Below are 144,179 nucleotides of genomic sequence, written 5' to 3' on the forward strand. Positions count from 1 at the left end.
ATGTTGCCTCTCTGGTGCAAGGGTCAAGGATGTCTCGGAGCGGGTGCAGGACATTCTGAAAAGGGAGGGTGAACAGCCAGTTCTGGTGGTGCATATAGGTACCAACAATATAGGTAAAAAACAGGATGAGGTCCTACAAGATGAATTTTGGGACAAAGGGTTGAATTAAGAGGGGGAAAATAGAGTACGAGAAGAAGCTTGCCGGGAACATAAAAACAGTCTGCAAAAACTTCGATCGATATGTGAAGAGAAAAAGATTAGTGAAGACAAACGTAGGTCCCTTGCAGTCGGATTCAGGTGAATTTGTAATGTGGAACAAAGAAATGGCAGACCAACTGAACAAATACTTTGGTTTTGTCTTCACGAAGGAAGACACAAATAACCTTCCGGAGGTACTAGGGAACCAAGGGTCTAGTGAGAAGAAGGAACTGAAGGAAATCTTTATTAGGCGGGAAATTGTGTTAGGGAAATTGATGGGATTGAAGGCCAATAAATCCCCGGGGCCCGATAGTCTGCATCCCAGAGTACTTAAGGAAGTGGCCCTAGAAATAGTGGATGCATTGGTGATCATTTTCCAACATTTTGCAGGTGCTAAGAGGAGGAAAAGCTAGAACGCATTTTTCTGATTCAGAGCTAGATATCCTTGTGTGTGATCTATGGGGGTTTCAGCTGTGCCAACAAGCAGGGTAAGATCCCTCTGTTTACCATTCTCCTACAATCTACAGGTTTTTAATTGACAACCTTGGCATCTCTCAGTTGCTACTTCTGATTTACCTCAATGTATGCTGTACCCTTTTCTAAGTTGGGGTGGTCTTCTGCAATATGGGACTAGAATTTCCCCAAAGCCCACCAGCGCCCGATTGCCGCCCAAAAAACGCTAAGGCTGGGAAGATTATCACCTGTGAAAACTTCCCGCAATGTTTTTTTGAAATCCACCCAGCAAAATATATGGTGCTTGCACCCCCAATCTGGGCGGAAAAGTGAAATTTGCGCTAGATTGGACGGTGCCTAAAGAAGATGGGTGAAAAATTAAAACATCTTTAAAATTTTACACTGAGGCTGCAGGTTGGGCCTAACACCAAAAAATGACTACAAATAATTTTTCAAAAAAAACAAACTAAAAAAATCCAAAAATCATTCCCAACACACTTTTAAATTAAATCACCCCAACAGATTTTGAAAATAAATAGTAAAAAAACAATCACTTCCCTTTTTCTTGACGACCTAATTACCTACCGCCCAGCTCTGCTGATCCTCGTAGGCCTTTTAAAAAAAAACATTTAATACTTACCTACGGGTCCCCGCTCAGCCAAAGATCGCGCCAGGGCGATCTGTGGACGGTGCATGCAGGCGGTCTGCTCCCCAGCAGAACTTCAAAACCGCTGGCAAGCCTCAGCTGGGGAATTTTTTGCTGACCCGGTTCTCGCCCAAAACGGCCAATATCGGCGAGAAACTGGGTGGTAAAAGTGTGCAAATTCTAGTGTGATGGTATTAGCTGTGGCTCAATTGGTAGCACTCTCGCCTCTGAGTCGGGGTCAAGACCCACTCCAGAGACTTGAGTACAAAATCTAGGCTGACATTCTATCGCAGTAGTGAGCGAGTGTTACACTGCCAAGCTGCTGTCTTTTGGATGAGACTTTACATAGAAACATAGAAACATGGAAAATAGGTGCAGGAGTAGGCCATTCAGCCCCTCAAGCCTGCACCACCATTCAATAAGATCGTGGCTGATCATTCCTTCAGCACCGTTTTCCTGCTTTCTCTCCATATCCCTTGATCCCCTTAGCCATAAGGGCCATATCTAACTCCCTCTTGAATATATCCAATGAACTGGCATCAACAACACTCTGCGGTAGAGAATTCCACAGGTTAACAACTCTCTGATTGAAGATGTTTCTCCTCATCTCAGTCCAAAATGGCTTACTGTTTATCCTAAGACTGTATCCCCTGGTTCTGGACTTCCCCGACATCGGGAACATTCTACCTACATCTAACCTGTCCTGTCCCGTCAGAATCTTGCATGTTTCTATAAGATCCCCTCTCATCCTTCTAAACTCCAATGTATAAAGGCCCAGTTGATCCAGTCTCTCCTCATATGTCAGTCCAGCCATCCCTGGAATCAGTCTGATGAAGCTTCGCTGCACTCCCTCAATAGCAAGAACGTTCTTCCTCAGATTAGGAGACCAAAACTGAACACAATATTCCAGGTGAGGCCTCACCAAAGCCCTGTTCAACTGCAGTAAGACCTCCCTGCTCCTATACTCAAATCCCCTAGCTATTAAGGCCAACATACCATTTGCCTTCTTCATCACCTGCTGTACCTGCATGCCCACTTTCAGTGACTGATGAACCATGACACCCAGGTCTCATTGCACCTCCCCTTTTCCTAATCTGCCGCCATCCAGATAATATTCTGCCTTCGTGTTTTTGCCCCCAAAGTGCATAAACTCACATTTATCCACATTATACTGCATCTGCCATGCATTTGCCCACTCACCTAATCTGTCCAAGTCACCCTGCAGTCTCTTAGCATCCTCCTCACAGCTCACACCGCCACTCAGTTTAGTGTCATCCGCAAACTTGGAGATATTACACTCAATTCCTTCATCTAAATCATTAATGTATGTTGTAAAGAGCTGGGGTCCCAGCACTGAGCCCTGAAGCACTCCACTAGTCACTGCCTGCCATTCTGAAAAGGACCTGTTTATCTCGACTCTCTGCTTCCTGTCTGCCAACAAGTACTCTATCCATGCAGTACATTACCCCCAATACCATGCGCTTTGATTTTGCACACCAATCTCTTGTGTGGGACCTTATCAAAAGCCTTTTGAAAGTCCAAATACACCACATCCACTGGTTCTCCCATGTCCACTCTGTTAGTTACATCCTCAAAAAATTCCAGAAGATTCGTCAAGCATGATTTCCCTTTCATAAATCCATGCTGACCTGGTCTGCTCCTGTCACTGTTTTCCAAATGTGCTGCTTAATAATTGATTCCAACATTTTCCCCACTACTGATGTCAGGCTAACCGATCTATAATTACCCGTTTTCTCTCTCCCTCCTTTTTTAAAAAGTGGTGTTACATTAGCTACCCTCCAGTCCATAGGCACTGATCCAGAGTCGATAGACTGTTGGAAAATGATCACCAATGCATCCACTATTTCAAGGGCCACTTTCTTAAGTACTCTGGGCCGCAGACTATCATGCCCTGGGGATTTATCGGTCTTCAATCCCATCAATTTCCCTAACACAATTTCCTGCTGAATAAGGATATCCTTCAGTTCCTCCTTCTCACGAGACCTACTGTCCCCTAGTACAATCGGAAGGTTATTTGTGTCTTCCTTCATGAAGACAGAACCGAAGTATTTGTTCAATTGGTCTGCCATTTCTTTGTTCCCCATTATAATTTGACCTGAATCTGACTGCAAAGGTTCTACGTTTGTCTTCACTAATCTTTTTCTCTTCACATATTTATAAAAACTTTTGCAGTCAGTTTTTATGCTCCCTGCAAGCTTCCTCTCGTACTCTATTTTCCATCTCTTAATTAAACCCTTAGTCTTCCTCTGTTGAATTCTAAATTTCTCCCAGTCCTCAGGTTTGTTGCTTTTTCTAGTCAAATTATATGCCTCTTCCTTGGCTTTAACACTATCCTTAATTTCCCTTGTTAGCCACGGTTGAGCCACCTTCCCTGTTTTATTTTTACTCCAGACAGGGATGTACAATTGCTGAAGTTCATCCATGTGATCTTTAAATATTTGCCATTGCTTATCCACCGTCAACCCTTTTAGTATCATTCGCCAGTCTATTCCAGCCAATTCACGCCTCATACCATCGAAGTTACCTTTCCTTAAGTTCAGGACCCTAGTTTCCGAATTAACTGTGTCACTCTCCATCTTACTAAAGAATTCTATCATATTATGGTCACTCTTCCCCAAGGGGCCTCGCACAACAAGATTGCTAATTAGTCCCTTCTCATTACACATCACCCAGTTTAGGATGGCCAGCTCCCTGGTTGGTTCCTCGACATATTGGTCTAGAAAATCATTCCTAATACACTCCAGCAAATCCTCCTCCACTGCATTGCTACCAGTGTGGTTAGCCCAATCAATATGAAGATTAAAGTCGCCCATGATAACTGCTGTACCTTTATTGCACACATCTCTTATTTCTTGTTTGATGCTGTCCCCAACCTCACTACTACTGTTTGGTGGTCTGTACACAACACCCACTAGCATTTTCTGCCCTTTGGAATTCTGCAGCTCCACGCATACCGATTCCACATCATCCAGGCTTCTGTCCTTCCTTACCATTGCATTAATTTCCTCTTTAATCAGCAACGCCACCCCGCCTCCTTTTCCTTTCTCTCTATCCTTCCTAAATGTTGAATAGCCCTGGATGTTGACTTCCCAGCCTTGGTCACCCTGGAGCCATGTCTCCGTGATGCCAATTACATCATACCCGTTAACTGCTGTCTGCGCAGTTAATTTGTCCACCTTATTCCGAATACTCCTCGCACTGAGGCACAGAGCCTTCAGGCTTGACTTTTTAACACACTTTTCCCCTTTAGAATTTTGCTGTAATGTGGCCCTTTTTGTCTTTTGCCTTGGTTTCTCTGCCCTCCACTTTTACTATTCTCTTTGCTATCTTTTGCTTCTTCCTCCATTTTATTTCCCTCTGTCTCCCTGCATAGGTTCCCATCCTCTGACACATTAGTTCAACTCCTCACCAACAGCACTAGCAAACACTCCCCCAAGGACATTGGTTCCGGTCCTGCCCAGGTACAGACCGTCCGGTTTGTACTGGTCCCACCTCCCCCAGAACCGGTTTCAATGCCACAGGAATTTGAATCCCTCCCTTCTGTACCACTGTTCAAGCCACGTATTCATCTGAGCTATCCTGCAATTCGTACTCTGACTAGCACGTGGCACTGGTAGCAATCCTGAGATTATTACTTTTGAGGTCTTACTTTTTAATTTAACTCCTAGCTCCCAAAATTTATCTTGTAGGACCTCATCCCGTTTTTTACCTATGTCGTTGGTACCTATATGCACCACGACAACTGGCTGTTCACCCTCCCTTATAAGAATGTCCTGCACCTGCTCCAAGACATCCTTGAACCTTGCAGCAGGGAGGCAACATACCATCCTGAAGTCTCGGTTGCGGCCGCGGAAACACCTATCTATTCCCCTTACAATTGAATTCCCTATCACTATAGCTCTCCCACTCTTTTTCCTGCCCTCCTGTGCAGCAGAGCCAGCCATGGTGCCATGAACTTGGCTGCTGCTGCTCTCCCCTGATGAGTCTTCCCCCTCAACGGTACTCAAAGCGGTATATCTGTTTTGCAAGGGGATGATCGCAGGGGATCCCTGCACTACCTTCCTTGCACTGCTCTTCCTGTTAGTCTTCCATTCCATATCTGGCTGTGTACCCTTTTCCTGAGGTAAGACCAATTCACTAAATGTGTTATTCACGTCATTCTCAGCATTGTGGATGCGCCAGAGTACATCCACCCGCAGCTCCAGTGCCGCAATGCGGTCTGTCAGGAGCTGCAGGCGGATGCACTTCCCGCACATGTAGTCGTCAGGGACACCGGAAGCGTCCCTGACTTCCCACATATTACAGGAGGAGCATAACATGTGTCCGAGCTCTCCTGCCATGACTTAACTATTAGATTAACTTAATTTGGTAACAGTAATGCTAAGAGTTACTTACTGATAAAGAAAATAATAAAGAAAGGCTCCTTACCAATCACCAGCCAATCACTTACCCCCTTGGCTGTGACGTCATCTTTCGATTTCTTTCTACTTCTTTTTTGCCTCCCTGCTGCAGCTGCACAAGCTCGCCTTCTCGATGTTGGGCCGTAAGTAGGCCGCCTGGATCTCCCTGCTCCTCCTCTCACCGACTCCCGAGCCTTCTCGATGTTGGGCCGTAAGTAGGCCGCCTGGATCTCCCTGCTCCTCCTCTCACCGACTCCCGAGCCTTCTCGATGTTGGGCCTTAAGTAGGCCGCCTGGATCTCCCTGCTCCTCCTCTCACCGACTCCCGAGCCTTCTCGATGTTGGGCCGTAAGTAGGCCGCCTGGATCTCTCTGCTCCTCCTCTCACCGACTCCCGAGCCTTCTCGATGTTGGGCCTTAAGTAGGCCGCCTGGAACTCCCTGCTCCTCCTCTCACCGACTCCCGAGCCTTCTCGATGTTGGGCCTTAAGTAGGCCGCCTGGATCTCCCTGCTCCTCCTCTCACCGACTCCCGAGCCTTCTCGATGTTGGGCCTTAAGTAGGCCGCCTGGATCTCCCTGCTCCTCCTCTCACCGACTCCCGAGCCTTCTCGATGTTGGGCCTTAAGTAGGCCGCCTGGATCTCCCTGCTCCTCCTCTCACCGACTCCCGAGCCTTCTCGATGTTGGGCCGTAAGTAGGCCGCCTGGATCTCTCTGCTCCTCCTCTCACCGACTCCCGAGCCTTCTCGATGTTGGGCCTTAAGTAGGCCGCCTGGATCTCCCTGCTCCTCCTCTCACCGACTCCCGAGCCTTCTCGATGTTGGGCCTTAAGTAGGCCGCCTGGATCTCCCTGCTCCTCCTCTCACCGACTCCCGAGCCTTCTCGATGTTGGGCCTTAAGTAGGCCGCCTGGATCTCCCTGCTCCTCCTCTCACCGACTCCCGAGCCTTCTCGATGTTGGGCCTTAAGTAGGCCGCCTGGATCTCCCTGCTCCTCCTCTCACCGACTCCCGAGCCTTCTCGATGTTGGGCCTCAAGAAGGCTGCCTGGATCTCCCTGCTCCTCCTCTCACCGACTCCCGAGCCTTCTCGATGTTGAGCCTTAAGTAGGCCGCCTGGATCTCCCTGCTCCTCCTCTCACCGACTCCCGAGCCTTCTTGATATTGGGCCTTAAGTAGGCCGCCTGGATCTCCCTGCTCCTCCTCTCACCGACTCCCGAGCCTTCTCGATGTTGGGCCTCAAGAAGGCTGCCTGGATCTCCCTGCCCCGCCTCTCGTCGACTCCCGAGCCTTCTCGATGTTGGGCCTCAAGAAGGCTGCCTGGATCTCCCTGCTCCGCCTCTCGCCGACTCCCGAGCCTTCTCGGTGTTGGGCCTTAAGTAGGCCGCCTGGATCTCCCTGCTCCTCCTCTCACCGACTCCCGAGCCTTCTCGATGTTGGGCCTTAAGTAGGCCGCCTGGATCTCCCTGCTCCTCCTCTCACCGACTCCCGAGCCTTCTCGATGTTGGGCCTTAAGTAGGCCGCCTTGATCTCACTGCTCCGCCTCTCGCCGACTCCCGACTTAAAACAATTACTATCATGAGAGAAAAATTACTACGCAAACTAATGGGATTAAAGGTGGACAAGTGCCCTGAACCTGATAGCCTGCATCCTAGGGTCTTAAAAGAAATAGTGGATGCATTGGCTGTAATCTACCAAAATTCTTTAGATTCTGGTACGGTCTGAGCAGATTTGAAAACTGCATATGTAATGCCCCTATCTAAGAAAGGAGCGAGACAGAAAGCAGGAAACTATAGACCAGTTAGCCTAATATCTGTCATTGGAAAAATTCTGGAATCCATTATTGAGGAAGTTGTAGCAGGACATTTAGAAAATCATAACACAGTCAAGCAGAGTCAGCATGGTTTTATGAAAGATAAATCATGTTTGACAAATTTTCTGGAGTTCTTTGAGGATGTAATGAGAGGGTGGATAAAGGGAAACCAGATGTCATGTATTTGAATTTCCAGAAGGCATTCTATAAGGTGCCACATAAAAGGTTACTACACAAGATAATAGCTCACGGGGTTGGTGGTAATATATTAGCATGGATAGAGGATTGGCTAACCAACAGGAAACAGAGAGTCGGGATAAATGGGTCATTTTCAGGTTGGCAAACTGTAATTAGTGGGGTGCCACAGGGATCAGTGCTGGGGCCTTAACTATTTACAATCTATATTAATGACTTGGTGAAGGGATCGAGTGTAGTGTAACCAAATTTGCTGATGATACAAAGATAGGTGGGAAAGCAAGTTGTGAAGAGGATGCAAATAATCTGCAAAGGGATATAAATAGGCTAAGTGAAAGGGTAAAACTTTGGCAGATGGAGTATAATGTGGGAAAATATGAGGTTATCCACTTTGGTAGGAAGAATAAAAAAGCAAATTATTATTTAAATGGGGAGAGATTACAAAATGCTGAGGTGCAGAGGAATCTGGGGGTCCTTGTACATGGAACATGAAAAGTTAGTATGCAGGTACAGCAAGTTATTAGGAAGGCAAATGGAATATTGGCCTTTATTGCAATGGGGATGGAGTATAAAAGTAGGGAAGAAATGCGTACAGTTTTGGTCTCTGTATTTAAGGAAGGATATACTTGCATTGGAGGCAGTTCAGAGAAGATTCACTAGGGTGATTCCTGAGATGAAGGGGCTGTCATATGAAGAAAGGTTGAGCAGGTTGGGGCTATACTCATTGGAGTTTAGAAGAATGAGAGGTGAGCTTATTGAAATATCTAAAATTCTGAGGGGGCTTGACAGGGTAGATGCAGAGAGGATGCTTCCCCTCGTGGAGGAATCTAGAACTAGGGGACATAGTTTTAGAATAAGTGGTTGCCTATTTAAAACGGAAATGAGGTGGAATTTCTTCTTTCAGAGGGTCATAAATCTTTGGAATTCTCTACCCCAGAGAGCGGTGGAGGCTGGGTCATTGAATATATTTAAGATGGAGATGGACAGATTTTTGAATGATAAGGGAGTCAAGGATTATGGAGAGCGGGCAGGTTAGTGGACTTGAGGCCAAGATCAGATCAGCCATTATCTTATTGAATGACGGAGCAGGCTCGAGGGATCAAATGGCCTACTCCTGCTCCTATTTCTTACCTATGTTCTTATTGACAACAGTTTGGAAATACACAAATTTTCTATAACATGGAACTGAGTAAAGGAAGATTAACAGAAAACTGCAATATATTTATCACTGAGACCAGTATAATATCACTATTTTGCTTTTTTATTCTTCTCAGGTTTTTGAGTTGAGAATTGGGACTTCATGAGTAAACATTTTCTTCCAAAATTGCAAGAAATATTGATCCTCTCTCCAATGTAGCACATATGTGAGAAGGTTTTCTGTGGGTCACACATTTGCATAATTATTCACAGTTCCAAGTATAGATTTGGACATGTGCAGGGGGCACATTTGTGATGGGTGCAGAAATCTAAAGGAATGGGGCAACTAAGGAGAAATGCAGAATAGGAGGACAAAAATTAGTACAGCTATTGAGAGGCTCATTGGCAGGGTTTACCAAGGCTGAAAAGGGAGAGGACTAAAAGTGACAGGAATAAAAATCAAGTGAAAGGATCCTAACGTTCAGGCATGAATCTGTAGATAAGTGACCGAGCAACACCTTTGATAGCTGAATTGGAGGTGGTGCTGCATGAGGTGGCTGGGAGGAGGGTGGTCCTTTTTGTTCCTTCATGGCACCATCTCTGTTGGTGATCCAGCATAACAGTTAGTCATGGCTTCACAAATTATGTCTGTGCCATTGGGCCTACTGTCACATCCTAGCTTGAGAATTGATGACTCTGCATGTACTAATCCTCTGCCAAAGTGAAATATATGCAACTCCGTCTATAGATTTGACTGTGACATACTGACAATGGTCACAGCACACTTCTGGTGAATCCTAGCTTGCCAGGCTGATCCTCTTCCTTCTCCAAAAAGCTTGCATATATAGGCAATCCCACTGGTAGCACTAAGGGAAGTTTTGAGTTGAAAAAAGCCTCACGAAAGCCTAAGTGGCATCAGAGAGAAAAACAACAAAAATATCATTCAGAAAATCAGTGCAGAAATGGCCTTAAAACTGTTCATTGATATTTTCACTGTGCTCTTTAAATGAGCTTCTGCCAGCAGCTGATTGCTTGACAACCCTGGACACCCATTATATATTGACAGGATTAGGCAATAGAGTAGCATTTGTGTAATGGCTAGAAACACACCTGAAAAGTGTTTGCATCATATTATAAAGCTTCCTCCTATTTCAGAAAGGACATCCCCTCAACGATCCCCAGTCCCACTGGAATGGCATATGATGTGCAAAAGGGGAGCAGTACTGAACTGGCTCAGATCTCAGATCTCAGATCTCAGATCTCAGATCTCAGATCTCAGATCTCAGATCTCAGATCTCAGATCTCAGATCTCAGCACATTATGTATTGTGAACTGATGTACATAGAGTGTAACAGACTCAAAAAATGATCCCTGACCTCTTCCCATGCTCACTTATAGTATCACATTGATTGCCTTCAAGCACTTTTCCCACTATGGATTTTAGGCTAACTGCTGTAATTACCAGGATCCCATGCCTTGCCCATCCTTTGAATATTTTTTAATGGAATATTCTTTCTTTCCTCCTCTTGTATAACAATCTTAAAAGCATTTATTTTTTCTTCTGCTATTCCATTTTAAGTATGGTTGGAAATTAGTTATTCTAAAGACTCTATCTGTAGCACAGGTCCTACTCTTCCAAAGTCTTGTTTCTGGTCTTAGCTTTTACTGTAATTTTAAATCTAACAATATAATGATCATTAGATCTGAAGTGCTCACTAACCAGCTCTGCTGGATTGCTAAATTTTATAAAGCTTCTGTATCATATACTATGTGAGCAAACCACCCATGACTGCCTATGGGAATGTATTTGTATTCCCACTCCTCCTTTCAGGTTGTCTATACAATCTGCTGGATGTTGAAATCCCCATGATTAAAACATTATGGTGTTTTGCAGCCCTCTCCATCTGCACAAACAGCCCCTGTACACCTGCTCACCTTATGCCAATGATCTATAACCTTTTCCAATCAACCTTGTCTTCTTCTGAAAAGAAAAGACCGGCAAACACAACTGCAGGGCGTTCCAAAGCACTTATACAGCCAATGATGTACTATTTGGAGGGTAGTCACTGGTGTAATGTGGTAAACGCAGCAGCCAATTTGCACACAGCAAGCTCCCACAAACAGCAATGTGATAATGACCAGATCATCTGTTTTTGTCATGTTGATTGAGATAAATATTGGACAAGACACCAGGATAACTCCCCTGCTCTTCTTCAAGATAGTGCCACAGGATCTTTTACATCCACCTGAGAGAGCAGACCTTTCTCTCAGTTTAACCTTTCTTCTGAAAGGCAGCACCTCCAATAGCACAGTATAGATTTTTATGCTCACTTATCTAGGGTGGGACTTGAACCCACAACCTTCTGACTCAGCAGACAAGAGTGCTACCTACCCACTGAACCACTGCTGACACTGCTAATATTTACCCTTAGTATAGCTGCTATCTTACTTATAAATCAAGCAACTCCTCCATCACTATTTCTACCCCTTTAATATCCCTTTGGCTCCAACCGTTGGCTAAACTTTGCTGTCAGCCATGTTTATGAGATGCTAATAATATCAATAATTTTGCTAGTTGCTAGTTGAAGCTAGTGCATTATTCCTGATGCTTCCTGTGTTTGTACAAACACATTTAAATCTACCCGTCAAAATATTCCATTGTTATTAGATCTTTGTGCTATTATTGTCATTAAATTTCATTTATTTTGTTTACAGTTCTCCCCATTTTGCTAATTTAAATGCCCTATTTATCCTCTCTGTAAGGACATTATGGCCAGTCAGTTTAGATAAAGCCTATCTCATCTGAACAGCCTCCCCATGTCATTATTCTAAATGAGTAAAGGCCTCCTTTAAAATAACTGTGGAATTTCATTTGGGTATGTTAAGCATTGCATGATACATTGCCATCTAACCTTAAATAATTAAGAGTGAAAATGCTGAATCATAAAATCACAAATGCATTAAAGATACTAGTAAAATTAATGGATATTGTAACAGTAAGCGATACTATATTATATAGAGGCTCTGATTTTAAATTATGTTGGTAGTAATAAGGCTCACAATTATATAGTACTTTATCCCGATCAGTGATCAGACCACTTTATATTTCCACATCATTTGAAGTCTTAATCAACAATAAAAACAATGTCCCTATTGTTCCAAAAAAACAGTACATTGCATGAACCAAATGGTGACCTTTTAATCACAGTGCAAGCAGATTCACCTGCCATGTTCTGATATATCCTCATCAAAGATCAAAAGGCTACTTCCAACTCTTCCATTCACAGGCAACAGGCCCATCCCAAAAAATAAACGGGCAGAATCACAGGTGGTTGAAGAGTGAGTGCAAAGAAATGCAGTGCACCTGCTTATTACCGTATCAGCTGGCACGGCCAAGGGTCCACCGGTACGCTCGCGGCCTTCCGCGAGAGGTGGGCGCCGGAGGGACTGGAGTGCATCATCACCCCCGGCAACCAAATTTTAATTTGATTTTATGTTTTAAAGTTCAATTTGTTTTAATTGCCGGGCTTTTAGTGTCCCCCTCCCCTTTTATAGGGGGCACTTGGAAAATTTATGATTTTATTGCCCAAAAATCACAAAAAAAAAAAAAAAGTTTTTAAAAATCCAAAAAACAAAACAAAAAGGGCACGGCCAAGGGTGCCATCAGCCGGTCCAGGCAGCGGGCGGCTGAGGGGGTCGTTCAGCCTGACTGCCTGCCTCTCTTCCGTGCCTACATCCGGGCCAGGGTGTCCTTAGAGATGGAGCACGCGGTGTCCACTGGTACGCTCGCGGCCTTCCGCGAGAGGTGGGCGCCGGAGGGACTGGAATGCATTGTCACCCCCGGCAACCAAATTTTAAATTGATTTTATATGTTTTAAAGTTTAATTTGTTTTAATTGCCGGGCTTTTAGTGTCCCCCTCCCCTTTTATAGGGGGCACTTGTAAATTATGGTTTTAGAGTTTAAAAAAAACACACAGACATGGTGTTTAGCTACGTATGTACACCTGGGAATCCTTGGCCCACGACCGCCCAAAGTGGAAGAAGATCATCTGGGAGGGCGCTGAGCACCTCAAGTCCCATATCCGAGAATAAGCTGAAACCAAGCATAGACAGCGGAAGGAGCGTGCATCAACCCAAGTTCCCCAACTACCCTTTCCTTCAACCACTGTCTGCCCCACCTGTGATAGAGACTGTAGGCCCCGCATTGGACTCTTCAGTCACCTGAGAACTCACTTTTAGTGTGGAAGCAAGTCATCCTCGACTCTGAGGGACTGCCTATGATGATAACATTTAAAGTGGTATTAAAAGTAGAAATATACAGATATAAACAAATTACTCTTTCATTGTATATGCCATGCCAATAGATTGTGAGTCATATCCCTCAATCATTCTGCCTGGCTTACAATGCCTGCTAGTTTTCCATAGGCCAAATGAGTGATCCAACCTAATGGCCCCGAACTTGGTGGAAGCTAAGTTTCGCCCAAGTGCCGCCCAAAAGACTGCTGAGATCCTGACGGTACTTTGGGCAGAAGTTTCATGAAAAAATCCTGGAAAGACCACCCGGCGGCAAAAATGCGACTTACACCCTGAATCTGGGCAGCAGCGGGCGGATAGCTCCCATTCGCGCTGGCAAATGCAATCCTGGCAAAGTACCGCCGAGGATTGAGTCAGGCCCAGGGAGGGGGGAACTGATTAAATAAAAAACATTCACAAAATTAAAAAAAACATTAGAAATCCTTCAGGGGACCCCATCCACCTGAATCCCTGAAAAAAAATAAAGAAAAGAAATGGACTAGCCTTTTTTTTGCAGGTCTTCATACTTACCATTGAGGTTAGACCTGCCTCCATACAGCAGTCTTTTCCCCTGCTGCAGCGGAGGACTGCCCGGACCAAACTGGCAGCTCGGCGGGCAGGAGGACACTTACATGCGTTGCACGTCAGTGGACATCAGCGGGCCGTACCCAGCGGTCTTCCCTCCCCGCCAGAGGGAGGCCTCACCAAACTCGCTCAGAGGGGAGAGCGCCCAGAAAACTCGGCGGCAGAGGACGGTAGATGCACTAATTTCGGCCCCAATATGTTTAAACTATGCATTCCTCCAGCCATGCACTCACGCTGCTTTGTAGCAATAAAGTGAAATAAATCTTGTTCCACTGTGATATGATATAATATCCTGGATAAAGCATTGCTAATTCGTTGGTCATATATGTCAGGTACGCTAGGTGGCTATCGGCATCAATGTGCCCTGTTGTGCGGTACTGAGCTGTTTGGCATCATATTAAACCATGTAAAATAAGTGGGTCTAATTTCCATCATTGATCTGTGGTGAGTTATCTGATCGAAGTCAGGGCAGTGGTATATGGGTTATGGGGAACAGGCAGGAAAGTGGAGTTGAGGCCAAGATCAGATCAGCCATTATCTTATTGAATCAGGCTCAAGGGGCCAAATGGCCTACTCCTGCTTGTATTTCTTATGTTCTTATGTTTTTATAACTTTGCTGTATTGGCTCAATGTCTCTGGACTAGGGAACACTATATTTTAATCCCACTTCCCTGCTTTGTCTCCATATCCCTTAAATATCCTTACTTCCCAAGTAAGTATCTGCCTCTCTTTTAAACAATTCAATTAATTTTGCATCTATAGCTTTCTGAGATAAGTATTCCACATTCCTTTTATGTAGAAGTTTTTGCAAGTTTTGCTTTTAATTAACTTAGCTTCAATTCTAAAGTGATGCCGCCCACACTAGACTGGAGAGTGATTTGATTTGGAATAGTAAATGAATGCATTTTCTCCAGGTCCTGAGATAGGAGGGAAGAGATTTATCTTGGACCGTAGCGCAATGCAGGTGGTACAGTGTTGAACGCCCTTTATACATTCGCCTTATATTCAGTTCTATGGACTTTACTGCGTGAGGCCTGCGCCATTTTAACACCTGAATAATCCATCAGTGTCTCCTGCAAAAAACCAATGGGAGTGACATCAGGGCTAACGGGCGGGAGCATAAATTGCATCGATAGGCTGTGGACACTGGGGAGTCTGAGGGGGGTCTGAAGGGAGTCTGAGGGGAGTCTGAGGACACCAGGGAGTCTGAGGGGAGTCTGAGGGGAGTCTGAGGGGAGTCTGAGGACACTGGGGAGTCTGAGGGGAGTCTGAGGGGAGTCTGAGGACACTGGGGTGTCTGAGGGGAGTCTGAGGACACCGGGGAGTCTGAGGGGAGTCTGAGGACACCGGGGAGTCTGAGGGGAGTCTGAGGACACCGGGGAGTCTGAGGGGAGTCTGAGGGGAGTCTGAGGACACCAGGGAGTCTGAGAGGAGTCTCAGGGGAGTCTGAGGACACCGGGGAGTCTGAGGGGAGTCTGAGGGGAGTCTGAGGGGAGTCTGAGGACACCGGGGAGTCTGAGGGGAGTCTGAGGACACCGGGAAGTCTGAGGGGAGTCTGAGGACCCCGGGGAGTCTGAGGGGAGTCTGAGGGGAGTCTGAGGACACCGGGGAGTCTGAGGGGAGTCTGAGGACACCGCGGAGTCAAAGGAACGGTGCCTAGCAAGGTTACTGCTGGGAAGGGGAGTGTTCCCTGGGGTTTATGGCACTGGGAAGAAGAGGCAAGGTCAGGTCTGGAGTGGCCCAAGGACTACTTGTGGGACCCCGGGGAGCACTCCTCCTCCTGATTCATAAGGAGTCCTTAGAAAAGATAATTTAAACACTTACCTTCACCTCTTCGATGACCTTTGCCATGATATAGCTGTCTGGGTTGGCTCCATGTGGGCCTCCCAATTTCGGCAGTAAAAATTGTATCATGACGCCAATGATATCATCAGGCACAATTTCTAACTATAAAGTAGACCCCCAACAACCTAGGACAGGCAGACATCTATGCCTGTTTTGAGGTAAGTTACGATTACTGAACACTGAAATGCTTTGGGTACGTAGTACAGCGCGTGAGTACAAAAGTCAAGGCTTCACAACCATCTTCAACCAGAAGTGCCGAGTGGATGATCCATCTTGCCCTCTTCATGAGATCCCCACTATTACAGAAGCCAGTCTTCAGTCAATCAATTCATTCCACGTGGTATCAAGAAAAGGCTGAGCGCATTGGATACAGCAAAGGTTATGGGCCTCGACTACATCCCGGCTAGAAGCATGGCTAGTTCTGGAGCACGAGTCCTCAGCACTCGCTGAAGGAGTGCTGAAGACATGTGCTCCAGAACTAGCCATGCTTCTAGCCAAGCTGTTCCCGTACAGCTACAACTCTGGCATCTAACTGACAATGTGGAAAACTGCCTAGGTACATGCTGTCCACAAAAAGCAGGACAAATCCAATCCCGTCAATTACTGCCCCATCGGTCTACTTTCAATCATCCACAAAGTGATGGAAGGTGTCAACAGTGCTATCAAGCGGCACTTATTCACCAATGCTCACCGATGCTCAGTTTGGAGTCCACAAGGAACACTCGACTCCAGACCTCATTACAGCCTTGGTCCAAAAATGGACAAAGGAGCAGAATTCCAGAGGTGAGGTGAAAGTGACTGTCCTTGACATCAAGGCAGCATTTGACTGAGTGTGGCATTAAGCATCCTATAAACCTGAAGTCAATGGGAATCAGGGGGAAAACTCTACTGGTTGGAGTCATACCTAGCACAAAGGAAGATGGTTTTGGTTGTTGAAGTACAATCATACAGCCCCAGGACCTCACTGGAGGAGTTCCTCAGAGCAGTGTCTTGGGCCTAACCATCTTCAGCTGCTTCATCAATGAACTTCCCTCCATCAAAAGGTCAGAAGTGGGGATGTTCGCTGATGATTGCACACTGTTGAGTTCTATTCGCAGCTCCTCAGATAATGAAGAAGTCCATGCCCATATGCAGCAAGACCTGGATGATATTCAGATTCGGGCTGATAAGTGGCAAGTAACAATTAACTAAGAACATAAGAAATAGGAGCAGGAGTAGGCCATTTGGCCCCTCGAGCCTGCTCCGCCATTCAATAAGATCATGACTGATCTGATCTTGGCCTCAACTCCAATTTCCTGCCCGCTCCCCATAACACTTGACCCAAAAATCTGGCTATCTCCTCTTTAAATATATTCAATGACCCAGCATCCACAGCTCTCTGGTGCAGAGAATTCCAAAGATTCACGACTGTCTGAGAGAAGAAATTCTTCCTCAGCTCCGTTTTAAATAGGCAACCCTTTATTTTGAAACTGTGCCCCCTAGTTCTAGATTCCCCCACAAGGGGAAACATCCTCTCTGCATCTACCCTGTCAAGCGCCCTCAGAATCATATATGTTTCAATAAGATCACCTCTCATACTTCTAAACTCCAATGAGTATAGGCCCAACCTGCTCAACCTTTCTTCATAAGACAACCCCTTCATCTCAGGAATCAACCTAGCCAACATTCCATTTGCCTTCCTAATTACTTGCTGTACTTGCATGCTAACTTTTCATGTTTCATGTACAAGGACCCTCAAATCCCTCTGTACACAGTATTTTGCAGTCTCTCTCCATTTAAATAATAATTTGCTTTTTTAGTCTTCCTACCATGGTGGATAACACCACATTTTCCAACATTATACTCCATCTGCCAAGTTTTTATCCACTCACTTAACCTATCTATATCCCTTTGCAAATTCTTTGTGTCCTCCTCACAACTTGCTTTCCTACCTATCTTTGTATCATCAGCAAATTTGGCTACAGTGCACACTGTCCTTTCACCCAAGTCATTAATATAGATTGTAAATAGTTGAGGCCCCAGCACTGATCACTGTGGCACCCCACTAGTTACAGTTTACCAACAAGAAAATGACCCATTTATCCCGGCTCTCTGTTTTCTGTTAGTTAGCCAATCCTCTATCCATGCTAATATATTACCCCCAACCACATGAGCTCTTATCTTGTGCAGTAATCTTTTATGTGGAACCTTGTAGAATGCCTTCTGGAAATCCAAATACACAACATCTACTGGTTCTCCTTTATCCATCCTGCTCATTACATCCTCAAAGAACTTCAGCAAATTTGTCAAACATGATTTCCCTTTCATAAAACCATGCTGACTCTGCTTGATTGTATTATGATTTTCTAAATGTCCTGCTACTACTTCCTTAAAAATGGACTCCAGCATTTTCCCAATGACAGATGTTAGGCTAACTGATCTACAGTGTCCTGCTTTTTGTCTCCCTCCCTTCTTGAATAGGGGCGTTACATTTGCAGTTTTCCAATCGAGGACATTTTGGTAGATTACAAGAAAAGCATCCACTATCTCTGCAGCCACTTCTATTAAGACCCTAGGATGCAGGCCATCAGGTTGAGGGGACTTATCCATCTTTAGTCCTGTTAGTTTGTCTAGTACTTTTTCTCTAGTGATTGTTTTAAGTTCCACCCTCCCTATAGCCCCTTGATTATCTATTATTATTGGTATGCTTTTAGCGTCTTCTTCTGTAAAGACCCGTACAAAGTCTTTGTTCAAAGTCTCTGCCATTTCCCTGTGTACCATCTACAAGATGCACTGCAGCAACTCACCAAAGCTTCTTCGACAGCACCTCCCAAACCTGCAACTTTTACTACCTAGAAGGACAAGGGCAGCAGATGCATGGGAACACCACCACTTCCATGTTCCCCTCCAAGTGACACACCACCCTGACTTGAAAGTATATCACCATTCCTTCATCGTCGCTGGTTAAAAATCCTGGAACTCCCTCTGTAACAGCACTGTGGAAGTACCTTCACCGCACGGACTGTAACAGTTCAAGAAGGCAGCTCACCATTACCTTCTGGTCAGTTAGGGATGGACAATAAATGCTGACCTTGCCAGTGATGACAACATTCCATGAATGAATTTTTTAAGACTTGCATTTATATAGCACCTTTAATGTAATAAAACATCCCAAGGCGCTTCACTGGAGCATTATCGAAATTTGACACTGAGCCAGATAAGGAGATATTAGGGCAGATGATCAAAAGCCTGATCAAAACGTAGGTTTTAAGAAGCATCTTAAAGGAGGAAAGAGAGGTAGAGAGGTTTCGGGAGGAAATTTCAGAGTTTACGGCCTCGGCAGCTGAAGGCATGGCCACCAATGGTGGAGCGATTAAAATTGGGGTTGTGCATGAAGCCAGAATTGGAGGAGTGCAGTTGTCTTGGTAGGGATGTTGGAGGTTACAGAACTAGGGAGTGGCAAGGCCATGGAGGGATTTGAAAACAAGCTTGACAATTTTAAAATCAAGGCATTGCTTAACCAGCAGCCAATGTTGGTCAGTGAGCACAGGGATGATGGATTAATGGGACTTGGTGTGAGTTAGGATACGGGCAGCAGAGTTTTGGATGAGCTTATGTTTATGGAGGATGGAAGATGGGAGGCTGACTAGGAGTGCATTGGAATAGTCAAGTCTAGAGATAACAAAAGCATGGATGAAGGTTACAGCAGCAGATGGGCTGGGTCGGGTGATGTTACGGAGGTGAAAGTAGGCGATTTTAATGGCGAAGATATGTGGTCAGGAGCTCATCTGAGGGTCAAATATGACACCAAGGTTGTGAACAGTCTGGTGCAACCTCAGACAATGGCCAGGGAGAGCGATGGAGTTGGTGACTAGAGAACAGAGTTTGAGTTGGGGACCAAAGACAATAGCTTCTGTCCAATGTTCCCATTCAGCTGTGCGACCACGCAGCCACTCAGCAGTATGGAGGTCAGCGCAGGCTACTCACCAGCCTCTACATTGAAAAATCTGTGCATGTGTGAAAATGTTAATGGGCCGCGTGGCTAGTTAAAGGGACCGCACATCTAAAATAAAAATTAGAGGGAACATTGCTTTGGTCTTCCCAATATTTAGTTGGAGAAAATTTCTGCTCATCCAATACTGAATATCAGACAAGCTGTCTGATAATTTAGAGACAATGGATGGGTCGAGAGAGGTGGTGGTGAGGTAGAACTGGGTGTAGTCAGCATACATAATGAAACTGAAATTGTGTTTTCAGATGATGACGCTGAGGGGCAGCATGTACACAAGAAATAGGAGGGGCCAAGGACAGATCCTTTGGGGACAGCAGAGTTAATGGTAAAGGAGCGGGAAGAGACCTAGTGTAGGTGATTCTCTAGCTACGATTAGATAGATAAGAATGGAACCAGGCGAGTGCAGTCCCACCCAGCTGGACGACAGAGGAGAGGCATTGGAGAAGGATGTTGTGGTCAACCGTGTCAAAAGCTGCAGGCAAGTCAAGAAGGACAAAGAGGGATAGTTTAATTTTATCACAGTCACATAGGATGTCATTTGTGTTTTGATACTTTGGTTCTTTGGCAGGGGCAGAAACCTGATTGGAGGGATTCGAACATGGAGTTCTGGGAAAGATGGGCATGGATTTGGGCATGTTCAAAGACTTTGGCGAGGAAAGGGGGGGTTGGAGTTGGGGCGATAGTTTGGAAGGACAGAGAGGCTGAGTTGTTTCTTTGATGAGGGGGGTGATGATCGTTGATTTGAAGGGGAGGGGAACAGCAGATGCAGCTGGTCTCAATCTTAGTGACAAAGAAGGCCATGAGCTCCTCGCACTTGTTGTTGGAGGTAAGGTTGGAGGAGGCAGAGGAGATGGGCTTAAGAAGACGGTTTGCAGTGGAGAAAACCACGCCCCCGCCATTCTTGCCGGGCAGGGTGGGGGCGGAGTGAAAATTAATCCCTGTGCATTTACATATGCAGATGAAAATCAGCATCAATCCCGGGCCACACCTCCTTTGAAGGTAAACATGATAACAAATTTTCACAATGCAAGATTCCACAAACAACTGATAAATCAATGAAGTAAATTTTATAGGCTTAGAAATTCCACACATTTGTGCCTCCTGTTAGCACCCCGGGTTACCGACCAGGCACGGTGCTGTTAATATTGGGCGGGCGATTCGTGACGGCGCTACAGCTTTGCGCCCTGATCTCCTGTGCCCAGAGATCATGACATCATCGTTACGCACCGTTAGTGACCCGGCCCCGAAATTCACATTCACCCGCTGCAGCAGAGCCGGGGGAAAACACTGGCAGCTGCAGGAGGTGCAGCTCGAGCGACCGGCTGCAACCAGGGCAAAAATTAAAGGCGAGGTGGCCAAGCGAAAAATAAAAAAAATCTTACTTTCTTGTTGGTGCTGTGTCAGTTGTGCATCAGGGACTTGAGCACATAAATCCAGGATGACACTTCAGTGCAGTACAGAACGAGCTCCGCACTGTCGGAGGTGCAGTCTTTCGGATGAGACTTTAAACCGATGACCCATCTGCTCTCTCAGGTGGACGTAAAAGATCCCATGGCACTATTTCGAAGAAGAGCAGGGCAGTTATCCCCGATGTCCTGGCCAATATTTATCCCTCAATCAACATAACAAAAACAGATTATCTGGTCATTATCACATTGCTGTTTGTGGGAGCTTGCTGTACGCAAATTGGCTGCTGCATTTCCCACATTACAACAGTCATTACACTTCGAAAGTGGAAGGCGCTATATAAATGCAACTCTCTCTTTCTTTTCTTTGCTGCTCCATTTTCATTGCAGGGTCCCGGTGGCGATCGCTCAGCCCGACACTCTGCTTGAGTGCTAGGCTGATCACGTGGCACTCCCATTCCATGGTGGTCCAGGTAGGTCCCTCATTACTTTTCAGAGTCGGCAGTGAGTGAGGGAAGGGACCCTTGGATCCGGCAGCGTTGCGCGGCCCAATGCACAGCGCTGCTGAGGCATCCGCCCGGTTAGCGCCCCTGGAAGGACGTGCAGTGATTGATTGCACTTCCGGGAGAGGTAACCCGAATTTTTGGAGAGGGGTGAGACTTCAACATCTGGTGCTAAGTCTCTCGCCTCCCAACTCTTAACCCCCGCCCCCCCCCCCCCGAAAATGGGGCGATCCAGAATTTCTAGCCATATGTTTTTGTGATGTTAATTGAGGGATGAATGTTGGTCAGGACATTGGGAAAATTCCCTGCTCATCATTGAAAAGAACCATGAGATCTTTTATATCCACCCCAACAGGAAGATTGGGCCCTGTTTTAACATCTCATCAGAATGTCAACAGCTTTGACAATGTAAACTCCCCAAGGGCTGCACTGAAATATCAGCCATGATTTTCAGCTGAAGTCTTTGAATTTAAGGCTTGAATCGACAAACTCAGAGGTGAGATGCTATCACTGAGCCAAGCCGACACATGTCACTAATTTTTCACAACAAGCAGTAAAGGTATAAACGGTGGATTATCAGAGAGTTTGATACAGATGTGCACAGGGTCTCATTGGTTTGGGTCTTCTGGTGCAGGATTGATGCAGACACAGAATGGCAAAAAAGAACGTGCGATGCCACACACTTCTGTAAATGTATCCCTCAACCGTCTGACATTCTGCATATAATAACACTGGCTGATAGCGTTGACACATTGCTTCATACTGAAAGCCAAAGGTAAATATTGTACTCTGTAATGCTACAGCAAGAAAACATTCAATCCAAATCTTCGTATTTAGATTTTCAGACCTGGCATTACTTAACTCTGGCTGGTATTCTCCCATGATGTGGATTCTGTTACTCAGTGCAGTACACATCTAAAAGAGGAAACAATCTTCACAGTGTATCATGTGGCAGCATAATATTTTCCTGCATTACAGCAGTCACAGCACATCAAAAGTATCTCATTGGTTGTAAAGTGCCTTGGGATGTTCTGAGGTTGTGGAAGGCGCTATATAAATGCAAGTTGTTTCCTTTCCTTTACAACAGTCTTTATAATGGGGCATGGTGTACTTATTTCCATGAAAAGCACACATTTGATTAACATAATGATCCATTCCACACTGTATTCATCACTTTAACCTTGCAGTTATTCTGCTCAGTATTTCACAGCAAGTTTAATTCTTGCAATAATTACAAGTCTGTTCATTTCTAATAGAAACCCTAACCCTTAATTATACAGCTGGGTGTGCAACAGCAAAAAGAAATGAACAGATTAGTTTTTAGGGATCGCTTCCTGACAGATGGAAGCCTGATTGGTCTTTAACGCTCAATTGAAACAGGCCAGATTAACACAGGAAAATCACCGGCTGAAGTACAAACAGAAAATGCTGAAATGCTGAAAGCATTTTTGGAAAAGGGAAGGTGGGTTCTGACGGAAGCTCATCGGACCTGAAATATTGACCCTACAAATGCCTGTCTCCACAATGATTTGAATGTATAATGAAGCTCTTGCACAAAATTCATCACAGTCGGGCAAACAATCAATAAATAATAGCGGAGCACAGAGTGGGCACAAAGTAGGCATGTTGACAAACTTTCATTGTCTGGCTCCCACTCATACAATTCCCACCAGCAGGAACTTCAAGCATCCACTTCCTCATAAAACCCCGCAAATTAATGTTTTGTTCAAACGTGTTTTTAATGAATATCTAACATCCTGCCATTTTTGGCTCCATATCATAAAATCTCAGCGTGACCTCTGGCAAGCAAATCACAACATTGCTGGAAGAGCTTAGTACATAATTTCTATAAGAATACTCTAACATGAGAATATATCATTTCCATGATGTTCTACAGAAAGTATTGGAAAACACTGAGCAGGTGAAGCAGCATCTGTGGAGAGAGAAACCGAGCTAATGGACTGAACCTAGACGGGGCAGGCTGCGCAGGTGGGGGGGGGGAGTTTCTGTCGGGAAACCCAAAAGTTTCGGTTTCCCCACATGCTGTGGAGATTTGATTCCACAGCGTGTGTAGTTTTGGGTTGACAGGTGCCCCATCTGGAAGTAAGCCTGATTGACAGGCTTAGAATAGAAACATAGAAATCTACAGCGCAGAAGGAGGCCATTTTGGCACATCATGTCCGCGCCGTCCGACAAAGAGCCACACGGCCCTCGTTCAGCAGCCCTGAAGGTTACATATAAACCTATGAACAATGAACAATGGCGGAAAGGTAAAGAGTACCCAGCCCAAACAGTCCGCCCCACACAACTGCGACACTCCTTGCACCGAAACATTCTACACTCCACACCAACTGGAGCCATGTGATCTACTGGGAGAGTCAAAAACCAGATAAAAACCCAGGCCAACTGAGGAAAAAAAAATCTGGAAAAATTCTCCTCCAACCCATCCAGGTGATCGAAACACATCCAGGAGATCACCCTGGCTGTATTCGATTCCCTGCAGTACTTACCATCGCATCTGCGCCAGCCAACAAGAGGTTATTAAATCTAATCCCACTTACCAGCACTAGGTCCGTAACCCTGCAGGTTATGACACTTTAAGTGCCCATCCAAGCACCTTTTAAATGTGGTGAGGGTTTCTGCATCCACCACTCTTTCAGGCAGTGAGTTCCAGACTCCAACAACCCTCTGTGTGAAGAAGCCTCCCCTCAAATCCCCTCTGAAGCTGCCACCAACCACCTTAAAACTAAGCCCCCTCATAATTGACCCCTCCACCAAGTGAAATAAGCCCTTGCTATCCACTATATCCAGGCCCCTCAATATTTTGTACACCTCAAATGAGGTCTCCTCTCAACCTCCTCTGTTCCAATGAGAACAAACCCAGCCTATCCAATCTGTCCTCATAGCTAAGATTCTCCATTTCAGGCAGCATCCTAGTAAATCTCCTCTGCACCCTCTCCAGTGCAAACGCGTCCTTCCTATAATACGGTGACCAGAACTGCATGCAGTACTCCAGCTGTGGCCTTACCAAAGTATTATACAATTTAAGCATAACTCCCTGCTTTTATATTCTAGGCCTCAGCCAATAAAGGCAAGCATTCCATATGCCTTCTTAACTACCTTATCCACCTGGCCTGCTACTTTCAGGGATCTGTGGACAAGCACTCCAAGGTCCCTTTGTTCATCTACACGTTTAAGTGGCCTACAGCTTAATGTGTATATCCTTTCCTTATTAGCCCTCCCAAAGTGCTTTGGTTACCAGTTGGGCGAGGAGCACTCTGGAGCAGGCCGCAGACGTAGGTAAGTCACCTGCTGCTGTTAGTGTGGGGGGGATCCATTCCCCGGCCTAGGGGGGCATCTGATCCCCAACCCGGGGGGGGGTCCGATCCCCGACCCATGGGGTCTGATCCCCGACCTTGGGGGGCATCTGATCCCAGACCTTGGGGGGCATCTGATCCCCGACTCAGGGGTCCAATCCCTGACCCAGAGGGGTCCGATCCCTGACCCTGGGGGGTCCGATCCCCGACCAGGGGAGTCCGATCCCCGACCCAGGGGGGTCCGATCCCCAACCTATGGGGTCCGATCCCCGACCCAGGGGGGTCCGATCCCTGACCCTGGGGCGTCCGATCCCCGACCAGGGGAGTCCGATCCCCGACCCAGGGGGGTCCGATCCCTGACCCTGTGGGGTCTGATCCCCAACCAGGGGGGTCCGATCCCCGACCCGGGTGGTCTGATTCCCGACCCGGGTGGTCTGATCCCCAACCCGGGGGGGGGCATCTGATCCCCGATTCCGGGTTGGGGGTATTTATGGGGGGTTTGTCTCATGGCAGAGGGAGTTTGGGGGGAAGCATTTCTTTCTCCCGGAGGTGAGTTGGGGTCAGTTTTGAGACTTTTAAAGTTTTAACATCTCACCCAACCCCAACCCACCTGTTTTTGGGAGTTAAGATTCAGCCCAACATTTTAGGTCAACAACACTTCATCAGGACCCATTCTAGTCATTGACCAGCAGTCCATGAAAGGTCATCAAACTGAAAAATTAACTTTATTTCTCTCTCCACAGATGCTGCCTGACCTGCTGAGTATTTTCCAGCATTTTCTGTTTATACTTCAGGTTTCCAGCATCTGCAGTATTTTACTTTGGTTTTATAAGAATGCCATACTCAGACCTGATCTCATTCTCCACTTTCAACTATACAAATAAAGAACATCACATGAACAACTCCTGCATTCTTGATAAAATTGTGAAAATGTAAGAAAAAGTAAACTTGCAGTATGCTTGCAGGTATACCCGACCTATAGAGGAACTTGGAAATGTATAGGAGTGTAAAGACCGTTATACTCCATGTGTTCTGTTGAAAAGTCATTGGCCTGAATTCTGTTTTTCTCTCCACAGATGCCGCCTGACCTGCTGAGTGTTTCCAGCATTTTCTGTTTTATTACAACAACAACTTGTATTTATATAGAGCCTTTAACGTAGTGAACCATCCCAAGGCGCTTCACGGGCATATTATGAGATAAAAAATTTGACACCGAGTCACATAAGTAGAAATGAGCACAGTTGTCCAAAAGCTTGGTCAAAGAGGTAGGTTTTAAGGAGCGTCTTGAAGGAGGAAAGAAAGGTAGAGAGGCTGAGAGATTTAGGCAGGGAGTTCCAGAGCTTGGGGCCTAGGCAACAGAAGGCACGGCCACCAATGTTTGAGTAATTATAATCAGGGAGGCTCAAGAGGGCAGAACTAGAGGAGTGCAGAATTGCGGGGGGGGTGTGGAGCTGAAGAAGATTACAGAGATAGGGAGGGGCGAGGCCATGGAGGGATTTGAAAATTAGGATGAGAGTTTTGAAATCGAGGTGTTGCTTAACTGGAAGCCAATGTAAGTCAACGAACACAGGGGCGATGGCGCAAGTTAGAACACAGGTAGCCGAGTTTTGGATCACCTCTAGTTTATGCAGAGTCGAATGTGGAGGCCAGCCAGGAGTGCATTGGAATAGTCACGTCTAGAGGTAACAAACGCATGGATGAAGGCTTCAGTAGTGGATGAGCTGAGACAAAGGTGAAGACGGGCGATATTATGGAGGTGGAAATAGGCAGTCTTAGTTATGCTGCAGATATGTGGTTGAAAGCTCATTTCAGGATCAAATATGACACCAAGATTGCGAACCGTCTGGTTCAACCTCAGACAGAAGTTGGGGAGAGGGATGGAGTCAGTGGCTAGGGAATGGCGTTTGTGGTGGGGACCGAAAACAATGGTTTCGGTCTTCCCAATATTCAACTGGAGAAAATTTCTGCTCGTAGTTAGCTCCCAATTCTAACACATTTTTTTCTGTCTCTTGGCAGTTAAGGTAATGCAATCTAGTGTGAGAAGCTGCTGGGGAACACAGAGGCACCAGGGAATCTGGATGTACCTTCAGCACGAAGAATTAGTTACATTTTGTTTAGATAGAATCAGCCAAGTACACAATACAAAAGCAAAATACAGCGGATACCAGAAATCTAAAATAAAAACACAAAATGCTGGGAATTATCAGCAAGGCAGGCAGCATCTGTAGAGAGAGGAACAGAGATAATCAGCTAGAAATTGCCGGTCAAAGACGTACCTCCGGAGTGCACCTCCGACCCGCAAAACATTTCCACACATACCTCCAGGCATCCAGCCTGCAGAGAATTCCGCTCTCGGGTCTCCAGGTAGATGACTGAGTAAAGGCCCACGGATCCCAGGGATCCCAATATTTTCAAAAATGAATTTAAAGTGTGTGTGCGTTATTTTTCATTTTTAAATGTTTATTTTAAGGCTTATATATATCCTTACACTGATGAAAGCAGACCCGATGCCTGCTTTTACCACCCATAAGCGTTTTGTGGGCAATTGTTGGGCAGTTGTTGGGCAAATAGCCCAACCCTGTGCCAGCGATACTAATTTTACAGTCGGTTTGGATGATCGCAGAAATACACAGAAATATACATATTGTGAAAGAGAAAAGAGACAGACAAGGAGAAGGGAGGAGAGGATGACATGTGATGATTTAAATGCTGCTCTGTGTCAGAGGAGACAGACAAAGACTGGAACGTTGCTGAGCTGAGGGAACCAAGCAGGAATCTGGACTAAATGGGGTGGGGTTATTGGGTGAGGTTAGCGAGAGTTCATGGCCAAGCAGTCAGCCTGCTACGGGGCGCATTGGGAGGGGGGCGGGTTTCACGCATGTGCAAGAGCATGGGGACTCCCGGAAGTTGTGGGACCTTTCATGCCACAATTTCTGCTCCATTGTTTCAGGTCGATGACTTTCATCCTCCTTCAGCTCACTTGGTCAACCAACCTCTATCTCAATCACTCAGCTGCCTGCAAGTGAGACTGCTTGCCCTCAACCGTATTGGGCCATCCAGGCCCTCCAGCCCACTGGCATATCTATACATTCGGCCTCCTGTCTTTAACCCTTGGCCTCCCAGTCAGCCGAACCTATGGGCCTTCGTGACTTTGTGTTACCACATGGCCGGCTGGCTGCCCATGTACTTCCTCCACGTCTTCCCACGATGCTCACAAACACAAGGCACCTGTTCAACCAGTCAACTTCCCACCTTCATTCTGTACCCTCCTAGCCTGCTGCAACTATGGTCTTCCATGACTCATGCCCCCCCCCCCCCCCCCAATGCGCCCGTAGCAGGCTGACTGCTTGGCCATGAACTCTCGCTAACCTCACCCAATAACCCCACCCCATTTAGTCCAGATTCCTGCTTGGTTCCCTCAGCTCAGCAACGTTCCAGTCTTTGTCTGTCTCCTCAGACACAGAGCAGCATTTAAATCATCACATGTCACCCTCTCCTCCCTTCTCCTTGTCCGTCTCTTTTCTCTTTCACAATATGTATATTTCTGTGTATCACTATCTGAAAGCCAGATCAACTGGATTGGTGGCTCCAAGCTTATCGATATACTTCTACAGGTTATGGCGAGACAATGCCAGCAGAGTTTAGCTGTTAAAAGTCCCAATAACAGCTGAATAACATTGTGTTGAATGCCAGTTTCGTGCTGAAAACAATAAATAGAACAAACTAAAAGTACATTATATAGCACTAACATTCTTTTTAAAGAAAGGAAAGAGACTGAGCAGCACACAACACTTTTACACAGTTTACTGGTCAACTGATGTGGCAATGAGCACTGCTCAACTGTCCAATGCTGTTATTTGCTGGTACTTTGAACCAATTTCCGAATATGGTAATCACAAGACCCTGTAGAACATCATGGAATTGCTATGTTCTAATAATTATAGTTCAGATTTACGATTAGAAGCCCATCCCTTGTGTTTCAAACTATGACATGAAGATGTTTATAAACATTAAATCTGAGGTGATATGGGCTCCTATTTTCCACTTTCCCGATTTTTGGCGCACACGTACAATAACGAATGATTTTTTTCCCCGATTGCACCAAAACAAAATTGCAACTTTCCCCAAAGTAAAGTTTGATTTTGGCACCGCACTTGAAGTTAATTCTGGGGGCGGAGCTTCAAGTGTGTGCCAAAAACTCTGTGGGCATGCATAGAAAGCTGAGGTTGCCAGAGCAACCAGAGACACACTGACAGCTGAAGCCCGCTCCCCTGCTGCAACCCCAGCCAGAAAGGACTGCTCCACCTGCTGTAATCCCAGGCCAAATGGCCCTTCTGCTCCCGGTCCCGCACCCTCTACGAGTTGAAGTTCCACGGGCCGGGGTTGCAGCAGGACCGGGAGCAGGAGGGCCATTCGGCCCGGGGTTGCAGCGGGTACAGCGGCAGGAGCAGTAATATCTGGATGGGGTTACAGCAGCCGGAGCAGTCCTTTTTGGCCAGGGTTACAGTGCTGCTCAAAAAATTCGCACACAGGGAAAATTACTTACTGTGAAAAAACGGCCCAAAACGGCGCCCAGTTATAACATCAACGGGTGCCAAAAAAAAAACTGGCACTGACAGTGGGCACCGGCGCACAAACTTTTGCCAAAGTTGCAAAAGGAGGATTTCACACCAAAAAACAGTACACACCAAAAAAACGGCACCCAATCGTGGCGAAAATAGGGGCCATGGAGATCGAGTGGTGCGGATACCTTTCAATACTGGGACCTCGACTCAAATCCTGCCCAGTCTGTCCTCTTTATCAGCTATAGCATCAGACATAAAATAAGTATCAACTGAGTCTTCTAAAGATAATAAAAACTGTCCATAACACAGCACAGATTAACACATAATTGGCAATGTACCAACTTGCCTTTTTGTGTAGAAAAATGTCCAACTTCACAGAGGCATGAGGAAAAACAGATGCTAAGCCAAACGGAGAGGGAACGAGGGGTAGCCAAACGTTTACTCAAAGATGTCGGGTTTAAGAAGGAACTTAATGTAGGTGAGAGAGATGGTGAGGTGGTAGATTGGAATTCCATAGATGGGACCTAGGCCGCTGAAGGCATGACTGCCAATAAAAGAAAAAAGAAAGACTTGCATTTATATATCATAGGCACTCCCTCGAAATCGAGGAAGGCTTGCTTCCATTCTAAAAGTGAGTTGTCAGGTGACTGAACAGTCCAATACAGGAATTACAGTCTCTGTCACAGGTGGGACAGACAGTGGTTGGAGGAAAGGGTGGGTGGGGAGTCTGGTTTGCCACACGCTCCTTCCACTGTCTGTGCTTGATTTCTGCATGCTCTCGGCGACGAGTCTCGAGGTGCTCAGCGCCGTCCCGGATGCTCTTCCTCCACTTAGGGCGATCTTGGGCCAGGGATTCCCAGGTGCCAGTGGGGATGTTGCACTTAATCAAGGAGGCTTTGGGGGTGTCCTTGAAACGTTTATTCTGCCCACCTGGGACTCACTTGCCATGAAGGAGTTCCGAGTAAAGAGCTTGCTTTGGGAGTCTCGTGTCGGGCATGCGGACAATGTGGCCCACCCAACGGAGCTGGTCGAGTGTGATCAGTGCTTCGATGCTGGGGACGTTGGTCTGATCGAGAACACTGACGTTGGTGTGTCTGTCCTCCCAGTGGATTTGCAGGATCTTGCAGAGGCAGTGCTGGTGGTACTTCTCCAGCACTTTGAGATGTCTACTGTATATGGTCCATATCTCTGAGCCATACAGGAGGGCGGGTATCACTACTGCCCTGTAGACCATAAGCTTGGTGCCAGATTTGAGGTCCTGCTCTTCAAATACTCTCTTCCTCAGGCGACCAAAAGCTGCGCTGGAAACTGGTAGCGGTGTTGGATCTTGTCATCGATGTCTGCCCTTGCATTTATATAGCGCCTTTCATGACCACTGGACATCCCAAATGCTTTACAGCCAATGAAGTACTTTTTGAACTGTAGTCACTGTTGTAATGTAGGAAACGCGGCAGCTAATTTGTGCACAGCAATTCCCACAAACAGCAATGTGATAATGGCCAGATAATCTGTTTTTGTTATATTGGTTGAGGGATAAATATTGGCCATGACACCGGGGATAACTCCCCTGCTCTTCTTTGAAATAGTGCCATGAGATCTTTTATGTCCACCTCAGAGGGCAAACAGGGTCTCGGTTTAATGTCTCATCTGAAAGACGGCACCTCCGACAGTGCAGCAAGGGACGGGGTATACATTAGAGGAACTGTGAGTTCAGGCTGAGGCAGGTTACAGAAATATGGAGGGGGAAGGCCATGGAGGGATATAAACACAAGGGTAAGAATTTTAACATCACTCAAAGAGATCACGAGAATAGAGGGTGTGGAAAATGTAAAAATTCACATTATAGCTGGTTGATGTTGCACAGCACTGCAATGATGCCTTCTTGAATGGATAGACTGGCCAACTGCATGGAACATCAAACGCAGCAATCACACGAGTCCATGTAGGTCTTGAGCAAGCAGACTTTGGATGCCACCTTAAGTAGAATAACAGATACCCTACCCTGGGCCTTGCATCGCCCCACTAATCTGCACCAAAGTATCTCCGGCACATTGGTAGCAGTGAAGTGCAGCTGGGCCATGAGAGGAATGAAGGGAACGTTGAAGTGGGGACTCCACTCAAATCGCTTCCACTTCTTGCCCATTGTCCCCCACCCCAGTCAGTACCCGACATGCTGCCTTGTGTCCCAATGGCCGAGGCTGCCCCTGCACAGGTGATGCAGTCTTTGGCGGGGCCCTCGCGGGCTCCAAAACCAAGAGCACATCAACAGTCAGATCAGGAATCTGAGCAGCCGGCCTCTATTTCTGCTTGAGCCAGAGGGGTTACATCACTTAGGAGTGCTAGGAAAAGGAAGATAACAAAATTGTAGTTGCACAAGGGTATGCACATGGGGGCCTTAGACACTTTTATGTTGTTAAGTTTCTGTTCTTTACTTGAAGCACGTAAATATTATTCTTTTGCACCACTTTCCCATCTTGCCTATTCTTGATTGCAGGCTGGCAATTGGTCTTTTATTTGTTTGATGAGGAATGAGATGACATGAATTGACAGCGACCAATGGGGGGATGTGAAAGGGATGGTTGATTGTTTGCAGGACTGCTTTGTGCTAGTGGAATTGGGGAGGCAGTTGGAAAAAACAAAACAAAAAAATATTTATTAGAAAAAGGGACAGTTAAGTGTCTGGAGTGTCCCCCAGATCGGGGGGCACTTGATCTAATGTTTATTTTGTTCCCCCCCCCAAAAGAGTTGGGGAGGCAGTTGGAAAGTGGCTGTTGTATGTGGTTGCGCGATGCACTGGTGGAACCTAAATGAACCTCGCAATAACCAGGGCCTGGCTGGCATCCCGGGCAGCAATATGTGCAGCTGGTGGTGCATTGTCCTCATCAACTTCATCCTCTTTGTTTTCCTCAGAATCCTCCTAAGAGGATCTGCGCTCTACATCTTGGTCTTCCTGCAGATGCAAACCTCTCTGCTGCTTCCCTCTCTACTCTGCAGCTATAGGTCTGTAATCAGCAGGCTGCTGCTGGTCATCTTGGTCGTCATTTGAGGTTGTCATTTGCGGTCCAGTCCAAGGCAGCATAAGCGGCACCCATTCTGATCTGATGGATCAAACTTCCAAAGTACAGAAGAAACCTCCAAATGATAGAAATTCATCTCTCTGCAAAAGTACTGTAAACACACTTTCCCATTAGCAGGTAAGAAAGCAGCTGTGAGTACTTCTTTCAATTTAGAATAGTATTCGCTGTTCACGATGTGGTTTCCTCTACATTGGGGAGACCAAACTTTGAGTGACCACTTTGCTGAATACCTCCGCTCACTCTGTAAGTATGACACTGAGCTTCCGCTCGCCTGTCACTTTAATTCTCCACTTCACTCCCACTCCGATATCTCTGTCCTCGGTCTCCTACATTGTTCCACTGAAGCTCGACGCAAGCTTGAGGAACAGCACCTCATCTTTCGTTTAGGCACTTTACAGCCTTCTGGACTCAATTTCAGAGCATAACCTGTGGCCATCTTTGGCTCCCTTTCCCTCCCCCATCTTATGTTTTTTTTCTTCTTTCTTCTCTTTTTTTTCTCCTTGTCTATAATGGCAGCTGATCATTACTACGCTATTCACACCCTATCCAGATTAAACTTTTTCTAACCTCTTTCATTACCATTTCAATGCGGCCCATCATCCCTTTTGTCTCTCTCATCTCTCCTGCCTTCCACCCTATCACAGACCTTCCCTTTTGCTCTTTCTTCCCTTCCCCCTTTCAGTGCTTAAGAATGTGCTCTTTTCGAACATACGGCAGTTCTGACAAAGGGTCATCGACCCGAAACGTTAACTCTGTTTTTCTCTCCACAGATGCTGCCTGATCTGCTTAGATTTGCAGCATTTTCTGTTTTTATTTCAGATTCCAATATCCGCAGTATTTTGCTTTTGTGTTGTGTGTGTACTGAGTATGAGATTAATTGCCCCCCTCAACTGCCGCTGAATTCTTGCCTTGCTTTCACTGGTGAGTTTCAGGAAGCTGGGAAACCCCGTGGATCACGTTAAATTTAAAAATCGGAGTCAATATCACTCTAATTGAGCGATTAACATATGTTAATTGCGAACTCGCCTCTCCCAAGGGGTTGCGCGCATGCAGCCTGACATACTGGAGTGAAATGCGGAAGTCGGCCGGTTGGAGCCAGCTTTCCGATGCACAGTCAATTTCACCGGTTTTAACCCCTCCCCCCCCCAACCCCCCACTTCCAAACCCACACACTCCTCCATGTTAAAATTCCCCCTAATGACCTTGTCATGGAATGTTGCTTGGCTTCAAGTAATTAGTCATTTTCGGTATACTCCAAGATCAAATATGCAGTGTTAAAAGCAGTGAATATAGTAACAGTAGTATCAGTGTAACAAATTCTGGGACTACAAAATATTTAGTATTACAGTATTACATATTCAAAGGCTTTTGGACCACAAAAGACAACTGGAAAATGACAATTAAAAAAACACTGATTTATAAATCCTTATATTTTATATTCCTTTTACAGAATAATTTGTTCTTATTTAAGATTCACTAAAAGGTATGATTATTTGTAACTAAATCAGCAGGCTTCTATTTAATTCAGTTTATACAATTGCAAAAAAGCCATGCAATTAAAGGAGATTCTGTGCAATTGTAAACCTTTTTCAACTCTTAATAAGCTCAGAACTCTTTTTTTTTGCTCAATAAGCTCAGATGCCTGGGGCTCTGCTAACAGCTGTTTTGTGTGAGCTGTTCTATGTAGGTGGAGCGGCCCAAAAAAAAAAATCACAAAAATTTTTTTAAAAAAACAACAAAAAAAAACAAAAAAAGGGCAGTTGAAAAATGTTTGGAGTGTCCCCCAGATTGGGGGGCACTTGACTTAACTGGTTAATTTTGTCTCCTATCAAAAGAGTTGTAGGTGGAACGGAACAGAATTCAAACCTGCTGTTAGATTGCCTTTAGTGAAGTGCTAGTACAGCTGGTGGCAACCCCAGCATAAACTTGCCCAATTTAATCATGTTTTTTTGATGACCAGCCTCAATGAATCCTACAAGTTTTCTCTGGGGTTGCCAATGGCTACGTGGGACCTGCACACCTGGAGTTAGAAACCCAAACACCCCACTAAATGTAAAACTGCAAAAGAATTAACTTGGATATTGGGATAACCTAGCGTGAAGGATTTTACAGTGATGAGATTAAAATTAACCTTAATGCATTGTCATAAACTGTATTGAAGAATGCACAATTGATAAGTTGCACTGTAACAACTTTCAGTGAAGGGACTTCCTGTTCAAAATTGTGTTCACTTATAGAAAAATCACTGCAATTCATTAACCCTATCAGTTCATACAACTACAAAATGAAAATAAGAACAAAAGACTTGCTTTTATCCAGCATCTTATCATGTATCAGAAATATCTCAATGCATTTTATGTGTAATGTATGATTTGAAGTATATGACTGTTGTTACGCATGCACTGATCACACTCGACCAGCTCCGTTGGGCGGGCCACATTGTTCGCATGCCTGACACAAGATTCGCAAAGCAAGTGCTCTACTCGAAACTCCTACATGGCAAGCGAGCCCCAGGTGGGCAGAGGAAACGTTTCAAGGACACCCTCAAAGCCTCCTTGATCAAATGCAACATCCCCACTGACACCTGGGAGTCCCTGGCCAAAGGCTGCCCTAAGTGGAGGAAGAGCACCTCGAGTCTTGTCGCCGAGAGCATGCAGAAAATAAGCGCAGGCAGCGGAAGGAGCGTGTGGCAAACCAGACTCCCCACCCACCCTTTCCTTCAACGACTGTCTGTCCCACCTGTGACAGAGACTGTAATTCCCGTATTGGACTGTTCAGCCACCTAAGAGCTCACTTTTAGAGTGGAAGCAAGTCTTCCTCGATTTCAAGGGACTGCCTATGATGATGATACGCATGCAAACATGACAGATTACAATTTTGCATAGTGCAAGACCCATAAACAATAATGCAATAAATAACAAATTAATCTGTTTTTTTCACAGTGGCGATAGTTGAGCAAGAATTTTAGCCAAGACACAAAGACAACTTCTTGTGAATAGTGCCAAGGGACCTTAACATCCACCTGAATCACCAGAACACACAGATAGGACTTTGGTTTAATATCTCACGGAAGGACGACACTTCTGACAATGAAGCACTCCCCACTGCTTTTATATTGGGCTTACTGATGTGCTGATGCCATTGGCTCACAACAGGCTGGTCTTTGACTGTTGTTACTGTTGTTACACATGCACTGATCACACTTGACCAGCTCCGTTGGGCGGGCCACATTGTTTGCATACCTGACACAAGGCTCCCAAAGCAAGTGCTCTACTCGAAACTCCGACACGGCAAGCGAGCCCCAACACTAATCCCAAAGTAAACTTCTGGAATTTGTTAACACTGGCCACCTTGAATACCCAGTAAAAATGGGTCTTCTCACTGGCCAGCCTTAGCAAACCTGGTAAAAATAAAACAAACCTTACACAAGAGGAGACCTTCCAAAACAATATTGGATAAACATTTCACCACACGTTAAAACTGAGATTTGCCCAATGGAAATCATACCTCACAAACTATAGACTCAAATATATGGCTGCATCAGTAAGGTGAGGGAGGGGGAAGGGAAGAAGGTCAGCTTTCTACCATATTTCATTTCCACCATGGTTTTAAAGTGATTTTGATTTAATAATAAATATGTATCGTCTGAGCTTCCCGATTGCTCAGTTGAAAAATTAACCATGTGGTGTGATATAGATCATAGAATCATACAGCACAGAAGGAGGCCATTCAGCCCATTATGACTGTGTCAGCTCCTTGAAAGAACTATTTAGTCCAACTCCCATACTCTTTCCTGATAGCCTTGCGAATATTTCCTTTTCAAGTATATATCCAATTTCCTTTTGAAAGTTACAATTGAATATGCCTCCAATCCCCTTTCAGGCAGTGCTGATCAGATCATAGAATCTCGCTGTGTAAAAAGTTTTTTCTTCATCTCCCCTTTGGTCCTTTTGTCAATTATCTTAAATCTGCATCTTCTGGTTACCGGCCCTCCTGCCAGTGGGAACAGGTTCTCCTTATTTACTCTATCAAGACCCTTCATAATTTTGAAGATGTCATGTATTCAACTGTAATTGTAATCCATGTATAAACTGACCTAAGTTGTACACCGTGAGAACACTGACCACTAGGTGGTGAACTTGTGGGAGACACTCCTAACCTGGACTTTCAGGTATAAAAGGGGAAGCTCCACCCACCTTCATCACTTCAGTGCTGGCTAATAAAGGTTACTGGTCACAGAGTGACCTTCTCTCTAGTATGGGCCTCATGTGCATTTGTACTGTATAGTAAGGACATATTAGAAGACCTCTATAAAATCTTCCCTTAACCATCTCTGCTCGATGGAGAACAATCCTAATTTTGTGTCTCTCCACAGAGGAGTATACCAGATTCAGTCTCCGTTCCATGCTGTTAACTGACCTGACCTGAACTGAGGTGTGGTGGGGCATTACATGGCCTCAGTGTCGATATGTTAGAGAGGTAAACAAAACAGTCTGCTCACTATCCAGTGATCCCTGCAGGGAAGTGTAGGACAGTATCGGGCATAGTTGTGACTCTGTCTCTTCCCCCACTGATCAAATATTTCACCAGCATTCTCTGTCCAGGTTAGAATGGTCAGTTGGGTAAAGTACTGGGAACTGGCAGCATTTACAATACTGAACCTCAACAAGTGACTAGCTTAAAGAGGAGAGGGATAAGGAGAAGAAATTGTAAGGGAAATTCTGAGGAAATTCACTATTTTTTATTCTTCCAATTCCATGCAAATATAAGCTGTCTTTGAAAATATTACGCAATGGCTCCGTGCACAGAAAGGGAACTAATGATTCCAAATTAACAGCTTTAATTTTTACTACTTAAAAATATAAATCAAGATGAACAACTTTATTTGATTTTTAAAAAATATATTGATATCTTTCAAACATTTGGTCATTTAAGCAGGTTGGGCCTGTACTCTGGAGTTTAGAAGAATGAGAGATGATCTTATTGAAATGTGTAAGGTTCTGAGAAGGCTTGACAGAGTAGATGTTGAGAGGATGTTCCCCCTCGCGGGAGAATCTAGAACTAGAGGGCGTTGTTTCAGAATAAGGTGTCGCCCATTTAAGATGGAGTGATTTATAAATGCAGTATTAATGATGTTGTGGTGCACGTTACATTTGTTTCCACATTCAGTGTTCGACCCTATAGTTGGCTAAAGCTTTCCAAACTAGAGGTGATGTTGATTTAACCTGCAACAGCTAAACAAAGGTGTGAATGAACTTATATGGATTTTTAAAATCATTTGAAATTTGACTCCAATGGGCTTCCCCATGGCTCAGTGTTAAATGTCCTGCCTGGGGTGGTGCTGAGTCTTGTAGATTAGGAATGGCCTAGGCTTGATGCTGCCCCCGCTACACAGTACAGCTGTGATACTCCGTGTGATTGAATAACATACAGATGCTCCACTGTCTAAACTCACATATGGATAATAGCCAATTAAGAGCATAAGAACATAAGAAATAGGAGCAGGAGTAGGCCATTTGGCCCCTCGAGCCTGCTCCGCCATTCAATAAGATCATGGCTGATCTGATCTTGGCCTCAACTCCACTTTCTTCCCTGTTCCCCATAACCCTTGACTCTCCTATAGTTCAAGAATCTGTCTACCTCAGCCTTGAACATATTCAATGAATGAGCCTCCTCAGCTATCTGGGGTAGAGAATTCCAAAGATTCATACCTCAGAGAAGAAATTCCTACTCACTCCATCTTAAATGGGTGTCCCCTTATTAGAAACATAGAAACATAGAAAATAAGTGCAGGAGATGGCGTCCGACCCTTCGAGCCTACACCACCATTCGATAAGATCATGGCTGATCATTCCCTCAGTACCCCTTTCCTGCTTTCTCTCCATACCCCTTGATCCCTTTAGCCGTAAGGGCTATATCCAATTCCCTCTTGAATATATCCAATGAACTGGCATCAACAATTCTCTGTGGCAGGGAATTCCACAGGTTAACAACTCTCTGAGTGAAGAAGTTTCTCCTCATCTCAATCCTAAATGGCCTACCCCTTATCCTAAGACTGTGTCCCCTGGTTCTGGACTTCCCCAACATCGGGAACAATCTACCCGCATCTAACATGTCCCGTCCCGTCAAAATCTTGTATGTTTCTATGAGATCCCCTCTCATCCTTCTAAACTGCAATGTATAAAGGCCCAGTTGATCCAGTCTCACCTCATATGTCAGTACGGCCATCCTGGGAATCAGACTGGTGAACCTTCGCTGCACTCACTCAATGGCAAGAACGTCCTTCCTCAGATTAGGAGACCAAAATTGAACACAATATTCCAGGTGAGGCCTCACCAAGGCCTTGTACAACTGCAGTAAGACCTCCCCGCTCCTATGCTCAAATCCCCTGGCTATGAAGGCCAACATGCCATTTGCCTTCTTTACCGCCTGCTGCACCTGTATGCCAACTTTCAATGACTGATGAACCATGACACCCAGGTCTCATTGCACCTCCTCTTTTCCTAATCTGCCACCATTCAGATAATATTCTGTCTTCGCGTTTTTGCCCCGAAAGTGGATAACCTCACATTTATCCACATTATGCTGCATCTGCCATGCATTTGCCCACTCACCTAACCTGTCTAAGTCACCCTGCAGCCTCTTAGCGCCCCCTCACAGCTCACACCACCACCCAGTTTAGTGTCATCTGCAAACTTGGAGATATTACACTCAATTCCTTCATCCAAATCATTGATGTATATTGTAAAAAGCTGGGGTCCCAGCACTGAGCCCTGCGGCACTCCATTTGTCACTGCCTGCCATTCTGAAAAGGACCCGTTTATCCCGACTCTGCTTCCTGTCTGCCAACCAGTTGTCTATCCACGTCAGTACATTACCCCCCAATACCATGCGCTTTGATTTTGCACACCAATCTCTTGTGTGGGACCTTATCAAAAGCCTTTTGAAAGTCCAAATACATCACATCCACTGGTTCTCCCTTGTCCACTCTACTAGTTACATCCTCAAAAAATTCCAGAAGATTTGTCAAGCATGATTTCCCTTTCATAAATCCATGCTGACTTGGACCGATCCTGTCACTGCTTTCCAAATGCGCTGCTATTTCATCCTTAATAATTGATTCCAACATTTTCTCCACCACTGATGTCAGGCTAACCAGTCTATAATTAGCCGCTTTCTCTCTCCCTCCTTTTTTAAAAAGTGGTGTTACATTAGCTACCCTCAAGTCCATAGGAACTGATCCCAAGTCGATAGACTGTTGGAACATGATCAACAATGCATCCACTATTTCTAGGGCCACTTCCTTAAGTACTCTGGGATGCAGACTATCAGGCTCTGGGGATTTATCGACCTTCAATCCCATCAATTTCCCTAACACAATTTCCCGCCTAATAAAGATATCCTTCAGTTCCTCCTTCTCACTAGACCCTTGGTCCCCTAGTACTTTCGGACGATTATTTATGTCTTCCTTTGTGAAGACAGAACCGAAGTATTTGTTCAATTGGTTTGCCATTTCTTTGTTCTCCATTATAAATTCACTTGAATCCAACTGCAAGGGACCTACATTTGTCTTCACTAATCTTTTTCTCTTCAGATATCTATAGAAGCTTTTGCAGTCAGTTTTTATGTTCCCGGCAAGCTTCTTCTTGTAGTCCATTTTCCCCCTCTTAATTAAACCCTTTGTCCTCTTCTGCTGAATTCTAAATTTCTCCCAGTCCTCAGATTTGCTGCTTTTTCTGGCCAATTTATATGCCTCTTCCTTGGATTTAACACTATCCTTAATTTCCCTTGTTAGCCACGGTTGAGCCACCTTCCCCGTTTTATTTTTACTCCAGACAGTGATGTACAATTGCTGAAATTCATCCATGTGATCTTTAAATGTTTGCCATTGCCTATCCACCATCAACCCTTTAAGTATAATTCGCCAGTCTATTCTAGCTAATTCACGTCTCATACCATTGAAGTTACCTTTCCTTCGGTTCAGGACCCTAGTCTCTGAATTAACTGTGTCACTCTCCATCCTAATAACGAGTTCTACCAAGTTATGGTCACTCTTCCCCAAGGGATCTCGCACAACAAGATTGCTAATTAGTCCTTTCTCATTATACATCACCCAGTCTAGGATGGCCAGCTCTCTGGTTGGTTCCTCGACATATTGGTCTTGAAAACTATCCCTAATACACTCCAGGAAATCCTCCTCCACCGCAGTGCTACCAGTTTGGTTAGCCCAATCTATATGTAGATTAAAGTCACCCATGATAACTGCTGTACCTTTATTGCATGCATCCCTAATTTCTTGTTTGATGCTGTGCCCAACCTTACTATGACTGTTTGGTGGTCTGTATACAACTCCCACTAGCGTTTTCTGCCCCTTGGTATTCCGTAGTTACACCCATACCGATTCCACATCATCCATGCTAATGTCCTTTCTTACTATTGCATTAATTTCCTCTTTAACCAGCAATGCCACCCCGCCTCCTTTTCCTGTCTGTCTATCCTTCCTAAATGTTGAATACCCCTGGATGTTGAGTTCCCAGCCTTGGTCACCCTGGAGCCATGTCTCCGTGATGCTAATTACATCATACCCGTTAACTGCTATCTGCGCAGTTAATTCGTCCACCTTATTCCAAATACTCCTCGCATTGAGGCACAGAGTCTTCAGGCTTGTCTTTCTAACACACTTTGCCACTTTAGAATTTTGATGCAATGTGGCCCTTTTTGCTTTTTGCCTTAGGTTTCTCTGCCCTCCACTTTTACTTTTCTTCTTTCTATCTTTTGCTTCTGCCCCCATTCTACTTCCCTCTGTCTCCCTGCATAGGTTCCCATCCCCCTGCCGTATTAATTTAACTCCTCCCCAACAGCACTAGCAAACACTCCCCCTAGGACATTGGTTCCAGTCCTGCCCAGGTGCAGACCGTCTGGTTTGTACTGGTCCCACCTCTCCCAGAACTGGTTCCAATATCCCAGGAATTTGAATCCCTCCCTGCTGCACCACTCCTCAAGCCACGTATTCATCTGAGCTATCCTGCAATTCCTACTCTGACTAGCACGTGGCACTGGTAGCAATCCTGAGATTACTACTTTTGAAACTATTACCACTAATTCTAGATTCCCTCACAAAGGGAAACATCCTCTCAGCATCTACCCTGTCAATCCCCTTCAGAATCTTATCTATTTCAATAAGATCACCTCTCATTCTTCTCTACTCAATGAGTACAGGCCCAACCGACTCAACCTTTCCTAATAAGACAACCCGTTCATCCCAGGAATTAATCCAGTGAACCTTCTTGGAATTGCCTCCAATGCAAGTATATCGTTCCTTAAATATGGAGACTAAAACTGTACGCAGTATTTTAGGGGCTAAATTTTGGCTGATTTTGCGACCGGGTTTTCACTGCGATTTGACCCTCTGCGGCGAAAACCCGGTCGACAGGATCATCGTTGGCCTCTTTGCAGTGGCGCTTCCATGCACCGCCAGGGTGAGGAGCGCCAACGTGCAACGCCACGGATTGCACTTGCGTCATACTTTCGGCTCTCTTGGGACCCGTATGCCACGCCCAGAATACCGATAGAGTCAAACCTGTCGGTACAGCCCTTCCAACAGCGGTAAGTATGAAGACATGCAAAAAGGTAAGTTAAAGTTTTTATTTTTTATTATTTTGCAGTGATTTAGTAGGTAAGTGTTTTTTAAATATTTTGTGTATTTATTTTTGTTTTTTGCAATTTTTGTTTCCCCGGCTTCCAAGTCCTCTCTTGCAGCGCTATCAGCCTCAGATTAAAGTTTCAGAAACTCGCAGTTTGCGCCACAAATCCTCGTGCAATGCTGATTTTACTGAAGTAAAGGCTGAAAGTTAGCCCTGAAAACGGTAGCACAGTGAAAACGGTAATTTTGGCGTAAAATTACCATTTGTGCCAAAACCTGAAAATCCAGCCCTCGGTATGTACAGTTGTAGCAGGACTTCCTACTTTTATACTCCATCCCCCTTGCAATAAAGGCCAACGTTCCATTTGCTTTCCTAATTAATTGCTGTACCTGCAGGCTAACTTTTTGTGTTTCATGTACGAGGACACCCAGATCCCTCCGTACCACAGCATTCTGAGTCTCTCCATTTAAATAATATTTTGCTTTGCTATTCTCCCTACCAAAGTGAACAACCTCACATTTTCTCACATTGTACTCCATCTGCCAAATTTTGTATCTTCCTTGTTATGATCAGAATAACTCCACAAGACTGTATATTGTAAGCTCAAATTGTGGTGACCTTGTTCTCTTTAATGTAACTCCAGAGAGAGGAAACAGCATGGTAGATTGCTTTTTATACCTGCTTGCCCGGGGTGTGCAGGTAACCCTTGGGTCTCCCACAGGTCCGCTCCCTGGTGGCAAGTCTTACACATTAGTAATGTTTACATACATAACATCATTCCCCCCCCAATGTCTTAGACATAGTTATTTACAAGTTGAGGCGATCCAGGGCTCTGCATTCCCGGGTTGATTGCCTGAGTTGAAGTCCTGGCATGGGTGAGTCGGTCGGATCATTGCTGCACTGTGGTGTGGCTGGTCTGATCGGACTGTCGGGCATGGTGGGTTTATCCTTGTGGTTGACTGTGAGGTTGATTGCTGGTTGGGTGTGTGTGGCTGGATCATTGATGATAATGTCCTCTTCAAACTGTTCTTGGTTGTCAGTGAACCGCAGTTTGGTCTGATCCAAGTGCTTTCTGCACGTTTGTCCATGCAAAAATTTGACAACAAACACTCTATTCCCCTCCTTGGCTAACACAGTGCCAGCAACCGATTTGGGACCATGACCGTAATTAAGAACAAACATGGGGTCATTAACCTCAATGTCACACGATACAGCCGCGCGATCGTGGTACATGTTATGCTGGTGACGCCGGGTTTCTACATGATCATTGAGATCCGGGTGGACTAAGGAGAGTTTGATTTTGAGTGCTCTCTTCATGACCAATTCTGTAGGGAGAACCCCGGTAAGTGAGTGGGGTCGCGTGCGGTAGCTGAGCAGAATCCGAGATAGCTGGGTCTGCAGGGAACCGTCCGTCACGCGTTTCAAGCTCTGCTTGATGGTTTGGACTGCCCATTCCGCTTGACCATTGGACGCGGGCTTAAACGGCGCAGACCTGACATACTTGATGCTATTGCAGGTCATGAACTCGTTGAATTTCGAGCTGGTGAAACATGGTCCATTGTCACTAACAAGGACGTCAGGCAAACTATGGGGGGCTAACATGGCCCAGAGGCTTTCAATGGTGGCGTGGATGTACTTGACGACATTATTATACATTCAATCCATTTAGAGTAAGCGTCCACTGCTACTAGGAACATCTTTCCTAGAAAGGGACCAATGAAATCTATGTGGACCCTGGACCACAGTTTGGAGGGCCATGACGACAGTCTCAGTGAGGCCGCCCTTGGTGCATTGCTCAACTGTGAGCAAGTGTTACATTGGTGTATGCATGACTCCAATTCAGAGTCAATGCCGGGCCACCAAACATGTGACCTGGTGTTAGCCTTCATCATGACTATGCCTGACTGGGTACTGTGTAGGTCGCGTATAAACGTTTCCCTGACTTTATTTGGCAAAATTATACGATTCCCCCATAGGAGACAGTCCGAATGGATGGACATTTCATCCTTGCGTCGGTGGAAGGGCTTAATTTCGTCTTGCATTTCCCCTAGAACCGCCGACCAGCTCCCATTGAGGATGCAGCATTTTACTAGTGACAGCACAGGGTCCTGGCTAGTCCAGGTCCTGATCTGGCGAGTCATGACAGGTGACCCCTCGCTCTCAAAAGCATCCATTACAAGAAGCAAGTCTGTGGGTTGCGCCATTTCCAACCCAGTGGTGGGCAATGGTAGCCGACTGAGGGCATCAGCACAATTCTCAGTGCCTGGTCTGTGGCGGATCACATAGTCATAAGCAGCTAACGTTAGTGCCCATCTTTGGGTGCGGGACGAAGCATTGGTGTTAATACACAGAAACATAGAAACATAGAAAGTAGGTGCAGGAGTAGGCCATTCGGCCCTTTGAGCCTGCACCACCATTCAATAAGATCATGGCTGATCATTCACCTCAGTACCCCTTTCCTGCTTTCTCTCCATACCCCTTGATCCCTTTAGCCATAAGGCCATATCTAACTCACTTTTGAATATATCCAATGAACTGGCATCAATAACTCTCTGCGGTAGAGAATTCCACAGGTTAACAACTCTCTGAGTCAAGAAGTTTCTCCTCATCTCGGTCCTAAATGGCTTATCCCTTATCCTTAGACTGTGTCCCCTGGTTCTGGACTTCCCCAACATCGGGAACATTCTTCCTGCATCTAAACTGTCCAGTCCTGTCAGAATTTTACATGAGATCTCCTCTCATCTTTCGAAACTCCAGTGAATACAGGCCCAGTCAATCCAGTCTCTCCTCATATGTCAGTCCTGCCATCCCGGGAATCAGTCTGGTGAACCTTCGCTGCACTCACTCAATAGAAAGAACGTCCTTCCTCAGATTAGGAGACCAAAACTGAACACAATATTCCAGGTGAGGCCTCACTAAGGTCCTGTACAACCGCAGTAAGACCTCCCTGCTCCTATACTCAAATCCCCTAGCTATGAAGGTCAACATACCATTTGCCTTCTTCACTGCCTTCTGTACCTGCGTGCCAGCTTTCAATGACTGATGTACCATGACACCCAGGTCTCGTTGCACCACCCCTTTTTCTAATCTGCCGCCATTCAGATAATATTCTGCCTTCGTGTTTTTGTCACCAAAGTGGATAACCTCACATTTATCCACAATATGCCATGCATTTGCCCACTCACCTAACCTGTCCAAGTCACCCTGCAGCCTCTTAGCATCCACCTCACAGCTCACACCACCACCCAGCCTAGTGTCATCTGCAAACTTGGAGATATTACACTCAATTCCTTCATCTAAGTCATTGATGTAAGAACATAAGAACATAAGAATTAGGAACAGGAGTAGGCCATCTAGCCCCTCGAGCCTGCTCCGCCATTCAATAAGATTATGGCTGATCTGGTCGTGGACTCAGCTCCACTTACCCGCCCTCTCCCCGTAATCCTTAATTCCCTTATTGGTTAAAAATCTATCTATCTTTGACTTGAAAACATTCAATGAGCTAGCCTCAACTGCTTCCTTGGGCAGAGAATTCCACAGATTCACAACCCTCTGGGAGAAGAAATTCCTTCTCAACTCAGTTTTAAATTGGCTCCCCCGTATTTTGAGGCTGTGCCCCCTAGTTCTAGTCTCCCCTACCAGTGGAAACAACCTCTCTGCCTCTATCTTGTCTATCCCTTTCATGATTTTAAATGTTTCTATAAGATCACCCCTCATCCTTCTGAACTCCAACGAGTAAAGATCCAGTCTACTCAATCTATCATCATAAGGTAACCCCCTCATTTCTGGAATCAGCCTAGTGAATCATCTCTGTACCCCTTCCAAAGCTAGTATATCCTTCCTTAAGTAAGGTGACCAAAACTGCACGCAGTACTCCAGGTGCGGCCTTACCAATACCTTATACAGTTGCAGCAAGACCTCCCTGCTTTTGTACTCCATCCCTCTTGCAATGAAGGCCAACATTCCATTCGCCTTTCTGATTACCTGCTGCACCTGCAAACTAACTTTTTGGGATTCATGCACAACCAAGTGGCCGCAATGTTGTGGTACCGGCTGGTCACTTTGACCCCTCCCCCTGCGTTTGTCGCCAAGATACAGAAGAAGCTGGTGGACTTCTTCTAGAACAACAGGAAGCACTGGGTCTCTGCTGCGGTCTTGAGTCTCCCGCTTGAGGAGGGCGGTCAGTCGTTGGTGTGCGTCAGTGCCCAGCTCGCGACTTTCCGTCTTCAGACCCTGCAGAGATACCTTTATGTCGAGCCCCCTCCTAGGTGGTGTGCTCTGGCGAGGTATTTCTTCCGCCAGCAGCGCGACCTCAATTATGACACGCAGCTCCTGTTTGTGAACTTGGGGGGTGCCAGGACCGCCCTCCGGGAGCTGCCTGTCTTTTACAGGGAACTCATCAGGGTCTGGAACAAAGTCTCCACCAAGCGCAGCTCTCCGCCGGCTGGAGTGGCGGCCGTCCTGCAGGAGCCGCTGCTCGGGAATCCGTACCTCCACGACCGAGGTTTTATGTGGCGGTCGGAAGAGAGGGCTGTGGCTGGTGAGGTGACCAGGGTCAGGGACCTGCTCGATGGCGGAGGAGCGGGCTGGATGGCGCCAGACACGCTGGCGCGGCGCCTAAATTCTGCCAACGTCCGCCACGCGGCCGATGCCATCGAGTCGCTAAAAACAGCTCTGGGCCCTGACTCCGTTAGGTGCATCGAGGAGGCTCAAGCACGTGGGGAGATCCCGTCCGAACTGACCCCCGTCCGGACGGAATTCCTCATCGGCGCCAAACCCCGGAACCTCCCTCGGGGGCCGGCGCCTCACAACTTGAGCCGCCTCGGGGAAATCCCCTCCGTGCCTTTCAGTTCCGCGCGGAGGGGTTTCCTGTACGGGCTGCTCCTGCACACCCTCAACTTTGCCATCCTCGCCGGCCGTCCGGACACGCCATGGCGTACCATCTTGCCGTCCGGAGGAGGCGGGGGTCCCCGATGGAGGGCACTCTATGCAGGGGTCCTCCCACTATTCGTCGGGGACTTGGCCTGGAGGGTGGTGCACAGAGCAGTGCCGTGCAACAAATTTTTAAGCCGGTTCACGGACTCCCAGGCCGCCTGCAATTTCTGCGGTCTGGAAGAGTCCGTGTTCCATGTTTTTATGGAATGCACAAGGTTGCAGCCCCTGTTTTATTATTTGAAGGGGCTGCTCCTGAAATTCTGGCTGCACTTCAGTCCCACTCTCCTGATCTTTGGGCACCCTATGCGGAGGGGAGCAGGTAGGTCCGAAGGCCTCCTCGTAGGACTGCTCCTGGGCACGGCCAAGGGTGCCATCAGCCAGTCCAGGCAGCGGGCGGTCGAGGGGGTCGTTCAACCTGACTGCCTGCCTCTCTTCCGCTCTGACATCCGGTCCAGGGTGTCCTTGGAGATGGAGCACGCGGTGTCCACCGGTACGCTCGCGGCCTTCCGCGAGAGGTGGGCACCGGAGGGACTGGAGTGCATCATCACGCCCGGCAACCAAATTTTAATTTGATTTTACGTTTTTAAGTTTAATTTGTTTTAATTGCCGGTGCTTTTAGTGTCCCCCTTCCCTTTTATAGGGGGCACTGGGGAAAATTGTGATTTTAGTGCCCAAAAAAACCCCCAAAAAAATGAAAAACACAAAAAAGAAACCAAAAAAAGGAAAAAAGGGCCTTGTAAATGTTTTATGTGTCACCCAGGTCGGGTGGCATGGTTTAATGTTTTATGTTTTTGCAGGTGAACTCCAAAAAGAGTTTCATGCACAACCAATCGTGGAGCTTTGGAGGCGTGGCCTATCCAGTTGGAGCTGTGAGCAGTGAGAGAAGGAGCTGCTGCTTTTGCTCCTGGCTGGGCCTGTGAATCAGCCCAGGAAGAGAAGGAAGGAAGGAAGGGGCTTCACCACCAACTTTCACCCAGAGGGAGAGGAGGAAAAAGCAGAAAACTTGAACAACTTCACCATTTCTACAAAGAGTTGGAGAGAGGGGGAAAGACCAACAACAACATCCAGTGTGGAAGGAGGGAGACTCCACCATTCTACAGGTGGGTGTATTGGTGCAGTCCCTAAAAGACTTTGCTGTATCGGTGGGGGGAGGAAAGAAGACCAGTCGGGGGCCGGAACATCGCAGGGGTGTGTGTGTGTGTGGAAGTGTGTGTGGGGGCCTTGCTTACAACTAGGCCCCACACACCTTTGAAGCACCCCTCCCCCATTGCCTAGCCTGGGATAGCTGGAGCTACCAGGCTGAAGAAACAATTAATCCACCCTAATTAAACATCGTTGGGAGTGTGTGCCTGTGTGGCTCCAGCTGCACCAGGTGAAGACATCTTCTCCCCTCACCCGAAGACCACCCCAAAGACTATTTTTGTTTGCCATCTGGGGATTGCACCCACCCACAGCTGCGAGGGGAGACCTGCCCTCGCAGTTTCCCCCCTTCCCACCCCCCTCTCTCTTTCTCTGTTACTCTCTGTTTCTCCCCTCTCTCTCTGAGAGCCCTTTTCCTCCCAAATTGATTGGAAAAATATAAAACAATTAAGACAACTGAGCAGAGGGAGCAAGGCCCCTCCCCAATTGTCAACTAGGGGAGAGGAGTGCCTCGTTAAGAGCTCCTCTGCTCAGTCTATTAAACGAGGCCATTTAAAGACCATTAAGGCCTGTGACTTTGGGGTGGGTGTAGCCCTTAAAGGGACCCCGTGATGGCGACCCCATCTACGCCGGTGGCAGGGCCAGCTAGGACTTATGCGCAGGCGGCATCCACATCCACGGCACCTCCTGCGCCACCTGCTGCCCTGCCACCATTCAGACTTATAACTAAGAAACACGGGGTCAAGAGCTACACTCACCCCACAATGAGCATCGAGGAGTGCGTACGGGCGATCGCTGGGGTAGTCGGCTCCTCGGCCATTGTCGCAGCCTCCAAGATGTCTGGGAAGGCCGTGTTCTTCCTGGGGTCGGAGCGGGCGGTGTCCCTGGCCCTCGAAAAGGGGCTCACGGTGGGCGGGACGTTCCTGTCGGTGGACCCTCTCGAGGCCACCGCGCAGAGGGTTATCATATCGAACGTCCCGCCCTTTGTTCCCGCTGAGCTCCTCCTCCCTCACCTACACCAACTGGGGGAGGTAAGGTCGGGGATTAACCCCATACCGCTCGGCCTCAGAGAGAACAGCCTGCGCCACATGTTCTCCTTCCGCCGCCAGCTTTTTGTCCGGCTGGCGCGGGAGGAGATGACGGAAGGGCATTTTAATGTGGTGCACGAGGGGACTGCCTACCGCGTCTTCTGGACGTCGGACGGCGTGCGGTGCCATGCCTGCAGAGAGGTGGGGCACGTTCGCAAGAACTGCCCCGCCTCCAAGGCCGCCAAACCACCGAAGGCGGCCAAGGCTGGCGCCGCCGCCAGCCCTCCCCCTAGTTGAGTCCGCGTGCCGGGAGCCATAGGTGCGCGGGCATCGTCGGGGACCTTTGTTTTCACGGCCTCCGGCGGGGGGGAGGGAGAGCGTCCGACCGGAAAGAAGGCGCGGAACAAGGCGAAACATCTAGAGGCGGGTCCCCTTGGTGCGCCAAACAACTTGTTTACCGCGCTCGGCCCAACCCAGTCATCGGCAAGCGCGGGGTGCCCTGAGCCCATGCCCGAGCCCTTGAACAACACTACAGAGGGGCCCGGGCGCGGGCAAGAAAAGGAAAAGGGGGGCGGTGGAGCGGGAGGCCTCGGCAGACATGGGGGTCTCCCTGCCTCCGTGCACCCCCAGGAAAAAAAGGAGGCGCCGCTCCAATGAGGTTGAAGGGGAACAACATCCCTCCGCGGAGGAGGCGGTGCCCGCCGCGTGTCGTGCGTCCCCCACCGGCGCCCCCAAACTGCGCCGTAGGCACGAGGAATCTGTCCCCGGGGAGGGTGAGGCAGTCGAGGCTGCCCAGCCGCTGCCTCCTGGGGATGGCGTGAAAGATCTGCCTGTGTGGGGGGCATGGGGCCAGCGGAAGAATGCGTAGCCGCCGGGTCGAGCGTCCCGGGGATTGAGGCGGGCGGGGCCGAAAAGGCCGAACCTGAGCCCGCCCAGCCAATACCCAACTTCCCCCGAGATTTGCTCGACTCGGCAGAAACTGACACTGCAAACAATTTTAACATACATCCACACGCTGGGCCGGGGGGTGGCGGCGGGGAGGGGGAAGAACAACAACCCTCGCCCCCTACTTTGGAGCTGAGGGACTTGGTGGACCTGGAGAACTTCATAAACCAGGTCTCTCCGTGTTCCCCGGCTCCTGGGGCGGAGGAGGAACCCCTTCCGCTGTCGCTTCCCGACCCAGCACCAATTTTAAAAGAGCCCAGTGGGGACTCCTCTGCCGACGATCCTGGGGGTGGGATCGTGGCAGAGCCAGGGCCAGATGGAGTGGCCGGGCCGTTTGCCGTACCTTGTGCGGTCGACGGGCCGGCTGCTAGCGGCGACCTTCCGGAGGGGGACGGAGACTCGGTGGAGGACGCGGGTGAAGATCTCGAGTCCATCGCCAGTGAGGCGGTGGATCTGCTCGCGTCCGCCGCTGAGACCCTCCTCATTCCTGCAAAGGAACTCCGGGACTTTTTGGTCCAGTGCCGGGGTCGCCGCGATCAAGCCCGTCTGGCCCTGGAAAGATGGTCTGAGCCGGTGTTGCTCGTCACTTCCGTCCGCGCCGCCGCTAAAACCATGGCCGCGGGCGGGCCCTTATCAAGGGCGCAAGGCCTTGAGCTGCGCCGGCTCAAAAAGTTCCTCGCTGGGCTGCTGAAGGAGTGGAGGTCAACAAATGACTCCACTCACTCCCCCACAATAGGTTAAGGTAGAGGTTGCACTATGCTTTTGCCATGAAGATAACCATAGCCAGCCTCAACATCAACGGCGGCAGAGGGGCACGCCGTAGATTTGACAATTTTTCGCTCCTGCGGGAGGGGAAATATGCGGTGTGCTTCCTGCAAGAAACCCACACCGTTCCGGGAGACGAAGCCACGTGGCTCCTGGAATGGCAAGGAGAGGTCCGCATGAGCCACCTCACCGCCACTTCTAGTGGGGTGGCCATCTTGCTGGCCCCGCATTTTCAGCCGGAGATCTTGGGGGTCGAGGAGCCCGTGCCAGGCCGCTTGCTGCATGTAACGGTTCGCCTGGGGGATGTGCCGCTCCATCTCGTGAATGTGTACGCCCCTCAGCCCGGCCCGCAGCAGGCGCGCTTCTTCGAAGAAGTGTCCGCTCTTCTTGGCTCCGTCGACGTCGGCGACTGCATTGTCCTCGGGGGGGATTTTAACTGCACCCTCGAGGCGAGGGACCGCTCCGGTGCCCCGCAGTGCATGACGGCGATGGAGAAGTTGAGGGACCTGGTCGGGTCCTTCGACTTGGTGGACGTCTGGCGAAATCTCCACCCCGACTCCAGCGCCTTTACTTGTGTGAGGCCTGGAGTAGGATGGTCCAGAGTCAACCGCCTTTACGTGTCTCGGGCGTACGTTTCCTGCGTCCCGGCGGCCTCCATGCGGCCGGTGCTGTGTTCGGACCACCACCTGGTGTGGGCGGAGCTCGCTTCGCTCCGCGCGAGGACGGGGTCCGGGTACTGGCACTTTAACAACCGGCTGCTGGAGGACGTGCGGTTCCAGGACTCGTTCCGTCGATTCTGGTCCGACTGGAGAAGGAAGCAGGGGGGCTTCCCCTCCTTGAGGCTATGGTGGAACGTGGGCAAGGCTCACGTCCGCGTCTTCTGTCAAGAGTACGCGAGGGGGTCGACCAAGAGGCGGGCGGCCAGAGTCGGGCGCCTAGAAAAAGAGGTGCTCGACCTGGAAGCCCGTCTCGGTCAAGTCGTCGGGGACCCGGCACTGCGGACGGTGTACGAAGCAAAGAAGGCCGCGCTGAAGGACCTGCAGCTCGTCGGGTCCCGAGGCGCATTCGTGAGGTCGCGGATCCGGTTCCTGCGGGATCTGGACCGCGGTTCCCCCTTCTTCTACTCGCTGGAAAAAAGGCAGAGTGTCCGTAAGCAGCTCTTGACGCTGCTGGCCGACGATGGCTCTCTCGTCTCGGATCCGGAGGGCGTCAACAACAGGGCCCGTGAATATTACGGGGCCCTGTTCTCTCCGGAGCCGTCCAGCAAGGAAGCACGTAGAGTTTTGTGGGAGGACCTGCCGAAGGTCAGCCCGGAGGGCGCCGAAAATCTGGAAGCTCCGCTAAGCCTGGCGGAGCTGACCGATGCCCTCGACCGGCTCTCGAGGGGAAAATCCCCGGGGCTGGACGGGCTGACCGTAGAGTTCCACAGGGCGTTCTGGGACGTCTTGGGGGGGCGACTACGCGCGGGTCCTGGGGGAAAGTCTGGCGACCGGGGACATGCCCCTCTTTTGGCGCAGGGCAGTCATCGTCCTGCTGCCTAAGAAGGGCGATCTCCGCCTCCTTAAGAACTGGCGCCCGGTCTCCCTCCTCAGCACGGATTACAAAATCTTCGCCAGGGCGATGTCTGCTCACCTTGGTGCCATGCTGGACCACATGATCCACCCCGACCAGTCCTACACAGTCCCGGGCCGAACAATCCACGACAACATCCATCTGGTCCGGGACCTCATCCATCATTCCCAGGAGGCTGGTCTGTCGGTCGCCTTCCTATCCCTCGACCAAGAGAAGGCGTTCGACAGGGTGGATCACGACTATCTGCTCGGAACTCTGCGCGCTTTCGGGTTCGGGACGCATTTCGTCGCCCGGATCCGACTTTTGTACGCCGCCGCAGAGTGTCTGATTAAGGTTAACGGGTCCTTGACGGCGCCCCTTCGCTTTAGGAGAGGGGTGCGCCAGGGATGCCCCATGTCCGGCCAGTTATATGCCATCTGCGTGGAGCCTTTCCTGCGCCTCCTGCGGACGAGGTTGACGGGACTGGCTCTGCAAGGGCCGGGCGTGGAGGCCGTCCTCTCGGCTTACGCCGATGACGTGCTCCTCGCGGTAGAGGATCCCGCTGACCTGCGGAGGATGCGTGAGTGCCAGGAGATTTACTCGGCTGCATCCTCCACCAGAATCATATGGGAAAAATGTTCCGGACTCCTGGTGGGTCAGTGGCGGGTGGATTCCCTGCCGGAGGAGCTCAGGCCTTTTGCCTGGAGCACGACCCATCTCCTCTATCTGGGAGTCTACCTTAGCCCCGACGAGGAAGCCTGGCCGGCGAACTGGCAGGAGCTGGAGGCCAAGGTCGCCGCTCGCCTAGGGCGCTGGACAGGACTGCTCCGAGTGCTGTCCTACAGGGGTCGAGCGCCAGTCATAAACCAGCTGGTGGCCGCCATGTTGTGGTACCGGCTGGTCACTTTGACCCCTCCCCCTGCGTTTGTCGCCAAGATACAGAAGAAGCTGGTGGACTTCTTCTGGAACAACAGGAAGCACTGGGTCTCTGCCGCGGTCTTGAGACTCCCGCTTGGGGAGGGCGGTCAGTCGTTGGTGTGCGTTAGTGCCCAGCTCGCGACTTTCCGGCTTCAGACCCTGCAGAGATACCTTTACGTCGAGCCCCCTCCTAGGTGGCGTGCTCTGGCGACGTATTTCTTCCGCCAGCAGCACAGCCTCAATTACGCACACAGCTCCTGTTTGTGAGCGTGGTGGGCGTCAGGACCGCCCTCCGGGAGCTGCCTGTCTTTTACAAGGAACTCATCAGGGTCTGGAACAAAGTCTCCACCAAGCGCAGCTCTCCACCGGCTGGAGTGGCGGCCGTCCTGCAGGAGCTGCTGCTCGGGAATCCGTACCTCCACGACCAAAGTTTTAGGTGGCGGTCGGATGAGAGGGCTGTGGCTGGTGAGGTGACCAGGGTCAGGGACCTGCTCGATGGCGGAGGAGCGGGCTGGTTGGCTCCTGACACGCTGGCGCAACGCCTAAATTCTGCCAACGTCCGCCAGGCGGCCGATGCCATCGAGTCGCTAAAAAGAGCTCTGGGCCCCGACTCCATTAGGTGCATCGAGGAGGGTCGACCGGCAGGAACGTTCCGCTCACCGTGAGCCCCTTCTCGATGGCCAGGGACACCGCCCGCTCCGACCCCAGGAAGAACACCGCCTTCCCAGACATCTTGGAGGCCGCGACAATGGCCGAAGGGCCGACTACCCCAGCCATCGCCCACACGCACTCCTCAATGCTCATTGTGGGGTGAGTGTAGCTCTTGACCCCATGCTTTTTCGTTATTAATCTGAAAGGTGGCAGGGCAGCAGGAGGCACAGGAGGCACCGTGGTTGCGGATGCCGCCTCGCATACGTCCTTGCCACCGACGTGGATGGGGTCGCCATCGCGGGGTCCCTTTAAGAACTACACTCACCCCAAAGTCACAGGCCTTACTGGTCTTTAATGGCCTCGTTCAAAAGACTGAGCAGAGGAGCTCTTAACGAGGCACACCTCTCCCCTAGTTGACAATTGGGGAGGGGCCTTGCTCCCTCTGCTCAGTTGTCTTGATTGTTTTTGTAAATTAAGAAAAAAGGGGCTCTCAGAGAGAGAGTGGAGAAACAGAGAGTAACAGTGAAAGAGAGAGGGGGGTGGGAAGGGGGGAAAACTGCGAGGGCAGGTCTCCCCTCGCAGCTGTGGGTGGGTGTAATCCCCAGATGGCAAACAAAAATAGTCTTTGGGGTGGTCTTCGGGTGAGGGGAGAAGATGTCTTCACCTGGTGCAGCTGGAGCCACACAGGCACACACTCCCAACGATGTTAATTATGGTGGATTAATTGTTTCTTCAGCCTGGTAGCTCCAGCTATCCCAGGCTAGGCAATGGGGGAGGGGTGCTTCAAAGGTGTGTGGGGCCTAGTTGTAAGCAAGGCCCCCACACACACTTCCACACACACACACCCCCCGCGATGTTCCGGCCCCCGACTGGTCTTCTTTCCTCCCCCCACCGATACAGCAAAGTCTTTTAGGGACTGCACCAATACACCCACCTGTCGAATGGTGGAGTCTCCCTCCTTCCACACTGGATGTTGTTGTTGGTCTTTCCCCCTCTCTCCAACTCTTTGTAGAAATGGTGAAGTTTTCAAGTTTTCTGCCTTTTCCTCCTCTCCCTCTGGGTGAAAGTTGGTGGTGAAGCCCCTTCCTTCCTTCCTTCTCTTCCTGGGCTGATTCACAGGCCCAGCCAGGAGCAAAAGCAGCAGCTCCTTCTCTCACTGCAGCTCAGCTCCAACTGGATAGGCCACGCCTCCAAAGCTCCACGATTGGTTGCGCATGAAACTCTTTTTGGGAGCAAACAAAAAACATTAAACCGTGCCCCCCCGATCTGGGGGAAACACCAAACATTTACAGGCCCTTTTATTTTTTTTTGTGGTATTTTTGGGGGTTTGCTGGACCACATGATCCACCCCGACCAGTCCTACACGGTCCCGGGCCGGACAATCCACGACAACATCCATCTGGTCCGGGACCTCATCCATCATTCCCAGGAGGCTGGTCTGTCAGTCGCCTTCCTATCTCTCGACCAAGAGAAGGCGTTCGACAGGGTGGATCACGACTATCTGCTCGGAACTCTGCGCGCTTTCGGGTTCGGGACGCATTTCGTCGCCCGGATCCGACTTTTGTACGCCGCCACGGAGTGTCTGATTAAGGTTAACGGGTCCTTGACGGCGCCCCTTCGCTTTAGGAGAGGGGTGTGCCAGGGATGCCCCATGTCCGGCCAGTTATATGCCATCTGCGTGGAGCCTTTCCTGCGCCTCCTGCAGACGAGGTTGACGGGACTGGCTCTGTAAGGGCCGGGCGTGGAGGTCGTCCTCTTGGCTTACGCCGATGACGTGCTCCTCGCGGTAGAGGATCCCGCTGACCTGCGGAGGATGCGTGAGTGCCAGGAGATTTACTCGGCCGTGTCCTCCGCCAGGATCAACTGGGAGAAATGTTCCGGACTCCTGGTGGGTCAGTGGCGGGTGGACTCCCTGCCGGAGGAGCTCAGACCTTTTGCCTGGAGCACGACCCATCTCCTCTATCTGGGAGTCTACCTTAGCCCCGACGAGGAAGCCTGGCCGGCGAACTGGCAGGAGCTGGAGGCCAAGGTCGCCGCTCGCCTAGGGCGCTGGACAGGACTGCTCCGAGTGCTGTCCTACAGGGGTCGAGCGCTAGTCATAAACCAGCTGGTGGCCGCAATGTTGTGGTACCGGCTGGTCACTTTGACTCCTCCCCCTGCATTTGTCGCCAAGATACAGAAGAAGCTGGTGGACTTCTTCTGGAACAACAGGAAGCACTGGGTCTCTGCCGCGGTCTTGAGTCTCCCGCTTGAGGAGGGCGGTCAGTCGTTGGTGTGCGTCAGCGCCCAGCTCGCGACTTTCCGTCTTCAGACCCTGCAGAGATACCTTTACGTCGAGCCCCCTCCTAGGTGGTGTGCTCTGGCGACGTATTTCTTCCGCCAGCAGCGCGACCTCAATTACGACACGCAGCTCCTGTTTGTGAACTTGGGGGGTGTCAAGACTGCTCCTGAAATTCTGGCTGCACTTCAGTCCCACTCGCCTGATCTTTGGGCACCCTGTGCGGAGGGGAGCGGGTAGGTCCGAGGGCCTCCTCGTAGGACTGCTCCTGGGCACGGCCAAGGGTGCCATCAGCCGGTCCAGGCAGCGGGCGGTCGAGGGGGTCGTTCAACCTGACTGCCTGCCTCTCTTCCGCTCTTACATCCGGTCCAGGGTGTCCTTGGAGATGCACACGCGGTGTCCACTGGTACGCTCGCGGCCTTCCGCGAGAGGTGGGCACCGGAGGGACTGGAATGCATCATCACGCCCGGCAACCAAATTTTAATTTGATTTTACGTTTTAAAGTTTAATTTGTTTTAATTGCCGGTGCTTTTAGTGTCCCCCTCCCCTTTTATAGGGGGCACTGGGGAAAAAAAAGTGATATTAGTGCCCAAAAAAAAACAAAAAAAAAAAAAAAAAGGAAAAAAAGGGCCTTGTAAATGTCTGGTGTGTCATCCAGGTCGGGGGGCACGGATTAATGTTTTTGTTTTTCAGGTAAACTCCAAAAGAGTTTCATGCACAAAGACCCCCAGGTCCCTCTGCACCGCAGCATGTTGTAATTTCTCCCCATTCAAATAATATTCCCTTTTACTGTTTTTTTTCCCCAAGGTGGATGACCTCACACTTTCTGACATTGTATTCCATCTGCCAAACCTTTGCCCATTCGCTTAACCTATCCAAATCTCCTTGCAGCCTCTCTGAGTCCTCTAGACAACCCGCTTTCCCACTAATCTTAGTGTCATCTGCAAATTTTGTTGCACTATACTCTGTCCCCTCTTCTAGGTCATCTATGTATATTGTAAACAGTTGTGGTCCCAGCACCGATCCCTGTGGCACACCACTAACCACTGATTTCCAACCCGAAAAGGACCCATTTATCCCGACTCTCTACTTTCTGTTCGCCAGCCAATTCTCTATCCATGCTAATACATTTCCTCTGACTCCGCGTACCTTTATCTTCTGCAGTAACCTTTTGTGTGGCACCTTATCGAATGCCTTTTGGAAATCTAAATACACCACATCCATCGGTACACCTCTATCCACCATGCTCGTTATATCCCCAAAGAATTCCAGTAAGTTAGTTAAACATGATTTCCCTTTCATGAATCCATGCTGCGTCTGCTTGATTGCACTGTTCCTATCTAGATGTCCCGTATTTCTTCCTTAATGATAGTTTCAAGCATTTTCCCCACTACAGATGTTAAACTAACCAGCCTATAGTTACCTGCCTTTTGCCTGCCCCCTTTTTTAAACAGAGGCGTTACATTAGCTGCTTTCCAATCCACTGGTACCTCCCCAGAGTCCAGAGAATTTTGGTAGATTATAACGAATGCATCTGCTATAACTTCCGCCATCTCTTTTAATACCCTGGGATGCATTTCATCAGGAACAGGGGACTTGTCTACCTTGAGTCCCATTAGCCTGTCCAGCACTACCCCCCTAGTGATAGTGATTGTCTCAAGGTCCTCCCTTCCCACATTCCTGTGGCCTGCAAATTTTGGCATGGTTTTTGTGTCTTCCACTGTGTAGACGGAAGCAAAATAATTATTTAAGGTCTCAGTCATTTCCACATTTCCCATTATTACATGTATATTGTAAAAAGCTGGGGTCCCAGCACTGAGCCCTGTGGCACCCCACGAGGCACTGCCTGCCATTCTGAAAAGGACCCATTAATTCCGACTCTCTGCTTCCTGTCTGCCAACCAGTTCTCTATTCACATCAGTACATTACCCCCAATACCATGTGCTTTAATTTTGCACATTAATCTCTTGTGTGGGACCTTGGCAAAAGCATTTGGAAAGTCCAAATATACCACATCCACTGGTTCTCCCTTGTCCACTCTACTAATTACATCCTCAAAAAATTCTACAAGATTTGTCAAGGACCGATCCTGTCACTGCTTTCCAAATGCACTGCAATTTCATCCTTAACAATTGATTCCAACATTTTCCCCACTATTGATGTCAGGCTAACCGGTTTATAATTAGTCGCTTTCTCTCTCCCTCCTTTTTTAAAAAGTGGTGTTACATTAGCTACCCTCCAGTCCATAGGAACTGATCCAGAGTCGGTAGCCGGTTGGAAAATGATCACCAATGCACCCACTATTTCTAGGGCCACTTCCTTAAGTACTCTGAGATGCAGGCTATCAGGCCCTGGGGATTTATCGGCCTTCAATCCCATCAATTTACCTAACACAATTTCCCGCCTAATAAGGATTTCTTTCAGTTCCTCCTTCTCATTAGACCCTCGGTCCCGTAGAAACATAGACATAGAAACATAGAAAATAGGTGCAGGAGTAGGCCATTCGGCCCTTCTAGCCTGCACCGCCATTCAATGAGTTCATGGCTGAACATTCAACTTCAGTACCCCATTCCTGCTTTCTCGCCATACCCCTTGATCCCCCTAGTAGTAAGGACCTCATCTAACTCCTTTTTGAATATATTTAGTGAATTGGCCTCAACAACTTTCTGTGGTAGAGAATTCCACAGGTTCACCACTCTCTGGGTGAAGAAGTTCCTCCGCATCTCGGTCCTAAATGGCTTACCCCTTATCCTTAGACTGTGACCTCTGGTTCTGGAATTCCCCAACATTGGGAACATTCTTCCTGCATCTAACCTGTCTAACCCCATCAGAATTTTAAATGTTTCTATGAGGTCCCCTCTCATTCTTCTGAACTCCAGTGAATACAAGCCCAGTTGATCCAGTCTTTCTTGATAGGTCAGTCCCGCCATCCCGGGAATCAGTCTGGTGAACCTTCGCTGCACTCCCTCAATAGCAAGAATGTCCTTCCTCAGGTTAGGAGACCAAAACTGTACACAATACTCCAGGTGTGGCCTCACCAATGCCCTGTACAACTATAGCAACACCTCGCTGCCCCTGTACTCAAATCCCCTCGCTATGAAGGCCAACATGCCATTTGCTTTCTTAACCGCCTGCTGCACCTGCATGCCAACCTTCAATGACTGATGTACCATGACACCCAGGTCTCTTTGCACCTCCCCTTTTCCTAATCTGTCACCATTCAGATAATAGTCTGTCTCTCTGTTTTTACCACCAAAGTGGATAACCTCACATTTATCCACATTATACTTCATCTGCCATGCATTTGCCCACTCACCTAACCTATCCAAGTCGCTCTGCAGCCTCACAGCATCCTCCTCGCAGCTCACACTGCCACCCAACTTAGTGTCATCCGCAAATTTGGAGATACTACATTTAATCCCCTCATCTAAATCATTAATGTACAGTGTAAACAGCTGGGGCCCCAGCACAGAACCTTGCGGTACCCCACTAGTCACTGCCTGCCATTCTGAAAAGTCCCCATTTACTCCTACTCTTTGCTTCCTGTCTGACAACCAGTTCTCAATCCATGTCAGTACACTACCCCCAATCCCATGTGCTCTAACTTTGCACATCAATCTCTTGTGTGGGACCTTGTCGAACGCCTTCTGAAAGTCCAAATATACCACATCAACTGGTTCTCCCTTATCCACTCTACTGGAAACATCCTCAAAAAATTCCAGAAGATTTGTCAAGCATGATCTCCCTTTCACAAATCCATGCTGACTTGGACCTATCATGTCACCTCTTTCCAAATGCACTGCTATGACATCCTTAATAATTGATTCCATCATTTTACCCACTACCGATGTCAGGCTGACCGGTCTATAATTCCCTGTTTTCTCTCTCCCTCCTTTTTTAAAAAGTGGGGTTACATTGGCTACCCTCCACTCCATAGGAACTGATCCAGAGTCAATGGAATGTTGGAAAATGACTGTCAACGCATCCACTATTTCCAAGGCCACCTCCTTAAGTACTCTGGGATGCAGTCCATCAGGCCCTGGGGATTTATCGGCCTTCAATCCCATCAATTTCCCCAACACAATTTCCCGGCTAATAAGGATTTCCCTCAGTTCCTCCTCCTTACTAGACCCCCCGACCCCTTTTATAACCGGAAGGTTGTTCGTGTCCTCCTTCGTGAATACCGAACCAAAGTACTTGTTCAATTGGTCCGCCATTTCTTTGTTCCCCGTTATGACTTCCCCTGATTCTGACTGCAGGGGACCTACGTTTGTCTTTACTAACCTTTTTCTCTTTACATATCTATAGAAACTTTTGCAATCCGTCTTAATGTTCCCTGCAAGCTTCTTCTCATACTCCATTTTCCCTGCCCTAATCAAACCCTTTGTCCTCCTCTGCTGAGTTCTAAATTTCTCCCAGTCCCCAGGTTCGCTGCTATTTCTGGCCAATTTGTATGCCACTTCCTTGGCTTTAATACTATCCCTGATTTCCCTTGATAGCCACGGTTGAGCCACCTTCCCTTTTTTATTTCTATGCCAGACAGGAATGTACAATTGTTGTAGTTCATCCATGCGGTCTCTAAATGTCTGCCATTGCCCATCCACAGTCAACCCCTTAAGTATCATTCGCCAATCCATCCCAGCCAATTCACGCCTCATACCTTCAAAGTTAGCCTTCTTTAAGTTCTGGACCATGGTCTCTGAATTAACTGTTTCATTCTCCATCCCAATGCAGAATTCCACCATATTATGATCAATCTTCCCCAAGGGGCCTCGCACAACGAGATTGCTAATTAATCCTCTCTCATTACCTAACACCCAGTCTAAGATGGCCTCCCCCCTAGTTGGTTCCTCGACATATTGGTCTAAAAAACCATCCCTTATGCACTCCAGAAAATCCTCCCCCACCGTATTGCTTCCAGTTTGGTTAGCCCAATCTATGTGCATATTAAAGTCACCCATTATAACTGCTGCACCTTTATTGCACGCACCCCTAATTTCCTGTTTGATGCCCTCCCCAACATCACTACTACTGTTTGGAGGTCTGTACACAACTCCCACTAACGTTTTTTGCCCTTTGGTGTTCTGCAGCTCTACCCATATACATTCCACATCATCCAAGCTAATGTCCTTCCTAACTATTGCCTTAATCTCCTCCTTAACCAGCAATGCTACCCCACCTCCTTTTCCTTTTATTCTATCCTTCCTGAATGTTGAATACCCCTGGATGTTGAGTTCCCAGCCCTGCTCATCCTGGAGCCACGTCTCCGTAATCCCAATCACATCATATTTGTTAACATCTATTTGCACAGTTAATTCATCCACCTTATTGCGGATACTCCTTGCATTAAGACACAAAGCCTTTAGGCTTGTTTTTTTAACACCCTCTGTCCTTTTAGAATTTTGCTGTACAATGGCCCTTTTTGTTCTTTGCCTTGGGTTTCTCTGCCCTCCACTTTTCCTCATCTCCTTTCTGTCTTTTTGTTTTTGCCTCCTTTTTGTTTCCCTCTATCTCCCTGCATTGGTTCCCATCCCCCTGCCATATTAGTTTAACTCCTCCCCAACAGCACTAGCAAACACTCCCCCGAGGACATTGGTTCCGATTCTGCCCAGGTGCAGACCGTCCGGATTGTACTGGTCCCACCTTCCCCAGAACCGGTTCCAATGCCCCAGGAATTTGAATCCCTCCCTGCTGCACCATTGCTCAAGCCACGTATTCATCTGAGCTATCCTGTATTTCCAGAAGGTTATTTGTGTCTTCCTTCGTGAAGACAGAACCAAAGTATTTGTTCAACTAGTCTGCTATTTCTTTGTTCTCAGTTATAAATTCACCAGAATCTGACTGCAAGGGTCCTACATTTGTCTTCACTAATCTTTTTCTCTTCACATATCTATAGAAGCTTTTTCAGTCAGTTTTTATGTTCCCAGCATGCTTCCTCTCATACTCTATAGTCCACCTCCTAATTAAACCCATTGTCCTCCTCTGCTGAATTCTAAATTTCTCCCAGTCCTCAGGTTTGCTGCTTTTTCTAGCCAATTTATATGCCTCTTCCTTGGATTTAACACTATCCTTAATTTCCCTTGTTAGCAACGGTTGAGCCACCTTCCCCGTTTTATTTTTACTCCAGACAGGGATGTATAATTGTTGAAGTTCATCCATCTGATCTTTTAATTTTTGCCATTGCCTATCCACCGTCAACCCTTTAAGTATCATTCGCCAGTCTATTCCAGCCAATTCACGTCTCATACCATCGAAGTTACCTTTCCTTAGGTTCAGGACCCTAGTCTCTGAATTAACTGTGTCACTCTCCATCTTAATAAAGAATTCTACCATATTATGGTCACTCTTCCCCAAGAGGCCTCGCACAACAAGATTGCCAATTAGTCCTTTCTCATTACACATCACCCAGTCTAGGATGGCCAACACTCTCGTTGGTTCCTCGACATATTGGTCTCGAAAACCATCCATAATACACTCCAGGAAATCCTCCTCCACCGTATTGCTACCAGTTTGGTTAGCCTAATCTATATGTAAATTAAAGTCACCCATGATAACTGCTGTACCTTTATTGCATGCATCCCTAATTTCTTGTTTGATGCTGTTCCCAACCTCACTACTACTGTTTGGTGGTCTGTACACAACTCCCACTAGCGTTTTCTGCCCTTTGGTATTCCGCAGCTCCATCCATACAGATTCCAAATCCTCCAAGCTAATGTCCTTCCTTATTATTGCATTAATTTCCTTGTTAACCAGCAACGCTACCCCACCTCCTTTTCCTTTCTGTCTATCCGTTCTGAATGTTGAATACCCCTGGATGTTGAGTTCCCAGCCTTGGTCACCCTGGAGCCATGTCTCCATGATGCTAATTAGATCAAATTCGTTAATTGCTGCATGCGCAGTTAATTTATTACGAATACTCTTCGCATTGAGGCACACCTTTGCTTTCTGAGAACAGTGAAATGAGCAGCTTGTGGTCGGTTTCAAGCTCGAACCGGAGTCCAACTAGGTATTGGTGCATTTTCTTAACCCCGCATACACATGCTATTGCTTGTTTCTCAACCATACTGTAGACTCTTTCAGCCTTAGGACGCATATGCAACTGGTTGCAGTTTGCCTGACCCATTGGCTTGCTGTAACACACAACCGACCCATTGCGAAAATGCATCACAAGCTAGTACTAAATGTTTACACGGGTCATACAATACAAGTAACTTATTAGAACATAGCAGGTTTCTGGCCTTGTTAAAGGTTGTCTCTCCAAATCCAGTCATCACCCTTGTGTAGCAATAAATGCAATGATTCCAGCAAAGTGCTCAACCCCGGTAGAAAGTTACCAAAATAGTTGAGGAGTCCCAGGAACGACCGCAGCTCTGTCATATTCTGTGATCTGGGTGCATTCTTGATAGCCTCCGTCTTGGAGTTCATGGGTATGATGCCGTCCGCTGCAATCTTTCTCCCCAGAAATTCGACCTCTGACGCCAAGAAAACACACTTGGAGCGTTTCAGCCTGAGTCCCACTCAGTCCAGTCGCTTGAGAACCTCTTCCAGGTTGTGCAAGTGTTCAGTGGTGTTGCGACCAATGATCAGGATGTCGTCTTGAAACACGACGGTGCGTGGAACCGATTTCAGCAGACTCTCCATGTTCCTCTGGAAGATGGCCGCAGCCGAGCGAATCCCAAAGGGGCATTTGTGGTATATGAACAGTCCTCTGTGCATGCTGATGCACGTCAATTTTTTCAAAGGTTCAGCCAGCTCCTGTGTCATGTAAGCAGAGGTTAGATCCAGCTTGATGAACGACTTCCGTCCTGCTAGAATTGCGAACAGCTCATCTGCTTTGGGTAGTGGGTACTGGTCCTGTAACAAGACTCGGTTAATCGTTACCTTGCAGTCCACGCAGATTGTGACCGTCCCATCGCTTTTCAACACCGGAACAATTGGACCGGCCCACTCATTGAACTCGACTGGCGATATGATCTCCTCTTGTTGAAATCTGTCCAGCTCGATCTCGACTTTCCCTCGCATCATGTTTGGAACTGCTCGGGCCTTATAATGAACGGGTCATGCATCAGGCATCTGCACTTTGGTGCCTGTGAAGTTGCCGATGCCTGGCTCGAATAACGACAGGAATTCATTTAGCACTTGGGCGCATGAGGTATCATCCACCGAAGACAGTGCTTTGATGTCGTCCCAGTTCCATCGGATCTTTCCTAGCCAGCTTCTGCCGAACAGCGTTGGGCCATTGCCTGGTACAATCCAGAGTGGTAAATCATGCACAGCTCCATCATACGATACCTTCACGGCTGCACTGCCAATGACTGGTATGAGCTCTTTGGTGTAAGTGCGCAGCTTGGTGTGGATCGGGCTTAGTTTTGCCCTTTGTGGATTGTTGCCCCACAGTTTGTCAAAAGCCTTCTGGCTCATATTTGACTGATTCGTCCCCATGTCCAATTCCATGGAAACTGGAATGCCATTTAATTTGACTTTTAACATTTTTGAAGGGCTTTTGTTGGTGAAAGTGTGTGCCCCATATACTTCCTCTTCAGCCTCAGGTTGAGTTGCCTCTCTTACTCGTTCAGCGTGATCCGCTGAACTCTGCCACGTGGTGAGTCACAGTATGTCTGCACATTCGCTGGAGTGCCCTATTGTTCCACAGCCCTTGCACACATCGTGCTTGAATCGACATTGATGGGCTCAATGATTACCTCCGCAGCGCCAATATGGCGCTAATAGATTCGCATTCATGCCCCATGGCGGACTCTGAGTCATCCGAGATCTGGCCTCTGCAGGCATGTAGGCCCTGTCATTTACAGTTCTGCCTGCTGAAGGTGTTATTTTATTCACATACTTGCTGGTGAGCTTCGATGCTGCAATGATATCTGTTTAGTGTTATCATTCGTGGACCTAAAAGCCTGGGCTATTGTGATGGCCTTGCTCAGATCTAGGGATTCGGCAGACTGCAGTTTGTGAAGAATGACCTTGTGGCCGATTCCAAGCACCAAAAAGTCCCGCAACACTTTCCCCCAAAAATCCAGCAAGGCGTCTTAGGTTGGGGACATAGCTCGCCACGTCCTGGCCCTCGGAGTGATGGTGCATATAAAAGCGATACCTGGCCATCAAGATGCTCTCCTTCAGCTTGAGGTGTTCCCAAACCAGCATGCACAACTCTTCATATGTCTTCTCCGTTGGTTTCGTCGGTGCTAGCAGATTTTTGATGAGGTCATATATCGTGGACCCGCGAACGGTGAGGAGAATCGCCCTGCGCTTGACCACGTTTTCTTCCTTTTCCAGCTCGTTGGCCACGAAGTACTGGTCAAGACGTTCAACGAAGGCTTCCCAATCATCACCCTCAACAAATCTCTCAAGAATACCAACGACAGCCATAACCGCATGAAAGTTCGTGATCTGTTACTCATCGCCAATTGTTATGTTCAGAATAACTCCACAAGACTGTATATTGTAAGCTCAAACTGTTGTGACCTTGGTCTCTTTAATGTAACTACAGAGTGAGGAAGCAGCATAGTGGACTGCCTTTTATACCTGCTTGCCCAGGGTGTGCAGGTGACCCTTGGGTTTTCCACAGGTGCGCCCCCTGGTGGCAAGTCTTATACAGTGGTAATGTTTACATACATAACAATTCTCACAACTCACAATTAGGTGAGATACCAGTGGGCATCTGGCCTTGTGGAACTGCACCACAGCAGGAGTCAGCAGCCATCAGAAGTGGAAACAACTTTGTAATGAAAATAAATCACAGTACTGAAAGTACAATTTTCAGATAATAAATGAATTGAAACCCTTTGAATGAACCTGGATGCATGCAGATGCCAATTGCTATAACATCCCTGTCTTCTGTCATTTACTCAATAGAGCATTTGTCATTGAAATCATGAAAACCTATAAAGTCGCTGTCAATGCAAGATGACAAGCTATTATATGATTCCTTTTGTGGCAATGTTTTTCTTGTAAAACCTGCAAAAATACTAACTTGCTCTATTTGTGCACAGATGATTGACCTCTAGTTTGAGCAGAAGAACATTTGTTCCATCTTGTCATCAGAATAATAATCAGCAGAGAGGTAAACTTTGTGGAGATAAGTTTATTAAAAAAAAGTTTTACTCATTACTTCCTTTTCATGGCTTCAAAAGAATCCTTAAAAACTAATTTATTTGCCCCTGTGTTCAGTCTCCTTCTCCCACCACCACCCCGTCCAAAACAATATGTTTTTGGCATTCACTTCGTAAGGCATCCTGAGATATTCTTTCCATCATCATCATCATAGGCAGTGAACAGTGAAAGCTGAGCATGGCTTTAAGTTATGCTCGCAATCCTCACCATCATCATCATAGGCAGTCCCTCGAAATTGAGGAAGACTTGCTTCCACTCTAAAAGTGAGTTCTCAGGTGACTGTACAGTCCAATATGGGAATTACAGTCTCTGTCACAGGTGGGACAGACAGTCGTTGAAGGCAGGGTGGGTGGGGAGTCTGGTTTGCCACACGCTCCTTCCGCTGCCCGCGCTTGCTTTCTGCATGCTCTCGGCCACTCACGGATGTTCTTCCACCACTTAGGGTGGTCTTTGGCCAGGGATTCCCAGGTGTCGGTGGGGATATTGCATTTTCTCAAGGAGGCTTTGAGGGTGTCCTTGAAACGTTTCCTCTGACCACCTGGGGCTCACTTGCCATGTAGGAGTTCCGAGTAGAGCGCTTGCTTTGGGAGTCTTGTGTCAGGCATGCAAACAATGTGGCCCGCCCAACGGAGCTGGTCGAGTGTGGTCAGTGCTTCAGTGCTGGGGCTGTTGGCCTGATCGAGGACACTAATGTTGATGCGTCTGTCCTCCCAGGAGATTTGCAGGATCTTGCGGAGACATCATTTGTGGTATTTCTCCAGTGATTTGAGGTGTCTACTGTACATGGTCCATGTCTCTGGGCCATACAGGAGGACGGATATCACTGCAGCCCTGTAAACCATGAGCTTGATGCCAGATTTGAGGTCCTGATCTTCGAAAACTCTTTTCCTCAGGCGGCCGAAGGCTGCGCTGGCACACTGGAGGCGATGTTGAACCTCGTCATCGATGTCTGCCCTTGCTGCTAATAGGCTCCCAAGGTATGGAAAGTGGCTCATGTTGTTCAGGGCCGTGCCGTGGATCTTGATGACGGGTGGCAGTGCTGTGTGGCGGGGTCAGGTTGGTGGAGGACCTTTGTCTTACGGATGTTTAGTGTAAGGCCCACGCTTTTGTATGCCTCAGTGAAGATGTTGACTATGACTTGGAGTTCAGTCTCTGAATGTGTGCAGACGCAAGTGTAATCTGCGTACTGTAGCTTGACGACAGAGGATGGGATGGTCTTGGATCTGGCCTGGAGACGGCGAAGGTTGAACAGGTTCCCACTGGTTCTATAGTTTAGTTCCACTCCAGCGTGGAGCTTGTTGAGTGTGAGGTGGAGCATTGCAGCGAGGAAGATCGAGAAAAGGTTCATGCGATGACGCAGCCCTGCTTGACCCCGGTCTTCTATATGAAGAGCTCTACATAAGTGTAAATTGTTTTTTGGTGTGCAGAAAAGAATTGAAATCAAAACCATCAACTGGATTGGTTCTTGATGGCTGTGCTGGTTAAGGTACAGAGTAATTGAGCTATATAGACAGTAAGGTCCCAGGTTTTAAGGCCTGGTCTATGATGAGCTGTTAGGGATAGGGTAGTGGCACTACAATTGGTCTTAGTGCACCTGGGCTAGGAAAGGGAAAATTGGCCAGGGATAGTGATCAGATACAGAAACATTATTCAGGAACCGCTGCTGCAATTGTGCACATACTGGATGTCAGAGGAGGACCAGTTTAGGCTCAGCTATCATTCCCGTTATGGTTAATTAGTCTGCTGGCACTTATTCTCTCGGTTCACACATGAAGATAGGCTTCTTGGTTGAAATACTGGAAGAAGCTGAGTGCCCATGGAATCAAACCCCAGCAAGAAATCAAAACCTCCAGAAGAGAAAAAATGGGATGGGCTAAAACTGGGGCAGAAAGACAGAGAAGAAAGAACCATTATTCGCAGTATTATTACATATTTAAAAGATTTTTCTGCGATTATTTACTGAAGCTACCATCCCATGAGATCACACAACTTAGTTTAACAATGACAAACAAAGTCCAGTGAAACACTATGTGGATTTTTGTCTGCACTTCAGTGGATATGTCATTTGGCCACGTGACCTTTACTGCACCAGAGCTAGCCTAGGCAAAAAGGACAAATCAGCAAAGGCTTAAACATCCTGCCAAATTTAACACTGTTCATCACTCCAAGCTTGGAAAGGGATGCAAAGCAAGCCCCTTCATCTCTCCTCCCACAAACCCGTGGTGACCGATAAACATCCAACAGTCTTTGCTAAAGTGCTTCCATGTATTTACTCTTAGCTTTAACTCTGTCAGAGACAACTGAAATTATTTAATCTATTTTTCAATCTTTCAGCATCCTCCATTTTACAGAACAAAACCCATACTGTGAGTTCTAATTAGTAAATGCGCCTGCAGGGTTTACGTGACCAGACTAAGCTGATACAGCATTTAAAGCTCTCACTTTATAAATGTTGTTACACATCCAGCTTTAAAAGCTGAAAGAACCATGGGAAATTCATTCAAGTTTATCCAAATTTCTTTACATGACATATAAGTTGCAAGTACTGGTGACTAACAGTGCTGGGTGAGCAGAATATTCTGGCATTCTCATTGTTCCGTACTATTATTGTTACTTCTCTGTCTCTAGTCTGAGTATAGCAGCAAGAAGACCTAGCAAAACTGAGGTCAATGAGGGTCAATGGGAAAAGCCTCCAGTACCCAGAGTTATACGTGGCACAAAGGAAGACGGTTGTCAGAAACCAATTATTGCAGCCCCAGGAGATCAATGCCAAATTTCCTCAGAGTAGCATCCATGGCCCAACCATCTCCAGCTGGTTCATCAATGATCTTTCTCCCATCATAAGATCAGGAATGGGGCTGTTTGTTGATGGATTTTACAGTGATCAGCTCCATTCACACCCCCCCCCCAATAATCCAATAATGAAACAGCCCATGCCAGTCTATAGCAAGACCTGGGGAACTTCCTGACTTGAACTGACATGTGGCAGGTATGACTTGTGCCAGGCATCTCCAACAAGAAAAGACCCAATCACGCCCCCCTGCCCCCCGCTCCCCGCCGGCCTCCGCTAACCTACAACAGTACCGTCATCACTGCGTCTTCCACCAGGGGCTTATCATTGACCAGCGGCTTAACTGGACCAGCTATTTCAAAACCTTGGCTACAAGAGCAGGACAGAGGGTAGGTACTCTGTGAAGAGTGGCTCACTGTCTTTCAGATGAGACGTTAATCTGGTGGGCATAAAAGATCCCATGGCACTGTTTCGAAGTGGTGCAGGGGAGTTATCCTCGGTATCCTGACTAATATTTATCCCTTAATCAACATCACAGAAAAACAGATTATCCGGTCATTATCACATTGCTGTTTGTAGGAGCTTGCTAGCTACATCTGAGCCAGAGTGTCCCTGGAGATGGAGCACGTGGTGCCCACCGGCCTTCCGCGAGAGGTGGGCACCGGAGGGATTGGAGTGCATCATCACCCCCGGCAACCAAATTTTAATTTGATTTAAGTTTACTGTCTAAAGTTCAATTTGTTTAAATCTGTCGGTTTTCGTGCCCCTCTTTAATCAGGGGCACTTGTATTAAAATTTGCAACAAACTAGTTGGAGCTTGCTGTGCGCAAATTAGCTCCTGTATTTCCTACATTACAACAGTGACTACACTTCAAAAAGTACTTCATTGGCTGTAAAGTGTTTTGGGACATCCAGTAGCCATCCCAGGATGCACTTAACAAGGTTACTTCAACAGAATCTCCGAGCCCCAACAAAAAGGATAACAGCAGCAACATCATGGGAACACTATCACCTAAAAGTTCCCCTCCAAGTCACACAGAACTCTGATGGATATATGCTGCAATTCTTTGACTTTCACTGGGTCAACACTATTGTAGGATCACTAAAAATGTAGCTTTGTCAGTGCTGCACACAATCTGAGACCAAATTTTTTTTTAAACTGTCCTCTGGGCTCAGTGGATAACTGCACCATCTGCTGTTGTACTGAGCCAAGCAGATTCAGGAAAAGCTTGGTTTCATTCCCAGTCAATGTGGAGTTATCTGACCTCAACTATGGCAGCGATGGGGTCTGCAATTAACATCAGCACCATTGGGCTCGGGAGTGAAAAGAAGCCAGCCAGGATTCTTCACTCTTGATTGTTATCCAGTTAAATAGTTTGCTGACACTCAATACTTGATTGAGGTGCCATATGGGTGACCTGTGACGCCACATCCAATATAACTCAACAGCTTCAGAAGAGGAGAGAATATTTTAAAAAGTTATGGTAATTCATATTAAAAGTACACAAGCTATTTTTCCAAGTTTCAGCCAAACTTCCATCCTAAGTACGATGGAAGATCAGGAAACTCCCGTGGAAATTTTCCCCCATGGTACAAACCCTCAACTGAGTGTTTTTTCAAATTGATCCACCCATACCCACCACTAAGCATAACTTTCCAAACCTAGACCAGCATTTCTCCTAAGTTACAAATCACCAAACCCACAGTGAGCTGCAGTATTCCCACCATGACTAAACCTTCTGTAATCACTTTGGTTGAAGATTTCCTAGCTGTCCCACACCTCACTATGCCTTATCTCCCTCGCATCATGTCCCTTCCCTCTCCTTCTTTCCCCATTCTCCTCTTCTCTCTCCTATAATTGTCTCCTTCCTTCTCTTCCCTGCACTACCCCATCCCTCTCCTCTCCTCCCATCTCAATCCTCTCTTGCTTGTCCCCTATCACCCTCCCAGTCCTTTGTGCTCTTGCTATCCTCCTTTTCCCATCCTCCTTCTCTCCTCTTTCCCCCTCCCATCCACCCTATCCTCTCCTACCTTCCAGCACTCTTCCACCTTCCTCCTTCTGTCTCTTCTGCCTTCACCCCTCCCTCTCTGCCCTCCTTTCTTGCTGTGATATCTTTTTACAACTACTCAAGCACACACCCTACAAGATGGCTCCTTAACAAAGACCTTTTATTGTTATTACATCAATAGTTATTACATCAGTAATCCACTAGGTGGCGCTCTATTAAACTTCTCTCTCCTTATTGAAGAAGTAATCATAACAAAATAATCATTATACATAACTTGCATGGTATATACAACAAAAGATATGAATATATTTTTCCATATTTACAAATCAAACTTAACCACTGGATTTTGGTTTCAAAGAGGACACCTTTGTTCTTGAACAGAACCTTCCAATCTTGTTGTAGTGCTTAGACTCATTCTAGGCTGAGCCTGAGGAGAGTTTTCCTCTAAAGGCTGACCTTGATCTACATTTGGAGTCTCTACAACTTCAGACAGTTTTCTGCCTGACTCAGACTTAAATTCTGAGTTTCTCTTAGACTTGTTTCTAGTACATCTGGTGAAGGATTTGCTATTGATACTCTACTTGTAACAAGACTATCTGACTCATCAGAAATAATTGAATCATTCCAACTTTCAACTCCTTCCACATCTGTATGCAAAATATGATCTATGTGAACAAACCTAACCTTCCTATGATCAACCATCTTGATCAAATATGTGCAAGGGCCACATATCTTCACTACTCTTCCTGGTAACCACTTTAACCATTTATAGTGATGGTTCTTCACTCTAACCTTCTGATTCAACTTCACACTTCTCTCTCTTACTCTACCTGTATCATGACTCTCTTTCTGCCTTGCTTGTTTCTCTTCTACTGACTGTGCCAAGTTTGGCTTTAACAACGAGAACCTGGTTCGTGGCTGTCATTTGAGAAACAACTCTGCTGGTGTTCTAGCAGTAGTTGTATGAGAAGTTTTTTGATAAGTAATCAGAAAATGTGCCAAGTTGTAGTCCAACAACAACTGCCATTTCTTTGGATTTGAATCCAACATTTGCTTTATGAGGGCACATTTTACAATTTGTACAGTGCGCTCTGCTGCATCATTAGAAGCAGGGTGGTATGGTGGAACTTTGGTATGTTTCACACCATCTCTGCTCATGAATTGTGCAAATTCTTCAGAACAAAATTGGGGTCCATTATCAGACACAATTTCTTCTGGGAGGCCATATGAAGAAAACAACCGTTTCAAATTATCTAATATTTTACTTGTTGTTATTTTCCGCATCGGAAATACCTCTATCCACTTTGAATGGCTATCAATCATAGTGAACAATTGTTGTCCTTCTAGCTCAGCAAAATCTACATGTAACCTTTGCCACAGCCTGGGAGGCCATTCCCAAGACTGTAATGGTACCGATGGTGGTTTCTTGCTTACCGATTGAAATGTTGTATACTGACTGATGATATACTCTATCTCTTTATCTAAACCTGGCTACCATAGGTGACTGCATGCAAAACTCTAGGTCAAGCATATTCCCAGATGCTGGTCATGAAGATCTCCAAACAAATTGTCCTGAACTTATTTGGGATAACCACTCTTGCTCCCGACATGATACAATCTTTATCCGCTGACAATTCATTTCTACGAGTGAAGTATGGATGAATATCTTCCTCTGATACCTGGTTTGGCAATCCATTTGCTTTGTAATCATACACCTTTGACATAACTGGTTCACGTTTGGTTGCTCTACCAATCTCTTCAGCTGTGACTGGCAGCTCATCAATGTATGAAAAATAGAACACTTCTTGCCTAATGGTGTAACTTGTGCTGGGGATGGCAATCTGGACACAGCATCAGCATTACTGTGATCAGCTGATCGCCTGTACCCAATGTCATACGTATATGCTGACAAAATCAAAGCCCATCGCTGCATTCGGGCTGCAGCTAATGTTGGAACTGGGGACTTTGGATGGAGGATTGCTGTCAGGGGCTTATGGTGAGTAACGATGGTAAACTTAAACAAACAAGTATTTGTGGAACTCCTTGACCCAAAAAATCAATGCCAAAGCTACCCTTTCGATCTGCGCATAATTCTACTCACTGGGACTGAGAGTGTGTGAAGCAAAAACAATTGGTCTCCCCTCCCCACTACGTAGTACATGAGAGATCACTGCCCCAACTCCATATGGAGAGGTGTCACATGCTAGCTTGATCTCATTAAATACATCATAGTGAACTAACATGGTACTCTCTAGCAACTGGCTTTTACACTCTTTGAATCCTGTGTTTTTGTATTCTTTTGACCACTTCCAATGGATCTGTTTTTTCAACAGCTCATTCAGTGGATGTAACACTATAGTCAAATTTGGTAGGACACTTGGAAACATAGAAACATAGAAACTAAGTGCATGAGTAGGCCATTCGGCCCTTCGAGCCTGCACCACCATTCAATAAGATCATGGCTGATCATTTACCTCAGTACCCCTTTCCTGCTTTCTCTCCATACCCCTTGATCCCTTTAGCTGTAAGGGCCACATCTAACTCCCTCTTGAATATATCCAATGAACTGGCATCAACATCTCTCTGCGGTAGAGAATGCCACAGGTTAACAACTCTCTGAGTGATGAAGTTTCTCCTCATCTCTGTCCTAAATGGCTTACCCCTTATCCTTAGACTGTGTTCCCTGGTTCTGGACTTCCCCAACATCGGGAATATTCTTCCTGCATCTAACCTGTCCAGTTCCATCAGAATTTTATATGTTTCTATGAGATCCCCTCTCATCCTTCTAAACTCCAGTGAATATAGGCCCAGTCGATCCAGTCTCTCCTCATATGGCAATCCTGCCCTCCCGTGAATCAGTCTGGTGAACCTTCGCTGCACTCCCTCAATAGCAAGAATGTTCTTCCTCAGATTAGGAGACTAAAACTGAACACAATGGGCCCAAGTTTCGGGCTGCGCCTAGAACAGCGCAGCTCCGACCTGGATGCCCATTTTTCGCGCCCGAAATTGTGTCAAAAAAATACCTTCAGCTTTTCCAGCTTCCTGCAGGTCCTTTGGAGCTTGGCGCGGTGCAGCACAGTGGGCGCGCATGTGCGGTTGCTCCAGGCGCCCGAAACTGTGTGGGAAGGGCCCGAAGCACGCCGCCCCTAGCCCTGGCCGAATGGGCTCACTGGGGCGGGCGGCGAAGATCAGGCTGCACCTCCCTCGTCCAGCTTCCTCCCCTATTTAGCTGGTTCTCTCAACCTCCGCCCTGCCCCCCCCAGCTCCTGCTCCACTGCCCGCTGCCCACTCCCCCCCTGAGCTCCCGCTCCGCTGCCTGCTCACCCCTCCCAGCTCACAGCTCCCGCTCCCACCGCCCCCCCATCTCCCATTCCGCTGCCCGCTACTACCCCCCCCCCACCCCAGCTCCCGCTCCGACCCTCCCCCCAGCTCCCGCTCCGCTCCCCCCCAGCTCCCGCTCCGACCCCCCCAGCTCCCGCTCCAACCTCTCCCCCCCCCCACCAGCTCCCGCTCCGCTCCCCCCCAGCTCCAGCTTCCCCCAGCCACCTACCTTTAACTCCACTCCCTCTTCCTTCGGCGGGGCCCGCCCACCTGGCATCTTGCTGGGGGCGGGCCCCGCTCGAAGTCTTGGGCCCGGCTTCTTCACGTCGGCCAAGCCCGTTCAGCCTCCTCCCTCTCCTCTTCCCCTTCCTTCCTCCCTCCCTCCCTCTCCTCTCCCCTCTCCCCCTCCCTCACTCTCTCCTCCTCCTCCATCTATCCCTCTCCTCCTCCCTTCCTCTGCCCCTCTCCTCTGCCCCTCCCTCCCTCTCCTCTCCCCCTCCCTCTCCTCTCCCTCCCTCTCCTCTCCTCTCCCTCCCTCTCCTCTCCCGCTCCCTCCCTCTCCCCCTCCCTCTCCTCTCCCCCTCCCTCTCTCTTCCCTTCCCTCCCTCTCCCTTGCCTCCCTCCCTCTCCCCATCCCCCTCCCTCTCCCTCCCCCCTCCCTTCCCTCCCCTCCCTCCCTCTCCCCACCCCCTCCTCCCCCCATCCTCCTCCTCCTCCTCCTCCCCATCCTCCTCCTCCCCCCATCCTCCTCCTCCCCCCATCCTCCTCCTCCTCCCCCATCCTCCTCCTCCCCCCATCCTCCTCCTCCTCCTCCCATCCTCCTCCTCCCCCCATCCTCCTCCTCCCCCCATCCTCCTCCGCCTCCCATCCTCCTCCTCCCCACCCCCTCCTCCCCCATCCTCCTCACCCCCTCCTCCCCCCATCCTCCTCACCCCCTCCTCCCCCCATCCTCCTCCTCCCCACCCCCTCCTCCCCCATCCTCCTCCTCCCCACCCCCTCCTCCCCCCATCCTCCTCCTCCCCACCTTCACTCCCTCCCCTCCTCCCCCACTCCCCTTCCTCCCCTCCCCCCCCTCTCCTTCCTCCACCCCCTCCCCCCCCACCCCTCCTATTCCCCCCCCCTCGCTGTGAGAAACACATAGACACTGACAGACAGAGAGAGAGTGAGAGAGACAGAGAGAGAGAGAGAGAGACACTGACAGAGACAGAGAGAGACACAATGGAGGGCCCCATCCCAGCATGCTGTTGGAGGGCTCCCGGTGCTGCAGTCGGTGAGTAGAACATTTTTTATTTATTGATTTTTTAATTTTTTATTAATTTTTTTGATTGATTTATTGGTTGATTTATTGATGTATTTATCATTTATTATTGATAATGGCTCTTTATTTGTAAAACTGAAGTGTTTAATGTCTGTAAACTTCCCTTCTCCCCCCCCATTCACTCCACCTGATTTGTAACCTACGCCTGATTTTCTAAGTGTAGGCAAGGTTTTTCTGAGCGTACAAAAATCTACACATTCCATTCTAAGTTAGTTTGGAGTAAGTTTTCACTGCCTAAACTTTCAAAACGGGCGTAAGTGGCCGGACACATCCCCTTTTGAAAAAAAAATCTGTTCCAAACTGAAACTGTTCAAACTGACTAGAACAGGAGCAAACTAAATGCGAGAATTGCAATTTCTAAGATACTCCATTCTAAACCAGTTGCTCCAATAAAACAGGAGCAACTCAGGCTGAAACTTGGCCCCATAATTCTAGGTGAGGCCTCACCAAGGCCCTGTACAACTGCAGTAAGACCTCCCTGCTCCCATACTCAAATCCCCTAGCTATGAAGGCCAACATACCATTTGCCTCCTTCACCGCCTGCTGTACCTGCATGCCAACTCTCAATGACTGATGTACCATGACACCCAGGTCTCGTTGCACCTCCCCTTTTCCTTATCTGCCGCCATTCAGATAATATTCTGCCTTCGTGTTTTTGCCACTAAAGTGGATAACCTCACATTTATCCACATTATACTGCATCTGCCATGCATTTGCCCACTCACCTAACCTGTCCAAGTCACCCTGCAGCCTCTTAGCATCCTCCTCACCGTTCACACCACCACCCAGCTTAGTGCCATCTGCAAACTTGGAGATACTACACTCAATTCCTTCATCTAAATCATTGATGTATATTGTAAATAGCTGGGGTCCCAGCACTGAGCCCTGCAGCACCCCAGTAGTCACTGCCTGCCGTTCTGAAAATGACCCATTTATCCCGACTCTCTGCTTCCTGTCTGCCAACCAGTTCTCTATCCATGTCAGTACATTACCCCCAATAGCATGTGCTTTAATTTTGCACACCAATCTCTTGTGTGGGACCTTGTCAAAAGCCTTTTGAAAGTCCAAATACACCACATCCATGGGTTCTCCCTTGTCCACTCTACTAGTTACATCCTCAAAAAATTCTCGAAGATTTGTCAAGCATGATTTCCCTTTCATAAATACATGCTGAGTTGGACCGATCCTGTCACTGCTTTCCAAATGCGCTGCTATTTCATCTTTAATAATTGATTCCAACATTTTCATCACTACTGATGTCAGGCTAACCAGTCTATAATTACCCGTTTTCTCTCTCCCTCCTTTTTTAAAAAGTGGTGTTGCATTCGCTGCCCTCCAGTCGATAGGAACTGATCCAGAGTCGATAGACTGTTGGAAAATGATCACCAATGCATCTACTATTTCTCGGACCACTTCCTTAAGTATTTTGGGATGCAACCTATCAGGCCCCGGGGATTTATCGGCCATCAATCCCATCAATTTCCCTAACACAATTTCCCGCCTCATAAGGATTTCCTTCAGTTCCTCTTTCTCATTAGACGCTCGGTCCCCTAGTATTTCCAGAAGGTTATTTGTTTCTTCTTTTGTGAAGACAAAACCAAAGTATTTGTTCAACTGGTCTGCCATTTCTTTGTTCCCCATTATAAATTCACCTGAATCTGACTGCAAAGGACCTACGTTTGTCTTCACTAATCTGTTTCTCTTCACATATCTATACAAACTTTGGTAGTCAGTTTTTATGTTCCCAGCAAGCTTCCTCTCATACTCTATTTCCCCCCTCCTAATTAAACCCTTTGTCCTCCTCTGCTGAATTATAAATTTCTCCCAGTCCTCAGGTTTGCTGCTTTTTCTGGCCAATTTATATGCCTCTTCCTTGGATTTAACACTATCTTTAATTTCCCTTGTTAGCCACGATTGAGCCACCTTCCCCATTTTATTTTTACTCCAGACAGTGATGTACAATTGTTAAAGTTCATCCATGTGATCTTTAAATGTTTGCCATTGCCTATCCACTGTCAACTCTTTAAGTATCATTCGCCAGTCTATTCTAGCCAATTCACGTCTCATACAATCAAAGCTACCTTTCCTTAAGTTGTGTCACTCTCCATCTTAATAAAGAATTCTACCATATTATGGTCACTCTTCTCCAAGGGGCCTCACCCAACTTCCCATAATAGTTCAAACGACCCAAAAATGATCGAAGTTCCATGACATTCTTGGGCGGCATCCAGCTTTCCCTTGGTTGAATGTAAACCATCTTTGTCTACTCTGTGCCCGAAGTACTCCATTGAGTTTTGAAATAACTTACAATTGTGAGAAGTCACTTGTACTCTGTGCTTCTTTACCCATTTGAGAACTTCATTCAATATGTTATTATGGATTTGCTAGTTTGGTGCCGAAATGATTCTGTCTTCTAAATAACATACTATCCCTTCAATGCCTTGGAAAATCTGGTTTATCATCCCTTGGAATATGGCAGGCACTCCAATTGCTAATCTATTAAACTGATATAGGCCGAGATGAGTATTTATAGTCAAGCATGACTTGGGCTTCTCATCTAACTCAAGTTACAGGTCAGTATTTGTTAAATCTAACTTTGAGAAGATCTGGCCACCTGTCAGTGTTCTACATTTGACAATGTATTGGGTAGATTACCCTCTAAAACTTGGTTTACGGTTAATTTATAATCACCACAGAACCTTAACTTACCATCTGACTTAGGTACAACAATGGATGTAGTCCAATTACTTAGATCTACCTTAGAAATAATGTTCTCAGTTTCTAGTCTTTTGAGCTCTTGCTCAAGTTTCTCCTTGAGTGCATATGGTACGGGACGTGGCTTGCAGTAAACTGGCCTTGCGTCCTTCTGCACTCTGACACTCACTTTGAAGTCTTGGATTGGACTGTCTGTTTTGCAGAATACCTTCAGATACTGTTTGATGAAGTCATCTTTCAATGCAAATTCCATTTCCACATGAAAAATCTAATTCCAATCCAGCTTCAGTGGTCTCAACCAATTTCTGCCTATCAAGGCAGGCTTGTCTCTTGCCAGTACTATGAGAGGCAAGCTCTGAAATTGATGTATTTCACCGAAATGGTGATACTTCCTACAAAAGGGATTTGCTCTCCTGAGTAGCCTCTCCAATCGAAAATCACGCAACTTGTCGAGATATAGCGATGTTGGTACTACGATCACGGATGCACCAGTGTCGATTTCCACGGGTAACCTGGTTCCTGCAATGTCTACTTGGATGACAATACTTTGCGAATCGTTGGTAGGTATGTTCGTGTTCCTGATGACGTGTAACTCCAGAACCTGCTCGTCTTTTGCTTCTCTTCAATGCTATGTATTGTCTGGAGATTTCTACTTCTAGTATTGAAAGTCAGTTTACTCTTCAGTTGGCACGCCTTTGCAAGATGCCTAGTTTTCTTGCAGAAGAAACACTCTGCTTTCATATATGGACAGCTTTGAGCAATGTGTTGTTCTAGGCACCGATAACACAACTTCAATGCACTGTTGCCTTGGCCAGTTGCTGAGGCCTTGGGGCCCAATTGCCTTTTACTTTTAGCCTGCAGGCGATTCACCTCGGTTGTCTGATGACTGGAAATGGCGTGAAATTCTTGGGAGTTTTGGTCGGCCATATCCATCGGCATAGCTGTCTGACAAGCTAAATCAAAAGTGAATTTAGGGATTGTCAACAATTTCCTTCTGATCGCTTCATTTTTCAACCCACAAAGTGGCCACACAATGCTTGGTCCTGAAAGTTTTCGAAATGACAATGAATGGAAAGCTTTTTTAAAACTACAATGTACTCACTGATACCCTCGTCAATTAAATGATTTTTTGTCCCAAAACTATAACTTTCAGCAATTTCCAGGGGATCAGGACTGTAGTGCTGTTCTAACTTGGTTAAAATCTCCATCAGGGGTGTGTTCTTTGGCTTGACGGGAACAAGCAAAATTTTCAGTGTTTCATAAGCTATGAAGACATATTAGATAGGCTGGATTTGTTTTAATTGGAACAGAGGAGGCTGAGGGGAGACCTCATTGAGGTGTATAAAATTATGAGGGGCCTAGATATAGTGGATTGAAAGGGCCTATTTCGCTTAGCAGAGGGGTCAACAACCAGGGGTAATAAATTTAAAGTATTTGGTAGAACATTTAGAGGGGATTTGAGGGGGACTTTTTTCATGCAGAGGGTTGTGGGGGTCTGGAACTCACTGCCTGTAAGGGTGGTAGAGGCAGAAACTGTCACCACATTTAAAAAATACTTGGATGTGCCCCTGAAGTGCTGTAACCTGCAGGGTTATGGACCTCGAGCTGAAAAGTGGGATTAGGCTGGATTGCCTCTTGTTGGCCGGTATGGACACGATGGGCCAAAATGGCCTCCTTCCGTGCTGTAAACTTCTATGATTCTATGATACATCTCGGGGTCTGCTTCAGTCAAGAACATAGCCCGTTATCTTTCTAAAACCACCCGGTTACGGTTTTCATCACTGGGGACTTCAAAGAAACTACTCGCAGTGAAAAACATTTCTAGCCACTCCACCTACGCTCCGAAAGTCTCTTGGTCGTGATGGACCTCACCCAAGCATCCTATTATTCCCATAGGCACGGCCATCTAGACTCTGGCAACAGCCACATGTGCTTGTAATCTAGCTTGGATTTTTAGCTGTTCTGCAAAACAAAGAACCTCTCAATCGCTGCGTTGGTTGGCAGGATTATCCACCAACAAAAATATCAGCTAGGGAATAACAAATATCCTATCCTCATGGCCAATCTGTGATATCTTTATACAGTTACTCAAGCACACACCCTACAAGATGGCTCCTTACCAAAAACTGTCATCATGTGACCTTGCCACATTGCATCAGTAGTTGCATTACATCAGTATTCCACTAGGTGGAGCTCTATTAGACCTCTCCCTTTTGGTCCGATTCAATTAATCCCCCTTCTGTAACCCTGCTTGACCTGGATAACGCACTTGATCTTGACTCCCGTGTCCAATGGACATATGATTAAAATCGTCATGTCCTATCACCTGCCGACACTGCTTATGCACTTTTCAATGTAAATTATGACCATCCCCCTGTTACTTTTGTAATTTAAAATTGGCATCTGTAATGCTTGCAGTTGGCTCCCCATCATAGTTTTCCCATTTAGTGCACTCAGCTCATTGTCATGCACTTTCTATTTCACACTCTGGCCACTGGGGGCTCTACAGCAACCCGCTCTCAATCACATTGGGCTGCATTTTCCCGGGTCCCATATCATTACTTAATTACATATTATTTCTGTATTTGTTAACCATCAAATTGGCAAAAAAAAGTCTTGGAAGTAGTGCAACAACTTGTATTTATATAGCGCCTTTAATGTAGTAAAACGTCCCAAGACGCTTCACAGGAATGTTATAAATCAAAAAAATTGACACCTAACAAGCTAACAATGTTGAACTCTGTAAGTGGCAAATGCTTATACTTTAGCAGCTTCATGAAAAGATCATTAAACCATGATTAGTAGCTAGTTCGTTGCTGGTGTCAATGCAGTGGTATAATCCCACACACTATTAATGCTACAGTGGTATAATAATCCTGCACACCCATTAATGCTACAGTGGTATAATTTTGCACACCATTAATGCTACATTCTGGAGCTGATTCTGTAACAGTGGGCCATGTGTTGTGCCTGCACAGAACAGCTTTAACAAAAACATCAAAGCCAGGCCTATTCAAAGCTCACTTTAGGATTAAGGAATGGTATAGTAGAGCTGATTTTTTAAATAGATTTGATGTTCATGAAGTCTTGTTTAATTAAACAATTTGAAAATACTGGAAATGTAATGAACTACCCAGCATTCTTTGAATATTGCGCGAAGGTGATAAACAGAAGTGGAGTGTTATAGAGTTTAATGTATCTCACTATACGTAAATCAAGTTTTGCAAAATTTCAATATTTTAATGAGATATGTAATTTTAGTCCACCACTATGTTGATAGAAGTTATTTGAAACGGAAACAATTTACATCAGTAAACTGAAAGAAATTTAAGGCTGAATACAGACTCTAAAAAAGTAGTGTCATTTGCTGAGTGTGTTTTGTAACTTCATGCTGTAAAACAAAATGCATAGACTAAACCTCAGGATCAACTGGGCTTGTATTCATTGGAGTTCAGAAGAATGAGAGGGGATCTCATAGAAACGTTTAAAATTCTGACGGGTTTAGACAGGTTAGATGCAGGAAGAATGTTCCCAATGTTGGGGAAGTCCAGAACCAGGGGTCACAGTCTAAGGATAAGGGGTAAGCCATTTAGGACCGAGATGAGGAGAAACTTCTTCACCCAGAGAGTGGTGAACCTGTGGAATTCTCTAACGCAGAAAGTTGTTGAGGCCAATTCACTAAATATATTCAAAAAGGAGTTAGATGTAGTCCTTACTACTAGGGAGATCAAGGGGTATGGCGAGATAGCAGGAATGGGGTACTGAAGTTGCATGTTCAGCCATGAACTTATTGAATGGCGGTGCAGGCTCGAAGGGCCGAATTATGTTTCTAAGAAATAACAGGATCCTCATGCATACCAAAGAAAAACATCTCTCGTTCTGAATTGTTTATGTTTTTGAAAATTGTTTCTCCTCCCCATCCACTTGGCTTACAATCTTAATCCCTCTTATATTTTCATTTTCTGTAAACCAAATTTAAGGCTCAGGGGAAGGAAAATAATATAGGAAGTAGTAGATATCCCTACTGCAAACATTTAAATAAATAATTCATAATTCGCAACAAAAATACATTCCCTTAATGAATAAACACCCCATCATCATCATCATAGGCAGTCCCTCGAAATCGAGGAAGACTTGCTTCCACTCTGAAAGTGAGTTCTGAGGTAACTGTACAGTCCAATACGGGAATTACAGTCTCTGTCACAGGTGGGACAGATAGTCGTTGGAGGAAAAGGTGGGTGGGGAGTCGGGTTTGCCACATGCTCTTTCCACTGCCTGCCCTTGCTTTCTGCATGCTCTCGGCGACAAGACTCGAAGTGCTCAGCGCCCTCCCAGATGCTCTTCCTCCACTTAGGGCAATCTTTGGCCAGGGACTTCCTGGTGTTGGTGGGGATTTTATCAAGCAGGCTTTGAGGGTGCCTTTGAAACGTTTCCTCTGTCCACCTGGGGCTCGTTTGTCATGTAGGAGTTCCGAGTAGAGCGCTTGCTTTGGGGGTCTTGTGTCAGGCATGTGAACAATGTGGCCTGCTCAATGGAGCTGGTCGAGTGTGGTCAGTGCTTCGATGCTGGGGATGGTGGCCTGGTCAAGGACACTAACGGTTAACACCACCTCCAGTGCGTCAGCGCAGCGTTCAGCCGCCTGAGGAAGAGAGTGTTCGAAGATTAGGCCCTCAAATCTGGCACCAAGCTTATGGTCTGCAGGGCTGTAGTGATACCTGCCCTCCTGTATGGCTCAAAGACATGGACCATATACAGTAGACAGCTTAAATGCTGGAGAAATACCACCAATGATGTCTCCGCAAGATCCTGCAAATCCCCTGGGAGGACAGACGCACCAACATCAGTGTCCTCGATCAGGCCAACATCCCCAGTATTGAAGCACTGACAACACCCTATGGGAAAAATGGCCCAACCGCGGCTAATTAGAGAAGTTAAAGACAGTTTTAGATTTAAAGAAGAGATTTATAATGTTGCCAAAAAGAATAGTAATCCTGAGGATTGAGAGGATTTTGGAATTCAGCAAAGCATGACCATGAAATTGATAAAGAAAGAGAAAATAGAGTATGAGAGTAAACTAGCAAGTGACAGATTGTAAAAGCTTCTATAAAAACAGATTATAAAAGCTTCTATAGGTATATAAAAAGGAAGAGATTAGCAAAATTAAATGTAGGTCCCTTACAGGCAGAGCCAGGAGAAATTATAATGGGAAATAAGGAAATGGCAGAAACATTAAATAAATACTTTGTATCTGTCTTTACCGAAGAAAACACAAAGGACATTCCAGAATTGGTGGGGATCCAAGGGTCCAGTGAGAATGAGAAACTTAAAGAAATTAGTAGTATTAGTAAAGAAATAGTAATTGAGAAATGAATAAGATTAAAAGCTGACAAATCCGCTGGACCTGATGGCTTACATCCTCGGGTTCTAAATGAAGTGGCTACAGGGATAGTGGATGTATTGGTTTTGATCTTCCAGAATTCCCTAGATTCTAGACAGGTCCCCACAGATTGGAAGGTAACAAATGTAATCCTGTTATTCAAGAAAGGAGGGAGAGAGAAAACAGTGAACTAAAGATCAATTTGTCTTTCATCAGTAGTAGTGAAAATGCTGGAATCTATTATTAGACACATGGTAACAAGGCACTAATGGATTCAACGTGGATTTATGAATGGATTTTGTCAAATCTGTGAGTTTTTTGAGGTTGTAACTACAGGGTAGATAAGGGGGATCCAGTGATTGCAGTGTATTTGGATTTTCAGAATGCATTTGATAAGGTGCCACACAAGAGGATATTAAACAAAATTAGAGCTCATGGGATTCGGGTAATATATTAGCATGGCTTGAGAATTGGTTAACGGACAGAAAACAGAGAGTAGGAATAAACGGGTCATTTTTGGATTTGCAGGCTGTAACTAGTGGGGTGCTGCAAGGATCAGTGCTTGGGCCTCAGCGATTTACAATCTGTATCAATGACATAGATGAGGGGACCAAGTATAAGTATCCAAGTTTGCTGATGATACAAAGCTAAGCACAATAAGCTGTGAGGAGGATGCAAAGAGGCTGCAAAGGGATATAGACAGGTTAATTGAGTGGGTAAGAACATGGCAGGTGGAATATATGGGCCCAAGTTTCCACCGATCCTTAGAACGGTGCACCTCCGTGAGGTCCGCTGACTTTTTAAGAACAGAAACGCGCCTATTATTTACCTTTGTATTCTCCACGCAGTCCGATCGATCCAGGCCCTTGGCGCAGTGCAGCAGAAAACGTGGGGGGCGGAGCCAGGTCCTGGCGCTGAAAACAGTGCCAGGACCTCTGCACATGCACGCTAGAGTGTGCGCACATGTGCAGTAGCTCCTTGCCCCCAGATTCTGTGTGCATGTGCTGCAGGCTGTGTGGGAGGGGGCCCAAAGCACGCGCCCCTAGCCCTGGCCGAATGGGCTCCCCGCCGCGACCTGCGAGGGAACAGTGGACTGTGAAAGCACAGACGACTATGGAATTTAGCCTCAATGGGAGTTCAGCCTGATAGTGAGTTCAGCACCTAGGTATAGTTGGGCAGGACTTTTTTTTTCAATAATTAATACTTGTGTGAAGTGAGTAAGTGGAGTTGGATCCTTGCAAGAGTTTTGTACTAATGAAAGTTCAGGCTCACAAGGCAGGCTCGTCTGTTTAACGTTGCCCCCCCCTCCTCTTCCCCACTCTCCTCTTTCCCCCTTCTCTCCCCCTTCCTCTCCACCCTCCTCCTCTCCCTCCCCCCTCCTCGCCCCCCTCCTCTCCCTCCCCTCTCCCCTCCTCCCCTCTCCCCCTCTCCCTCCCCTCTCCCCTGCTCCTCATCAGCGGCCCGCTGCCTTCCCTCCACATAAAAGGTAGGACTTCTATTTTTTATTTGTTATTGATTGATTGCTTATTACTTTGGTCTTGGTGCTTTAGGTGCAGGGTTCCTTCTATTTTTTATTTGTTAATTAATTGCTTATTACTTTTTGTGCTTTAAATGTACTGCTTTGTTTCGTGCTTAGTGCTTTAAATGTACTTATGCTTCTTTAATGTTGTTGTGGGGGTGTTTAGTGCTTTGGAAAATCCTCTAAACTACCTTCCCGCTCCCCCCGCACCGCCCCCCATCTCTGGCTACCTGCGGCTGATTTCTAAAGTGTCCGCAAGGTTTTTCCAGAGTGGACACACACGCTGGTCTAAGTTAGTTTGGAGCAACCTTTCGCTGTCTAAACATGCTTAAATGGCCAAAACAGGTAGAAGTGACTGGTAACGCACCCTTTTGAAGAAAAAAAACTGAACTAAAACGAAACTGAACTAACTCACGGAAACTGGAGCAAACTAAATGTGGAGAATTGCGATTTTTAAGATACTCCAAAAAAAACTAGTTGCCCCCAAAAAATAGGAGCAACTCCTGTGGGAAACTTGAGCCCATAATGTGGAGAAATGTGATGTTATCCACTTTGATAGGAAAAATATAAAAGCAGAATATTTTTTAAATGGTGAGAGATTGTGAAATGTTGGTATTCAAAGGGACCTGGGTGTCCTTGTACATGAATCACAGAAAGTACAGCAAGCAGGTACAGCAAGCAATTAGAAGAGCAACTAATATGTTAGTCTTTATTACAAAAGGATTGGTGTATAAGAATAAAGAAGTCTTACTACAATTATATCATCAACATAGGCAGTCCTTCGGAATCGAGGAAGACTTGCTTCCATTCCTGAAGTGAGTTCTTTGGTGGCTGAACAGTCCAATACGAGAGCCACAGACTCTGTCACAGGTGGGACAGATAGTCGTTGAGGGAAGGGGTGGGTGGGACTGGTTCACCACACGCTCTTTCCGCTGTCTGTGCTTGATTTCTGTATGCTCTCGGCATTGAGACTCGAGATGCTCAGCGCCCTCTCGAATGCACTTCCTCCACTTAAGGGCGATCTTGGGCCAGGGACTCCCAGGTGTCAGTGGGGATGTTGCATTTTATCAAGCAGGCTTTGAGAGTGTCCTTGTATCATTTCTGCTGCCCACCTTTGGCTCGTTTGCCATGAAGGAGCTCCGAGTAGAGCACTTGCTTTGGGAGTCTCGTGTCTGGCATGCGGACTATGTGGCCTGCCCAGCGGAGCTGATCGAGTGTGGTCAGCGCTTCAATGCTGGGAATGTTAGCCTGAGTGAGGACGCTGATGTTGGTGCGTCTGTCCTCCGAGGGGATTTGTAGGATCTTGCGGAGACATCGTTGGTGATATTTCTCCAGCAACTTGAGGTGTCTACTGTGCATGTCTCTGAGCCATACAGGAGGGCAGGAATTACTACAGCCCTGTAGACCATGAGTTTGCTGGCAGTTTGGAGGGCCTGGTCTTCAAACACTCTTTTCCTCAGGCGACCGAAGGCTGCACTTGCACACTGGAGGCAGTGTTGGATCTCTTCGTCGATGCCTGCTCTTGTTGATAGGAGGCTCCCGAAATATGGGAAATGGTCCACGGTGTCCAGGGTCGCACCGTGGATCTTGATGACTGGGGGGCAGTGCTGTGCGGTGAGGACAAGCTAGTGGAGGACCTTTGTCTTACGGATGTTTAGCGTAAGGCCCATGCTTTCGTATGCCTCAGTAAACACATCAACTATGTCCTGGAGTGCGGCCTCTGTATGTGCACAGACGCAGGCATCGTCCACGTACTGTAGCTCGACGACAGAGGTTGGGGTGGTCTTGGATCTGGCCTGGAGACATCGAAGGTTGAACAGGTTCCCACAGGTTCTGTAGTTCAGTTCCACTCCAGCGGGGAGCTTGTTGACTGTGAGGTGGAGCATGGCGGCAAGAAAGATTGAGAAGAGGGTTGGGGTGATGACACAGCCCTGCTTGACCCTGGTCTGGATGTGGATTGGGTCTGTGATGGATCCGTTGGTAAGGATCACGGCCTGCATGTCATCGTGGAGCAGGCGGAGGATGGTGACGAACTTTTGGGGGCATCTGAAATGGAGGAGGACACTCCATAGACTCTCGCGGTTGACAGTGTCAAAGGCCTTTGTAAGGTCGAAGAAGGCCATATATAAGTGCTGGCGCTGTTCCCTGCATTTTTCCTGTAGCTGTCGCGCTGCAAAAATCATGTCCGTTGTGCCCCGTAGGGGACGAAATCTGCACTGTGACTCCAGGAGGAGCTCCTCGGCCACAGGGAGGAGCTCCTCGGCCACGGGGAGAAGACGGTTGAGGAGGACTCTAGCGACGACTTTCCCAATGGCTGATACTAGGGAGATTCCTCTGTAGTTGCCGCAGTCAGACTTGTCCCCTCAGGCCTTGGTGAGACCACACTGGGCGGCCGATTTTCAGCAAGGCCTCTGCCCGCCCAAGTGCCACCCAAAGTGCCGCCGATGGCCGCTGAGGTACCAGATGGTACTTTGGGCGGGATATTCAGGAAGTAGGTCCCTCGAAGGCCGGCGGACGGCAAATGAAAGCTGTATGCCGCCAATCTGGGCGGCAGCAGGTGGGAGGTCGCATTCTCGGCGGCAGAGGTGCTTGCCGCCCAAGTGCCACTGAGGATGGAGTTGGGCCCATGGAGGGTCGAAGACCTGAAACAAAAACAACAGCAAAAAATTTTAAAAGTATCCGAAGACCTTCAGGGGACCACATACAGGTAAGTCGCTGTTGAAAAAAAGTATTAAAATGTTCACTTACCTTTTTTTAAGTTCTTCATACCTACCGTCGAGGACAGACCAGCCTCCAGCCAGCGGTCCACCCGCATTCTGCAGCCGACTCCCGCCCACAGGAATCTGGGAGCTTGGCGGCTGGACGTCAGTTGTGCCACTCGGTTGTCTACTGACGTCAGCGGGCGGTTCCCGGCGGCTTTCCCCTCCCGCTTGCTCCAGGACACCCCGAAAGTGGCACTGGGCGGATCTTCAGGAGGAATGTCGGCGGAAGTGGCCGGCAGTCGGCGGTAGTGGGTGGTGAGGTGCTGAAAATCAGCCCCTTGGAGTACTGGGTACAGTTTTGGTCCCCTTGCCTAAGGAAGGATATACTTGCCTTAGAGGGATTGCAATCAAGGTTCACTTGACTGATTCCTGGGATGGGGGAATTGTCCTATAAGGCGTGATTGAGTAGACTAGGCCTATATTTCCTAGTTTAGAAGAATGAGAGGTGATCTCATTGAAAAATATAAAATTCTTACGGGGCTTGACAGGGTAGATGCTGGGAGGATGCAGCAGGGAGGCAAAAAGAAGTAGAAAGAAATCGAAAGGTGACGTCACAGCCAAGGGGGTAAGTGATTGGCTGGTGATTGGTAAGTAGTTTTTCTTTTTCTTTTCGATAACAATAAGTAACATTTAGCCTTGTTGGCAATTTAAGTTAATCTAAGGGTTAAGACATGGCAGGAGAGCTCGGGCATGTGTTATGCTCCTCCTGTACTATGTGGGAAGTCAGGGACGCTTCCGATGTTCCTGACGACTACGTGTGCGGGAAGTGTATCCGCCTGCAGCACCTGACGGACCGCATTGCGGCACTGGAGCTGCGGGCGGATTCACTCTGGAGCAGGCACAATGCTGAGAATGATGTGAATAGCACGTTTAGCGAGTTGGTCTCACCGCAGGTAAAGGGTACACAGCCAGATAGTAAATGGGTGACCAATAGGAAGAGCAGTGGAAGGAAGGTAGTGCAGAGGTCTCCTGCGGTCATCCCCCTGCAAAACAGATACACCGCTTTGATACTGTTGAGGGGGATGATTCATCAGGGGAGGACAGCAGCAGCCAAGTTCATGGCACCATGGGTGGCTCTGCTGCACAGGAGGACAGGAAAAAGAGTGGGAGAGCTATAATGATAGGAGATTCGATTGTAAGGGGAATAGATAGGTGTTTCTGCGGCCGCAACCGAGACTCCAGGATGGTATGTTGCCTCCCTGGTGCAAGGGTCAAGGATGTCTCGGAGCTTGTGCAGGACATTCAGAAAAGGGAGGGTGAACAGCCAGTTGTCGTGGTGCACATAGGTACCAACGATATAGGTAAAAAACGGGATGAAGTCCTACAAGATGAATTTATGGAGCTAGGAGCTAAATTAAAAAGTAGGACCTCAAAAGTAGTAATCTCAGGATTGCTACCAATGCCACATACTAGTCAGAGTAGGAATCGCAGGATAGCTCGGATGAATACATGGCTTGAGGAATGGTGCAAAAGGGAGGGATTCAAGTTCCTGGGACACTGGAACCGGTTCTGGGGGAGGTGGGACCAGTACAAACCAGACGGTCTGCACCTGCGCAGGACCGGAAACAATGTCCTAGGGGAAGTGTTTGCTAGTGCTGTTGGGGAGGAGTTAAACTAACATGGCAGGGGAATGGGAACCTATGCAGGGAGACAGAGGGAAATAAAATGGAGGAAGAAGCAAAAGACAGAAAGGAGAATAGTAAAAGTCGAGGGCAGAGACACCCAAGGCAAAAAGCAAAAAGGGCCACATTACAGCAAAATTCTAAAGGGGCAAAGTGTGTTAAAAAGACAAGCCTGAAGGCTCTGTGCCTCAATGCGAGGAGTATTCGGAATAAGGTGGACGAATTAAGTGCGTAGACAGCAGTTAACGGATATGATGTAATTGGTATCACGGAGACATGGCTCCAGGGTGACCAAGGCTGGGAACTCAACATCCAGGGGTATTCAACATTTGGAAGGATAGGCAGAGAGGAAAAGGAGGCGGGGTGATGTTGCTGGTTAAAGAGGAAATTAATGCAATAGTAAAGAGGGACATTAGCTTGGATGATGTGGAATCAGTATGGGTGGAGCTGTGGAATACCAAAGGGGAGTTGTGCACAGACCACCAAACAGTATTAGTGAGGTTGGGGACAGCATCAAACAAGAAATAAGGGATGTGTGCAATAAAGGTACAGCAGTTATCATGGGCGACTTTAATCTACATATTGATTGGGCTAACCAAACTGGTAGTAATGCGGTGGAGGAGGATTTCCTGGAGTGTATTAGGGATGGTTTTCTTGACCAATACGTTGAGGAACCAACTAGAGAGCTGGCCATCTTAGACTGGGTGATGTGTAATGAGAAGGGACTAATTAGCAATCTTGTTGTGCGAGGCTAAGAGGCTGCAGATTGACTTGGACAGGTTAGGTGAGTGGGCAAATGCATGGCAGATGCAGTATAATGTGGATAAATGTGAGGTTATCCATTTTGGGGGCAAAAACACGAAGGCAGAATATTATCTGAATGGCGGCAGATTAGGAAAAGAGGAGGTGCAACAAGACCTGGGTGTCATGGTTCATCAGTCATTGAAGGTTGGCATGCAGATACAACAGGCGGTGAAGAAGGCAAATGGTATATTGGCCTTCATTGCTAGGAGATTTGCAAAAAGGAGCAGGGAGGTCTTACTGCAGTTGTACAGGGCATTGGTGAGGCCACACCTGGAATATTGTGTTCAGTTTTGGTCTCCTAATCTGATGAAGGACATGCTTGCTTTTGAGGGAGTGCAGCGAAGTTTCACCAGCCTAATTCCAGGGATGGCTGGACTGTCATATGAGGAGTGATTGGATCAACTGGGCCTTTATTCACTGGAGTTTAGAAGGATGCGAGGGGATCTCATAGAAACGTATAAGATTCTGACGGGACTGGACAGGTTAGATGCGGGAAGAATGTTCCCAATGTTGGGGAAGTCCAGAACCAAGGGAAATAGTCTTAGGAGAAGGGGTAAGCCATTTAGGACTGAAATGAGGAGAAACTTCTTCACTCAGAGAGTTGTTAACCTGTGGAATTCCAGAGTTGTTGATGCCAGTTCATTGGATATATTCAAGAGATAGTTAGATATGGCCCTTACGGCTAAAGGGATCAAGGGGTATGGAGAGAAAGCAGAAAAGGGTACTGAGCGAATGATCCGCCATGATCTTATTGAATGGCGGTGCAGGCTCGAAGGGCCGACTGGCCTACTCCTGCACCTAGTTTCTATGTTTCTATGGGCTTGTATGAATCTTATGAATAAATGATTCAACTGAGCAGCTATGGATTTCACCAAAATTGCAGTCTTTGGGCCCAAGTTTCAGCTGGAATTGCTTCTATTTTTTTGGAGCAACTAGTTTATTTTGGAGTATCTTAGAAATCGCACTTCTCGGTATTTAGTTTGCTCTAGTTCGAGTGAGTTAGTTTAGTTTCATTTTAGTTCAGTTTTCAGTCGCTTACACCTGTTTTTCAAGTTTAGGCAGCGAAAAGTTACTGCAAACTAATTTGGAACGGAATAAGTGTCGACTTTTGTACACTCAGAAAAACTTTGCGTACACTTTAGAAATTAGGCGCAGGTAGCCAGAGATATGGGGGAGGGGGGGGAAGGGAAGTTAGAGGGAAGTTAGGGGATTTTCCAAAGCATTAAACACCACTTTTAGCAATAAAGAGCCTTCATCAATAATAAATGATAAATAAATCAATAAATAAATCAATTAATCAAAAAATCAAAAAATTAAAAATAAAAAATTTAAAGTTTTTACTCACCTACTGCAGCCGACCTATCCATTCGGGAGCATCGGGAGCCCTCCAACAGCACACGCAGCCCTGCCTGCCGAAGAGCTGGTCGGGCGGGCCCCACTGCCGAGGAGGTGTTCGGGTGGGGCCCGCCACTGAGGAGGAGTTCGGGCGGGCCCCGCCGCCGAAGAGCTGCTGGTCGAGCGGGCCCCGCCGCCGAGGAGGTAAGGGCAGTGGCAATGAGGCGAGGCGAGGGACGGTGCGCCAGGCAGGCCACTCGGTCCGGGATAGGGGCAGCAAACATCGCGACGTCCCTTCGGCCAGGGATAGGGTCGCCCGCAGACAGGATGCACTGGGAGGGTCAGGAGGCACTGCGCACGCTCGCAGCTGCCGGCACTCTTTTCGGTGCTAGGCTGTAGCTCCGCCCCCAGTTGCCTGTGCTAAGCCACGCCGACTGCTGAACACCGAGAATTGCGAGATAAGTTTTAGGCGCGCTTTTAATTCTACAAAATAGGCGGGCCTCTCGGAGGTGCGCTGTTCTGCAGGACAGCCGAAACTTGGGCTCTATAACTTGGTAGGATATAGTGCTGTGGGAAGCATTTTGCACGGGCTCCTTAACTTTTTCAAGATAAGTGAGATAGTGACAGGAGTGCAATGTAAAGCAGCAGGAGAGCAAATTCACCAGTTAGTTTCCCTTATGTTATTGGGAAATCCATTGGGATCTTTGCCTGTTGGGACCGTATGATTTTCTGGACTTTCTCCAGGGAAAATATATTTTAAACATGCCTAGTTGTACATTACAACCATTGTGGTGACAGCACTGTTTGCATATTTCCTTTTTGTAAAGTTTTCAAATGAAGAACAAGGTCACTGCATACACAACTACATCTACAAGGTAAAAGTACCTTACAAGGACCAAAGTGAGCAAAGCATGCAAGCTTTCTCTTTAGTCCCTCATCCACATTTTTTGTAAGCTAAATACTCTCGTGATCCGAGAACAAATGGTGCTTAAAACATCACTGAGGGCAACGAAAGGTTACCCCTTTCCTGCAGACTGCATGACATCGCCAACTAATAAACTGCAGCAGCTTCAGAATGTGACCTGCTGAACCCCAGTCAGATCAACTGTCAGCTGTCCTGCTTCTCCAGAAGGGATCCCTAGGCTGTTACTTTTGATGAATAGTGCATCGGTAATCTCATTAGATAATGATGACTTAACAGAATATTCCACTAATTAAGAGTTAGTTGCACTACAAAGTTTTCTTTTGCCATTTGTTTGCTGTCACAAGCAACAAATACTATGTCAAAAAAATTAAAATACAAAATAGCTCGGCATTAGTTTAAGTTAATAATGTTCTACCACAGTGATGTATGAAAAGATTCTTGACAACAGATTCCAGCAAAGCACAGCTGGACTCATTTAAGTTAATTAGTGTCACAAGTGATTAAAACTATTTCAATGGTCCTTTTGTCTTCAAAAAGGACAGAAACTAGAGTATTTATAGGACCAACTTAATCAAGCTAAAGATGCTTGTCTCACTGTTTAACCAGGCATAATCTATCAATTTTTCTGAGGGATTTCCTGACCTCCAGTCTGAGGGTCCCAATCTCCAATGTTTATGGACTTTGCTAGTAATTCCTGGCATTGTTCTTGTTTTTTCTCTGTAATTTTAATAGAGGGCTTTGAGTATCATTATGCATACAGGTATAAATCTGCAGTCATAGTTGTCTCTTGCTTTTGAGAAAGAAACAGTGTTTGTAAATCCCACATTGTGGTTGTGAAGAAAGAGAAATGCAAAAATAAGAAAAAGACTACAAAAAAGAGGCCAAGCATAGAAAATCAGAAGAAAAGGATAAGAGAGCAGAAAGAAGATTGTATTAACACACTTTGTTGCTATTGTGTTTTTGTGTGCGTGCCCCTCGGATAAACTGATCTTCTTTAAAATTTTCAATTAGGATTTGCCAATATTGTTACCATTTGCCTATATAAAGTCAGTACACTTGAAAAAAGTTAGTCATTGTGTGAACTGATTTGAGATTGCTTGTATTTTCAGTTTGGGGAAGTTTGGAAGTCAGAACAACAATACAATGATTACAAAGTACAAATAGTAAGTGGCCCATATACATCAGTGTGCAATATCAAATACATTAACACGATCTGGGGTAAACTAGGAAGGATTTGCAGAAAATGCTCCACCTCCACCCAAAAAAAATCTGAATTTGCAAATTAGCGAGCTGTGGGGAAGGGAGTAAAAATTCAAAGGAGTAACAGGGTGACACAAGTGCCAGGATGCACCTGCTAGCAACCTCTGATGCTGACCCTGCTGGCTTTTCCAGGGACTGTAGGTGGTTCCCTAATTTCAATGTTAATGGAGGCACCAGCCACAGCAGCAGGAGTGAAAAATATGGCGAGTTCAGTGCTTCTGGAGAATGCCAGGCTTTCCATCCCTCCAAAAAGTGTCAGCTCCAAGGCCCTTTTAAGGATGGTGAAAAGAATACATTTTTGGCAGCATTACCAAGTACCCAGCTGCAACAACTCGAGTGACTGTTCACGGAGCTTGAGCGGTGGCTGGAGTCACTGTGGTGCATCCACGAGGCTGAGAACTATGTGAATAGCACATTTAGAGAGGTGGTCACCCCACAGCCTAAAAGAGAGCAGACAGAGAGCACGTGGGTAACCACCAGACAGAAGAAGACCAGGCAAGTAATGCAGGAGGCCCCGGAGGGTATCTTGCTCTCCAACCGGTATTCTATCCTGAGTACTGGTGGGGGCGTTGGTCCCTGTGAGGAGTGCAGTCAGAGCCAGGTCCACGGCACCACGGGTGGCTCAGCTGCATGGGAGTGAAGGAAAACTAATCAAACAGCAATAGTGGTAGGGGATTCAATAGTCAGGGGAGCAGACAGGCGTTTCTGCGGCCGCAGACGTGACTCCAGGATGGTATATTGCCTCCCTGGTGCCAGGGTCAAGGATGTCACCGAAGAGCTGCAGGGCATTCTGGGGGGAGAGGGTGAATAGCCAGAGGTCGTGGTCCATATTGGTACCAATGACATAGATAAAAAGAGGGATGAGGTCCTACAGGCAGAGTTTAGGGAGCTAAGAGACAGACTAAAAAGCAGGACCTCAAAGGTAGAAATCTCTGGATTACTCCCGGTGCTAAGTGCTAGTGAGTACAGAAATAGGAGGATAGAGCAGATGAATGCATGGGTGGAAAGTTGGTGCAGGAGGGAGAGCTTTAGATTCCTGAGGCATTGGGACTGTTTCTGGGGGAGGCGGGACCAATATCCTCATTTGGGTTGGGGGTGGGGAGGTGGTGCCGGGGGGTTTGCTAGTGCTTTTGGGGAGGGTTTAAACTAACTTGGCAGGGGGATGCGAACCTGAGAATAGAGTCAGTAGGAAGGGAAGAAAAACTGGAATTGGAAAACAAAAATGTAGAAAGTAAATTAAGAGGACAGAGAAAACAAGGGCAAGATAGTAGTCAACAAGGAGGTTTGCCTGTACTAAATGGTCTATACTTCAATGCAAGGAGTATAGCGAACAAGACAGATGAACTGAGAGCACAGTTAGATACTTGGCAATGTGATATTATAGCTATTACAGAGACATAGCTAAAAGAGGGGCAGGTATGGCAGTTCAACTTTCCTAGTTACAGGATTTTCAGATGGGATAGAGAGGGGGATAAAAAGGGAGGGGGGTCATGGTATTGATTAAAGAAACTATTATTGCTGTGAGGAAGGATGATACATTGGAGGGATCATCAAATGAGGCCATATGAGTCCAAATGAAAAACAAAAAAGCAGCAATCACATTGCTGGGAGTGTACTATAGACCCCCAAACAGTGAGAGGGAGATAGAAGAGTAAATATGTGGCAAATTTCTGAAGTGCAAAAACTATAGGGCAGTAATAGTAGGGAATTTCAACTACCCCAATATTTACTGGGCTAAAATTAGTGTGAAGGGACTAGAGGGTGCGGAATTCCTAAAATGCATTCAAAAGAATATTTTCAGCCAGTATATAGCAAGCCCAACAAGGGAGAGGGCGGTTCTGGACTTAGTTTTAGGGAATGAAGCTGGGCAGGTGGAAGGCGTATCAGTAGGAGAGCATTTTAGTGATAGTGATCATAATTCAGCTGGATTTAAGGTAGTTATGGGAAAAGGACAAGGATAGACGAGGAATAAAGGTTCTAAATTGGGGAAAGCAAATTTTGCTAAGCTGAGACAGGATTTAGCCATAGTGGACTGGAAACAGTTACTTGAAGGTAAATCAGTGTTAGAGCAGTGTGAGGCATTCAAGGCGGAGGTCCGGAGGGTTCAAACCAAATATGTGCCCTTTAAAGAAAAAGGATGGGACTAACAAATCTAGAGCCCCCCTGGATGTCTAGGGATAGGATAAAGAAAAAAAGGAAGGCTTATGACAGATACCGAGGGCTAAATACTGCAGAATCTTTAGAGGAGTATAGAAAGTGCAGGGGTGCAATTAAAAAGGATATTAGGAAAGCAAAGCGAGAGCATGAAAAATTCTTGGGAAGGAAAATCCAAAGATGTTTTATAAATATATTAAGAGTAAGAGGATAACTGGAGACAGCGTCTATTAGAGATCTTTAGGGTAATCTATGTGTGGAGGCAGGAGACATCGGTATGGTTCCTAATGAATACTTTGTGTCTGTTTTCACAAAGGAGAGGGGCAAAACAGACATTGCTATCAGGGAGGAGGAGTGTGAAATATTAGATGACATAAACAGTGAGAGAGGAAGTATTAAGGGGTTTAGCAGCTTTGAAAGTGGATAAATCCCCAGGCCCGGATGAAATGTATCCCAGGCTGTTAAGAGTAGCAAAAGAGGAAATAGCAGAGGCCCTGACCATCATTTTCCAACCCTCTCTGGCTTCAGATGTGGTGCCGGAGGACTGGAGGACTGCTAATGTGGTATCTTTGTTTAAAAAGGGGAAAAGGGATAAACTGAGTAATTACAAGCCAGTCAGCCTAACCTCAGTGGTGGGAAAATTATTGGCATGATTTCTGAGGGAGAGGATAAATCTTTATTTAGAAATACACTGATTAATCAAGGATAGTCAGCACACAGTTCGTGCGTAACAAACTTGATTGAATTTTTTGGTGAGGTTACAAGGAGGGTAGATGAAGGTAGTGCATGTGATGTAGTATATATGGATATTAGCAAGGTATTTGAGAAGGTTCCACATGGCAGACTGGTCACAAAAGTAAAAGCCCATGGGATCCAGGGCAAATGGCAAGTTGGATGCAAAATTGGCTCAGAGGCAGGAAGCAGAGGGTAATGGTCGACGAGTGTTTTTGTGACTGGAAGGCTGTTTCCAGTGGTGTTCCGCAGGGCTCAGTACTAAGTCCCTTGCTTTTTGTGGTGTACATCAATGATCTAGACTTGAATATATGGGGGTATGATTAAGAAGTTTGCAGATGTCATAGGCTGTCCCTCGGAATCGAGGAGGACTTGCTTCCACTCCCAAAGTGAGTTCTTTGATGGCTGAACAGTCCAATACGAGAACCATAGACCCTGTTACAGGTGGTATAGACATTCATCGAGGGAAGGGGTCGGTGGGGCTATTTTGCCATGTGCTCCTTCCGCTGCCTGCACTTGGGCCTCTTCATGCTCTTTGCGTTGAGACTCAAAGAGCTCAACACCCACCCGGATGGACTTTCTTCACCTCGGGCGGTCTGCGGCCAGGGTCTCCCAGGTGTCAGTGGTGATGTCGCATTTTACCAGGAAGGCTTTGCAGGTGTCCTTATAACGTTTCCGCTGTCCTCCTTTGGCTCGTTTACCATGAAGGAGCTCCACATAAAGCATTTGCATAGGGAGTCTTGTATCTGGCATGCGTACTATGTGGCCTGCCCAGCGAAGCTGATCGAGTGTGTTCAGTGCTTCAATACTGGGGATGTTAGCCTGGTCGAGGACACTGATGTTGGTGCGTCTGTCCTTCCAGGGGATTTGCAGGATCTTGCGGAGACATCGTTGGTCATATATCTCCAGTGACTTGAGGTGCCTTCTATCCATCGTCCATGCCTCAGATCCATACAGGAGAGCGGGTATTACTACAGCCTTGTAGACCATGAGCTTGGTGGTAGATTTGAGGGTCTGATCTTCAAATACTCTTTTTCTCAGACAGCCGAAGGCTGCGCTGGCACACTGGAGGCGACGCTGAATCTCCGCATCAATGTCTGCCTTTGTTGAAATGGTCCATGTTGTCCAGGGCCGTGCCGTGGATCTTGATGATTGGAGGGCAGTGCTGTGCGGCGGTGACAGGCTGGTGGAGGACCTTTGTCTTATGGATGTTGAGCGCAAGGCCCATGCTTTCATATGCCTCAATGAATACATTGACTATATCCTGGAGTTCAGCCTCTGAATGTGCACAGAAGCAGGCGTCGTCCACATACTGCAGCTCAACAACAGAGGTTGGGGTGATCTTGGACCTGGCCTGGAGGTGGCTAAAATGATACTAAAATCGGCTGTGTGGTTGATAATGAAAAAGAAAGCTGTGGACTGCAGGGGGATATCAATAAACTGGTCAGCTGGGCAGCCAGTGGCAAATGGAATTCAATCTGGAGAAGTGTGAGGTAATGAATTTGGGGAGGGCTAACCAGGAAAGGGAATACACATTAAATGATAGGACACTGAGAAGTGTAGAGGAACAAAGGGACCTTGGAGTGCAGGTCCACAGATCCCTGAAGGTAGCAGGCCAGGTAGATAAGGTGGTTAAGGCATACAGAATGCTTGCCTTTATTTGCCGAGGCATAGAATACAAGAGCGGGGTGGGTGGGGGGTGGGGGTTATGCTTGAACTGTATAAAACACTAGTTCGGCCTGCCCTCTATTTAGTTATAATGGCCCCAAATTTCCCCAGCCGCTTAGAGTGGCATATCTCGATGTGGTGCGCTGACTTCTTGGAGGAGAAAAAGTGCCAAAAATCTACCTTGTAGTTTGGCCGCTCCATTGTCATCCGGATCCATCGGCATTGCACAGCAGAGCGTGGGGGGGGGGGGGGGGGGGGAGCGGAGCTTTGGCCGCGTTTGCTCAGCGCGGCCGGCAGGGGGCGGCGCTTGGGCCCAGCATGTCATGCAGTGCTGGCAGGGCATGCATGACTGTTTCATTGTGCGCGCATGCACAATGGCCGCTTCAGTCTGAGCGCATGCGCAGTGCAACAGGAAGCATGGCAATCGGCCAATCAAAGGGAGAGCGTCCTCAGAATAACTGGCTATGGAGCATTTATAAAGGTGAGGTCTGAATATTGATTTTTGTGTGGCTGAGGGAATGGAAAGGAGTGCTAGATAGGTGTAAGAGAGGTGTAAGTGTGATCTTTGAACATTACCTGCGTTGAGGTTCAAAAGACGAATGGAGCAAGAGCGTGCAAGAAGAACCAAGAATTTTCTCCATGAGGAAGTGGAGAAATTAGTAACAGTTATTGGTGAGAAATGGCTAGAGCTGGATATCAGCAAGAGTAGTCCGTCAAAGGTCTCCCCCAAGGAAATGAGGAAAAGATGGAACCTTGTTACCGAAGAATTCTCTGCTGGGGTCAACACCGCAAGATCTGGAAGCCAGTGCAAGAAGAAATGCCAGGACATTGGTCAAATAGTGAGTCAAAGTAATATCTTCATCTTTAAATTGAATTGCAGTGGAAAATGTGACCATCTGTATGTGTCCCACCCATCAGAAGCGCACCATGTCTGACAATTTATATTTTCATCTTTGCAGAAGAAATTGGCCCACAACAAGAGGGAGCGAACTAGAACAGGAGGAGGTCCACCAAATCTGCACCAACTGACACCCCTGGAACAGAGGGTTGCTGCCTTGCTGACGCGCACTGGCAGAAAAAGAATAAGCGTAAGCTGGATCCACACGCGAGGGTGAGGGTGAGTCATTAAAATACATTATGCCCCTTCAAATCAACCTGCTGACTGGCCTGCTACATATGAGGCTACTCATGCCACCCATCCTGCCCCCTCCTGTGCTGCTACCTACTTGACTGTTGTGTTGACTTTTGCAGAAGGAGACGACACTCCTCAGATCCTGAGGATCCGGATGCGTGCGCTCCAGACCAAGGCGGGTGTGGGGAGGAGGGGTCCATGGAAATATGTGCTCCGGAGAATGCTGACCACGATATCGATCAGGACATATCACAGGGCATCACACAGCCAGAACCCTCCTTTAGCTCCTCGGCAACCTTCCATGGGTTCACACCTTCCGAGGTCGCGGGTCCGAGTGGCGGTCGGGAAATGCATCTTGGGACACCCAGTACCCCACCCGTCCCAGCCTGCACCTCGCACTGGAGGGGTGCCACTAGGTAGACCCACGGCGAGGGGAAGGAGAAGCTGACCAGTCTCTCCTGAGATGCAGTCGTCAGCAGAAGTAAATCAGGTATTTTCATTGGGTAAGGAGACTAATGCCCTCACAAGATCACTCGTGGCGGCCGTCAGTGGGATGTGTGATGAGGTCGCCACACTATCGGGTGAAATCTTTGCACTAAGATGGGAAGTCAGGGCGGGAATTTCAGAGGGTGTGCAGACGATGGCACATGCCATGAGGGAGCTGGCTTCTGCAATAAGGGCACAAAGGCCGGAGACTCAAATTTCACTCACTTCACTCCACGCACTAGCCACCGGTCAGAACCAAGCTGGGCCCCCAACCCCCGTACCACCATCACTGACCCTATAAGGAAGTACAATTTCCCCGAGATGTGGGTGAGGGATGGGTGTAGACTTTCTTTCCTGCTGTGGCTGTTGTTGTTTGTATCGTTGAAGTGCACTGTAAAATTCACAATAAAAGATTATTTGCATCAAAACTGAATCATCCTCCATTAGGACCACGCAACATTTAGGGCCAACTGTAAAAAGTAAAAATCCCTCACCCCTACAGTCATGCGTGCCTGCCGCCACTAGCCCTGTAGGGAGGGCTATCTGGTGCATTCTGCAGTCGACAAGATAGGACTGCTCTATTTTCTGTAGCTGATTTATCTTTCTTTTATTTGTGGTGATGTTGTGAAGGTCTTTAGAGCTTTGGAATCCTCTAACTCACCTTCCCCCCGCCCCCCCCCCCCAACAATCTCTGGCTACCTGCACTGGTTTCTTAAATGTAGGTAAGGTTTTTCTGTGCCTACAAAAGTTGCCACATATACTGGCCTAAGTTAGTTTGGAGTAACTTTCAGCTGGCCAAATTTGCTTCTATGGCCAATACAGGCATAAGTGGCTGATCATGTCCCCTTTTGGAGAAAAAAAACTAATCTTAAAAAAAAACCTAACTAACTGACTTACACTGGAGCAAGTTAAATAGGGAAATTTGCGATTTTTAAGTTACTCCAAAAAAAGCTAATTGCTCCAAAAAAAGCAGGGCAACTCCTGGGGAAATTTGAGCCCATGGAAATTATTCCGAGGGAGAGGAAGAAGAAGCTTAGAAAGAGTTAAATCTGAACAGTGACTCTCCGAAGCTATAAAAGTTGAGTACTTTTGAAGCGGGCCCACTGTAGCTGTTGAGATGTTTACCTATTTGGCTAAGAAGGGGTTTTGGTTAAAATTATATTATGATGTTGCTATAAACTTAGATTCAGTTCACAAAGGCATTATCTCCCAGAGACATACAAGCTATCTGGACTGTTGTTTAGGTCAAACTAGTTGGAATATCGGATGAATCAGCAAAGGTATGTATTCTTGCATGAATATTCATTTTAGGAAAATGGAGGCCATTGAATATATTCCAGAGCTGTTAGGAACATAAGAACATAGAGAACATAGGAAATAGGAGCAGGAGTGGGCCATTCGGCCCCTCGAGCCTGCTCCGCCATTCTATAAGATCATGGCGGATCTGATCTTAGGCTCAGCTCCACTTACCTGCCCGCTCCCCATAACCCTTCACTCCCTTATCTTTCAAAAATCTGTCTATCTCCACCTTAAATATAGGACGTGCTTATTTGTACTGCAAAAATGGGCAACATGCTTCACCCTTTGTTTCTTATTGGTCCCCTTGGAGGATAAGCCACACCCTGAAGTTTCACAGGAATGTGTAACTGGAACCTCCCATCCCAAGGTCTCACTGACTTTGCAAATTGTAACTCGATCCACTTTGACTTCCTGAAGCGACAGAGGACAGAGCTCCCCAGAAGACAGCAAGGAACAGCTGAAGTGCCTCACCCCAATCCAGGTGCATCCCTCCCCCAACCGAAGTGCCTTATCCCAACACAAGTGCATTCTTACCCCCCCTCCCCCCAACCATAGTGGGGGCAAGCACTGTACGGTTTATTGGGTATGAAGTGAATAGTGACAGTTGCCGTGACTTCTGGATATCATCCACTCAAACGATGTCCCTTGTAGGGAGTTGGAAGAATGTGATCCGTCTTCCCCCCCCAACCTCTCTCTCTCCCCCAGCCTCTCTCGCCGCACCGCACCCCCCCCCCACCCATGTTTCTCTCGCCACCCCCCCCTCCTCCCAGCCTCTCTCCCGCCCCAGCCTCTCTCTTGCTATCGGTCCCACGCTGGCCGCTCTAGGGCCCAGGCCTGCCGCTATCGGCCCCCCCAGGAGACAGTCGGAGGTGGACGCTATCGGGCCCATACCGGCCCTGGGGGGGGAGACAGCAGGCGGGGCTTGTCGCCTGCTGGTCCAAAATGTGCAGTACGGGCAGGTGGGGTGGGGCTTGACAGATGCCTGTCTGTCAAAAAAGTGCAGTACAAAGAGTAACATCGTTTAAATATATTCAATGACCCAGCCTCCATAGCTCTCTGGGGCAGAGCATTCCACAGATTTACGACCCTCTGAGAGAAGAAATTCCTCCTCATCTCAGTTCTAAATTGGAGGCCCCTTGTTCTTAAACTATGCCCCATAGTTCTAGACTCCCCCATGAGTGGAAACACACTCTCTGCTGGAATAATCTTCATTCAATATGCCCACAAGGGAGGCTTAGGTAAACAAACATGTATTTGACATTGCTCCCATTCCATAGGAAGTGAATTACTCATTCAAGGTGGTTAGTTTTGATTGGCAGCTCAGGGATCTGATTCTCACCACAGAGAGCTGAGAGGGGGAGGGGAGCAAAGGTCAGCCTTTGTCAATCTCTCTCCAGACAGGACAGTCTGTGCCTAGAACAGATAACAAGTGAGAGAGCTCTCACTTTCTTGTCACAGTAAAAGAGGCTGTGAGAAATCCAGGCTGAAAGATTAGTACCAGTCAGTGCAGGCAATGCTGATTTGTAAATGTGAGTTAAGCTTCTGTTCATTTATATACTTCATGTAAAATTAACCAATTTGTTTTACAGAATGACACAAAAAAAGGCTCTTTCTGCCATTTGTATCATTCTTGACTGTGAGAAAATATAATTCACTGGAGCACTTGAGATTCCACCACATGGGAAAATGCATGTGCATTAAATCTTGTCTGTAACATGTCAATGATTTTATGGAGGAGCTTAGCAGCAAGGATATAGAGCAGATGGGAACAGAGAAAGCACTTTGAGTAGATGGCTGAAAAACTTTGAAAGCTTCTCAGTTGGATTTACATTTTAAATTAAATGACCTAAGCTATTCATTTGGGGCATTTTTCCCATCTGAAATGGAGGGCCCTCTGGATAATCTAAACTGGATCTGGGGACACACAGGGTGGGAGCGCTGCAATGTAGCCAGGAAAGAAAATGTAGGTTGCACACTTTTTTTTACAGCCTATATTTTAACAGTTGCACAAATGCAAAACAAATGTGCATAGAATTACCGCAGACGTGATGTCACACTGTTGAAGCGCATTCAGACACCTGACCCCCACCCCGTGTCTATGATTTAGGCCTGCCCCCCTTCCCCCGATAACTGTGACCAGGCCCGCCTCCGCAACTTCTTGTCTCACATGCTCTGGTTGCCGTGCTCCCAGGCACTTCCGGCAACGACACCCCAGCAGCACGAGCTCGGCTGGAAACTCAGAAACAACAACCAGCACATGCGCAGAAAGGCTGCCCAATTGCGGATGTACAATGAGTCACGCTGGGCACTGTACAAGTTGTTGCTAAATTTAACCTTGGAGCTGCAAACTGATAGCTCAGGCAAGTACACACACTGCCCAGGGGTACATTCCGGGGAGTTTTGCAAACCAGGAACTCTTCCTGGGGACAATGTTTGCCCGGGAACACAGTACCTCATCCAGGGACTGTCCCCGGAAAACGGGATGTATGGTCACCCTAAACTATTGGAGGGAAGCAGTAAAAAGGGAAGAGCCTGTGACAGCATTGACATTGTTAATTCTTCTCCCCAATACTTTTCATGAGAATTGAAAGTATAGGGAGAATACTTTTTGTTGAAGTACTCCCATAGTGAAAAAAACAATTTTCTGAGCTGCATGGACACCCAGCAGCTGGTAAGGGTTGGTCTAACATACGATTTATCCAACATTATTAGCCCTGTTTCAACCCACCAAAATAATTATAGCAAGGTAGTTACTTGGTACACTTTTGGAGTATTATAAAGCAGCTGCTGACAAGTTATTTTCTTTTTAACAGAATAGCCATCCTCTTCATTGGAGTGGATGTGGACTACTAGGCCATGGTCAGATCTAGGCAAGTCACAAACAAAGAGAGCACAATACTGAGCAGAAAAGCCAGGTTTGATCATTTTCACAACACTACAGGGGTAATGTTATGAGCCTATACTGCTGGTGACGAGCTTCGCACTGAAAGAGGCACTACCCACATTGTTCTGACAATTATATTATCGCACTAACTACACTTCAAAAACTACTTCACTGACTGTAAAGTGCTTTGGGACATCCTGAGATTGTGAAAGGCGCGATATAAATGCAAGTCTTTCTTTAAGAAAAATATATGGGAAATCGTGGTGGGCAGTGTATATCAGAAGTTCAAATATGCAATTAAGGAGGATGAGGCTCACTGTTGGAAACACAGATTTATATAACCAGCGTATATAGCCATCACTTGCTTTTGGACTCATCTGGGCTAAAGCTTGGTGTAAGTTTAGCTGTGTGGAGTTAGAATGTATATTCAAAAATGTTGGTTACCTGCTTGGACCCGATGCTACATGGTGTTGTGCATAGTTGCTAACTTTTTGCACAACCAAGCAGTCTTTGTCTGTCTTGTTCACACTGTTTGTGCAGAGACTCCAAAGACAGCTATATTTGAGAGTGCTGAACTCAACAATGATGTCCCTTTGTTCAACTCTTTTCAACAGTTGATGCTTCACTGCACGTGCAGAAGAGGGGAATGCAGGCTGTTTATTGACCCTACCAAGAACTGCACGAACGTGGCTGGATACAATGGCAGGTATGTGAGTCTGTTTCAGTAAACACTGATCTGACTGCAGAAATCAGCTCCTGTAAGAATTGGAGATAATCTGATTCAATTTAGAATGAACAAAATCAATTTGTTCTGAACACCTCAAAATCTGCAACCTTTAAAGTGCGAAGTTGAATGGAAATGCATACATGAGAATGCATACACTAGATGCTGATGACGTCTGTGCTATTGTGACAATTAACATAAGACTGCCAGTGGGAGGAGACTGGGGGGCCGAAATTGGTGAAGGGCAAGGGCTGCCCAAGTGTCGCCCAAAGGACCACCGATGGCCGCCGATATACCTGACGATACTCTGGGCAGTGTTTTTGGCAAAAAGGTCCTTGAAAGGGTGGCTGGCGGCAAAAGAAGGACATACGGCGTCAATCTGGGTGGCAGCGGGCGGGAGCTCTCATTCTCGGCGGCAAAGGCGCTTGCCGTCCAAGTGCCGCCGAGGATGGAGTCGGGCTCAAGGAGGATCGAAGAGCTGCAAATAAAAAGCATTAAAAAAAACATCAGAAGACTTTCAAGGTAAGTCGCTTTAAAGAAAAAATATTAAAATTGTTTACTAACCTTTTTTTTTCAGCTCTTCATTACTCACTGTCGGGGATAGACCAGCCTCCTCGCAGCGGTCCACCCCCGTTCTGGCGCCGACTCCCGCCCGCACCAATCTGGCATCTCGGTGGGTGGGCGGGAGGTCAGCTGCACCATTTGGTCATCCGCTGACGTCAGCAGGCGGTTCCCGGTGGTTCTCCCCTCCTGTCTGCTCCAGGCCAAATCGAAATTGGCACTGGGCACAACTTGAGGAGGAATGTCGGCGACAGTGGGCAGTAAGGCCATCAATTTCGGCCCCTGAGACTCGAGGTATTCTTGGTGCAAAATTGCTGCACTGTTTTTTCTTTATTTTGTATGTAGGCAACTACAGAATTCAATTTAACATGTCATAAGCTGTTAAGCTTGTTTCAAATTTTATTTCCATAACAAGTATTATTGTAATCTAAAGTATAAGTTCTTTTCTCTTTGTCTAGCTATCTCACTTGCTCTCACTTTTTTAATAGGACTTCAATTAAATAATTGTTTTTTGTAAACAATATAGGTAGGAGGAACAAAAGGATCTTTGGCAAAAACAGAAATTTAAATAAATCCTGAACATTATTGCTGCAAAGTCTGCCTGATTTGCTTGTATCCTCACTTAAAAAAGAAAAGCATACAAATAGCCTGTTTTGCACAACATTGAATGTGATCACTGAGCCAGATTTTTCTGTAGAAGTAACAGTGAGGCTAACAGTGCTCACACTTATTAAAATGTAAATCAGACAGTTATTGTTACAATTAACGTAAGACTGTCAGTGGGAGGAGACTAAGGGGCCGAAATTGGTGAAGGGCAAGGACCGCCCAAGTGCCGCCCAAAGGATCACCGATAGCCGCCGAGATACCTGACGGTACTCTGGGCAGTGTTTTTGGCAAAAAGGTCCTTGAAAGGGCGGCTGGCAGCAAAAGAAGGACTTACGCTGATGGCACATAGGCAGTTAGACGTGAAAATTTGAAGTTGCTGTCCGAGAGGCCCTGCTGCTCCAAAAGTTGTACCATAACAATATCTTGGCATTGAAATGCATGGATAGATACCCATTAAACTCACCAGAAATAGAAGGTCGAACTAGTCCATTCCAGTGTAAGTAAATTTTTAACGGCATGATAAGTCTTAATTATTGCCAAACAACCTCTCTGGCGCTGAAAATTCACTCTTACAATCTCAGATGTTAATTATTGTTGGAGATTTTTTTTTAATTAAAAAATTTAAATAAAATATATTTTTTAAACTTTTTTCTGTCTCTTTTATCTCTTCCTCTTAATCCCATCTTTCTTTCTTTCTCTTTATTTTTGCTTTCTGTACCTGATTTGACATTGAATTAGCCATCCTAACTTACACTTCCTGATTCAGACTCTGCGTGCCTCATTCACAGTTACTTAATCTGACTGGCTATGGGGATACTTAGTTACTTGCCATATTCACGCAGATCCCAGATCCCCTGTACAGGGTGCTGAATCAAGATGTCTTTGTTTTGGGTTTTACTCATGGGTTCACTGAGTGTGGGATCATGAATAAAATAGGTTGCACACAGAACAGCATAGGAATTGATATACTTGCGCAGATGCTTTCTCAAGGAGCGACCATTTAGAAGCTGATTTATTTAAGGTACACTTTTGCTCATTAGTCCAGAATGAAATTATAGTTTCTATTCACATGAAGGGAGTCCTAGTGAGCTCATAAAGTGCCAAGAAATACCAGTCACTTTTTAAGGTGCTTCTCTGGCTTGTCGTGGCATGGACGCTGTGGAAGGAATTGGCTGCATTATACATTCATAGAAAAATGTGGGCAGGATGTGGCTTTGTATTAGATTGTAGAGAGCTGTAAGGCTTAGGAAACCCAGTTGCATTGAATTCTGTAAGGCATTTAATCTTATGGCTAACAAGGGAAATTAAGGGTAGTGTTAAATCCAAGGAAGAGGCATACAAATTAGTCAGAAAAAGCAGCAAACCGGAGGACTGAGAGAAATTTAGAATTCAGCAGAGGAGGACAAAGGGTTTAATTAAGGGGAAAATAGAATACGAGAGGAAGCTTGCCATAAGCATAAAAACTGACTGCAAAAGCTTCTATAGATATGTGAAGAGAAAAAGATTAGTGAAGACAAATGTAGGTCCCTTGCAGTCGGATTCGGGTGAATTTATAATGGGGTACAATGAAATGGCAGACCAATTGAACAAGTACTTTGGTTCTGTCTTCACAAAGGAAGACACAAATAACCTTCCGGATGTACTAGGGGCCGAGGGTCCAGTGAGAAGGAGGAACTGAAGGATATCCTTATTAGGTTGGAAATTGTGTTAGGGAAATTGACAGGATTGAAGGCCGATAAATCCCCAGGGCCTGATAGTCTACATCCCAGAGTACTTAAGGAAGTGGCCCTAGAAATAGTGGATGCATTGGTGATGATTTTCCAGCAGTGTATTGACTCTGGATCAGTTCCTATGGACCGGAGGGTAGCTAATGTAACACCACTTTTTAAAAAAGGAGGGAAAGAGAAGGCGGGTAATTACAGACCGGTTAGCCTGATATCAGTAGTGGGGAAAACATTGGAATCAATCATTAAGGATGAAATAGCAGCGCTTTTGGAAAGCAGTGATAGGATTGGTCTAAGTCAGCATGGATTTATGAAAGGGAAATCATGCTTGACAAATCTTCAGGAATTCTTTGAGGATGTAACTAGTAGAGTGGACAAGGGAGAACCAGTGAATGTGGTGTATTTGGACTTTCAAAAGGCTTTTGACAAGGTCCCACACAAGAGATTGGTGTGCAAAATCAAAGCACATGGTATTGGGGGTAATGTACTGACGTGGATAGAGAACTGGTTGGCAGACAGGAAGCAGAGAGTCGGGATAAACGGGTCCTTTTCAGAATGGCAGGCAGTGACTAGTGGAGTGCCGCAGGGCTCGGTGCTGGGACCCCAGCTCTTTACAATATATATTAATGATTTAGATTATGTAATTGAGTGTAATGTCTCCAAGTTTGCAGATGACACTAAACTGGGTCGTGGTGTGAACTGTGAGGAGGATGCTAAGAGGCTGCAGGGTGACTTGGACAGGTTCGGCGAATGGGCAAATACATGGCAGATGCAATATGATGTGGATAAATGTGAGGTTATCCACTTTGGGGGCAAAAACACGAAGGCAGAATATTATCTGAATGGCGGCTGATTAGGAAACGGGGAGGTGCAGCGAAACCTGGGTGTCATGGTTCATCAGTCCTTGAAAGTTGGCATGCAGGTACAGCAGGCGGTGAAGAAGGCAAATGGTAAGTTGGCCTTCATAGCAAGGTGATTTCAGTATAGGAGCAGGGAAGTCTTACTGCACTTGTACAGGGCCTTGGTGAGGCCCCACCTGGAATATTGTGTTCAGTTTTGGTCTCCTAATCTGAGGAAGGACGTTCTTGTTATTGAGGGAGTGCAGCGAAGGTTCACCAGACTGATTCCAGGGATGGCTGGACTGACATATGAGGAGTGACTGAATCAACTGGGCCTTTATACACTGGAGTTTCGACGGATGAGAGGGGATCTCATAGAAACATATAAGATTCTGACGAGACTGAACAGGTTAGATGCGGGAAGAATGTTCCCGATGGGAAGTCCAGAACCAGGTTACACAGTCTTAGGATAAGGGGCAGGTCATTTAGGACTGAGATGAGGAGAAACTTTTTCACTGTTAACCTGTGGAATTCCCTGCCGCAAAGAGTTGTTGATGCCAGTTCATTGGATATATTCAAGAGGGAGTTAGATATAGCCCTTACGGCTAAAGGGATCAAGGGGTATGGAGAGAAAGCAGGAAAGGGGTACTGAGCGAATGATCAGCCATGATCTTATTGAATTGTGGTGCAGGCTCGAAGGACCGAATGGCCTACTCCTGCACTTATTTTCTATGTTTCTATGTTATGCATTATGTGATTGTAATGGAGAAGTTTGAAGCTATGGGAATAGAAGGATAAATTTGGGATTTTACTGTGATATGTACTCCAGTTACCTGACCCTTTAAGGGTAGGTGGAGAAATCATGGGGGAACTTCTCAAAAGGGGAGGGAGACAGGGTTGTCCATTGCCATCCATCTTATTTTATGTCATCATCAATGATGTGTTGGATGGCAGTATAAAGGACAGCTTCAGAGTGTCTCCTTTTCATAGACAACATTGTGTTGTTGTGGGACTCACCTGCGGAAGTCTATTGTGCTCCAGTTGCCATCATTTTTATCTTCAAAAAATTACAGTACATTCAAAAATGCTAGAAGATGCACCCCAAAAAGTGGGACACATGTGTTATCTTGTACTGTAAATTAAAATTTTTCACTGACAGGTTTTTAGCATCTAATAATGGCAGAAAAAGGAGCAATGGATATCTGACTTGGCACTGAAGTGCAGTGCAGATGGGAAAAATATTTTTATTTCCTCAATTGTCATATAAGTGCATGTCCAAAATTCTGGCTGTTTCAGGATATGACTTAAATTAAAAATTCATAGATACAGTAACAACATATGGTTCAATTTGCCTTTATCATGATTGAGTCAGTAAACATGGAAGGTCTGCTGAATGGCTTCTAATTGAGAGTTTAAAATCAAGGATGGATACCATATGTCTCCAACAGTCTAGCAATGGATGAGTTTCTCCACTGATCAAAGTTTTGGTGTTTGACATTTTAAATTTACTTTGAGAAATTGTTCCTTCATAAAATGCCAGTGATTAAACTACAGTATCGCTTTTGAGTTAGACAGAAGGCTTGGTGTGAAGCTAATGCTGTGAACATGTGCTGTGACTGTCAAGGCACGTTCACAGTTGGCAACTTCTCAATCTTCAGACATGAAAATGATAACTTTATTTACTAGAACACATCAGTTCTTTTTAATTAAGTTGCGATTTTGTGATCTGGCCCCTGGTTGCAAGGCCAATTCCTGTTCCTCCTTTTAGTAGACTTCTGGCAGAGGAATAACTAATGCAGCGAGCTAGACCAGTTGTGTGACTTCTTTTTGGGAGGAAGCGAGGTAGGGCAAGAAAACTGGCGAGACAGTCGCTCTTAAAGGGTTGCTACTCACCGATAATTGAGGAGATTTTTGTGAGCCAAAATGTTTTCTGTACACAAACTGCTATTGTTGCAAATAATACATTTTGAAATATAAATGGCTATACAAATGATAGGTAATTCTCCTTTTTATGAGCTTCCGACTACATTTCCGCGCAATAACTAAGACCGCCAATTTCCACCTCTGTAACATTGCCCTTCTCCGCCCCGCCTCAGCACATCTGCTGCTGAAGCCTTCATCCATACCTTTGTTACCTCTAGACTTGACTATTCCAAATCACTCCTGATTGGCCTCCCATGTTCTATCAATGTAAAATTGAGGTCATCCAAAAAACGGTTGCCCGTGTCCTAATTGCACCAAGTCCCGTTCACGCATCACCCTTATGCTCACTGACCTACATTGGCTCCTGGTTAAGCAACGCCACAATTTAAAAATTCTCATCCTTGTTTTCGAATCCCTCTATGGCCTCGCCGTTCTCTATCTCTGTAATCTCCTCCAACCCCACAACCCCACGAGATATCTGCTCTAATTCTAGTCTCCTTGAGCATCACTGATTATAATCGCTCAACCATTGGTGGCCGTGCCTTCAGCTGCTTAGGACTTAAGCTCTGGAACTCCCTCCCTAAACTGCTCCACCTCTCTTTCCTCCTTTAAGATGGTCCTTAAAGCCTACCTCTTTGACCAAGCTTTTAGTCATCTGCCCTAATTTCTCCTTATGTGGCTTGGTGCCAAATTTTGTTTTATAACCCTCCTTGGGATGTTTTACTACCTTAAAGGTGTTACATAAATACAAGTTGTTGTTGTTGTTGAGAATGTGACCTCTAGTTCCAGAGTCCCCAGCCATTGGGAAACATCCTCCCAGCATCTATCCTGTCAAGCCCCTTCAGAATTTTTTTTGTTTCAATGAAATTTCCCCTCATTCTTCTAAACTCTAGCGATTATAGGCCTAGTCTAATCAATTTATCCTCATAGGACAATCACCTCATCTCAGGAATCAGTCCAGTAAACCTACGTTGCACTCTCTCTCTGAGGCAAATAGATCCTTCCTCAGGTACGGAGACCAAAACTGTACCCAGTACTCCAGGTTTGGTCTCCGCAAGGCCCTGTATAATTGTAGTAAGACTCCTTTACTCTTATACTCTAAATCCTTTGTAATAAAGGCTAGCATACCATTTGTTTTCATAATTGCTTGCTGTACCTGCATGTTAACTTTCTGCAATTCATGTACAAGGAGACCCAGGTCTCTCTGAATACCAACATTTCACATCTCACTATTTAAAAATGATTCTGCTTTTTTATTTTTCCTACCAAAGTGGATAACTTTGCACTTCAAAGAGTATATTCCATCTGTCATATTCTTGCCCACTCACTTAACCTGTCTATATCCCTTTGCAGACTCCTTACGTCCTCCTCACAGCTTACTTTCCCACCTAGCTTTGTATCGTCAGCAAACTTGGATACATTACACTTGGTCCCTCATCTAAGTCATTGATATAAATTGTAAATAGCTGAGGCCCAAGCATTGATCCTTGTGGTACCACACTATTTACAGTCTGCCAACCCGAAAGTGACCCGTTTATTCTTACTCTTTGATTTCTGTTGGTTAATCAATCCTCAATCCATGCTAATACATTACCCCCAATATTGTATAATAATCTCTTGTGTGGCACCTAATCAAATGTTTTTTTGAAAATCGAAATACACTACATCTACAGCTGCCCTGCTAGTTACAACCTCAAAAAACTTTATAATTGTATTAATATTTAAATATATTTTAGGATAAACATATTTTTTTAAAGATAAACTACTATAGCTGTACTGTAGGATATTAATGAGCTACCATAGCCTTTCTATAGGAATTAAACTATAAGCTATATAAAGAAACTGGTGAGTGGCTTCCAAACAAATGAGCCATAAGACAATAAAATAGGAATCTTGCATAATCTGCCTTCCTTTCAAAATTGCTTTTACTGATATTTGCAAACCCGACTAACAGAATTGGAGGCCACTGATTTGCAAATGATAAGTGCCTGCTCCATCACTCATGCATCAATTTCTGTTTTCAGATTTTGAATCTAAAATGCAAAATGTAGGATTTTTCATGTTCAAAGTTTTAATTTGTCTAGGTATTCAACCCCAGTGTCTGCACTCAGTAAGTAAAGCATGATCTAGAGCAGATTTCAGCAGCATGTGCCACATCAGATATGACAAACCTTTGGCCTTTTCCAACACAGCTTCAGGCAAGGATAGTTTGGAAAGGTTACAGAAATCTAAGGTTGCAGAAAGCTACAGTAGAAGAGATACCAACCAGGTCACATTTTCTGTAATTGTCTGCATTTATTTGTTTCTACTAATATAATCTAAGGTACATTGCCAAGGAAAAGGAATGAAAAATCCTGCAGGTATTAAAAAGGGGAAAATGTACAAGGCAGTGTTGGCAACATTCCATAACTGCAGCATGTCGACCTATGTACAGTGCCAACTTGTTCAGAAAATGCCAATAATATTCTCAGCAGTCCCAATATCTAGTTATTCACAATCTTCTCAACTGTACTGGAAGAAGAATGTGATTTGAATTATATTAACTCCCATGTTGATTCCCAGCCTGGCTTGTGAGAGCTAACATTAACTAAACTGATGATGGTAAGACTACAACAGGCTCCAGGGCCTCAGGATAAGGGAAGGGAAGTGAAAGAGAGCCCAATGTTTCCACTTTTCTTATTCCTCCTCCTTCCCTCCTCTTCTGAAGTTGTTCGATATATTTTGCTCTGTGTGTTTGATAGCTTGTATTTTTTAATCTCCTCACTTGTACATATATAATATAGTAATACTGTACTCACATACAGTATATAGATATGTGAAGAGAAACAGATTAGTGAAGACAAATGTAGGTCCCTTGCAGTCAGATTCAGGTGAATTTATAATGGGGAACAAAGAAATGACAGACCAGTTGAAAAATACTTTGGTTCTGTCTTCACGAAGGAAGACACAAATAACCTTCCGGAAATACTAAGGGACCAAGGGTCTAGTGAGAAGGAGGAACTGAAGGAAATCCTTATTTGGCGGGAAATTGTGTTAGGGAAATTGACGGGATTGAGGGCCGATAAATCCCCAGGGCCTGATAGTCTGCATCACAGAGTACTTAAGGAAGTAGCCCTAGAAATAGTGGATGCATTGGTGATCATTTTCCAACAGTCTATCGACTCTGGATCGGTTCCTATGGACTGGAGGGTAGCTAATGTAACACCACTTTTAAGAAGGGAGGGAGAGAGAAGGCGGGTAATTATAGACCAGTTAGCCTGACATCATTAGTGGGGAAAATGTTGGAATCAATTATTAAAGATGAAATAGCAGCACATTTGGAAAGCAGTGACAGGATCGGTCCAAGTCAGCATGGATTTATGAAAGGGAAATCATGCTTGAAAAATCTCCTGGAATTTTTTGAGGATGTAACTGGTGGACAAGGGAGAACTGGTGGATGTGATGTATTTGAACTTTCAAAAGGCTTTTGACAAGGTCCCACACAAGAGATTAGTGTGCAAAATTAAAGCACATGGTATTGGGGGTAATGTACTGAAGTGGATAGAGAACTGGTTGGCAGACAGGAGGCAGTGAGTCGGGATAAACGGGTCCTTTTCAAAATGGCAGGCAATGACTAGTGGGGTGCCGCAGGGCTCAGTGCTGGGACCCCAGCTATTTACAATATACACTAATGATTTGGATGAGGGAATTGAGTGTAGTATCTCCAAGTTTGCAGATGACACTAAGCTGGGTGGCAGTGTGAGCTGTGAGTAGGACGCTAAAAGGCTGCAGGGTGACTTGGACAGGTTAGGTGAGTGGGCAAATGAGTGGCAGATGCAGTATAATGTGGATAAATGTGAGGTTATCCACTTTAGTGGCAAAATCACGAAGACAGAATATTATCTGAATGGCGGCAGATTAGGAAAAGTGGAGGTGCAATGAGACCTGGGTATCATGGTACATCAGTCATTGAAAGTTGGCATGCAGGTACAGCAGGCGGTGAAGAAGGCAAATGGTATGTTGGCCTTCATAGCTAAGGGATTTGAGTATAGGTGCAGGGAGGTCTTACTGCAGTTGTACAGGACCTTAGTGAGGCCTCACCTGGAATATTGTGTTCAGTTTTGGTCTCCTAATCTGAGGAAGGACGTTCTTGCTATTGAGGGAGTGCAGCGAAGGTTGACCAGACTGATTCCCGGGATGGCAGGACTGACATATGAGGAGAGACTGGATCGACTGGGCCTGTATTCACTGGATTTTAGAAGGAGGAGAGGGGATCTCATCGAAACATAAAATTCTGACGGGACTGGACAGGTTAGATGCAGGAAGAATGTTCCGATGTTGAGTAAGTCCAGAACCAGGGGACACAATCTAAGGATAAGGGGTAAGCCATTTAGGACTGAGATGAGGAGAAACCTCTTCACTCAGCGAGTTGTTAACCTGTGGAATTCCCTACCGCAGAGAGTTGTTGATGCCAGTTCATTGGATATATTCAAGAGGGAGTTAGATATGGCCCTTATGGCTAAAGGATCAAGGGGTATGGAGAGAAAGCAGGAAAGAGGTACTGAGGTGAATGATCAGCCATGATCTTATTGAATGGCGGTGCAGGCTCGAAGGTCCGAATGGCCTATTCCTGCACCTATTTTCTATGTTTCGACCATAAAATACTGAAAGACATGAACAGTTTTATTTAACAATAAAATGCTACATATTGTATTCTTATGTATTACTTAAAATTGCATGATTCTGCAATTCATTTTTTTATCAAGTCAAAATGAACCAAAATATAAGAGACAAGGGGCTAGATTTTCCACTTTCTTTGCATGCATAACGCCTACTTAATATCCATTTTAATGCTGAGATGACGTATAATGCCCAGATATCGCCCATTAAGCCACAAAATGGAAATTGACGCTCATTTTTCAGACACTTATCGCCGAGCGTTACTTTCCCCATGTGTGTAACGGCAGGGATAAATAATACCATCCGCCCATTTTTTTGGGGCGGAATCATCAGAGTGGGTGAAATCAATTCCCATTATATAGCCCAATGTTACTTTCCGCACGTGATTAACATCGAGATTCAATAATACCGACCGCCCTCTTTATTTTTCCGTAAAGATCACATTTGCCGAAACTAATATCCAGGAGATCGCCCAGCGTCACTTTCACCACCTTGCACACATCTAGCCCACAATATTGCTCGCCCAAAAAACTGTCGAAAAAGTGGAACTAACCGGAACTGCTCACAGCGTTATGTACGACATGTTCTTAATCACATGTCACATCATTTAAAAGGCTGCTGTGCTTCAACCTCGGGAGTTCGGATGTACTCTGGAGGTCTTTGGAGGTGATGTGAACATCTGAGCAAACATCTTTATCATACTGTGAATGATTGGAATCTAATAGGTCGGGACATTCATTCTTTGTGACCAATCGGTGGGAAAACAGATAGCTATTGGAAGAGGGCCTGTCCTTTCTCACCCTCTCTTGATGACCAATTATATGCTGCAGACTCGAGATGGCAGAAGGTACACTCCACAGCATTATTTGCCCAATGTAAGATGTGCTGGACTGATGAGGATCAGACCTTACACCCCTCGCAGTACAGGGAGAAGCAGTCTTACCTCAACTTATCCAATAACACCTGCCTTCGGAGACTGCACTTCCACAAAGAGGTTATCACTGAGGTATGCCGGCTCATAAGGGGAGATCTGCAGCCCGCCAGCACCATCAGTACTGCACTGTCCGTCGAGATCAAAGTCACCGCGGCACTGTCATTCTACGTGTCTGGTTCTTTTCAGGCCTCAGCTGGTGACATTTGCGGTCTGTCTCAGCATGCTACACATTGCTGCATTAGACAGATCACTAAAGCCCAGTACGCACATAAGATGGACTTTATCAGCTTCCCTATGACCAGGGATGCTCAGGCTGAGAGGTCTTTACGATTCTACCAAATTGCTAACTTTCCCAAGGTGCAGGAAGCAATAGACTATACACGCATCGTGATGCGGGCACCTTTTCAGGATGCAGAGGTTTTCAGGAACCGCAAGGAATTCCACTCCCTGAATGTGCAACTCGTTATCGACCACCAGCAAATCATTATGGCAGTGAATGCTAAATTTCCGGGAGCATCCATGATGCTCACATCCTACGAGAGAGCGCTGTATCTGGCTTGTTTACCAATCAGCCACAAGGTCAATGCTGGATGCTTGGTGACAAAGGATATGGCCTCGCCAGCTGGCTGATGACCCCCGCCCCCCGCGTGACACCCACACCGAAGCCGAGAGGCGATACAACGAGAGCCACAGTGCCACTCGCAATATCATGGAGAAAACCATTGGAGTACTTAAGCAGCGCTTTAGATGCCTGGACCACTCGGGAGGCGAGCTCCAATACCACCCTGAGCAGGTAGCTCAATTCTTGGTAGTGTGCTCCATGCTGCACAACTTGGCTGTCAGGAGGCGACAAGAATTACCTGAAGGGTCTGACGGTCCACCTCAGCAGAGAGAAGAAGAGGAGGATGAGGAGGTGGATACTGACATCGGGCCAGAAAATCAGGCTGATCCGGAAGCCATGCCCCCGCCCCCCTGTAGACCGCATGAAAGGGCTCGTGGTGGCTACATAGCTGCAAGACTCTTACATCAGGAGCTCATAAATGGACGCTTTGCCTGAAAGAACGTTAGTGGTATTTACAAAGCTGGGTGTGCAGATCATACATCAATGGTGGGCATCACCTTGGTGACAGTTAAAGTTTAAGTTGATTGAAGTTAAGTGTAATTATACCCTTTGATGTTAAGGAGTCACCAGTGTGTAACGGTGCAGCTATCTGAGCCAATGCGCAACAAGGTTTTGTTAAATAAAAAATATTTAAACCGAACATTTGTCTGAAATCATAAGTATTTCTGTAACAATCAACCCTTCCCCCCCAACCACCCCCGCCACCCCCGCACTTCCCATTTCTCCTCCCCATCTCTACCCCTTCCCCTCCTGATTCCAAGCCGCCTGGACGAGGCGCTGCCTCATTTTGTGGGAGGGATGATGGCCGAACCATTGCTTAGACAGATACAGGAGATGACGGTCCCGAGGTGGGAACGTGCTCCGAGCCTGAAGCAAAATGTTGCTCCTGGCTCTCGTGTGGTTGGCAATGGGGGTGCGGCACCTTGGGGTGCAGTGCCATGCTCCAGGACCACTGTGAACCCTCTGCCACCAGTGTTCCTGGCTACCAGCAACTCCATCCCTTCCATGTTATTATTTATTGGACAAAAATGCGGTGCCAACTATGTTCTTGGTGCTTATTAGGCTTTTTGCTGCTGGTGAATCTCCCTTGTGCCTCCCACAACAGCCAAACAAGCACACACCACACCCACACACGCTTTCAGTCCCTCTCTGCTTCCTCTCTCTCTCTTTCCTCTTCTGCGCATGTAATGATGACCCCTGACCTCCTGAATCGCGGGAAACGAACGTTGCCATGCTGATGCCAAGGACAACGACACTTTACGGCAGAAGGTCAGAGAGATTTAACGCTAATGCCCATTTCATATCGCTCGTGGTAACACCCAATTTCAAAAATGGAAACTAGGGGCTTTGAGAATGGGTGACAAGTCGGCGATCTCAAAACCCATTTTTACCGCCCACGCTGGAAATAATGCCCATTTTTGGGCAATCTGCACAGAAGTGTAAAATCTATCCCTATGAGCTATAATGATATACAGGTACAGCGTCGAAAATCCAGAGTTCCGAAATTTGGAATGTTCCGGAATCCAGACACCAGCCTGATCCGTGGCGGGGTTATCCAGAAACCGGAAAATGTTCCAAAATCTGGCCGCCTCAGCCCGCCCGACCTCCGGCTGCCCGACCTCCTCCCCCTGCCTCGGCCCCCCTGCCTCGGCCCCCCCCGCCTTGGCCGCCCGACCTCCCCCCACCTCGGCCCCCCGCCTCTGCCGCCCAACACCACCCCCCCCCACCTCAAAGCACAAGCTACATTCAGAAAAAAAATACAAACAAAAATCAGCGCCTGCTCCATTTTAAAAAAGAAAAAAAAGCCCTACTCACCTGTCACTGTGCCAGAATAGGGATTATCGAAAAAGGATATTTGGTAAAAGAGTCTGAAATAATGAACGACATGTTTTGGAATGTAATAAAGTTAACCTGTTTTTGGCTAGTTTTTAGTAAGAATATGAAAGAATGGAAGTGGAAGTTTCCATACATCTAGTAATGTACTCTCAGAAATACCTCGCCCGATCACCACCTCCCCTACCTACCTACCTTGGCCCAGGCGATTCCGGACTCGGAATGTTGGAAAGACGTTCCGAAGTCCGGAAATACACGAACCTGGGCTCGGGCGTTTCTGGATTCGGGACATCAGAAAGACGCTCCAAAGTCTGGAAATACGCAGAATCCGAAACGGCCTCGGTCACGGGGTTTCCGGATTTTGGACGCTGGACCTGTAATAGCCTAGTGGTTATGATACAAGAGACTAACAATCCTACTTTCACAAGTTCAATCCCAGCATGGTAAAATGTGAAACTAAATTCAATAAATCTGGTATTTTGTGAGCATGAAAACTGACAGATTGTCATTACTGGTTCACTAAGCTCCTTCAGGAATGGAATCTGCCACATATAATAGCCAATATGTGACTCCAGTCCCATAATACGAGGTTGACTCTGGACTATCAAGAAATTCAATTTAAAAGTATCACTACAAAAAAAAAGCATTGACAGAAATACTGGACAGACCTATTAGCAATGACTCATATATCAGCTTGAACAAGAGGCATACAAACCCGACTCATTCGACCTTCTAAAGTTCTTCTCACCAACAGTTAGATGCCCAAGTTGGTTGAGCAACACAAGCAAAAGACTGATGCAGTCTAACTCATTGGGCTAGAACCTCCACTTTTTTTGCATGCTTAACGCCCACTTAACGCCCATCTTATCGCTGAAATGACGCAAAATGGAAACTGACGGGCAATTTTAGGAAACTTATCGTCGAGCATTACTCTCACCATGTGCTTAACGCCAGGAAAAAATATGACTACCCGCCCACTTTTTTGGGGCGGAATCATCAGGATGGGTGAAATCAACGCCCATAATATCGCCCGGCGTTACTTTCCGCATGGAATTAACGCCGAGATTCAATAAAAGTGCCCGCCCACTTTTTTTTGTCGTAAAGAGCATATCTGGCGAAACTAATGCCCAGGATTTCGCCCACCGTCACTTTCACCACCTCGCTCACATATCGCCCACAATATCGCTCGCCCAAAAAAATGCCCAGAAAAAGTGGAACTGTTTTGAACGAATGCCAGCAATGTGGCTGGCATTTTAACATTGCACTCTTAAGTGAGGAGCTGATATCTGAACGATTTGCCTGAAAGAGCGTTGATGTGAGTGACAACACTGACACACTGCTGTGTGTGTGCAGCTCAGACATCAATGGTGCCCACCACCTTGGTGACAGTTAAAGTTAACATTGATTGATGTTAAGTACTTAACCCTTTCATGTTAAGGTATCACCAGTGTGTAATGGTCCAGCTATCTGAGACAATGCGCAACAAGGTTATGTTCAATATAAATATTTTTATATCAACCTTGGTCTGAAATCATAAGCATCACAGCCATAATAACACCCAACCCCCGCCCACACCCCACTTTTTCCACCATTGACATCAATCAAATATTCAACATGTCCAGCAACACAGAACACAAAGGCAAAGCACTAGAGTGGTCCCCAGCCCCCATACATTGCAACAAATTGCATACACCCAGATGGAGGTATAACACAGCCATCACCTGCAGACATGCACCTCACTTTCCTTCCCCCCTCCCCTTCTTCTCCCCACCTCTACCCCTTCCCCTCCTCACTCCATGGTGCCTGGCCAAGGAGCTCCTCATTGGGGGGGATGAAGGCAGATATGTGGTCGTTGCACGGCGACGGAAGTGGGGGCTGCCGAGGGGGCAACTTCTCTGATGCAGAAGCAGGATCTTAGTCCTTGCTCTCATCTGTTGTTCGCAGTGGTGGTGTGGAACCTAGGGGTGGAATACCGCACTCTGGGACCACTGGGAGGCCTGTGGCAGTAGTGTTCCTGGCTATCGCATCCAGGGACTCCGCCATCCGTGGAATGTACTCGGTCATGGTGGCCAGGTGTCGGGATATGTCCCCCAATGCTTCAATGAGCTGGTCACCAATGTCTATAGTCCTGGACAACTGTACCATCTCTCCGCTGTCATATGGCGCACGTGGAACAGAGCTGCCGCGTCCACGAGACCTCCGCGGGGTCGGCGCCGTCCTGGGGATAAATGGGGTGCCCTGTGCTGAGGTGCTTGGGACCATTGCCTCCAGAGTGGAGGCGGGAATGACCAGAGGACCACTGGATGGCCTTGGGGTGGAATGGCTTTTGGAGCATGGCGATGCAGGTTCCTTGAAGTCCGTGCTCTCATCCGTGGATAACAGACACAGCGGATTGACGGGCGAGAATTGGAGCTCCACAGCACCAGATGTTGGATTATACGGAGAGTTGGGCCCTGCGCCCCCACCTTCTGGCCTCTGTGGTCTTGCCTTGGGATGTGCTGCTGGCTGAGCTGCAAAACACAAATGAGGTTATTAGAGGAGAAGGGGGTGCTAGGCTACACACAGCATATGCACGACAAAAGCACCACCGCTCTCAAAATCATCACAGACATCACATTTCATGACCATCAACACATTTGCATTCCAATGATTTTCATTAGGCCATAATTATTTCTATCACAGTTTTAGAAATCATCTATCATATGATTGTTTGGATATGAGTGGGTGTGGCACCTATTGACTTTACATTACGCAATGGTGTAAGCTTTACTCACGTGGCATCACTTCAGGGTCTGCAGATGCGTCCGTGGCTGTCCGGGGGTGCTTCCCCACGAGTGTGAGCACACGCTCCTCCATCTCAGTGATGTCGCTGGGGATTGGTGGCTCCCCCACCCATTCGCCTCTGCACGAACCTCATTGTTGATAGCTTCTGCTGTAAAAGGTGACAGGACGACATGGCATGAGATCATTGCGTGAGATCATTGCTAGGTACTGTCACAGACACTGATACAACACATAACCGACAGATGTAATCAGGATTATTATGATGATTATTATTCTTTACCTAAAGACGTACACCGTGACCGCAGGCTTTGAGTAAAACATGCCTGGTAAAAGTGAAAGAACTCACATTTGCTGATAGTCACTCATGACTATTACAAATCAAATTATATAAATACATAAGTACACGTAAATCAATGTAATACTCACTCTTGCGGATTCCACAAGGTCGTTCCATCGTTTGCGGCATTGGTTGCCCTCATGAACCTTGTTGGTCGCCGACGAGACCACCTCTGCTATCTCGGTCCATATCTTCTGATAGGCCTTTGGGGTGGGCTTCCCACACCCTCCCTGTGTCAAATCACCCCAGCGTGACTCGACCTCCTGCAGGAGGGAGGCATTTGCCTCATCCGAGAACCTCCTGGCTCTTTTGTGCTCTCCAATGTGCTCCTCTCCTACCTCACTGCTCTCTCCAGCGTCAGTTTCCACAGCGTACTGTGATGCCTTCTCCTCTCTCTGCATTATAGGCCAAATTCGGGCAAATATGTGGCTGGTAACAGCTAATTTTTATTTGCCTACTTGCTGTGAAGCTCTAAAGTCTCCCTCCTTCCTCCCAAAGCAGCCACACCACACCCAGCCATGTCTTCAGTCCCTCTGAGATTCCTCTCTCTCTGTCTCCTCTTCTGCATATGTCATGATGTCCCTTGACCTCCTGAATCGTGGGAATCGAGCGTTGCCGTGTCATTGCTAAGGATGGCCACACTTTACAGCAGAAGGTCAAAAAAATTTACTGCTCATTTTATACCGCTCGCGATAACGCCCATTTTCAAAAATGGGAACTAGGTACTATGAGAATGGGCGAGAAGCCGGCGATCTGAAAACCCTTTTTTAACGCCCCGCTGGAAATAGCGTTCATTTTTGGGCGATATCCACAAAAGTGGAGGTTCGAGCCCATAGAATCATATCTTTCAGCCAATATCACAGATTCCTCTCCTCTATTGTCAGGAAAGTTGCATCAGCAGTGGACGCACAGTTGGGTGGCAGTGGCCCTGAGAGTCCCCAAAATTGATTCCTGATGCCACAAGACTTGAGGTCAACCAAGGCACAGGAAACGTCTTGTTGATTACATCAGTACTCCTTTAGGAGTGCAAAATGTACTTTGGTTGGTGACTTCAATGTCAATGCCATCACCAAATGCTGTCCGAACCTGAAAGACATAGCTGCCATTGTGAGTCTGTGTCCGGTGATGTGTTAATCAACTTGAGGAAACAACCTACCTGACCTTATACTCACCAGCCTATCCATCACAGGCATGTCTGTCGACAATAGCAGTGAAGGAGTGACCATCATGCAATTTTTATAAAGATTGGCCGAGCAATTGAATAGTGTTAAGAAATGAGCCCGGGGACCACAGTGCAAGATACGGCCATACACGTTCAAAGAGCGCAGGCAGCAGGTCAACTTTCTGCTGCCCGCTAATTACAATGATTGCAGTGCACAGTCAAGCGCTGAATGCGCTGCTGACAGGCTGTGCGTTCAGCAGGGGAGCAAAGTTCACTCAACAGGACAGGGAAATTACACCCAGAGTCTCGGACACTGCACTCCAGCTTTGTGCAGGGGGTCAACATTGGAAGAGAGGTGCTCTACCCGCAGGGGGCCAGGAGGCTCTTCAGTAAAAAGGAAGTGGGACCAGATCGCCAAGGCCGTCACTGCCAGCAGTGTTTCCCGCAGCACCTGGCTCCAGACTCGACGAATGTATCTTCAAAAGCCATCTCCTAACAATTGCTCCACGAGCCTCATATATTGCTCAATGCATGACCTCACCCCATCGTCCCGCCTCAACACCCCGCCCCCACCCCCCCCCCCCCCCCCCCACATACACATCATTTGCCGACCAACAATCTCTACCAAGCACGAGGCACACCTCACATTCCTAGCTTCACCTCACCCACTTGGAGCAAACGGTTCTAGCTGTTCTTGGCAGGGGCATGGTTGAGCCCTTGGCCAGCGATGGGCGAAAAAATACAAGATGCTAGTGTCCTCTTACGTTATCCTCTTTCTCACAACCACATGCCCACTCATCCTTCTGATTTACAAGCTGCATGTGGTGTAAGCATGCATCTCTTGTTTTACCACCCCGCACCCCCCATCCCGCCTCACCACAACCCTATTCTTCTGCATCCCTCATTTCAGACACCCAAGAAATCCAGCCTGCCCAGCCAGTGGTTGACCGAGAAGAGGAAGAAGAAACACCGTCACTTGATTTCACACTCTCAGCCATGGGCTCCTCGAGGCCGTTCTGCAAGGCCATCCACAATGTCTCTCATTGAAAGTCAGCAACCTGCCACCAGCCATGCTGCAGCCACTAGGGTAGCACTGCATGACACCACTAGGATAGGTACACGCAAAACACTCACTAAGGGAATACACAAGAGTGATTAGTTGATTTTTTTAATGTAATATTGGATGCATGTCCAGATAAAGTTAGATTGGAAAGTTTGCTTTCAGCCCTGACACTTGCCAAGAGCTCAGCCATGCCCCTGCCAAGAATGGCCAGCACCGTCTTCTCCAAGGGGGTAAAGTGAAGCTAGATATCCAAACAGCTTCCATTGCACTACTAGCATCTTCTATTTAATGGCAAAGTGCTGCAATGGAAGCTCAGGCAGCTGCCATGGTAATTCTGGACTCCTCAGTGGCTTGCAGAGTGTCTGCGCTGCCCAGAGATCTTCCTCCAGCAGATCACTGAACGGGCTTAACAGACGCCCCGAGGTAGTGGCGTAGGAATCATGGAGCAGGAATCTACTGGCCTTTCTCCAGTTACAGCATTCCCGTTCCCTCCCCAGCCATCACCAATGCCGTAGCAGTTACCTGCCAGCCAGCCGGCCCAGACTGCTCATGCCCTTGCTGAGGTGGTGCAGTCTAAGGCGGGGCCATCACAGCCCACAGCCTCTCGAGGGAATTGCAGGAGGACATCGGAACTGCACTCATCAGATTCTCAGCAGCCATCCACCTCGCCTGCTGCTGCCACTTGGCTTGCACTTTATAGCAGCACCAGCATAGGCAAGTGCACATATACGAAATCTACTAAGGGTAAGCACCAGGGTGAATATTTTAATATTTGTAAGTGCTGTTTGTTGTTTCATGGTTTCATTGTTTGCTTTTGTTATAGATAAAGAGTAATTATGGTAATGGTACAGTGTTGGAATTGTTGGTCTTTTTATTGTGTTCTACATGAGGAAGGGGTTGAAAGGATTGAGTGCAGACGGTGGACTTCTTGATGGATCCTCAGTTGTGGAAGGTAAGGCATGTGGCAACAGTACTCAGAAGTCAGATGGTGGAAGACATTTCTTAAAAGCAGTCTTCAATTAGATGGCGGCGAACATCCCTCCCAGGTGCGGCTGTCTACCTGGAACTCTCTGGTGCTCCCCCTGGTCCCCCTCATCTTCCTTTTTCTCCTCTTTTTTGCGCCTCCTCTATGTCTCCTAAGCTTGACCCTCTGGCACAATTGCAGGAGGTAAGAGCTGTTCTCTCATGATCGCCAGATTAAGGAGCATGCAGCAAATCTCTACGAATCTGGAGCCCTCCTGGTGGTCCTCTCCCTTTCTCCTCCAGCAGCTGGTGCTGCTCTGCCTGGCGTCATCTCTTCCTCCCATTCCTCCCCCAGACCAAGACACCAATGACCAACCACTCCCTTTCTCCTGATGACTCCTATAAGGTCTCCAATAATATACAGTAGCACAGCACTCCCTCTCTATATGTGAAGTCCTCAGAGAATTTCCAGAATAAATTTTGATAGCGTGTTGGTGAAGTCATGACAAGGTGTCCCAGAAAGTCTCTTGATGGTTATTAAAAGTCCTCTTCAAACGTAGTGTAGTCAGTCAATCTCCAGCAGCAAGTGAACAGTGAAAGTTGAGCATGGCTTTAAGTTATGCTCGCAATCCTCACCATCTCGGCGACAAGACTCAAGGTGCTCTGCCCTCCCGGATGCTCTTCCTCCACTTAGGGCGGTCTTTGGCCAAGATGTCGGTGGGGATGTTGCACTTTATCAAGGAGGCTTTGAGGGCGTCTTTGAAACATTTCCTCTGCCCTCCAGGGGCTCGCCTGCCATGTAGGAATTCCGAGTAGAACGCTTGCTTTGGAAGTCTTGTGTCGGGCATGCGGACAATGTGGCCCGCCCAACCAACCGCCCACTAAACACTTATATACTCCTGTTCAGCTGGTTGCTGTTAAGAGAGGTCCGCAATTGCGGTGCTAAATAGCAAAATGGCATGCACCCTCTTTAATGAGCGTTAGGAACCAATTTAATTGGTCATCAGAGCCTTAATCATCGTAGCACATGCTTAAATTCCTTTACTAAGATGGCGTCTAAATGCGGGCTAACCAGGTATTGCAGCTCAAGACCCCATCTTGGCCACCTCGGAGACTCTTTAGCATCTAATGTATTCGGGGAAAATAGCCCCCACAATCTATAGGATGCCCTAAGACAACATGCCAAGTTTCCTTCATTGCTACTTCGCAGTCTTGTGACCTCTCTCACCGAAAAGAACAGAGGAGCAATGTCATGGGAACACCACCAAAGCCAAGTTTCCCTCCAAGCCACACGCCACCGTGACCTTGACATAGAAAATTGTTACCTTATCATTGCTAGGTCACTATCCTAGAATTCCCTACCTAACATTGTTATGGGAGCATCATTACCACTAGGAAGTTCAAGGGCAAGCAGGTAATGACGATGAAAGCTGCCTTGTCAGCATCGACCTCGGCCTGAGAACCAATAATTTTTTTTAAATCCTAAAAATTATGCATCATTTAAGCTGAGTTATTTTCCAAATATCCTGAAGAGATGACCTTCACAGTTAACTGTTTACAGTTGAAAGGTCAAAATGTAGCCACATTTTTCCTTCCTTTGGGCAGTTTGTGATAGATGCAGAATTATATTGGATTTAGTCATGAAAGTCCGAACTAAATGTTACATTAAAGTATATAAGTATGAACAGTTGGAAAGTATTATTTGCCCAAACTATAATACCAATCTTGTGAGAATGATGAAGGAAAGGGCTCAAACATACATTTTTTCAGTTGTCTAATGACCAACTATTAATCATCCAAGGAGTTTGGGATGGAAGATTAGGGGGGATCTTTTTGGGTTGATGCAATGAACAACTAGGAACTTTTGAATGAAGTCAATTCTCTGGGGCAGATTCATTAATCCAGGGCACAGTTGATAATTTACATGGTCAACATGGTGCATTGAGGAGTAGGCCTGTCACTGGGGGCTGGAATTTTTTCTATTCGGCTCCATATAACTGCAAACCAATATTGTAATGGATAGAGTGGTGCTCTCTGGATTAGCAGCAGGAAACTTACTAGTGCTCCATGATGGTAGGCTGCATGATTTTTGCTGGTTAAACCTCAGAAGTACCTCCGTGTATACTTTTAGGTCCCTAAGCTTTGGCTTTGCCAATCTATACATAAGCTTGGACTTACAAAGGTGCTGTGTGTCCCTATGCAGAGAAACATCCCATATTGGGAAAATGCACCAATCCTCAATTTGGCCTCCATGTTAACTAACATTGTCAATGATTCTCTTCAGGCCTCAGAAACTGTTGTTATCACCCCCTCCACAAAAAACCCCATCCTCGACCCTTCCATTTTCATCAACTACCGGCCCATTTCCAACCACCTACCTTGCTAAGGTTCTTGTATCTGTTGTGGTCCCCGCCTTCAACTCTGCTTATTTCTTCTGTAACTTATTCTTCAAATCCTTTGAATCTGGTTTCTGCCCTTCTGGCAGTATCAAAATGGACTTAACCAAAGTCGCAAATTACGTCCTCTGTCATTGTAGTGCATTATCCCTTCTTAACCTCCTCAAATTCACTGTGGCATTTAATCCAGTTGAGCATGTAATTCTCCTTCAGTGCCACTCTTTCATTGTCCAGCTTGATTTGAACTATCCTCGCTTGGTTCCACTCCTACTTATATTTTTTGAACATAAATTTCTTCTGGCAGGCAATATCTATTGCCCACCTCAAGATGCCTTGAGGACATTGTTAGCGTTAGTGTTTTCTCTGAAGAATCACTCAACACTCAGGGTCGGTTCCAATGCTGAAGCAGCTTTATTACGCTCAGCGGGAAGGAAAAACTCAGGACCGTATCCAGGTTTCTCTTCACAGAACAAAGAGTTACATGTACCTTTATATGTTTTACAACAGTTACAAAACAGCTTACTGCAGTTACACAGCTCATCACGGCTGGACACAAGCCAATCATAACGATTATAGATTACATATAGGTTTTTTAATCCAATAGAATTCTCCTAGTAACCAGGGAACCATTGTCAATTTGGGTTGATCGATGACTTTATATGTTCTCTCCCTAGTTCTTTCATCTGGGAGAAATAATTGGTTTGTAGCCTTGTTTACAGCAAATGGTTTCCCTCTTATCTTTCTTCCTGGGGAATTAATTGGTTTATGGCCTTGTTCACAGGAGATGGCTTCCTTCTTATCTCTGCCTTCCCAGGCATTCCTACAGTGGGCCTCACAGGGTTATTGCTCGGTCAGTGAACGTTCAACAGTTCACAGTTTGACTACCTGATTTCCCATAATGCCTGGGCAGCCATTTTATGTGTGTGTCCATTTAAGCTTATGTGAGTTCTAAATATCCAGCAGGTGCCTAATGCCTAAGTCTATATATATCTTTCGACTCTCTACAACAATTCCCCCTTTCGGTAAAGGGACTAGCCCTAGTCCCCTTTTAACCGAAATACTGCCTTTATCTGATATTTGTGCACGGCCCGGTATTCCTTGCCTCAACGTGCTGGCCAGTCACGCGGTTTCAGGAGTTCCGGTTGCTCAAATCAAATTAACAAAGGCTAGCTCCTCCCGTCCCCTTATCAAACAGACTTGTTTAATATCCAGGGAACGGTGATTGGTCCGTTTCTGCCGTTTGTGGCGCCTGCATACCTGGCAGGCCATCACGCCCCATGTTATTGCTAAGATTAATTGTATTCCGACCAGTGTGTGTGAAATAATTCGAATCCATGGGTGGATGTTCACATTTATTCCCCAGTCCCAGACCTTTCTCCACCAACTCTGACTTTGTAAGTCTACCTCGGTATCTTCTTTGATTTTAGTTTGTAGCTGGTGATAGAGTTTTACAGATTGACCCACTCTGAGCCTCAACTCCCGTAATACTTCGGTTAGATGTGGGATAGGGACCTGCTCTGGCTCGTCATAATCCTGCAAATGATCATGGAGCTGATCAGTTACTTCAATAACTTCGGACTTCCGGCGCCTAACCTGGGTGATATGCGCTTGCCCGATCGCGACAGGTCGTAGTGGTGTAAAGCAAAAGTTTGGCTGCGGTATAGGGCACTGCAGGTCATTATACTGGTATGAACGCTCAGTAGTAGAGACGCAGTATCTTCCCCTCCCTCCGTAGCCTGCCCTCGCGAAGTGCATGTGTGCGGGCACTATTTCTAGTACACACCCATTGGTTCGGTTAAACCCGCACTCGTCTAGTTCGCCTCGGCCCACCGGGTGAGGGCATACTGTGATTTCCCCCCTTTGCTTGCAATCTGCTAGGGAAATCCCGGTAAGTATGTTGTTTCGACGAACGGCAGAGGTGGTGGTCAGGTAGTAGCGTATGGAGACATTTTCCCGTATTACTCCGATATTCTCTAGTTGGTATAAGGGGAACGGCCCTGAGTCCGGCGTTGCTATGGGGATCAACAGGACTATCCCTATCCCGGTAGTCCTACCCATCTGGCAATCTGGAATTGCGGGGTATACTCGGGTCAGTCCCTTCAGAGTACAATTATCCAGTGTCCCCCTTTGGTTCGCCAACTGAGCTAAATGTGAACTGTCTATCCAATCGGGTACCTCCCCGCGTTGGATCTGGTTGAGGTTGTGGCGGATCTGTCCCACCATCCACAGACCATAAGCATGACAGAGTTGCCCCTGTCTTTGCTTTATTGTATCTTCTTGTTCTCTATCAATGAGGTGATTGATGGTTTTAGCGTGAGCTTCCAGGACTGAGATGCCATCCAACTGGATTTCGGCCCCCTCCTTTCCTAGGTTGGCCTGGTCTTCCTGGTTTTGCTCCACCCTCTCCAATAACCCCTTCATCACCCCTTTAAGCTGTTCTACCCTCTCATTTAGCCCTTGTATGTCTATCGAGTTCACTACGGAGGTTCCTGTATTGAAAACGGTAGCAACATCATTTACTATTTCCCTCTTCACCCTGGGTGCTAACCCCTGTCCCCGGAACTTACTGGCACCCATGGCATCGGCAGCCTGCTGCATTACGACTTTACTTAATACATTGTACATCTTCCTTGACTGTTCGGTACAATATTCCGGCATCTGGATGCCTGAAATATTGATCAGAACAGGCACAATTTCATGTTTAACATTATCATACAATAATTCCCCTTCGTTGTACATTGCAATCCCATTTTCTGGTCCCTTAGTAGTTATGGGACAAGGCAGTTCTTCGGGCAATGTAGTGATTCTTATGGGGCGCGGTGTCGGAGGGGGTGAGAAACATACATACAATTATATTGCAGCCGCCCCCGCCTCCTCGTAATACCCACACAGCCCCATTCCCTTCTTGCGGATGACTGATTGCTGGGATTGTCCCGGAGGCGCGCAAATTATGCCGAAAGTACATTCATCAGGCCCTTTGACATCCCTCCGTTTAATGCATCTGCTCCTTATACCCGTGGAGCACTGTACACATACTCTTATTCTTATTAGGATTCTTATTAGGATTCACTTGTAACCATGCATTAAAATAAGTCCTGTCCTTGCTCCAGTCCTTGGTTGCTGGGATGCACATTCCGTCCGTTAAATTAAACAAGACTCCATAGTTCATATAGTTGTTTATTTCCAGCGTGCTCTGCTGTCCGTCGGTGTTGCCCAGGGTACGTGCATGTCGCAGGGCTATCCATATTACGAGTAGCGCCTTTCGTATTCCCATTCCGGTAAGTATTATCTGTAATTTTAAACAGACGGCCTGGTCGTCACCAGGGGTTAAGTTTTTTTGCTCTACGAGTGTCCCTGTCACCCTGCAAAATCAGAAGGACAAGGTTATAATCGAACCATTTCGAGCTGAATCTGTAGGGCGTGCGCCCGTGTCTTTACCCACTTAAATATTACCCAAACTCCTATTATGACCAAGGCCAAAGCTATTCCTCCAAACATCGCTGTCTGCTTTACCGTTAGGTTGGGTTTGTGGACTACACCTACCCACCGTGGGGTACATTGGCTCTATTGCCAGAGGTGATGGTGCTATGGCTGCGCACTGCACTATCCGTCTAGTCCCGTTATCTCTTCCAGCCTGTTTATCTTAGCTTTTAACTCTTCAATTTGTTTTATTGAATATCTATTTCTTTATTGTATCAGGCAAGTATTATTACATAAGCTAGTTCTGTTTTTATTTTTGTTTCCTCTGTTAGGTGAGTCTTTTTTTTTCCCTATTAAGAAATCCAAATTAATAATGTTCAGTATAAAACGGCTGTCAATGGAAAGGGTTAACTCCTTTCCAGGTTTGTAAGAAGACCTGATGTCATTACGTGACTTCACGTAATCATCTGAAAAAAAAGTCTTTGTGCCTTCAAAACTGGCTTCGAAATTAGGAATCCGTTAAACAGCATAAATCATTAGAGTAAACTCCAATGTTTTCTTAACTTCTAATTCAAGTACTTGCCAAAGAATTTTTTTTTTAAATTGTTTTAAAACAAGACCACACATACAATAGCAATTTTGTTTACTGAAATTCAATTCTGTTTTTTTTTTATTTCTCTCTTTCTCCTCGTTATCTTCAAAACCCTCCTGCTTGTTTAGACTGTTCGGGACATTTTGGAAATCTTTTCAAACTGCATTGAAACTTTTTCATAATTGAAAATTCGAATCCATGTAGAGTGTTTTTTACTTATTCCAATTTTTTTTTTTTCCTCTTCTAATTAAACCAATATCTTTTTCACAGCAAACATCAACTAGTATTTAGTAAGTTATGTCTTTTTCCATTTAGTCCGTTACATCTTTTTTTTTTTTCTTTCTTCAAATTAGGTTTTGTATTTTACACGGAGGGTTCGTAACTCCATAAAGTTGTTAATTTGTTTACTTTCAAAGTGGCGTCTTTATCTTTTTCTTTTTCTCCATAACTGGAATGGAGACCAGCTTTGAGAGTTTGAGTGCTGCCTTTCGTTATCTCAAAATGCTCCAGTTTCAAAGCCGTTACTAAAGCTTGCTGTTTTTTAACATTTTCCAAAAGTTCCTTTTACACCTTCGCAGATAGCTCGCCACTTGCCCAGGAGTTTGACCTGATCAGATTTAATTTAATCTTTTTTTTTTAAATCCACCTCAGTATTTCCTGTGCCTTCTCTGAATATCTCAAAATCCCAATTCAAACTTTGTAATTTCAATCTTTATTTGAAACTTTTTTTTTTTAGAAGCTCTTTTTTTTTAAAGCATTCTTTATCTCATTCCGAGACTAAATTTATGTCTTTCAACCCAATCAATCATTGCATGTTTTCTTTCGGCAAGTAAGTGAGCATGTCAAATAAATATTTTGCTCAACAAACCTATTCTTTATTTGTTTATTCTCCTAGCTCCGTAACTTATCATCCGAATAAATCCACACCTGCGTTTCTAACTTAAATGTCTTAAAACTTCCCACATACAGGACAACATTACAAAGGGTTTAAAAAAAAAGACTTTCACTCTGTTTCTAAAATAAACAGACACTTGCATTCCTCTTCCAACCAGGCTTTCGGAACATGAAAACATAAAACAAAAATTCATTCTGCAGTCAAAAATCACACAGACACTTCTCACTCAACGATCAGACATTTACAACAGTCTCTCTTCTTGTTTTGGCCGGCTCTATTTTTGGATCCATGACCTTTCAGGGAATTCGTAGTTTTATCTAAATAATTCCTCACATAACTAATTCCTGAGGATTCCACCCTGCTTTAATCATTTTTTCAATTAGCTTCTTTTGTTTTTCCGCCAGGTGGCGGGTAAGCGACCCTTCTGGTCCCCACTCGAGTTTACTTGTTTTCATGGCCATTCCTGGGTAGGACTGGTATCGTTAGGAATCTACTCTCAGCGGTCCGCTTTCTTTCTAGCGCGACTTGTAGTAAACTGTCTCTTGGCTACTGTCAGGTCACAAGTTCTGCTGTTACACAAACTTATACAATTCTTAAAAACGCGTTTAAGCAATTCCCGCAGTGCTCTACGTATCCTTAACGACTACCTACCACCGCTCAGCCCGTTGGTCCGACCCTGTTCACAGGTTTGGATTCCGTTAGCCGCTGTACACCGCTTGGTTCTATCCCGGGGTATTTCAAATTACACTACTGGGTCCGGAAGATGTCTCTCGGTATCACGATCCCACGGTCTAAGTGTGTTCCCTACGCCTACTTGGTTCCTGGCCGTCACGTGGGACAAAAGTCCTCTTAATTCAGGCTCAGGCTAGGCGTTTGAGATATTAGACCGTCTCCTCATGTCGATCAACCAGCTTCCACCTTCCGCACCCTTTATACTTAAAAATTGTTTTTTATACTCACCCGGGTTTTTTCCAAGGGCGTCCAGCGACTCCGGGAAATCCTGCCGACTACGCCATTGTTAGCGTTAGTGTTTTCTCTGAAGAATCACTCAACACTCAGGGTCGGTTCCAATGCTGAAGCAGCTTTATTACGCTCAGCGGGAAGGAAAAACTCAGGACCGTATCCAGGTTTCTCTTCACAGAACAAAGAGTTACATGTACCTTTATATGTTTTACAACAGTTACAAAACAGCTTACTGCAGTTACACAGCTCATCACGGCTGGACACAAGCCAATCATAACGATTATAGATTACATATAGGTTTTTTAATCCAATAGAATTCTCCTAGTAACCAGGGAACCATTGTCAATTTGGGTTGATCGATGACTTTATATGTTCTCTCCCTAGTTCTTTCATCTGGGAGAAATAATTGGTTTGTAGCCTTGTTTACAGCAAATGGTTTCCCTCTTATCTTTCTTCCTGGGGAATTAATTGGTTTATGGCCTTGTTCACAGGAGATGGCTTCCTTCTTATCTCTGCCTTCCCAGGCATTCCTACAGTGGGCCTCACAGGGTTATTGCTCGGTCAGTGAACGTTCAACAGTTCACAGTTTGACTACCTGATTTCCCATAATGCCTGGGCAGCCATTTTATGTGTGTGTCCATTTAAGCTTATGTGAGTTCTAAATATCCAGCAGGTGCCTAATGCCTAAGTCTATATATATCTTTCGACTCTCTACAACAACATTAAGAGTCACATGGTGCAGAACCAAAGACACATTTAGGCCAGATGGAGTAGGCATGGATGGATTCCTTTGCTGAAGGACATTAGTGAATCAGTTGTGTTTTCACGACACCTTTACTAGCCATTTCCTGGTGCTAATGCTCAAATTAGCAGAATTTTAAAGTTAATTTTTACAAGTTGCCACAGTGGGTTTTTAGCTCACGATCTCTAGGTTGCTAGTCCAGTAGCATAACTGTACCTCATTCTAAACCTAGCCACAGCATCTCCAGTAATACTTTATGTTCCCACCGAAACGCCCTTCTATAAACTCCAGCTTGCCCAAAACTCTGCCACACATATCCTGTCTGCACTAAACCCTACTTGCCTTTCACCCCAGTCCTTTCTGACCAACACTGGCTTCCCATTCTCCAAAACTTTTAATTTAAAATCCTAATGCTCGTTTTAAATTCCTCCATGGCCTCACCCCACCACATCCTATTTCCTCCTAAAAACATTTTGCCTCTAAATATTATGAGAAGATGAATGACTGTCATGCAACATTACCTCAAATGGATAATCACAGGAACATCTTATCTGCTTCAGTGCTTTCAAATACCTGATTTAAAAATGTGTTCAGAGTTACAGTGTCTGTTGTAGAGAAAGCAATGTGAATGAGCAGTAGGATAAATAGTTAAAATATGTTGGCTTTAGAACATTAGATTAAGTAATTCCAAAAGTTAAGTCGACAATTATTCCCAGTGCTTATACTTGAATACATTATAAAGATAAGATGTAATTAAAAACAGTTTTCATTGGTCTGTACTCATATACAAGTGGTACATACAAGTCTACCTAATATTGCGATAGAACTAATAACACGTGTGCATTTTCTTTATCTCATTCAGGCCTGAGGTCTGAAAATTCAAATCAAGTTAATTTAAAAGTGTTAAATATGGTCAAAAACTATTAAGTTAAATTTTTTAACATGACAAATTGCTAAGGCAGTTCATTGCCACAATGTGGTAGGCTGCAGGCTCATTTATAATCTTCCATGGACTGCCTTGCTGATCTCAACTATGCCACTGTATGGGCCCAAGTTTCCACATGATTCGCGCCTGATTTTTAGGAGCAACTGGTGGAGAACGGACTATTTTAGAAATCGCAATTCTCCACATTTTTTTTTCTGCAGTTCTAGTCAGGTAGAACAGTTCTACTTTAGAACAGAATTTTTTCTTCAAAAGGGGGCGTGTCCGGCCACTGACGCCTGATTTGAAAGTTTCCACAGTGAAAACGTACTCCAAACTAAAGTAGAATGGAGCCAGTGAAGATTTTTGTAGAACTGAAAAAACCTGTTCTACACATTAAAAAATCAAACAGGTTACAAATTAGGCGTCCAGAACGAGGTGGGGGGGAGCGGGGGGAAGGGAACTCATTAAATTCGACAATAAATCCTTATTTATACTTCTACAAATATTATACAAATAAATCCAACCTGAATAAACATTTATAAGCCAAGAAAAGATTAAATAAACCATCTTCCTACCTGTGTGAAAGTGCTTCAGCTAGGGAGAATTCTGCAGCCGTTCGTGCCGCTGAGCGGGAGGGGGAGGTGGGTGGGGGGGGGAGAAAGCCATTCGTGTCGCTGAGCGGGAGGGAGGGGGAGAGAGAGAGAGAGAGGGAGGGAGGGAGAGAGGGTGAGGGAGGGAGAGAGAGAGAGGGGGAGGGAGGGAGGGAGAGAGAGAGAGGGGGAGGGAGGGAGGGAGAGAGAGGGAAGGCGAGGGAGAGAGAGAGAGGGGGAGGGAGAGAGAGAGAGGGGGGAACGGGTGTCGGGTCGGGTCTGGTCGGCGGTGGGGGGGGAAGCGGGTGTCGGGTCGGGTCTGGTCGGCGGGGGGGGGAGCGGGTGTTGGGTCGGGTCTGGTCGGCGGTGGGGGGGGAGCGGGTGTCGGGTCGGGTCTGGTCGGCGGGGGGGGGAGCGGGTGTTGGGTCGGGTCTGGTCGGCGGTGGGGGGGGAAGCGGGTGTCGGGTCGGGTCTGGTCGGCGGGGGGGGGGGGGGAGCAGGAGCTGGCCTTGGGAGGAGCCTTATTCACGCAGCCCCAGTGAGGCCATTGGGCCAGGGCTAGGGGCTGCGTGCTTCAGGCCCCTCCCACACAGTTCGGCGCCTGGAGCTACTGCACTTGCGTGCCGACTGTAGCGCGCATGTGCAGAGGTCCCGGCACTGTTTTCAGCGCAGGGACCTGGCTCCGCCCCCCCCCACAGCTCGTGCTGGCTGCGCCGAGGGCCAGAGGACCTGTAAGTAGGTGGAGAATATCGAGGATTTTTTTAGGCGTGAAAAACGGGCGCCCAGCTCGGAGGGGTGCCCGTTTTTTTTCTTGTGGAAACTTGGGCCCTATGTGAGTACATAGTGAAGAGCAGGCAGTTACTGTCCAGGGGTAAAGGCTAAAAATTCAGTAAGAGATACGTCAGGCTACCGTCACGGTTGAAGTCTAATTTCATCCCCACTTATTTGTGCAAAAGATATAATTAAATACAAATCTCTTCCTGTACCATTAAAGTGATCTTATTCACTATTATGTTCACAAAACTGCTGCAGTTGAAGTACTTAGCATAAAGTGGGACCGAGTTAATTGAGTGTTTTTTTGATCTGTGTGCTGGTCCATATGTTCCGGCTCTACATTGCTAAAGATTTCCTGGGGGGAAATTGTAAAGCATATGGTATGAGTTAATAGTCATTCTTCAACTCAGCTTTCAACTAATTTGTTTTAGAAACTTCAAAAAAACAGTTAATGCACAAACTTGGAGGTGTGCCTGAATGACTTATTGGGTATCAATGGAGAAACCACCTTCTTCAAGTTTCAGCCGTTATTTTTTTATTTTTTAATATGAGTCTCACACCTCCTCACCAACAATGTTAATGTATGTTTCCTTTTTGATGGCAGCGATCAATTGCTCTACAACAGTATGCAAAGTTCTTGTAAGGATTTCTGGATTTTCGGCTTTGCTCATTTTGGGGCGGTAATGGCGGCGAGGCGGTAAAGTTTGCACCTGGGAAAGGTTTGCACCTCAGTCAGCAAAATTTGGCAGTTGGGCCCTGAGTGTGAGGTGGAGCGCTAAGGGATGCGTTGCACACCTCTCTTAGGGCGCTAGGCTAGCTGAGCAAATGAAAATCCCGAGCTAAACGAAGTGCTCGAAGAGAGGTCTGGGGAGGAAAAAAAGACCTGAAAAAACCCCATCAAAAACATTCCCAATACACGCCACCACAACATAAATCGCAAAAAAAAAAAAAAAACCAATCACACTTATCTGAGGTCGATATTACTTACCTCATTAAAGCTGCTACAGGTCGGACCGCCCGCTTTCACAAGCGGTCCCAGCACATCGCTCTACAGAGCGACACGGATCAGGCGGAAGCCAAAAATCGAGCCGGAGTCGCAACCAGGGACGTTGCACACCGGCTCGCCTCTTCCGGGCGGTAATGCTCTGCGTCCCGCCGAAACCCGCACTGAAAATCCCGGCAGGGGGCTGGAAGCTGGAAGCTGGCCACCCGCCCGGAAAAGCTCACCGTCATCATTGCTGCCCCTCCGCGGTGAAAACAGAGGCAGCAACAAGCTGAAAATCCAGCCCTTTAAAAAGCGTGTTCTTGTACTTTGGGGAATTTTGAGTCAAACTGAACTTTTACCACTGTGATCCAAAATAGCTCAATTTAAAGGTCACGATGTTAGCTAATGGGATAGGTTATGTTGCAGTAATAATATTTGTAATATTTGCTGGAGCATCAACCTTTTGCAATGCAACCTTTTTGGAGTAACTCGGAGCTAAATTAAATTACCACTGTTTTTAATACCAATACTGTTATGTATTTAATCCTTAGCAACTGGTTTCACACCACCACCAGAGGGCCTACCTGTTGGAGTCCCAAGGGATCCCAACATCCCTTGGGAGCACAGTATATAAGCAGGCCACCCACGCGGTACCTGCACTCTGGAGTCTAATTAAAGGAGCTAAGGTCACAATTACTCATTGCTTACAGTACTCAGTTTCATCCTTTATTATGAGCGTAATAATTGGTGACAAGGTAAAGAACAAACACGCGAAAATGCAAAGGACAGTTGGTATCCTGGAGAAGTTCTCAGAAGGGGATGATTGGGAGGCCTTCGTGGAGAGACTCGACCAATACTTCGTGGCCAATGAGCTGGAAGGGGACGAGAACACTGCCACACGAAGGGCGATCCTCCTTACCCTCTGTGGGGCAACAAGCTATGGCCTCATGAAGAATCTTCTAGCTCCGGTAAAACCAACAACCAAATCCTATGAAGAACTGTGTATGCTGGTCCGGGAGCACCTAAATCCCAAGGAAAACATTTTGATGGCGAGGTATCGGTTCTACACGTGTCAACGGTCGGAGGGCCAGGAAGTGGCGAACTACGTCGACGAACTAAGGCGCCTTGCGGGACATTACGAATTTGAAGGATTCCTTGAACAAATGCTGAGAGACTTTTTTGTGCTTGGCATTGGCCATGAGGTAATCCTTCGCAAACTACTGACTGTTGAAACACCAAATCTGAGCAAAGCCATAACAATAGCCCAGGCATTTATGTCCACCAGCGATATCACCAAACAAATTTCGCAGGATAAAGAGGTTTCGGCCAGTACTGTGCACAAAGTAACGTCGTTTTCGAGCAGGAATATACATGGCAGAACGTACACGCCAGCTGCTGCACGACCTCAGATGATCCAGAGTCCGCCATTAATCGTTAATGCGAGGCAGTTAACACCTTGTTGCCGTTGTGGAGGTGATCATCGAGCCCATCAATGCCGCTTCAAGCACTATGCGTGCAACGGCTGCAGAACAATGGGGCACCTCCAGCGAATGTGCAGACGAGCTGCAAACCACCATGTTGCAGAGGAAGATCGATCCATGGTGGATCAGGCTGAACTAGAGACTCAAACCGAGGAGGCAGAAGTGTACGGGGTACACACCTTCACCACGAAATGGTCACCAATAATATTAAAAGTTGAACTGAACAGAATTCCAGTATCCATGGAACTGGACACGGGTGCAAGTCAGTCTATAATGAGCAAAAAGGCCTTCGACAGGCTATGGTGCAACAAGGCACACAGGCCCATGTTCAGCCCCATTCATACCAAGCTAAGAACATACACCAAAGAACTGATCCCTGTAATTGGCAGCACAGAAGTCAAAGTCTCCTATGATAGAGCAGTGCACGAACTCCCACTATGGATCGTGCCGGGGATGGCCCCACATTGTTCGGCAGAAACTGGCTGGGAAAAATCCGCTGGAACTGGGATGACATCCGAGTTCTTTCGTCCGTCAATGACATCTCATGTGCCCAGGTTCTTAGCAGATTTCCATCGTTGTTCGAGCCAGGCATTGGAAGTTTCTCGGGGGTGAAAGTGCAGATCCATTTGGTTCCTGGTACACGACCCATCCACCACAAGGTACGGGTGGTACCATATATGATGTGTGAGAAAGTGGAAATTGAGTTGAACAGGCTGCAGCGAGAAGGCATCATCGCGCCAGTGGAATTCAACGAGTGGGCCAGTCCGATTGTCCTGGTACTCAAAGTTGACATAGAAACATAGAAACATAGAAAATAGGTGCAGGAGTAGGTCATTCGGCCCTTCGAGCCTGCACCACCATTCAATAAGATCATGACTGATCATTCACCTCAGTACCCCTTTCCTGCTTTCTCTCCATATTCCTTGATCCCTTTAGCCGTAAGGACCATATCTAACTCCCTCTTGAATATATCCAATGAACTGGCATCAACAACTCTCTGCGGTAGAGAATTCCACAGGTTCACAATTCTCTGAATGAAGAAGTTTCTCCTCATCGCGGTCCTAAATGGCTTACCCCTTATCCTTAGACTGTGACCCCTGGTTCTGGACTTCCCCAAGATTGGGAACATTCTTCCTGCATCAGTCCCGTCAGAATTTTATATGTTTCTATGAGATCCCCTCTCATTCTATTAAACTTCAATGAATACAAGCCCAGTCGATCCAGTCTCTCCTCATATGTCAGTCCTGCCATCCCTGGAATTAGTCTGGTGAACCTTTGCTGCACTCACTCAATAGCAAGAAGGTCCTTCCTCAGATTAGTAGACCAAAACTGAACACAATATTCCAGGTGAGGCCTGTACTACTGCAGTAAGACCTCCCTGCTCCTATACTCAAATCCCTTAGCTATGAAGGCCAACATGCCATTTGCCTTCTTCACCGCCTGCTGTACCTGCATGCCAACTTACCATGACACCCAGGTCTCATTGCACATCCCCTTTTCCTAATCTGCCATTCAGATAATATTCTGCCTTCGTGTTTTTGCCACCAAAGTGAATAACCTCATATTTATCCACATTATACTGCATCTGCCATGCATTTGCCCACTCAACTGTCCAAGTCACCCTGCAGCCTCTTAGCATCCTCCTCACAGCTCACACTGCCACCCAGCTTAGTGTCATCTGCAAACTTGGAGATATAACACTCAATTCCTTCATCTAAATCATTGATATATATTGTAAATAGCTGAGGTCCTAGCACTGAGCCCTGCAGCACCCCACTAGTCACTGCCTGCCTTTCTGAAAAGGACTCGTTGATCCCGACTCTCTGCTACCTGTCTGCCAACGAGTTCTCTATCCACGTCAATACATTACCCCCAATACCATGTGCTTTAATTTTACACACCAATCTCTTGTGCGGGACCTTGTCAAAAGCTTTTTGAAAGTCCAAATACACCACATCCACTGGTTCTCCCTTGTCCACTCTACTAGTTACATCCTCAAAAAATTTTAGAAGATTTGTCAAGCATGATTTTCCTTTCATAAATCCATGCTGACTTGGACTGATCCTGTCACTGCTTTCCAAATGCGCTGTTATTTCATCTTCATTAATTGATTCCAACATTTTCCCAACTATTGATGTCAGGCTAACTGGTCTACAATTACCCGTTTGCTCTCTCCCTCCTTTTTAAAAAAGTGGTGTTACATTAGCTACCCTCCAGTCCATAGAAACTGATCCAGAGTCGATAGACCGTTGGAAAATGATCAGCAATGCATCCATTATTTCTCGGGCCACTTCCTTAAGTACTCTGGGATGCAGACTATCAGGCCCTGGGGATTATCGGCCTTCAATCCCATCAATTTCCCGAACATAATTTCCTGACTAATAAGGATTTCCTTCAGTTCCTCCTTCTCGCTAGATCTTCAGTCCCCTAGTATTTCCGGAAGGTTATTTGTGTCTTCCTTCGTGAAGACAGAACCAAAGTTTTTGTTCAACTGACGGCACGGTCAGAATTTGTGGGGACTATAAAGTAATGATTAACCGTTTTTCACGACAGGACCAGTACCCGCTACCCAAGGCAGACGACCTATTTGCGACCCTGGCTGGAGGAAAGACATTCACCAAGTTGGACCTGACCTCGGCCTACATAACGCAGGAGCTGGTGGCATCTTCGAAAGGCCTCACCTGCATCAACACGCACAAAGGTCTGTTCATCTATAACAGATGCCCGTTCGGGATTCAGTCGGCCGCGGCAATTTTCCAATGGAACATAGAGAGCCTGCTAAATTCGGTTCCACGCACTGTGGTCTTCTAGGATGACATACTGGTCACAGGTCGGGACACCATCTAACACTTGAAGAATCTGGAAGAGGTTCTAAGTCGGCTAGATCGCATGGGATTCAGGTTGAAACGCTCGAAGTGTGTTTTCCTGGCGCCGGAGGTTGAGTTCTTGGGAAGAAGAATCACAGCAGACGGCATCAGAGCCACCGAGACGGAGGCCATCAAGAACACGCCGAGACCACAGAACGTGACGGAGCTGAGGTCGTTCTTGGGACTCCTCAACTATTTCGGTAATTTCCTACCCGGGTTAAGTACCTTGCTAGAACCCCTACATGTGCTACTGTGCAAGGGAGATGACTGGGTATGGGAAAATTCACAAGAGGCTGCCTTTGAGAAAGCCAGAAATCCGTTATGTTCAAACAAACTGCTTGTTCTGTATAACCCTTGTAAATGATTAGTGCTAGCTTGCGATGGGTCGTCATACGGGGTCGGGTGTGTGTTTCAACAGGGTAACAAATTGGAGATTTTGCAACCGGTCGCATATGCATTCAGGATTCTGTTCAAGGCCGAAAGGACCTACAGCATGATTGAAAAAGAAGCTCTGGCATGCGTTTACGGGATGAAAAAAATGCACCAGCATTTGTTTGGTCTCAAGTTTGAGCTTGAAACTGAGCATAAGCCACTCATATTGCTATTCTCAGAGAGCAAAGGGATTAACATCAAAGCCTCTGCCTGCATCCAAAGATGGGCGCTCACGCTGTCGGCATTCAACTATGTAATCCGCCACAGACCTGGCTCAGAACTGCGCTGATGCTCTCAGTCGGCTACCATTGCCCACCACCGGGGTGGAAATGGCACAGCCTGCAGACTTGCTTATGGGTGATGGATGCATTCGAAAATGAAAAGACACCCGTTACGGCCCACCAGATCAGGACCTGGACCAGCCAAGATCCTTTACTGTCCCTGGTAAAAAAACTGTGTCCTCCATGGGGGCTGATCCAGTGTCTCAGCGGAGATGCAAGAAGAGATTAAGCCTTTCCACAGGCGCAAAGACGAAATGTCCTTACAGGCGGACAGTCTTTTGTGCGGTGATCGCATGGTCTTGCCCAGGAAAGGCAGAGAAATGTTCATAAGTGACCTACACAGCACCCACCCAGGCATTATAATGATGAAAGCCATAGCCAGATCCCATGTGTGGTGGCCCGGCATCGACTCAGATTTAGAGTCATGCGTGCGCCAGTGCAACACTTGCTCTCACCTGAGCAATGCACCCAGAGAGGCACCGCTAAGTTTGTGGTCGTGGCCCTCCAAACCGTGGTCTAGGATCCACGCTGACTATGCGGGCCCATTTCTAGGCAAAATGTTCTTGGTTGTTGTGGATGCTTATTCAAAATGGATTGAATTTGTAATAATGTCTGTAAGCACGTCCACCGCCACCATCGAAAGCCTATGAGCCATGTTTGCCAAACACGGCCTGCCTGATGTCCTAGTCAGCGACAATGTTTCACCGGTGCTGAATTCAAGTAATTCTTGCCCCACAGTGGGATCAAGCACGTCACATCTGCCCCGTTCACGCCCGCATCCAATGTCCGGGAAGAACGGGCAGTTCAGACCATCAAGCAAAGCTTGAAACGCGTGTCGGAAGGCTCCCTGCAGACCCGACTGTCCCGAGTTCTGCTCAGCTACCGCACCAGACCCCACTCCCCCAGCTGAGCTGCTCATGAAAAGGGCACTCAAAACAAGGCTCTCCACCCTGATCTCCATGATCACGTCAAGGGCAGGCGGCATCAACAAAGTATGCACCAAGATCGCGCAAATTTGTCATGCGATATTGAAGTCAATGATCCTGTATTTGTACTCAACTATGGACATGGTCCCAAATGGCTCGCTGGCACAGTCACAGCCAAAGAAGGGAGTAGGGTGTTTCAGGTCCAACTGGCTAATGGACTAACTTGCAGAAAGCATTTGGACCAAACCAAACTGCGATTCACAAACAGCCACGAGCAACCCGAAGAGGACACCACCAACTTCGACCCTTCAACACACACACAAGTGGCAACTGACATCACGGTCAACCACGAAGCTGAACTCGCCATCCCCAGCAGCCCGGCAAGGCCAGCTGCCCAACAGCCCAGCGAAGAACCAACTAACTCACCCACACCTGCATTTGTACCGAGACGATCGACAAGGGAGCGAAAACCCCCAGATCGTCTCACCCTGTAAATAAGTGTACTATTGACTTTGGGAGGGAGTGATGTTATGTATGCAACCCTAAGCAACTTGTATCACACTGCCACCAGAGGGCCTACCTGTTGGAGTCCCAAAGGATCCCAGCATCCCTTGGGAGCACTGTATAGTCTATGGGTGAATAACTC

The sequence above is a fragment of the Pristiophorus japonicus genome, chromosome 10, assembly GCF_044704955.1.
Source record: "Pristiophorus japonicus isolate sPriJap1 chromosome 10, sPriJap1.hap1, whole genome shotgun sequence".
Taxonomy (NCBI): Eukaryota; Metazoa; Chordata; class Chondrichthyes; family Pristiophoridae; genus Pristiophorus; species Pristiophorus japonicus.